At 38.6% G+C, this 116,526-nt stretch overlaps 2 protein-coding genes across 8 annotated transcripts; one reads left to right on the forward strand and one right to left on the reverse strand.

Annotated features, from left to right (window-relative positions):
* The first annotated feature begins 16,508 nt into the window (after nt 1-16,508).
* Nucleotides 16,509-73,163, forward strand: LOC120948773 (transmembrane protein 132E). Of its 6 annotated transcripts, none has more exons than XM_040365477.2 (15): nt 16,509-16,812; nt 19,027-19,220; nt 42,985-43,897; nt 67,048-67,230; nt 67,313-67,553; nt 67,624-67,767; nt 67,843-68,045; nt 68,126-68,450; nt 68,510-68,757; nt 69,238-69,430; nt 69,497-70,112; nt 70,182-70,401; nt 70,464-70,584; nt 70,762-71,679; nt 71,790-73,163. In XM_040365477.2, exons 2-15 carry the CDS (start codon nt 19,166-19,168, stop codon nt 71,802-71,804), a joined length of 4,395 nt encoding a protein of 1,464 aa, XP_040221411.2. In that variant the 5' UTR covers nt 16,509-16,812; nt 19,027-19,165; the 3' UTR covers nt 71,805-73,163. The 6 variants fall into 6 exon arrangements, with proteins under 6 accessions (XP_040221411.2, XP_049461171.1, XP_049461170.1 ...); XM_049605214.1 differs by having other exon boundaries at nt 16,509-16,727; XM_049605213.1 differs by having other exon boundaries at nt 16,509-16,710.
* A 9,826-nt stretch (nt 73,164-82,989) lies between these two features.
* On the reverse strand, nt 82,990-89,050 carry LOC120948071 (uncharacterized). Of its 2 annotated transcripts, none has more exons than XM_049605242.1 (2): nt 84,108-89,050; nt 82,990-84,042 (listed from the first exon to the last, which is right to left on the reverse strand). In XM_049605242.1, the coding sequence occupies exon 1, from the start codon at nt 88,882-88,884 to the stop codon at nt 87,883-87,885; it is 1,002 nt and encodes a 333-aa protein (XP_049461199.1). In that variant the 5' UTR covers nt 88,885-89,050; the 3' UTR covers nt 82,990-84,042; nt 84,108-87,882. The 2 variants fall into 2 exon arrangements, with proteins under 2 accessions (XP_049461199.1, XP_049461198.1); XM_049605241.1 differs by having other exon boundaries at nt 82,990-83,855; nt 83,952-89,050.
* Nucleotides 89,051-116,526: the final 27,476 nt, after the last annotated feature.

Consider the following 116,526-nt stretch of genomic DNA (forward strand, 5'->3'; position numbering starts at 1 on the left):
AATACGCGTTAAAAGGTTCGATAAGCTGTGTGCGGATTTGGAAGCTGTGCAGCAACAATTGGAAGATTCTGCCGACACTCCGGAAGAAGTGTCGCAAAATGCTACACTCAGAGAAAGTTTTGAGGATAGATTAATTCTTGTGCAATCCCAGCTGCAAGCAAGGTTACCAAAAGAGCAGTTTCAAAATGCCCAATCGAGTACCGGAGCGAATCTGTTAAAGGGCATCAAACTTTCTACCATTGCGCTGCCTGAATTCACGGGGGACTATATGCAATGGTTGACATTCCGCGATACGTTTGAGTGCTTTATTCATAATAATATGGATTTACCGGCCATTCAAAAATTTCACTATTTGCGCGCCTCGGTTAAAGGAGAAGCGGCTCAAGTGATAGAATCGGAGCGATACTCGAATGAATATCTCCTGAAAAAACGCCATTTGCAAGCAATGTTTGCCATCCCAGCTGTACAGAAGGAAAGCGTTGCAACATTGCACCACCTTGTAGATGAATTTGAGAGACACACAAAGATCTTGCAACACTTAGGAGAAGAAACAAATACATGGGGTAGCATTCTCGAGCATTTGCTATGCACTAAACTTTCGATAATAACTTTACGCGATTGGGAGGAGCAAGCATCAAGCAATAACGATCCCAGTTACGACAGTTTGATTTCGTTCTTGCACCGTCGTATGCGTGTATTGGAGACATTGCTTGTCAACAACTGTCATACGTCTCAGGGTAACGACCTAGCTCCCGTACGGAGAATGACCTTTCCTCGCCAAGCCAGTTTTGCTTCCACATCGCATGAAATGCCGAATTGCATGCTATGCAACTCCGCGCACAACCTTCTGAAATGTCCGCGTTTCGAGCGGATGGACCCGAAGGAACGCCATCGGTTTGCTATGACCTCGCGTTTGTGCTTAAATTGTTTACGCGATAATCATATGACTCGAGATTGTCCATCACAGTACAAATGCCGTTACTGTAATGCCGCACACCACACAAAATTGCACTACGCACATAACAGCCAAGCTTCCACTACACCACAGCATCACGCTCACCATAACCCAAATTTCAATGCACCTCAGCAACACACACACAACACCACTAGCGATCACACAGCCACAAACAATACACAACGCACATTTGCAGCAGCATTGCAGCATGCACCCGAACAAGTCATACTGCAAACTGCTATGATAAATATCATAGACGATTTCGGAATAGCACATCCTGCGCGGGCGCTGTTGGACAGCGCATCGCAACCGAATCTAATAAGCGATCGACTCGCTCATCGCTTACGGCTGAAGAAAAGTAATGTGAACATTACCGTCATTGGAGCAGGACAAGCTACAAAGACAGTACGGGAGTCCGTACAGGCACAGATTGTCTCTCGATCCAGTTCGTTCACTGTGAACACTGAGTTGTTGATTGTAGACAATTTGATTGCAAATCTACCAACGCGCGACATAGATATCAGCGATTGGAAGATACCACCTGGGGTCGCTTTAGCAGACCCTCTGTTCAACAAAGCTGCTCCTGTAGACCTCATTCTTGGTGCTCGTCATTACCACACTTTCTTTGAGAATGCAACTCAGTTCCGTCCTGCACCTCATCAGCCCGTGATGATAGACAGCGTTTTCGGCTGGGTAATGACTGGTCCAACCGGCAGTGACAATTCTTCATCTAAAACCGATCCCACCGCATCATATACAATCGTCTGTATGGCATCCTTGGAGGATTCGCTACAAAGATTTTGGCAATTGGAAAATTTAACCATGAATGATGGATACTCACCAGACGAACGGCATTGTGAATCGTTCTATAAGAATACCACTGAACGTGACGATAACGGTAGATATATTGTTCGCCTACCGAAACAGCCCGACTTTGATGCAAAGCTCGGCCTTTCTAGACCTCAGGCCATTCGTCGTTTTAAGCTTCTCGAGCGGAGATTGGAACGTGATCCAGCACTTCGAGAAGCATACCAAGACTTTATGAAGGAGTACTTAGCACTGGGTCACATGTCTCCTATAAGCACTGAATGTGATGATACAGCTGCTTATTATTTACCACACCATCCAGTTTTTAAAGCGTCAAGTACCACCACAAAGGTCAGAGTAGTTTTTGATGGCTCGGCTAAAACTTCAACTGGGATTTCACTGAATGAAACTTTGCGGGTTGGACCCATAGTTCAGTATGAACTCATCGATATTATTTTGCGTTTCCGCACCTACAAGATTGCTGTCGTAGCTGATATCGCCAAAATGTATCGACAAATTGTTCTGCATCCGGATGATCGACGATTGGTTCGCATTTTCTTCCGTTTATCCGCCGATTGAATTGTACGAGCTGAATTCTGTTACATATGGTTTGTCTCCATCATCGTTCTTGGCCACTCGTACATTGCTGCAGCTTGCGGAAGATGAAGGCGCTGACTTTCCACTCGCTTCACCCGCACTGAGACACAATTTTTATGTAGACGACTTCATCGGCGGAGCAAACAGCGTGAGTGAAGCTCGCGAGCTTCGTCAGCAACTTTCCGAGTAACTCTCCAAGGGCGGGTTTGAACTCCGGAAGTGGACATCCAACTGTTTAGGCGTACTAAGTGGTTTACCAGCAGAGCATATCGGTACACAGTCATCACTGCAGTTTGTGCCGAACGAGACTGTGAAGGCACTTGGTATCGCATGGAAGCCCGAACTAGATGTTTTGTGCTTTGAGTCGACTGCAATAATGGAAACCGCCAACCTCACCATGCGATCCATATTGTCAAACATTGCTCGAATGTTTGATCCACTTGGATTGATCGCTCCAGTCATCATACGCGCGAAAATACTAATGCAGGAGTTGTGGCTGCAGAAAATCGGGTGGGACGATCCGGTCCTTGTACACATCTGTAACAAATGGAAATCGGTTACTGATGACTGGAAGGATTTGGAAAGCTTCAAAAGCGAACGGTATGTGCTCTTACCTAACTCTAAAATACAGTTCCATACATTTGCAGACGCGTCAGAAGTTGCTTATGGTGCCTGCATTTATGCGCGCTGTGAGGACCAGCAGGGACGAGTACGAGTCAGCCTGCTCGCGTCGAAATCGCGTATAGCTCCACTAAAACGAGTTACATTACCAAGATTGGAGCTCTGCGCGGCCGTGTTAGGAGCACACCTTCATCATCGTGTTAGACGCGCTATGGGAATCGACACAACCGAATCGTTTTTCTGGTCGGATTCGACGGTAACGCTAAACTGGATAGCGTCTCCACCCAACACCTGGAAAACATTCGTGGCGAATCGTGTTGCTGAGATCCAGAACTATTCGCACCCTCGTCAATGGAAACACATTCCCGGTTCATCGAATCCCGCCGATCTGGTGTCTCGAGGGATGTCAGCAGCTGAAATGCTAAAAGGATCGATTTGGAGCTGTGGTCCTGAATGGTTGGCGCTAACCCCCTCCAAATGGCCAATGTCAAATCCATCACTGACTGCTGAAACGGATATGGAAATTCGTCAGGTGAGTGCTGTAGTTGCAAGTATACAAACCACTCACCATTGGTTCAATTTGTCGTCGTCCTACACCAAATTGGTACATATAATTGCATACTGCACACGTTTCATACACAACACAAAACACAAGACACGTACACTACAGTCATCACAAGTTACCTCAGCAGCATTACCGATCACCCCTGAGGCTATAGAAGCAGCTAAAATCGTGCTTTGTAAACTGGCACAAGAGCACGAGTTTTCATCAGAGATCCAACTGAAAACAATCACCTCTACGGCGATTGAATCCGTTTCTCGACAACGATGGAGTATTACGAGTAGGAGGCCGCTTGAAACTTGCACAGCTACCGTACCAGTTCAAGCATCCCATCCTGCTTCCCAAAAACCATCAGCTGACTCATCTCATCGCGGTGCACATACATGAGAAGCTGATGCATGGCGGGGGAAGACTACTACTTTCCCGGATACGTGAGGAATATTGGCCACTCGATGGACGTCGGCTAGTAAAAAACGTAGTGAGGAATTGCTTTCGTTGCATTCGCCAGGATCCGCAGCTGACACAACAACAAACTGTTGACCAGTTGACCCGTATGAACGCATCACCTCGAGCCGGCCGTTTTCCATAACTGGAGTGGATTATGCCGGCCCGCTGTATCTGAAACCCGCACACAAGAGAGCCGCTGCCGCTAAATGCTACTTGTGTGTGTTTGTGTGCTTTTCAACCAAGGCAGTGCATTTGGAGTTGGAGGGCGATTTCACCACGGCAGGCTCCTTGGCCGCATTACATCGTTTCACATCCCGGCGAAAATCACCATCGGACATATATTCCGAAAATGAAAAAAAAACTTTTTAGGTGCGGCACACGAACTTAATGAATTATTTAATAATAGTTAATTTGGACCGGGTACAGGGTTATGCAAGATAATTTCTGGGGTGCATAATAACCTACATGCAACGGGTTTCTTATGTAGAGACCGTGAACGGATTTCGAGATATAGAGACAGGGAACGGTTCTGGAACATTCGTTAGGAATAAGGATGAGAACATTTCTTCTCTTTCACACAAGGGTCAAGGAGGATATAAAAAGCCGCGATCGGCCGGAGCAAGGCAGAAGGTTCTGGCTCGGTTTACGATGTGTATCGTCGCAGAATTGAAAGTGAAATAAAGATTCACATTTGTGTTACACTTTACTTAAAAAATAAATTCCATGTGGTTTTTAATTCAAAGTTATGCATTAAGAAGCGAGGCATTAATCCCGAACGCATGTTGAACCTGAAATTCTATACAACTTATTCTGGAGCTGGAATTGATTCCATTCCCATATAAATGTTTTAATTAGTCATGAACCTGATCCTGGAACGGATTCTAACCCCTTACTGGTCCTTTAACTGATCCTGATCCATTCCAGTTGTGAAGTTGATCTCATTCCCATACCAGATCTGAAATATATCTTGACCCTTTAGGATGAACGTACCTATAGTGGTGTAGTACCTACAGTGGTGGTAATGGTAATGGCTCTAAAATGCGCTTTCTACGATAATTTAAGAGCAATTAAGTTATTTATGTCATTGTTTAATGTTCTCTGGTCTTTTAAAAAGGCTATAAAAGTTAAATTGCGCCATTCCATTGAAGTGACAGAAAACCCCCATATTTTGTGAAACGTATCAACATCTCCCAAAATCCTTAGGATTTCATAACGAAACTCATATGTTTGTTGACGCTTTAAATGACCATATAACAACGCAATAGTTATTGTTTTAACATAGCTCTCAAGAAATGTTATTGGTTTACTAAAACTTATTGCCTTTGGAACATATTTTCGCATTTTTTGCGGTTTTTACCATAGGACCATTTTAGAGACACAAAATAGACACTAGTTATACATGGATGTGATTCTTACTATTTATAAGAAAACAGTTTCAAAATTAAGTTCCATGTATGTTATATACAGTTTTTGAGGTATCTTTGTTTACCAACACTATAGTAAAACAATACGACGACTATAGGGACCATACCACCACTATAAGTGCAATGAAGTCACAATAAAAATATACTTCTTTCGTAAATTTGTTGTGTTTGATGGTTTGCTTCCTCAGCCTGCTCATTCTGCTCCCGGATAGAGACTCTGGAGCACAGATTTGCGCTGTGTTCAAGGGTATCTAGTGCATGGAGCATACTAATGCAGGCTATAGAAGCCATCGTTCCAAACCACAACCTAAACTTCCCATCCCTCCTCTTGCCTATTTTGTTATTTGTTATTTATTAATTAAAATTCAACGGACCGCGAGTGGCCCACTTGAAGCGAAATCGTTTACATATCATGGTCACGTTTCGGTCATCCATTTATCACACATTTTAAGTCACATTAGTATACGTAAGAGGATTCCCATCCTACGTTTGTTTGCAAATTACATCATCCACATTGTTGGAAACAACAATGCTGCGATTGATGAAGAGATCCTTAAATGTTATTTATAGAACCTGTACGTCCTCCTTACGTGTATCAGAATTTCCAATTGTTATACTAGATTTAAAGTTGTTTTAAATAAACAATTTTTATAAAAAAAAGTGTGTTAATGCGTTAAAATATTAATAAATTAAACTTCCTGACACTTTAAATCTATTAAAGCACATCTATACCCCGCCAACACCACACCGTTAGTCCTCGTCATGCAGGAGGATATCCGCTGCCACGACGAAAGGGTAGCGAGTGGTGGTGTTCAATCGGACATACGGAACCGACAATGGGAGAAGACGTTCAGGTGCTCGCAGGACCAGTGGACAACGGGTGCAGGGCAATCAGGAGCACCAGGATTGAAGACGAGGAGACTGATCTCAGACATTAATCTCTGGGTCGGCCGCAAGCATGGATAAGTCGACTTTTTTCTCGCCCAACTTCTTACGGGGCACGGGTTTTTGCGCTCCTATTTCGTTGAGAAAGGCATCCTGGATCGATCGCCCAACTGCCCCGGCTGCGGGGACGCAGTGGAGGACGTAGAACACGTGCTGTTCCGCTGTCTACGGTTCGATCGGGTCCGGTATGAGATGCAGCAGATTCGATCGGGAACGGCACCCGAGTAACAATGGACAACATTGTCTTCGAAATGTGCGCCCGCAGCAATACGCGGGATGCCGTCCGCGCCGCCGCCAGGACAATCTTCTCCACTCTCCAAGTGAGTTGGGATGTTGAGCGTCCACCAACGGCAAGGCGACGCAGGCGGGCCAGACGGCGGGCGAGGGACGCAAATGGTGGTCCCTCAGGCCCTGCGGCACGGCAACAACCCGCGCCGCAAGGGCCACCGTAAGCTGGAAAGTTACTAATCTTTTATCTCTTTCTTTTCGTTTCTTTCCAGCTTTCTTTTTTTTTCTTTTCTCCTCTATTTTCAGCTTTCTTCTATCTCTTTCTCCTTTTCTTGTTTCCTCTGTCAAAATTTCGTTTCAGGAGAACTGCCTTACGTGCCTGGAGTGGTGACCAACGATGCAGACCCCCCCATTGCCCACCCGAAGTGTGGGCGATAGGACCAAAGGGACCGCGTCGCACCACGGAAAGCACCGTAATAAGCAGAATCATCGGACCAGATCGCCACAGAAGATGCGTCGTGACCCAGGGTGCAACCGCACACACGACTCCGCATGAAGTAATACGCACCACAAGCGTACCGGCCGAGTTGGGTGAGTCGGAGAGGGGGATGGAATATGCTCACTCTTCGTTAACAAAAAAAAAAAAGGCCCCACATTTTGGTGGATTGTGGGAAACAGCGGTTAAGACGGCCAAACGACATCTCTACAGGCAGCTAGGCAGTTCGAGGCTGTCTTACGAGGGATACAGCACCATTCTGCAGCAAATAGAAGCGGCAATGAACTCGCGTCCTTTGTTGCCAATGACGGATGACCCCAATGACTTGGCAGCGCTTACGCCGGCGCACTTCCTGATCGGTTCTTCTATGCATGCTGTCCCGGTTCCCGACTCCACACGACTGAAACCATACACGTTAGACGAATTGCAGAGCTGGCAATTGCTTGTGCAACGCTTTTGGAAGCATTGGACAACAGAATATCTGCAGGAACTGCAGAAGGATAATAAGGTAGTGAATCGTAGCGAAATAGCACCTGGCAGAATGGTCATCCTTGCGGACGATTCGCTCCCTATCACCCGATGGCCACTTGCTCGCATCATCGATGTACACCCAGGAGAAGATCAGCTTACGCGTGTAGTGAAGTTGAAAACGGCAAAAGGAATAGTTACGCGTCCAGTAGCTAAAATTTGCTTGTTGCCTGTTGCGAAGCCTTCCGATTAGCAGCACGTGTAGTTTGTTTTCGTTTATGACATTCTGCCATGGGGGGGGGGGTATGTTGACGCTTCGCTTGGATGTCAAATGATAACTTGACGAAAGTGAGTTTCGTCAAGTGAGAATGAGCACGGTAGGAAATGATGAGTAGCGGGTGAGTTGCCACTCGCGTGAGTGGCAATCATAGAAAAATTATAAATAGGGCAACATAATGAATACAGCAATTATCCGCAGCAGCAATACAGCAATTATATACGCGAATTCGCAGTACGCGATTGCTCTAAATTTGACAGCTCCATGTGTGTTTTATAAATATTTTAATACTTTGAAATATTTTATGCTCTTTTTGAGTTTCCTTAATGTTCTTTTTGCATTTTGCATTAAATTTGTGCAAAAGATACCTGTTGTACAACAAAAAACTTTAATGCAAAACTCTGTGGCGATATTTTTCAACCCTAGAACTGGTAGTGTAAACTATTTTTCCATACAAATCCGCTATACGCGAAAACTCGAGATACGCTATTGCGCTCGGTCCCGTACGATAGCGTATATCGGATAATGACTGTACACTCTCTCTTACACTTTGGAAATTCCACACACAGCGGTAAATATTCAGCCCACGCAAAATCATATCCGAAACGTTCGCGATTGTTCACCACCTTATAGAAGCCAAATTAATAATGCAGGAAATGTGGAGATTAGGACATAATTGGGATGACAAGCTTCCAATTGTTATAATTAATCAATGGAACGCTTGGGTTAAGCGCATGAAAATAGTTGAAAAAATCAATATTAAAAGATGTTATTCCAAAACAAATCACAGCATAACTCGGCGGGAAATTCACGTTTTTGTCGATGCGTCCGACAAAGCTTTTGCAGCCATCGTTTATATGAGAACAATTAGTTCAAATGGCATTGAAGTCACTCCTATAGCAGCGAAATCTCGCGTTGCGCCGATAAAGCCTTTATCAATTCCCTGTTTGGAGCTGCAAGGTGCAGTTCTCGGAGTAAGATTAGCCGATACAATTTTAAAAGAGCTCAGGGTACACATTAACGACACGTTCTACTGGACTGATACTAAAACAGTAATGGCATGGATAGCTGCTGCAGAACCAAAAAGGTACACACAATTCGTAGCTGCAAGAGTAGGAGAAATATTAAGTAAAACTTCAGCCGCACAATGGAACTGGGTCTGTTCAAAAGATAATCCGGCCGATGAAGCCACCAAACAATCATCGCGGCAATCCATTTGGCTAACAGGACCGAAGTTTTTGCAAGATCAGGAAATTCCAAAACTCGATCTCGAGTCAGAAACTGTAGAAGAAATGCAATCGATTTACCTTAACGCAATTAGCACAACGGAAAAAATAGACTGGGAAGTCATAAATGTCAATTGGTGCTCCAGCTGGAAAAGATTGATGAAAGCATTGGCAATAGGGCTAACATATTTAAAACGACTTAAATCAAAAGATATAGAAAGTCCAAAAATAATAGATAAGCCCATTTTAGACATGGCTGAAAATCTATTAATTAGGAAAGCACAATGGGAAGGATTTGAAGAGGAGGTAACAGCCCTTAGCGTGAAATTGCCAATATCGAAAAATAGCAACATAAAAAATCTCTGCCCTGTTATAGATGAAAACAATATTATGAGAGCAAATGGAAGGATAGATAAAGTCGAAATTTTAAGTTCAGATACAAAATATCCAATTTTATTACCTAAATCTCACTATATAACCATGTTCATCGTACGATTTTACCATGAAAAATATCAACATAAAAAAACCGAAACAGTAATTGCCGCCATACGCCAGAGATTCTGGGTAGTCGATCTTAGAGCCGTATTGAAAAGGGTATCAGCTATCTGCCAAAAATGCAAAAATGATAAGGCCAAGCCACAAGCGCCTCAAATGGCAGCGTTGCCACTTTGTAGAACAGCCGCATATTTTAAACCATTCACGCATACAGGAGTGGATTATTTTGGGCCACTTACTGTTACGATTGGTCGACGATCTGAAAAAAGATGGGGAGCATTGTTTACATGCCTAACAACCCGAGCTGTACATTTAGAGCTTGCCAACGATCTTAGTTCTAACACATTTATAATGATTCTAAAAAATATGCAGCATCGAAGGGGAAAAAATGCCCATATATATTGCGACAATGGTACTAATTTTGTTGGTGCTTGTAGAGAAATGGCACAAATTCAGCAAAGGTGTGCTACGGAAGGAATTTACTGGCATTTTAATCCACCGGCAGCACCACATTTTGGAGGGGCTTGGGAAAGAATGGTGCAAGAGGTAAAAAGTCTTCTCCCGTTAACAAATGATTCCTTGCCCGAAGTAGCGTTGAGATCTTTGTTGATAGAGATAGAATTTATCATTAACAATAGACCGCTAACGCACATCCCTATTGAACACGAGGATGATGAACATCTAACACCAAGCCACTTCCTAATTGGTTATTCCGGAGAGGCCGCACCTTCTCTTTTAGACATTCGGCCTCAGCACAATTTTTCGATCGAAAAAATTCGATGGATCTGGCTGTCATTTTGGTGTCATTTGACACTCATTTCGCCGCCAAGGTGTTCATTTTACTGGTCTTTTTGAAAACTGGTATACCATGACACTCACGAGCAAAATTAACTATGCTACAAAAATTCGATCATTCCGCTTTGTATGGGGAAAAATTCGCGACACATTGAGCTACGGAAATTATCGAATATCAGAAAAATGCCATAAATCAAGGTTGATGTTTTTGAAAAACGTTATGTAAAAGCAAGTTGGTAAATGTTTTGGTTCTTTTTCAATATTTTGGGTGATAAAAAATTATTTTAAAAATTGTTTACCTGGGGGCCAACTTCATGTAGGGGTATAAAAGAAATAGTTATACTGTCAGTTTTACGTGAGCGCCTATCGAATTTTTTCGATCGAAAAATTGTGCTGAGGCCGATTGTTGAAGCCGAGGCATCGAGGTCTATTTGGAAAAAATCCAGACTAGCGGCTCAAAATTATTGGTTGAGATGGGTGAAGGAATACCTACCTCAATTGATATCGCGCGGGAAATGGTTAAATAAAGCAGAACCACTAAAAATAGGAGATATTCGGCCTCAGCACAATTTTTCGATCGAAAAAATTCGATAGGCGCTCACGTAAAACTGACAGTATAACTATTTCTTTTATACCCCTACATGAAGTTGGCCCCCCAGGTAAACAATTTTTAAAATAATTAATAGATAATTTTTTATCACCCAAAATATTGAAAAAGAACCAACACATTTACCAACTTGCTTTTACATAACGTTTTTCAAAAACATCAACCTTGATTTAAGGAACTTTTCTGATACTCGATAATTTCCGCAGCTCAATGCGTCGCGGATTTTGCCCCATACAAAGCGGAACGATCGAATTTTTGTAGCATAGTTCATTTTGCTCGTGAGTGTCATGGTATACCAGTTTTCAAAAAGACCAGTAAAATGAACACCTTGGCGGCGAAATGAGTGTCAAATGACACCAAAATGACAGCCGGATCTATCGATTTTTTTCGATCGAAAAATTGTGCTGAGGCCGATTGTGATATTTCCGGACGAACAGGTTAGCGGTAGGTGGATAAAGGGAAGAGTAATAGATGTTGATACGGCAAAGGATGGGCAAGTGAGAGCGGTAGTAATGCGTGTAGGAACCACGATGATAAAAAGACCTGCCGCAAAAGTTGCTAAGCTAGACGTACGTAACGAAAAAGAAGAAAAGTAAGTTCAGTCGGCTCCTTTTTTTGTTGTAACCCTCTACGAGCGCTTACGGGGGGGAGGATGTCGCCGACAGAAATGAACTAGGTGGATTCTAAAAATAGAAATGAACTAATTAGGATTAAGACTAGAACTAGGATGAATTCGGAAGTAGGATGAACTATAGCATAGGATTAGATAGGAAGGCCACGCCCACTTTATAGATTAGGACAGCTAGTGCGATTAGTAGTTTAAGTAGTGTTAGTAATTAGGATGCGCGCGTAAAGTGCGTGGGCATAGAAGCCACATTAAAATAAAGGTGGGGGTATTCATCATAAGGACATAGGGCATAAGGAAACTAGGATTAGAAAATTAGTATTAGGCATCGCTAGAGTAAGATAGCGGCGTAGAACGGCTACGCCAAAATGAATGAATAAAGTTAGTTCCGTTCTTCCCTAAGAACAGTGTAGCGTTTACCTACTCCGCTTGCATACGGGGTTGCGATTCCGTCACTGCAGACCTTTTATTGGGATAATTGCCCGGTTAAGGATAGCTAGTTACGTTTGTCTTTTGTTGGCAAGAACGATGGTTCTTGTCACTAAGTTCCTGTTTTGGGTTTAATGCATATACTGTTCCTGCTTTGGGTTACATACTGTTCCTGCTTATGTTGTGCGTTTCGGTTGTTTTTGATAAGTGTGTCACATCTGTTATTTGTTTGAATGGACGGCCTGAACTCTTCCGGTTGCGGTGCTATGGTGTGATCTGATTTACTGAATGTGTTATAATGAATGTGTTACAATGATGTGGGTTGGCTTTCCAAAGTGTGTTACAATGTGTCTATAGCTGATAGTGTGTATTATAATAAGTTTTGTATAGCAGATATGCTACACCAGCATTTGAAATGAAAAATAACTTGTTTATCGTGATTTTAAAATTCTAATAAATTAAACAAGCATAAATCTTTAATAAACACCACACTTCCATTGTTTTATTCTTCTGGTTTTCTTAATAACCAAACCTGCCAAACTATTGGCTATTGCCGAAAATGCTGAACTCTGCACAATTTAGTTGATATTAAAAATAAAACGAAAAATATCTCAAAATGTCACCTTGTGTTAATCAAAGTAGCTCATTTGACTCAGTCAACCAACTTGTTTTATGTTTGAAAACACACAAAAATTTACATTTACATTTCGTACGGCGTTATTTGGTGAAAATTCGATGGTTTTTTTTTTTTGTATAAAATAAACTATACGACCACTGCACAGTGGGCAACGGCCATAAAAACGCCGGGATGAAAATCAATTCCTCGTGCTATTGCAGTTTTTCTTCATTTAATACAATTGTTCTTACTATACAGGGTAGTCCTACACTAAAATCGTCAAGACAGCGAATAAAACTTAATAATTATCGCTCACAACATTGCATTATTGCGTATCAGTTAACAGCATCAACAGTAAGAGTTAGGAATTAAAACGAAGGTGCAATAAGTTTCTGACTGAACATGAATTTTTAAAGTATTACGCACTAAAATAGTTCTGTTTTTTATGGTTTGTTTGGAAAAGAGCTGATTCCTATCTTACGACCTTTTTTAAACTGTTTTTGGTAAAAGTAAGGCTCAGCCCTCTACGTTACGCTAGCGTTACGCGTAACGCCCGTTTATCACAAACCCAAGCAGTATTTTTGAACGCCTGTTTTAACCGCCGTGGATGAGCAAATTAGGCTGCGCTCTGGCACCAATCGAACACGACAATCGACTCGAACAAACCCATATAATCATATGGAGGTGCACTGTCAGACACAAACAAACAAACAAGACAAACATGTCAAATCCCATACATTTTTCATGTTCGATGTCGTGTTCGATTGGTGCTAGAGCGCCGGGTAATAGATTATCATGTTATTAATAGATTATTGCTTATTTTTACATGATAATTAGAGAAGCAACAATTTTTGAACAAACATAAAAAAGAATAGTAATCGCTAATAAAGATAAAACTCATTGATAATTCATGAGTATAAATTAATTATAATATCACTATTAGGCTGTTTTTCCTGTATATTATTTTACCCTGTTTTTCCTCTCTTCAGCTTTGTTTTTTGCCTGTTTGTTTCAAATGCCCGTTTATGACATATAGTTGGATACTGGTGGTTAATGGCTCATACAACAACACGTCAAAAACGCTCGCGCTATTTTCAAGAAAAAGTTTAATAAATTTCGGGGTTGCAGATGGTCGCAGCTAATTTTAACGACAATGCGTAGGAAAATTGTTGATCTTTCCAATGATATACGACTCACGAGTGAAATCGAGTCGAATCATAAAAAAATCACTATCCAACATGAAAATATTTAAAAATCTAGCAGGGATGTTTGGTTTTCAATCATTTATGAACTTCAAAAACAAGTTTTTGTAAAATATTCAGACATAACATCAAAGTATGACAAAAAACCTTACCAACGACACATTGATTATCAAAATCTTAGCATCATATACTAAAAAAATGATGGTTTATGTTCGGTCGAAAAATAGCTCCAATTTGGGATAAAAAACACAAATTTTACACTTTGATGCCCTATATCTCAGTAAGTTTAAGATAAAAACGTGAAATATTTTGGTTTCAACTAAGTTTAAGTATCTATTTTAAGAAAATGATCATGGTGTTAACCTGCGATGAAGTTGGTTTTTCGATTTTTATACAGGCGTTTGCCTAATGTGCACTGGTAAAAGTATGGCTCAGCCCTCTACGTTACGCTAGCGTTACGCGTAACGCCTGTTTATCGCAAACCCAAGCAGCATTTTTGAACGCCTGTTTTAACTGCCGTGGATGAGCAAATGGATAGCTTATCTTGTCTTAATATTGACTATTTTTATATGATCATTAAAAAAGCAACAATTTTTGAACAAATCTAAAGTAAAGCAATCGCTATTAAGGATAAAATTCATTGATAATTAATGAGTACAAATAAATTATAATATTATTATGAAGCTATCATTTTAACAGCAATCAGAGTTGTAAAAACTTGAAGAATTACAATTAGAACAATGTTATACATTAAAAAGAATTAATAATAAAAATGATTATTTATTTATTCACCCTGCTATTGATAAAGCAGGATAATGTAATACATACAAGTGTTTATTAACCTCACTATCCTCACTTTTAAAATGAGCCCTCGCACCTGAAATAATATTTATTCAAAATGGGCATAAATTGGAAGTATAGATTGAAAAGGTAATAATTATATTTCATATATTAATAAATATATTTATAAATATTTTAAATATTTTATAATTTCTACTCATAAGAAATGTTACTCTAATTGAAGCTTTTAGGGTGTTTATGGACGTCCTCTTTTATATTTTTTTCTTAAACCATAGTGCAACAGCGAAAAATATTAAACTTGTTATTTACTTATAATCTAAAAAAAATAAACTCGTAAATTTTATTTATTAAAGCAATGAACTTTTTTTTCATCGCAATTTTAAATACTTTTTATTCAAATAATATGCACTGGTCGGTCACGTGGATGACAAAACAGATTTAAAAATGTTGCTTGGGAATATTTTAAGGGATGTAACGCTTCTCCAATGTAACCGTTCAAATAGACATACAGCGACAACTTCGCGCGCGACAAAAAGTAGCTCAATTTTGCAAACAGAGCTACTCGTCGCGCGCGACAATTTTGCTTCATCCGAAATAATCGAATTATTTAGTTTTTTTACAAGTCAGATTAATGCCAAAGACAAAAAATTAGATTTGAACACATTTTAACCTATTTTTGTGTGTTTTCAAATATAACACAAGTTGGTTGACTGAGTCAAATGAGCTACTTTGATCTACACAGAGTGCCATTTAGAGATATTTTTCGTCGCGCGCGGCGTTGTCGCTGTATGTCTAATTGAACGGTAATGTAGAGGGCTGAGCCCAAGGACCGTAAAGATATCAGGTCAAGTTATAAGCCCGTTTTGACAGCTAGGTGGAAGAAGAATCGACGAAGAAAACTGACAGTTAGTTTTCCGCGTTTGGCGAACGCTTCAAGTTCTCGAAGGAAAATTTCCATTTTAAATCACGGGCAGTGTCCTAACAAACTAAAATATTCACCCAAATTGATCTCCACCAAATATTGACCATGCAAAACGTAAACAATCCATCAATACATATACAAGCGGAAAACCATCTGTCAAAATCGGAGCCCAGGGGGGGGATCGCCAAAACCGCTATAACTACACCTCATTATACAATCCACCTTGGCTGAGCCCTACCTTTACCCTTTTTTTGACAGATAAATATTTCAAATCGAGTCGTATGACAGATACAGATACAGTGAACCCTTTCTTATTTGAGAGGCGATGGGACTGTCGAATAAGAGGGGTTTCAAATTACAGAGGTGGAAAGTGAATGAAAGGTTCATCCAAACAAGAAAGAGACAGAACATTTAGTATGCAGCCTTAACTGTTGCTATAGGAAACTGCGAACAGGATTGCCAATTTGAGCATACATCATTCAATAACCATGGCAACACCATACACAAATGAGAGGGACACTTTTTTCAGAGGTTTTCCAAATTAGAGGAACAAAAATGTACTGGAAATCAAGGGACTGTGCAAAATGTTCAAATAAGAGGTTTTTCAAATTGGAGAGGTGTCAAATAAGAGAGGGTTCACTGTATGTGCAATCTGAGATTGCGCATCGTCTATTGCTACGGTAATACGGACGTCACACGAAGCGTAAACTTTGGCGTAAACTGAATTCCAGCCATACAACCCTATAATCTTTTGACAGGAAGTTTACGCTCTCCCATACAAATCAAGCTTAAACTTTTTGAGTTTACGCCTCGTGTGACGTCCGTATAAACTTTTTGAGTTTACGCCTCGTGTGACGTCCGTATAAAACGGAAAGGACCCCTGTATCAGGCATTTCTGGCATACAAAAAGTCAATGCAGATGTCATAGAGATCTCCCGTTGTGACTGAACTGGAATGTGTATGTTTCAATGAGGAAGAGACAGATGAAGAAGAAGCAACAAAATACAAGGAGGCTGCAGAGCTTGCATTAAACAGCGAGTGTCAAAAACAAGTCTTAAATTCCACACAAGCTTAGTCAGACTGTGGTTATCTGCTGGCTCAGAAAATCATTCACATCCGTGCGTCATGTTATTTGAAAATGCCGTGCTAATTTATTGATCCGATGGTAAACATCATAATATTGTACGTGTTGAAAAAAGGTTAACAAACTGCAAACCAGATCAGAGGTTGTGTTTTGAAGAGCGGAAAAAGAGAGCGTGATCTCTGGGTTAGTGTCAGAAGTGGGCGTATGTGTATACAGTTAGCAATGGCTTATATGAAGTGTGCCAGTGTGTGTGAAATTGTTTCCTAGTAGGAGAATTTTCTCGACTGGGAAAGGATACGAAAGAACTCTATACAGTGGTCGTGCTGAAGAAAGTTAAATTATTTCTTTTACCTTCCTATTTCATGCATACATGTGCATTGGATATTTACTGTAATGTATGATGTTGTGCTGATTATAGTTACGCAAACCAAATAATAAGGTTTGTGTAGTACGAATAATGTTGCATCGTTTACGTTATGCATTTGTGCGTAGTGAATAGTGGATCTGTGACGTAAATATATATTTCAATTAGTTTGTTCTCAACGTAACAGCAAGGCAGCAAGTTGTGGAGTTGATGTTTTTTTTTAAATAATTTTATCTATAAGGATTGCAAATATAACCTGTACGATGTGATACATGATGTATAAATGTTTGCAAATCAGGATACACTTAATATAGTAATAATTAAATTATTAGAAGAAACTGAGCGTAAAATTAAGTTTTATTCATAAACAAAATTTGATTCCATTGGTTATGCATTCATCATTGTTGCAGCTAAATAACAATTTTAAATATTTGTCTATTGCTCCTCCATGCTGCAACGATTCTGCTGTTAAATTGTGTAAGAATGAAAAATAATGGACATTGATTCGGTTATGTGAGCAAGACAATGATGCTAACTTATTGTAGAATTAAATTATCTACGATTTGGTGTATTAAATCAGTATGTTTATGAAAGCAAAAAAAAAAACAAAAATATCAACGTTACCTTTATTTGAAACTTATCGAAAACCTACCTAGTTTTACTACCTCGCAGAAAATGAGGTGGGTGGTTATGAATCTACTTTTTAGTAAGGACCAACAAACTAAACTGAAAGGAACAACACTGAAACATTTCATATCATTTTCGTTTAATCAAGTAATGTGATCTATGCTTGTTTAGATGATGTAATGTTTTTTTAAATAATACTGTCTTTCTTTTACTACTCAATCATAAAAAGAAAACAACATAAGCATTGCTCTTTCATTCAGGCATATTAATGTTTGTGGTATCATTATGTCTTTAATGTACCATGTTGCAATAATGTGCATGGTTGTAATAAACACGTAAGCGTACATTTAAAAATTCTCTAATACATGTAGTTAAACGCAAGCAGCAATGTTAGACGAAGAAGTTAGTTGAAAAAAGTATCGATTAAATCTACATGATAAAGCTACAGAGTACAGAAGATGCGAGAGAAAAAATCGATAAAACTAGCTTGCTGCGTATACAAACCAGCGGAAGAAAGACGGAGTGAGAGAGAATGTGAGAGAAATTGGAGAGAAAATATTGATACACTCGTACAAACGCCGGGATTCGGAAGTATTCTTACAGCTGAATTGGGTGGGGGGTGGAATGCAGCAAGCATAGACTTTATGCCATAGGAAGAAAAGGTGTGCCGTCGTATTGGAATCAAGTTGTGATAAAAAACGATGTGCTATGTGCGATGATTTTTTAAGTACAGCTACGATGCTAAGAAGTAGTACAGTATACGCTAAGAATGGATTGGACGATAAAATATGAACTAAACGATGAAAGTATATATATATATATATATATATATATATATATATATATATATATATATATGTATATGTATATATATATGTATATAGCATTACAGGGTTTTCAAAGCCAGTTTTGGATGTGAACGTTGTTATTCGCCGCGTGCAAGATGTTAATCCATATATATATATATATATATATATATATATATATATATATATATATATATATATATATATATATATATATATATATATATATATATATATATATATATATATATATATATATATATATATATATATATATATATATATATATATATATATATATATATATATATATGTATATATATATACAGGCGTCCCCCGAGTTACGACCCCCTCGATTTACGACCCCCTCGAGTTACGACGATTCGCAGATACGACGATTTTGATTTTGACAGTTAAAAGTTGTCATTGACAAGAAATTGATGTTTTTTTTTTGAATATCTGGGCTGATAACCGTTATACAAACATTTCCAAAGATTCCACAATTACCCTATCTTGAATATCTATACTGTGTACGGTTTTTAAAATATTTTTTATACATTGGTTCCACATCCTTTTTTCTTCCTTTCATTGTGTTCTTAGCTTTTGTAGGGCATAAACTGCAAGTAGTATATTGCGGGAGGCTATACAAACTCGAATCACGGTTGTCCTTGTAGGGCTTACCGGGTTTACATTTTTATTATTAACAGTGCTTTGCATCTAACCAACAAGCAGTGCAAACATGTCTTCAATTTCGTGTTACACGATGGGATATATGCAGATTACATTATTGATAGGTGAGTATTTTACATCCATTATAATTGCTTATTCGACATTTCAGATTTTGGTTGTTTTAAGTTACCGTGAATGAACCGAATCGTTTCGTTGTTTTGCTAATAGCGATACTAGACAGTGGTGGATTGGCAGGGCCCTAGATGTTGATAAGAAAAAAAAAACTGTGTTGGGGGGGGGGGAGGGGGGTTTGTTGTGGCTCTAACCGCTAATTTAGGGCCATAATCTGCCAATAGTTACATACTGGTCTAACGATCCATTGAGTGTGCTCTCGTTACATTCGCCACTGCCTAGTGTTTGTGAATCGATAAGGTAGAGCGGATCAAAATGGGCATGTTTAGCAATTTAATGAATATTAACAATATTATGTTTACATTATTACATGCCTCCCACATTCCTACCTATGCCATAAATCTACCACAAAGTCACAAAACAACATATTTAAAAAGGAATGAAAGAAAAATTTATGTTTTAAGTGATGATATTTTGACACGTACGGAAAAGGGGTATATGAAAAGACAACGCGTGTGAAACGGCTAAACACTGGGGAAAAAAGGTCATAACAACAGCGCTTAGTCAATGGTCAAAGCTTTGGCGCATGTTTAGTGAAATGTTTTCTCTTTCTATCTTTAGTTTTTCTATTCAGAAAAACCCTTCGAGTATTTCCGAACATGTATTATTAGAATTAAATATAATTACACTTTTTACTCGTTTCCATCGACGGAATCATATCTTTTGAAGCTGTGCCTGTTAGCATTACAGGGTTTTCAAAGCCAGTTTTGGATGTGAACGTTGTTATTCGCCGCGTGCAAGATGTTTATCCACATGAATCTGATATTTCATTTCCCTCATCCATCATGATTTTTAATTTATTCAGCATGATTTTCAACACTTTAACGGCCAACGGGTGAAGAGATCCGACTTCAAATCGCTGTGAAAAAAGTGTTGTGTCCGCACAAATCAAATGATTTCACAAATATATGGCACAAACAGAATAGGTGTTTAAATTACACATATTTCAACTCTTTGGTATATTGCACATAATACAGGGTTTTCCAAGTCACTTTCGAATGTGCACATAATTATTTACCGCCTCCAGGATGTTTTTCAAAAGATGTCCAGTGGTGTATTTGCTTCTTAATGAAATTTCAGTTTTGCATATGATTTTTAACACATCACAAATAACTATCAAACTCATTCCAGCTTGCCGATATGCCTAATTATCTCACCAGGGCTCCACTTATTCTCATTGTTTGCGTAAATCTTTGCTAAAACTTTGTCTCCTTTTGTAAAAACTCTAGTGACGTTCAACTGCTGATTATCTGGCGTGTTTGCTGGTTTTAAAAGATCAAGATCAATGCGAATGGGTCGGATAAACATGATTTCAGCAGGTGTTTTGTTTTGGTCCAGCACGGGTTTGGTGTTGTTTGGTATGTCAACATAAATATATCCAAAGCCTCCTCGAGCTTCATATCAGCTACTATTAATTTCTTTAAAGCTCTTTTGAACGTATCAACAAAACGTTCCGCCTGTCCTTTTCTTTCCGGGTGATATGGGGCAGTGGTTATTTGTGCTATGCCGCAACGTGTGCAAAAATGCTTAAAATGGCAAACGCAGGTGTAGACATGGTTTTTACTATTACCGGCCATTTAGAAAATGCATCTACTATCACATCACTATCACAAGAAAATATACTCAATTAATTGGCCCGGAATAATCAATGTATACTCTCTTCCACGGACCTAGTGGCTTAGACCAAGCTGAAGATTCCTTGGGCGGTGATTTGGATGCAGACTGACATGACACACATGTAGCAACGGTCTCAACAATGTTATCATTTATTTGTGGCCAGTAAACATAGCTACGCGCTATCGCCTTCATGCTTACTATTCCAGGGTGCTCTTTATGCAATTGTTTTAAACATCTCTTTTGCAAACTCTTCGGTAACACTACCCTTTCTCCAAAAAGAATGCAGTCCTTTACAAATTGTGCGAAAATTGTGTTAATGAATTGGACCGAGTAGCTTACACCATCTGACGTGTGAGCAAGTGGTAGACAGCGGTGTCTATTCAAAACGACTATTGTTATAAACAAGTGGACAGTTGTTTATTGGACTGGAAACCCAGTAAATTCTATAGGATAAAGAAGGTTATTTTCATTTATAGCTATGATCTTCTGCTGAGTGTCTATAGTGGTGCGATTTTCTAAGTCCGGGATCGGAATAATATTGAGCATCTTGAAATGTTTTTTCAATACGATTGTGTTTTGGATTACCAATATTATTTCTCCGTTTTCGAGTCTTTGCCTGTTATCTGTCTAGGACGGTGCCGGATCTTTTGATATTCTTTCCTATTCCTATCGGTCATATCTAGGGGGTTTGTTTCTATTGCATTGTACTTATTTATTATTTATTGAATTATTGTGCTTGTTTTCGAGCAGCTATCTAAGTGGGTATAATATAAAGGTGGGCTTATCCCAAGGTGTATGAATTTAGAAGGCTGATTTTTATCGCTTCTGCTTCTAAATGAAGATTGTAGGAGTGTTTTGAGTAATCGTCAAGCCTCCAGAAAGCTTGTTTGAGAATAAGTTTTCACCCGTTCTGCCAAAAAGTGATGCTCAAAATTTGTTATGAAAAAATGCTATGAGACCACCTGGACTACATACACTTTGATTCCAGATTCCACCACCTGATCTCTTTAATGCACTTTGGAATAAATGTAAACAACACCGTGTTTTCGAGCAGGTACTCGAATCTCATTCTAGCTTTTAGGGTAAAATGTTCTAGACTGAAAATCGCAGGCTAGTTTTTTGTGTGGTTTTGTATGGATAGTTTACATGATTTCAGCCTCCAACTGTCAAACTCCATACAAAAAACTAACTAGAATCGTGACTAGTACAAAAACACATACAAAAAACTAACTAGCCCCCACTGCTAGTTTTACAGTTGGTTTTGTCAGTTCATAGTCCCCGACTCGTACACGAGCAGAGCGAGTTTGTCCGTCTTTGCCGTAGTTTAGTTCACAGATTACTCCCTTTTTCCATTCACTTTTCTTATGCTCGTCGGGAAAATTTACTACGCTTCCCACTTCTAATGGTTTAGCAGGGTGTGTTCACTTTTCGCGTCTCGCGAGTTTGGGAGGATATTCGTTAACCCACCTCTTCAAGTATTCCTGTGTTATTGCTTGAGCCTTCTCCCAATCGGCTCGGGATGTCTTGCTAGTGCCTGAGATATTAGGTTCGGCTTCCCCGGAGCATCATATCAAAAAATGGGCAGGTGTTAAGGGTTCGTTGTCTTCTATGCTCAGGGGTATATACGTCAGAGGTCTTTTATTTGTTATAAATTATAGTTCAGTAAGGATTGTCCTAAGTACGTCTTCCTTATAGCTTTCTGCTATAGGTAGTAGGATTTTAATTTCGCCAACCATTCTTTCCCAGGACCCGCCAAAGTGCGGTGAGCCGGGGGGATTGAAAGCCCAGTCGATGCCATCCGAGGCGCGTCTCTCTCGGAAGCGTCTCAGCTCGTTGTCGGCACCCACGAAATTGGTGCCGTTGTCGCTGTACATACAGGAGATTTTTGCTCTTCCATGTTGCATATTTTTCAAGCACATTACGAAGGCATCAGTGCTCATGTTTGTGGCGATTTCGATGTGAACAGCTCTAGTGTACAGGCATGTAAAAAGTACCCCCATCTTTTTCTGTGCGTCTTCCTACGGTGACTGTTAGGGGTTCGAACTAATCGACTTCCGTGTGTGTAAAGGGTTTTTTCCCTGCGGTGGTTTGGCATTCTGGTAGTGGTGCCATTAGTGGAGGAGCTGGCTTGGCCCGTTCGTTTTTGCAATGTTGGCAATTGCTTATCACTTGCTTAAAGGCGGTTCTTAGATCTATTACCCAGAATTTTTTGCCTTATGGCTGCTAATGCGGATTCTAATTTCATATGGTAATATTTTTCATGGTAGTGGATTAATTTGAGCCTTGTCACGTGGTGGTTCTTTGGGAGAATGATTGGGTATCTCGTATCGTACTGCTATTTACTGGTATTTTACGTGATCTAGCCTACCTCTTGAGCGCATAACACCGTTGTTCAGTGTTGGATAAAGGCCACGAATTGAGCTATTCTGAATGACCGGGTTTTTTTAATTTCAGGAATGACATTTCTGGTGGGTATGTTTCCCGTTGAGCTTTCTTTATTAGGTATTCTTCGCTTTTGTCTAAAATTGGCTTGGTTATTAGGATGGTAAATGGGGTTTTACAGGGTTTACCTAGCCAATCCGGCATCGTCAAAGCGTTATCGGTCGCCGTAAATACTGTTTCGGGCGTCGTAAACCCTCAATTGGGCACTGTCATTTCTATTCGAGCCTTGTGAAGTATGAATCGGGCAAAGTACAGAACGAATTGGGCCTACTTTATATTTTGTTGCTTTCTAACTGTAAAACAATACTTTTTTGCTAGTAGTTGAACTGATATGTAAGAAAATTCTCTATTTTTAAGTTTAATCACATAAAAAATCTCCCTATACAAAACGAAGTAAGAGGGGACGCTCACGTTACGCTCACGTTACGCTCATAGGTGACGCTTGCTCACTATAGAAACTCTGTTTACGAAAAAGTTACTCACTATAGAATGGTGTTGCTAATCAAATATGGGTGCTTGGATGATTTTTATTTCTTTGCGTAGTTTCCTTTCTTCGAGGCAACAAGCAATGGTAGAGTGATTGAATCATTGAGGTATTCAAATTGAAATAAATCATTGTATTCTTTTGCCGACGTATTGAAAGTGTATCAACAATCATCAAATTATTCCCAGTAATTCTAAATAATTCTGTGGTAGAGACTCTACCACGTTCCATCTATTTGATTATGCGTAGTAGAGTTGTGTGGCTCAAAGCGTTTAAATAATAATAGTTTTAAAGTCAAATGCTCGCTTGAAAGGATTGCAAAATCGTACGCTATGAACGTTGAATAATTACAATTTTTCATTGTAGATTAACCCAAAAATGCGTGGTAAAATGCAATACAGTAAATCCATCGGAGTTACATAACTAGGACTAAGTGAACAACTTTAAAACATGCATCTAACGGGTTCATATTTCCCATGTATCGGGCCTCCATACGTAGATGGGCGGATAAGGCTTTGTACGAGTTGTCTTAAACAGTTAAATAAAATCTAAAATTGAATCATTGAATTTAAATATTTATTCATCCATTGAAAGTATATCTTGCGGGAAAAATTATTTTATGGTTCAGCAGTGGCATTACAACTGAACTGAACTGAAAAACTTAAATGAACTGCAACTCCTATTGGGAAAAATAGTGGGACAATAATGTACACGGAATAAAAACATTTCTGGGTTCTTTTTTATATGAGCACTTGATGAAACAACAATTTTGAATGAAGTTTGTTTAATTGTTTTTATTAGTATTTAGCACTCCTGGACATCCATGGCAGCTTGGTGCACAAATACTATTGCAGAAGGTGGGATACGGGTCTATAATAAGCCGTGACAGTGAGCCCTGTGGATGGGAAACTCGGACCCATATGTCATATGAACCTTTCATAGTAGCTATTCCATAAGTTCATAACGTCTAAATTAAATTTTGGTGTGTCGTATGCGGTTGTAAAAATGGTCAATGACAGCGGAATAGTTCACAATCTGCTTTGCCACAACAACCGTTGTCGGTCAAGGCCTGCCTGTACCACAGCGGGTCTTGGTTTTTAATGACTTTTTGATAACCCATGGCAGGATAATAGTTAGTCATACGTATGGGGACACGGTTCATTTGGGACTTGAACCCATGATGGGCATGTTGTTAAGTCGTACGAGTACCACGAGTCCAGCCAATAGTCAACATACTGAGAAAGAAAGTGGACCATGATTGCTCATGTAATGGAAACAGTAAAATTTACCACATATTGTAGATACGACAAAATATGGAAGGGCGATGAACTGGGATAAGAATTGGATAGAAACCTGTCCTGAACCTGAATTGATAGAAATTGGATGAAACACGGTCTTAAAGAGTATTAGTAAAAAGACACCAAAAGAGAACAGGATTAGTTATCCACATGTTTGCATGACAACCTTTAAATGTGCCCTGCAGTCAGTATACACGTCTAAGGTTATGTTGCAAAACCCTGCAACTGGGCCAAATTAACTAGTCATACAAATTCCTTTTTTTTAATTTTTAAATTAAATCCGTACAATGCAATTTGGTTTTATATTTTTTTAAAAATATAATATGTTTGGTGATTTAATTAGGTAAACATTTTAATATAATACATAATAAGTTAAACAACATGCAAAATACGAATTTTTAAACAACTTGATGGATCAAACACACCGAAGCTACCGATTTGACACCTTCAAGAGTAGGACGCTTTCATTCTGTACTATGCCCGATTCATACTTCACAAGGCCCGAATAGAAATGACAGTGCCCAATTGAGTGTTTACGCTTTGACGATGCCGGATTGGCTAGGTAAACCCTGTATTAGATTTACTTTTTACCCGCTGTGCAAAGCGACGGAAGAAATCATGGAGTTCTGAGAATTTTATCATGCCTTCCTTTTCTCTCCAACGGCAAATTTGTCAAGCAGCTCGTCGAGCCCGTCCCTGGCTCCGCATGAGTTGCTGTGGCGCTTAAAAAACCGTTAACTCACATTGGAACGATGCATTTGAATTTTCACAAATCAAACCAATGAGTGCAATGAGTTCAAACGCTGCAATCTAAAATTGACTACGGAATCGCTAGCTCACGCGCAGAATCCTAATTCGCATTAACACGTTCATCCCGGCGCTGATTTTCATCAACTTTCCTTTCCGCCGGCATCTAGAACGCAAGCTGATTGTGAAACCGGCATCCTGGAAATTTCACTGGCAGTCCCTGGGGCCTGCCATCGAACTGAACGTGTTAAGCATTGAAACAACTAGCACTAAATGACCGATAAAAACATTTTCTAACTACTAAATAAAACTAACTTTTCATTTATTTGACTATAACTAATTTAATTTATTTTTATAATCCCGCTACTTAACACCGTATCCCGCGATCACCGACACCAGAATGGCCTTTTTTCGCCATCGCTTCGCTCGTCTCGATCGCTTCTCACTCTCTTCTCATAAAATGTTCTCGCTGAGTGTCAGCCGCCCGAACATGCCGCCGATGCCGCCTTCAGCTCCATCTACACGTAGCCGGTTGTGTAGAGAACTTGTTGCGGCTAAGGTCGCTACATATCATTACACTTTTTTTTTTTTTCCGAAAGTGCTGCAAGAAAATTTTTTATAGTGCCGTTTTTTTTCATGCAAATCGATATCGCCTTATCAATTGATATCTCTGGTTTTCGCATCATTTCCGCCTGAACTACCCTCGTGGTGCAGTCTCGCTATTAATCATCTGAAGTTGCTCGTACTCGCAATATACGTAAATAGTGTCGTTTGGGGTTTGAATGTAATATTATCGTACCCTAAATTTTACTAATTTGACCTATTTCATATTTCAGATGTTCTGTTCTGGCTTGGGGACTTATCGCTTATAACAAACGCTGGGGGAGCAATTCGGTTTCTATCAATCATTCAACCTCATCCGCTCAACCTCGCCAGCTCAACCTTTCATTTCGCGTGCCTTGTTTAGTTTAGGTGTTGTTTTAACATGCCTTTTATACCGTGTGCTTTTCGTTGGTGCCTTCAGTGTTGATATGTGTTTGCGCTTATAGTGTGTATCGCTAGGGAATGTGTATCGATTGCTCACGGGAATGTTAGCTATAGTCGCCTTTATCTTTTTTTTTTTTTTTTTTTTTTTTTTTTTTTTTTTTTCTTTAAATCCTTATTTCTATTTACAAAAATTTCTATGTATAGATATATATGAAAACTCTATAACTAAACTTATTCGCGAATTTATGATACTACGATTGAAAATTTTGCTAATTATAAGGTGTTCATATATATCTATTTACAAATCTACTTGTTGTTTGTTAGACTAACTTAACCTAGGTTATTATTATTATTTTTTTTTTGAATGCCTTATGTTACTCGTTAAACTTTTTTAACCTATTATTATGAACCTTTTCTATTTTTCTTCCGTTCCTTATTTCGCAAGTTTGCTCGCTCGGTATTCCTACCACTTCATAAGGCCCTTTCCAGATACCCTGCAATTTTTGTCCAACCCCCGTCTGATTATTCCTAACTAATACCATTTCTCCCCACATGGGTTGCCAATCAATCGCATTCCTATCATATTTCTCCTTGCGTTTCTCTTTTGAATTTATCAAATTATTTCTTGCTATTGAATGAATCTCTGTTAGTTTTGTAATAAGCTCTTCGCAAAAATCACTATATAATTTTTTCCTATTCTTTTCTTTATAAATTGAAGTTGGAAGTCTAGCTTTTCTCCCGAATACTAATTCATAAGGAGTAAATCCCGTAGACGAATTTATACTTGTGTTGTATTCCATTGCAAAATATGGCAACACACTGTCCCACTGTTGATAATTTTTGCCCACAAATTGTCTCAAATATATTTTGAGTTCCCTGTTGGCCCTTTCTACTAAATTTGCCTGTGGGTGGTATGCTGATGTATTTATTTTTTTTATTTTTAAGATCTTGCATGTTTCTTTCATAATCTGACTCATGAAATTTGTGCCTTGGTCCGTTACTATCTCTACTGGAGCTCCATAACGGCAAATAACCTCCTCAACAAACGCTTTTGCCACCGTTGTTGCTTCTTGGTTTTCCAGGGCTGTTACTATTAAATATCTACTAAGATCGTCTTGAATGACTAATCCATACTTGTTCCCTCTCTCTGATTCCGGCAGAACAACAATATCCATGAACATTTTTTCAAATGCCTGTTTTGACGTTGTTGTTATCTGCATGGGAATTTTATTGAACCGGCCAATTTTATTCAATTGACACGACTTGCAACCTTTAACGTGTCCCTCAATGTCTCTGTCCATTCCCTTCCAGAAAAACAACTCCTTGATCCTCTTCTTCATCCGTCTCACTCCCACATGTCCTCCCAATGGGGCATCATGAAATTCATGAAGCACAGTATTTATTTCGCTTCTCTCAATTTCAATCTTATCAGAAAATGGGTTGTAGTTCTGGAATTTGGTTACGACAGTTTGTTTAACTTTTTCTAATTGCTCTTTTCTCTTAGCTTCTTTTTCGCTTGTTTCCTTTTCCAAATCAATTTTCATTAAGTTTTCCCAGTGATCATCTTGTAAAGTAGTACTCTTACTTGCTTCTATTCTCTCTTCCCCGTTATCATTGTTAAGTTCGAGAACTACTTTTTTTTTCGTTTGCCCGCGTGTTACCACTGCAACTGTATTATTTACTTCCTCATCATGTTCGTTCTCTTTAACCTCGGGAAGCCGTGATAGGAAATCGGCAACTATATTCTCTTTACCTTTCTTATACCGAATTTCACACTCCAACCCTTGCAGTCTCAATCTCAGTCTAGACAAAACTGGAGAATTTTCCTTGAGACGCCAAATGGATACTAATGGCCTGTGGTCGGAATAAATAATAAATTTTTGACCATAAATATAATGTTTAAAATGGTCAACTGCCCAAACAATAGCTAGAAGCTCCTTTTCAATCGGGTGATACCGCTTTTCTGCTCCTACCAGAGTACGACTGGCATATGCAATTGGGCGTTCTATTGTTTTTTCATTTGTTAATACTGCTCCTAGAGCATAATCGCTGGCATCAGTAGTTATAACAAAAACATCTCCAAAATCAGGACGTACTAACAAAGGCTCAGAAATAAGCAAACTTTTTAATTTTGTAAATGCCTCATCACATCTTTCGTTCCATATAAATTTCACATTTTTCTTCAATAATTCATGTAATGGTTTACGTATATCAGAGACGTTCGGGATGAATTTTCCATAAAAATTAATAGTTCCTAAAAATGAACGTACTTCTTTAAGATTTTTTGGCGTTTGCATATTTAAAATTGCCTTTACATTTAATTGTGTTGGTTTGATGCCTTTTTCATTGATTGTGTGACCTAAATAAGTAATCTCTGTGTGAAGCAGTTTACATTTTACCGGTTCAATTTTTAAATTATGGCATTTCAATGCTTCTAATACTTTAGTTAAAGTATTGATATGCTCCTCTACTGTATCCCCAAATACAACGATGTCATCTAAATAGACAAAGGCTTTAATGGGTTGAATTGTGTAGAGCACCGTGTTCATAAGTTTTTGAAACGTAGCCGGGCTATTTTTGAGCCCCATTGGCATCCTTAAGAATTCATAATGCCCCTTAGATGTTGAAAAGGCGGTTTTTTCAGCATCTTTTGGCGCTATAGGTATTTGAAAAAACCCTGACTTTAAGTCAATTGTTGAAAATATGTTGCTGTTACCAATATTGTCCATTATATCATCAATTCTAGGAATCGGATATATGAATGGTTTAGTGATAATATTTAGCGCACGGAAATCAACGACAATCCGATATTTTTTTTGATCGTTTTCGGATTTTTTTGGTATGCACATTACCGGCGCATTCCACGGGCTTTTGCTAGGCCTGATTATATGCTGCTTTAACATTTCTTCTATTTGTTCTTCCATGATCATGTTTAATGCTGTTGGGAACCTGTATTGCCTTTTAAATATCGGGATATTGGAACTAGTTTCGATTTCATGTGTCGCTGCTTGAGTGTATGTTAATTTATCTCCCGGGAGGTAGAATATATCACTGAAGTCAGCAATAATTTTGTTTGTGCTGATTTTTGTTGCATTATTTAAATGATTTAAATTGATTTTATCCATCAATTCCTTATACCTTTCTGAACCTACTAATTCCCTATCTTTGCTCGTTTTAACTACGTCGCAATCTGCGAGTTGCTTCTCTATGTGTGGGAGCAATTCGAAATTTCCTTTTTGAGTGTTATCACTGTTTTCAAAAAGGGTACCGTCTATTTGCTCTAATTCATCCATATTTTTTTTTATATTCTCGTCTGCGGTATTTAATGGTTCAGTATTTAATGGCTTCTTCAGATAAATTATTTGAAAATTCGATCCGATGCACATTGTATATTTTTTTAAAAAATCTGCTCCAATTATAGCTGGAACGCTAAGTTTTTCTAGTATATAAAATTTTATAGGGTATACAAAATTGCCAATATGTAGTTTTAAAAACATGGACCCTTCAGTATTTGATAAGGATCCATCGAAACTTGATAAAGTTACTTTATCATTGTGATTCATAAAATCTAAACCTAGCTCTTTTGCTATATCCAAACTCAAGGCGTTGAAACAGGCTCCCGAATCAATTAAAAAATTCACCATTTTCTTATTTACATTTTGCGACAAAATTTTAGCCATTAACCTACCGTCTCTAGTGCATTCAATATTAAGCGGTTCACATTCATCTATGGGAGTACTGTGTAGTGTTTGCTTCGTCTCCTTACACGTCTCTGTTTGTAAACCAACAGAAAACATGTTATTTTGTTTTAAGGGAACACTAGTTTTAGTGTTAAAATCAACTAGTGTTCCTTGTATCAGTTTTTTGTATGCATGTTTTGATATGCTTGCTTTTGGTAAGTATATTGAGAAGGCCCTTGTGAAAATTTATGTGCATAGTAGTTTTGTGATGATGGTGGACAGGTGTTTTCATAATGGTGTTGTGGTGGTTGTGTGTACTGATTTCTATTTTGGTAATAGTGTTTTCGTGGATGTTGTGTATAATTATTTTTATAAGATGCAAAATATCTATTTGGCTGAGCTAAACTACTGTTGAAGTAAGTGTTATTTTGGTTATGTGTAGTGCTATTATGTTGTGGTTGACCATCATAATTGAAGTTAGTGTTATTTTGGTTATGTGTAGTGCTATTATGTTGTGGTTGACCAAAATCACAGGTATCTAAATTGTTAGTGTTGTTATGATCGCAGCGTGAGGCACTACTATTATTCATTAGTGTATGGGGCTGGTTTCCTCCATACGTTGTGTTGTGGCCCATTGAACGATTATTAAAACTATTGTTTTGACTCGCATTGTAGGTCTCATCATATTCATTATTTGGTACCGGTGTTTGCGAGCGATTTAGTCTAGCCTCAATTTTCCGAATATGTTCGATTTGAACAACTTCATCTTCCAGGTATTCCAACAAGTCATCAAATTCCAAGTGTTTATTGGTTCTGGCTAAAGTTTGCAATTCTGGGTTTCTTAATCCGGCTAAAAAGTGAATTTTTAAATTTTTTTGTGCGTAAGAATCTTCACTGTTTTTCGTATCGATGTTCATTATATTTTGTTTTAACCTTGCCACCCTTTCTTTATATTGAGTGAAAGGTTCATTGACTCCTTGCTGCAAAGTTTCCACTTGTTGGAAAATGGCTTCTACACTCATTTTTTCTCCAAAAAGCTTTATTAAATTTAATTTAACATTCGCCCACGTATCATCTAATATGCGACTGAAAAATCCAGCAGCATTTCCTTTTAATTTGAACATTACCGTTCTAATTAAATCCTCTTCCGATTCGCCTCTTGGTATCTGATTCGCAAAATATTCCACTTGAAATAAAAATCCATCTAATTCCTTTGCAGCTCCGTGATATTCAGGAATGCATAGCATTGCCTTTTCCGTTGGGAATTCGTAAGCCATTTTTGAAAATGACGCGTTCAACGCTCTATCGATTTCAAGGCTTTGATTTAATAATTCTCCTTTGAGAACTTGGAGGCGTTTTTGGTAATTATATTGTGTGTTTAGACAACTTTCACTATTTGCCGTGGAGTTTAGTTGCGGTAATGATGGATTAATATTATTTACACTTTTTGAATGAACCTGAACAGATCTGTTCCTAAGTGCCAACACCCTTGGGTTCATTACCCTCTACGTAAGCGTAAAGAATGAAGGATTAATAAAAATGATACTTAAACTACTGTACCAACTACCCCTTACTGCTTATTATTACTAAGTTGATACTTTTAAGGAAACTTGTTGAGAAAAAAAATGAAAATTTACACTTATTTCACTAATTATCACTTAATCACTAACAAGCTACGATTTTCCCTTCACCACTTACCCAAAAAAATTTTTTTTTCCTTCACCACTATACCTGATTCATACACCAGCCAGAATTAGCGTTATTTGCGCTACTAAGTATGCGCTTTACCGCTGTCACCAGATGAAACAACTAGCACTAAATGACCGATAAAAACATTTTCTAACTACTAAATAAAACTAACTTTTCATTTATTTGACTATAACTAATTTAATTTATTTTTATAATCCCGCTACTTAACACCGTATCCCGCGATCACCGACACCAGAATGGCCTTTTTTCGCCATCGCTTCGCTCGTCTCGATCGCTTCTCACTCTCTTCTCATAAAATGTTCTCGCTGAGTGTCAGCCGCCCGAACATGCCGCCGATGCCGCCTTCAGCTCCATCTACACGTAGCCGGTTGTGTAGAGAACTTGTTGCGGCTAAGGTCGCTACAGCATTAAGCATAACTTTGTTACCCTAAGCTTTTGCTTTCGTATGTTGTAGATTACACAGATAGACTGAGCCGTCTGCGCAAGGGCGTATGTGTGCAACACTTTCGCCAAATGTGTTTTCTTCCGGAATGTTATGATTCATCGGTCAAAGAAAGGAAGGTGTTGATGACAGTGGCGGATTGGGGGAATCGGGGGCCCTAGGCGGAAAGACAAGTTGAGGCCCCTGTAAATGGTAGCTGCTGACCGAGAGGAGAGGGTACTGGCACACAGCTATTGGGAGATTGAACAGTATACCTAAATTGCCGGCGGGAGGGAGAGAGGAGGGGGGGCGGTTGCCATGAGACTCCTACGATCATCGGTCACAGGCCCTAAAATTGCTGGCGGCATGGGGGGGGGGGCAATTGGTTCTCCAGCCACGGGGGCCCAACGACCATCTTTCCGGGGGCCATTGTCGCTAATACTCTGTCCACTTGTAAACATACGGCATACTACAGACTAGAGATCTTCGGCGACCGCCTAGTCTGCCTACCGTTAGATCTGCCGCTGGTTCATGACGGTGTTTTTTTTTATTGTGGAGGTGCATCCTTCCCCCTGCCTGCAGCGTATGCATCGGGCAGGAGACAGTGTGGCAGTATGCAAGTTGTCCGCTGGATAGGAGCGGTCCCGCGGCACCGCCATCATTCCGCACATCTGCATGGCCGTCGTGGGTTCTAACCGCGTATGAACCGTCCGCCGTAGCAAGAGCTGACTATCCGGCGACGTGGTACTCAAGTGAAAAGGCCTGGACGATCGCGTAGGCCGTAATGACAAGAATAATAATAAGAAAAAGAACTTTGAAGCGCCATTCGTACCGGGGACGATGAACTTTGTTGCTGCCGGGTCTACCGCCGTGGCGCGACAAATGCAGGGAATACACTTGACCGAAGGACATACCGAGCCTTACCCATTCCAAGGCAGTGCCGGCCACACGGCGTCATGATACCGACTCCAAGCCAACAAGCCACCAGATTTTGGACGGACAGGTGCAGCACCACACGCGCACCATAACAAACAAATCCAGAATTATCTTTTGTTTGAATTCAATTAAAGTTTTACTTCCACTAGTCTACCTGTATTGGAAAGAAATGTTCTACATATCACACGCACGTTTGCTTCGATCGTGTGTCTTTTTGATACCCCAAACAGCAGAGCCGATTGCAAAAATGGTGGTGCCAATCCAATGGTTGTGTTGTCGCTCAGGTTGCGAGATCAAAAATGCACCGACTTTGTAGCCGCAGCGGATGAAAATGTACGCATCAGGATCAAACATTTTTGGGGTTTCCACACGCACGCACGCACGCACAAACACGCACGCACACATGCATGCGCACGAGCGAGTACGACTATCTTATCGGTAGAACGGCTGGTTCAGCTATCTTGTAGCGCATCCTCATTCAAAGCGCCGGGCGGGGTGGGGGATCGCGACATGATAGAATGAACGGTCACTTTCCCGCGCTGTGTGCGTGTGTGTGTCGAAACCCGAAAACTCGTGACAAATTTCGGCATATTTAAAAAAATATGTTATTGCCACTATACACCGTGCTACATGATGCTTAGAAGGTCGTTGAAGCATCAAACATGTTCAAATTAAAAAAAATTAGATTAGTGTTAGACGTTCTCCTACGCTTGTTTGAAATAGGCTTTTCCATCCTCGATAAGCACGGGCATCAAATGGCGTCATCAGTAGCGGCACGAAATAAAATAAACCATCAGTACACCGATAATACTTTAAATCCTAAAATGAATTAATTTCTCGCGCATCGTCATATATAAATAAATGCTAACATCCACCAATTACAATACACAACCGCAATGCACATATATACCAACACATACACACAATCAGCTGACGGCGAAAGACACGGGCAGAAGCGCAAGTAAGGCAAGAAAGGGCGAAGGAGGGAGAGGAAGAAGTCGAAAAAATGGGCGACAAAAACATTTGTTTTGCTCCACCGCGTGAAATAGTTCGTCTATTTCCCCAACAGAGGGCGCCAAAACTGCTCAACCCAGCGCAAATTTTGCCCCATTGCACAATGGGCATTTGCCGAGATGAAATTCAAAAAATCAACTTTGTAATAGCGCAATTCCAAATAATAGGTTTTAATACTAAGGGTTAAACTAAGAAAAATACCAAATATGAGCTCTTTATCTGTTCTGGTTCTCTAGAAAACACCTCTCAAAGTCGAGATTTGTTAAAAAAACGCAGAAAAATCTTCACTTTTTTGGAAAACTTTAAACCTTTGTAACTTTTTCAAATATGAACCGATTTTGATAAATTTAGACATTTTATGAAGGATATTTAGTCAGCTTTATAAACACATGAAAAATTTTGAGCTAAGTTAATTTTATGCAAAAATATACGATAATAACTGAAGAAACCTCCTGAAAATTTTCATAATTTTAATTTTTGACTTGATGCCATTATAAAAGTGGCATAGAGTGGCGTTGTCTCATATATGTCACATCATAGTGTAATATATATACTATCAATCTGTGAAGAAATATTCTGCGAAAGTTTGCGAACGCGAATTTTATTGAAGTTTTTTCACATCAACTTTTTCTAAAAACAGACACATGCGTAACTAGGCGGCTCCATAGGTGCCTAGTGTAGCGTATTTCGTGTATTCTAAAAAAATATATTCTACGTGCTTTTGATCAACTTTCATTTCAATTACGAAGCTGTGTATCTTAGTTTCAGCTCATGTACTTATCTAATATGTAAATTTCTATTCTAACCTAACTTTATCATTAAATATAATGAAGCAAATCAGAACAAAATACCTTTTGGTCCTACTGCAGATTATAGAAGGATATAAGGAAAGTAATTCTTAAATTATACGCATAACAGGAAAACGTTATGAATGCAGTAGCATCTATTGGCGTTTTGGGAGAAGAAACTCCCAAAACTCATGACAAACTAAATATAAGGATAGAGGGGAGATGCTACAAAGAATATTTTGCAAGAAAGAAAATGCATCCAGAAGGACATTTTGTATAATGAGCTGTATTCCTCTGATTCGTTAACCAGTTCAATATCAGTATCTACACGCACTAAAATAAAGACAGGGTTTAACTTTACAAATGAAGTAAATACTTAGTTTGTAGCTATCGTGCAATTTTGATTTTTTTAGATAGTTGTAAAACCAAGAAGGATTTTTAGTTTTATTACCCCTTCTGAAGGCAGTACAGCACTTGGAAAGGTATTGGATGAATGTTCAAAGACAAACAATATGTGCTGCTTTTTATTACGAATTTGGGAAGTTCTTTATTTCAATGCACCTGCTCTATCTAATTATTTAAATGCCTTTATTCATGTCTTTAGAAAAGTGAACTAGACGTCACGAGCTTGTAATAGCATCCATCTAAGTTGTGTATGTAAATTTTTAATATTTGTACTACCTGTGAGTAAAAGTGACGAGAATTAGCTACAATTGTCCTATACAAAGCAGAAAAAATTATCTTATTTAAAATTATTATGTTTTGTTTATATATTATTATTATTATTATTTATTTAATCTTCATTACGGAACATTACAGTGTATTTTAAAATGGTTTATACTATTAGCAACAAATAATACAAGAAAAAAAACACACAAAATTAATAAAACTAAGCAAAGATCCCTTAAAACACTATTTTATGTAGCGCCACCTGGTGGTATGGATGCGAACTACAAATAAAATGTTATTTACTATCATAATACTTTACTACAAACGATAAAAACTAACAATTTCTGCAAAAATAATTTTATCCCGCAATTTGTTCTAAACTGCCCATTGTGCATTGGCTGCGCAGGCAACTGCTGAAATTTGCGCAGCGGGTAAAAGGTAAAAGCTAATTTTTGGTTAAGTTTAGTATTCTCATAAATTCAATTACTTATGTAATGACTTTCATAAATTGTAACGATTTGACATATGAGCTGTCAAAGATGTTATCGAAATGCATGGTGAAATACTACCTGCATAGAGTTTATTCTCTTTAACATAATAAAATTAAAAATATCCCTTCAACAGGCCCATAGTTCATACTAGCATAGATTTCTATGAACAACAAATCATTGCAAATAAAAGATTATGGGTATCATTTATGTATTAAAATAAATTTATTTATTTATATTATTATTTGTTACATAATGATTGTATTTGCATTCTAAAATATAAATGCTGCACATTTAAAATCAAAACATAAATCTTTCAATATTTTGACGTATTTCCCGCCAAACTGACAGAATGAAATGGCGTATATCGATATTGAAAAATAGTGTTAGGGGAAGGTAGGTAAAGACGGACACTGCGGGTAAGATGGACACTTCTCATAAATGCATCAAAATGGTAATTTTCGAAGAAATCAACAATGCAGCATCTTAACTTAAAGTTAAACAACACATTTGAGAACATTTTTGGCATAATATATGCAAAATTGGTTAAATCCACGAACAAAATAAATTTTCAATCATGAGCATCCTTGTGGATCTAATTTGACTACTACGGATCTTAAGCTCTACAACTTGTATTGTTTATATTTCCGGAAGTTTTATTTCATGAATGAGTTGTCGTGATCATTAATGAAAAAACTTGCGAAAGAACGAGAATGAAAGCAATACAAAATATTGTTTGGTGGTTTAAACATCCTGACCAGTGCTGCAAAATGTCATGACTATCACGAGATTTTCACCAACGAAAACAATCAACATATCCGTGGTAGCTTGATGTTCATTGTTGATAGTCAATAAAAGTGCATCATGACATGCTGAACACGACATGTGAATTCTTGAGTCCAACGCGATACTCTGACTGACAAGCTTAGCTTACTGCCCGCATAAGCATAATCATGACTATTGCTGGCTGTGTACTGTGCTACCAAATATCACTGTTTCAGTCACCAACGCTCATGACTGAAACGAACCTCAAATCAGCTCACGTACACAAGTGCGATGATCAGACGCAAGATGAACATAGTCGTTGTGACGTGTGACCAGATTGGTGACATTGCAGCAACCACCTCTTGGTCGGTCACTTTGACGTGACTTTGTTTGTCTGTGATCAATTTCGAAATGTCACTGGTTCTATCACGGGTTTAACTTTACAAATGAAGTAAATACTTAGTTTGTAGCTATCGTGCAATTTTGATTTTTTTAGATAGTTGTAAAACCAAGAAGGATTTTTAGTTTTATTACCCCTTCTGAAGGCAGTACAGCACTTGGAAAGGTATTGGATGAATGTTCAAAGACAAACAATATGTGCTGCTTTTCATTACGAATTTGGGAAGTTCTTTATTTCAATGCACCTGCTCTATCTAATTATTTAAATGCCTTTATTCATGTCTTTAGAAAAGTGAACTAGACGTCACGAGCTTGTAATAGCATCCACCTAAGTTGTGTATGTAAATTTTTAATATTTGTACTACCTGTGAGTAAAAGTGACGAGAATTAGCTACAATTGTCCTATAAAAAGCAGAAAAAATTATCTTATTCAAAATTATTATGTTGTGTTTATATATTATGATTATTATTATTTATTTAATCTTCATTACGGAACATTACAGTATATTTTAAAATGGTTTATACTATTAGCAACAAATAATACAAGAAAAAAAACACACAAACATAATAAAATTAAAAATATACCTTCAACAGGCCCATAGTTCATACTAGCATAGATTTCTATGAACAACAAATCATTGCAAATAAAAGATTATGGGTCTCATTTATGTATTAAAATAAATTTATTTATTTATATTATTATTTGTTACATAATGATTGTATTTGCATTCTAAAATATAAATGCTGCACATTTAAAATCAAAACATAAATCTTTCAATATTTTGACGTATTTCCCGCCAAACTGACAGAATGAAATGGCGTATATCGATATTGAAAAATAGTGTTAGGGGAAGGTAGGTAAAGACGGACACTGCGGGTAAGATGGACACTTCTCATAAATGCATCAAAATGGTAATTTTCGAAGAAATCAACAATGCAGCATCTTAACTTAAAGTTAAACAACACATTTGAGAACATTTTTGGCATAATATATGCAAAATTGGTTAAATCCACGAACAAAATAAATTTTCAATCATGAGCATCCTTGTGGATCTAATTTGACTACTACGGATCTTAAGCTCTACAACTTGTATTGTTTATATTTCCGGAAGTTTTATTTCATGAATGAGTTGTCGTGATCATTAATGAAAAAACTGGCGAAAGAACGAGAATGAAAGCAATACAAAATATTGTTTGGTGGTTTAAACATCCTGACACCAAAGCGGGAAAGACGGACACTTTGTTGTAGGGAAAGAAGGACACCAAATTTATTGATTTATTTTACTTCTTATATCAATTGGTTATGAATAAATTTCATCAAATACCTTAAATAAGGGTATTCCGATGCTATAAACCAACCAACAGTAGCCATTCGTTATGCTATTACTCGCTCGACGCTGATGAGGCGCTTCACGAAATCCAATATCTTGTCACGACTTGGACAACTTTAAACAATAAAAAGAAGAGGCATTGATACGACATTGTTCAGGAATAGATGAGAAATTCTATGGGATTACAAATATCAAATGTTGAATTGTGACATGGTGGAACATGGATTGAACTATTAACAAGCCCCTCAAAAAAGACTGGGGTTGTGGACTTTTCCTAAAAGGAAGTTCTAGACTGTTGTTCTGTAAGCTGGAGCAACATCAGCTGTAAGTGTGCAATATTTCTATAATGCTTTAGATGCTGCATTCTACGATGTTTTAAAATCGGCGCTTACAGTTCCTAAAACCATGGCTGAATGAATCGTCGTTGCAATAGGCCAAGAATTGGTTTATAAACGTACCAGGACGTGGAAAGCGATAGAATTTATTAAAATACTGTAAAACTCTTCAATTTCCAACGTTTTCTACAGGTGTCCATCTTACCCTTCATGGTGTCCATCTTTCCCATATCAGGTGTCCGTCTTACCCGAACATTTCAAAACCGCACGAAAAAAACCATGTTTTTCATTCATGGAAAAAACGCAATAATCGATGGAAACTTAAAAGTTTCAACACATTTTCTGATAAAACATGAGTGTAGGATAATGTATGCACATTTTCATGGTCGTTGCACTTATATTTCCCTAGATTTTTACCATTTCCCTTAAGGTGTCCGTCTTTACCTTTTTAAAAACTTAAAAGAGCTAAGGAAGCTGCATTAAAAAAATATACGAAGTACCGATCACCTGTTAACAAAAGCATATTAAATGAAACAACTCGCTTGTACCGTAGTTACAATAAAATACGCTACGGTGGCTACTTGTCTCGGTTGGAGAAGAATTTTATCAAAAGGCCCAAAGCTCTCTGGAGTTTTCGTAAGAAACACAATAGTACAAATGTGACACCTAAATCGATTTACCACAATGACCGAGCTGGTTCAACTGCTTCAGATATGTGTGATATATTTGCGTGTAGATTCGAGGAGGCATACACAATCTCAACTACTGACGACAATATTATCACCAACGCTTTAATTAATACTCCTAATGATGTCATCGACCTTAATTTAACTAATATATCGCAAGAATCTGTTCTAAATGTGCTCAAAGCAGTCAAGCCCAAAGCTAGTCCCGGCCCAGATGGTATTCCTGCCATCATTCTCAGCCGATGCTGTGAGTCCATTGCGCCGATCTTCACCAAAATTTTTAATTTTTCGCTGCAACAAGGAGAATTCTCCTCTATTTGGAAGAGTTCATGGATAGTCCCCATATTTAAAAAAGGTGACAAGGAAGATGCAGCCAACTATAGAGGCATAACATCACTCAGTGCTGGAGCCAAAGTTTTTGAGAAAGTGATCCAAACAAGTTTACTCACGGCTTCATATCACTATATTAGCCCTCAACAACACGGTTTCGTTCCAAAGCGGTCGACGATTACTAACCTTGTTGACTTTACATCACAATGTCTCCGTAACATGGATAGCAGGATTCAAACAGATGCAGTTTATATGGATTTAAAGGCTGCTTTTGATAGCATCGATCACAACATCCTTTTAGCCAAGATGAACAAGTTGGGACTTGGGCGAAATTTAATATGCTGGTTAGAATCGTACCTTGTCAATCGATCGTATGCTGTATCTTTCTCACGGTGCCATTCAAGGTCTTTCATTGCATCATCTGGTGTGCCACAAGGTAGCAACCTGGGTCCACTACTGTTTGTACTGTTCATCAACGACCTATCGTATGTAGTACCAGCAGCGAATCATTTAATGTATGCAGATGACATTAAAATCTACATGACGATAAAAAATGACACAGACCACTCCGAGCTACAACAATACCTTCTCGATTTTCACCAATGGTGCAATCGAAACCGCCTGAGCCTCTGCATTGAAAAATGCCGAGTCATTTCATTCACACGCGCACGAGAAATTAAGAATACCAGCTACACAGTTAACGGTTTACCAATAGAACGCACTAATACTATGAAGGATCTCGGAGTCATACTTGATTCAAAGCTGTCATTTGACCAGCAAACAGAGGAGGTGATTACCCGAGGTAATCAATTGCTTGGCATGTTGTTTCGGATAACAAGAGATTTCAAAGACCCAGTCTGCATCAAAGCGTTATACTGTGGTATTATCCGCCCGGTACTCGAATACGCCTGTGTCGTCTGGAAGCCCTCAACCCAAAGACTTTCTGAGAGAATGGAATCGATACAGCGTCGCTTATCCCGATACGCAACACGCTTGTTACCTTGGCCACCTGGCAGTCAGTTACCACCTTATGAATCGCGACTTCTGCTCCTCGGACTGCAACCGCTCCACATCCGACGCCGTACCGCACAACAACTATTTGTGGCTGGTTTACTGCAAAATAACATCGACTGTCCTTCCCTACTCCAGCAGTTAAACTTTTACGCGCCTGCTGTTCAGCTTCGCTCTCGTCCGTTACTTGCCCTGAACCGTAGTCGAACTGGATATGGATCTAGAGACCCCCTCAACTCCATGATTAGGGTGTTTAACGAAGTTCGTCATTTGTTTGATTTTGGAACCTCAGTGCAATCCTTTAAAAACTGCCTTAGAAGCGAATTATTAAGATGATCTTACTACTTATTTTAATCTAATATTAGACTTAAGAACATTCACACGGATCCATTGTTATCCATTGAACGAGTAATAAACAAATTTACCTACCTTCCCCTACGATTTTGAAAACAAAACTTTTTGTTTTGAACTGGCTTTCAAGATTTCAAATCACCCGTGCAACCTTCAGTATTCGTTTAACCTTCGTTTCTATGACCAAAAATACACCCTCATCTTTATGACCACCTATCCGGGTAGGTAGTACGTTTTATAAGGGAATTTGTATTTTTATTTGCGAAAAAATGTCTTATTTAACTTATTTTATGGAGCTACAGCGCCTACCACAACTATATGGACAGTCGTTTTTCGCGATTTGCGGAAAATCCATAAGAGATAGATAAAAACAGCGAATGTATAAGTTGTGCAGAATACTATTTCACATCTTCGTATATTTTTTTAAATTTTTTTTAACACATTTTTACACGACTTATGACGAAAAAACAAATTTATGGACGTACCATAACTATAAAGACACATCGAAAAACAGGTTTTATGTGCTAACTAACGCATTTAAAAATCGTTCAAAAATATAAATAACATATTCTAGAGAGGTTTTAAAGAAACACGTTTTTGAACGATTTTTAAAAATTGTTTTTATAACTTATTTTAAGGTTTTATAAGTTTTATAAGAGTAAATATCAAAATATATTTTTTTCGAATATCACAATTTTTTTCTCCTGTAATTATTGTTTTGAAAATGCAAACCAAAGTATGTAAAAAGTTTTTCAAAAATTATTTTGAAATTGCCATGAGAACCTTATCAATTTTGTGAACAACGGTTCAAAACTGATCCGATCAAACAAAAGCGAAACTAAAAAGCTCAACAACGATTTTTTAGCAGAATATAAATATTTGCTGCTGTTACATACATAGTTGAAGAATGTAATCCTAGTCCGATATTTTTTTCCTCCCACCACCCACTTCACCATCGATGTTCTCTTAGGCCGCTACAAAGTAAGTGCTATTGTTTTGAACTGGCTTTCAAGGCTTGGCAATCACCCGTGCAGCCTTCAGCATTCGTTTAACGTAGCTGAAATCTTCTGTTCTAACATTAAAGTGGATTGAAAACCCCTAGATAAGAGGAAAGATTCGCTATCAAATGATTGTTCCATGTAAAGGCACCTAATGAAATACATACATTAAAATATTCATATATTTTTCTTTTTCGTTTTTTTTTTCAGGAATTATAAGTCTCACTTTTGGTGTTGAGGTTCATTTTGAAACGCCAGATAGTGGATTCTTTCTGAAGCATTCTCCGCGACAAAGTGCTTTAGCATCTGTGGTATCGGCTGCAACATCAAACTATGGTAAAGTACGATCATCTAATGGTGATTCCGTATTATCGGTGGACCGATTCACGGTAGTACAAACTACACAACCAGTATCTGTTAGAGCTAGCTATGGGCCGTTTTCTACAAAGCAAACAGTACCTGCCCGTTACATCGTTCCAGACGTACTTGAAAGCACACATGCTGAAGGAAGTTCCACACATAATACAACCGCCACATTGATGGAATTACAACAACAGTCAAATCTTCAGTTAGATATATCCGCCCATGTAGTACGAAACACTGTCGCACGTGATTCACCTGTACTTCGCGTTTTGTTTCATGCTGGTGCAGATCCAGGCGGTCATTTACAAAGACAGAAAATTTGCGTACTGCTTCATGCGTCGATGGGTAACCAAATTCCACTTAAAGGGAAGTGTATGCCGGAAGGCGAAGATGGCGTATGTGTAGCAGAAGTAATTATACCATCCAACTGGTGGCCACCTTTACCTCCTCCAGAAAGAGACGGACGTATCTCCAGCACGCCACCCAAGAGCCCACAAAGAATAGTACAAGTGTCTTATAGTGTATTCGAGCCTCCTGCACGAAGTCCAGAACTTTGTGAACCTAAAGTACAGATTCAACCGTTGACACCTTTTGCAAAAATTCCTCTTATTCAATCACAGTTACCATACAAAGAACTACGCGCTGATAATACGCTTACTATGATGGTTCCTCAACAACCTCTGTATCCACTGTCAAAATTACACGTTCCAGTTTTTCTTCATCCAGAGAAAGGTCAGAATATTGCTGTATTTATAGTAAGGTACGTAGTTTTATTTTTTTATAAATCGAAACATATTGTTTTTGAAATATCTATATAAGTAACTATCAAGAATAATTAGCAGTCACTTTTTCAAACTTGATCACAAGAATGGGTGAAGCTATTATCAAAAATATTTTTGAAAACAGTTTTTTCCTTTGATATTTTAGAACATTGTTTATTGTTGTTTATTTTTTATCGGGATCTTGAAGATCCTACATGAATGTACTTAAATTAGTGCTTATATACTATTTAAGGTACATAAATCGATAGGGGAGAACTGATGCACAAGAATAGAAAATGTATTTTGAAAATAAAATTATTACGTAAGTTGTGTCCTGAGTCTATCTCTAAAAACATTCTGTGGTATGTTGAAATCAAATAAATCAAAGTTATTTATGAAAGTTCGACACATAGCTGACATAGGATCAGACTGGCCAAAACGAGTTCTATAACGAGGGACGGATATGAATTGACGTGTACGTAGATTCCTAGATGGCGCGTTAAATTCTATCGTAGCTAATAGAGTAGGAGCATCAATATGATGGTTAAGTAGTCCTGATATAAAAAGGCATTTAGCTATCTCACGGCGCTTTTTCAACGACTGAATCCCTAAAAGCAGACACCGGGATTGGTATGACGGTAACACATCGCCCTGTCGCTATGGTAACAGTCTTACAGCATATCTAGTCGCTTTTCTTTGGATGGCCACGATTCGATTACTCCATTGTTCGGTACAGGGGTCGCTAACAATACTGCCATATTCTAACACTGATCGAACGTAGGCACAATAGATGGTTTTTATGGTCATAGGATTACGGAAACCTTGCGTTGATCGAATAATACAACCCAGTAGTTGGTTCCCTCTGGACACTATATTCTCTAGGTGATCGTTAAATGTTAAACGTGTGTCGAGAATGATCCCAAGGTCGCGGAATGTATCGGTGCGTTCAACGGATATGTTATCGATCTGGTAGTTAAATCGTGTGCAGGACCGAGAACGGTAAAAAGACAAAACGCGACATTTTTCGATACATAGCACCATTGCATTATCACGGCACCATATGCTAAACAGGTGTATGGCGTGTTGAAGATTGATGCAGTCATTGGTATCGTTGATAGGAGCGAACAGCTTAACGTCATCGCCCAACAGAAGAAAACGGTGTTCCGCTAGCAATTGCCCTACATCGTTTATATAAAGAATGAAGAGCAGCGGGCCCAAATTGCTGCCTTGAGGCACCCCTGAGGTGCCAAGCACCTCTCTAGATGTATGATCGTTTAACTTTATCTTGTATGAGCGTTCTGTGAGGTAGGAATGCAACCACTTAACTATTTGATTCGAAATCCCTAACTTCTGAGATGAGGTCGAAAGCAGCTTTGAGATCGGTGTAAATAGCATCCACTTGACCTCCGGAGTCGAGATTAAGTTTGCAGAAACCAACGAATTCAGTGAGGTTCGTTAATGTTGCACGTTTGGGTACGAACCCGTGTTGGTTATCATAATGTAATTCGATGTAGCAAAGAGAATACGGCCGTGAAGCAGAAGCTCAAAAGCTTTTGATACCGCACAAAGTGATGTGATACCGCGATAGTTTGAAGCACATGAGCGATCCCCTTTTTTAAATATTGGTACCATCCACGAGGACTTCCATAAGCGTGGGAAAATACCGGAACTCAGTGACGTGTTGTATATGTTTGTTAATACAGGTGCTAGGGACTGATAGCATCTACTGATAATGAAACTCGGGATGCCATCGGGACCAGGAGCTGTAGAGGTTTTAAGGCTTTTGAGGCACTTTTCTACTGTGCGTATATCAAACGTAGGAATGGTGTAATCAATCATGTTTAGAGGTGTGTAAGATGTGGCCCTTAAGATCACCGTTTGATCTACAATTGGGGTGGAGAAAGTATCGGAAAATCGTTCAGCGAAAATGTTGCAAATATCTTCGGGTGACGTGCCCACGGAATCATTATATTTAATTGTGCTTGGAACTACGTTTGAGCGTCGTCTGCTGTCGATGAAGCGCCAAAATTTTCGGGGATGTCGGAGAAGGTATCTTTCGATTGAAGATATATAATTATGAGTCGTTATAATTTATTTATTTTAAACACACTTCATTATCGAACCGTACTGGGTGAAGGTTGAACGCAAAGAGAGCGATCGAGTGCACGACAGGCCACGTTATTCCTCCGGGCATAACGAGTTCGGGCAGTCCGTGAGACGCGTTTGTTTTACTCTGTCAAATACTTCACAGCTTCGTCATCTTGCTTCTAACTATGGTAATCTATGTGCGCCCATAGTGTTACCCTAAATTCCTGGGGGGGGGGGGGGGGGGGGGGGGTGGAAGACGAACGTCCTCGGTCGATTCATAAAGGGATTTTTTTTTCATAAACGTTACAATATTTATCTTAATCCTATCCTAACTAGGTCTAACTGTTTTTTTTTATTCACCAACTACATGTATCTGTTGAAAAGTTCATTTCATTTCAATATTTAATTATTCCTAATCCTTTTAAGTTTTTTTTGTTGCGTTTTATGTGTCGTGATGTTTCAATGGTGTGTTTATTTTCTGCGATACAATCGTATTTTATAAATCGTGGGTCCAATTTTTTTCTAGTTCCCTTTTTTATGTATAGTGGGTTTGAAAGGTTAACTGCTGGAGGATCTTCTTTGCTATTGTTGTTTTTCATCATGCGTTTGTTTGATTTGTTCAAGTTTTGTATAACATTTTGAAAAATAGTTTTTGCAGTTTTGTCTATGTTTTCACGGTTCGTTGTATTACTTTGGTTGAATATTATTTCATTAGGTGTATAGCGCGTTGCAGAGTGAATTGTGTCGTTATACATTGCTATGACGATAGATATTAACTGTTCAGAATGTAGATCGGGAAATTTATGCTTGTTTGTGTTAAATATTTCCATCAATGTACAATGAGTTTTCTCCACTTTTCCGTTCGACTCTGAAGATGACGCGAATTCAATGGTAGTCCCTAAATTACTTAAGAAGTTCTTTAGCTGTATGCTTTTGAAAGAATTTTCATGGTCGCAAACTATAATTTTAGGAATACCAAATCTTGAAAAATATAGGCTTAATGCTGATTGGATGTCTGTTGTATTTCGGGATTCAATCTTAATGGCTTGTAAATGCTAAGAAAATGCCCAAATTGCTGTAAGGTAATTGTTTTTGTCTAAGCCAAAGATGTCTATGTGAACTCTGACAAAAGGTGCTGATTCTATGGGTCTAGGAGACACTTTGATATTGTATGGTTTCCGTTCGTATTTGTGCTGGAAACAAATTTGGCATGCATTATTCCACTTTCTTATTTTTTTAACCATACCAGGGAAAAAGTAAGATCGTCTAAGTTGCTGTTCTACCTCATGAATACCACGATGAGCTCTGTCATGTTCCTTTTGCACGATAATATCTTGACGCTGTTCGTTTGTTACGTCTTCTATCATAGTAGCAGTAATAACAAAGTGACCTTTAATGTCAAAATGATGTTTGTACACATTTTGAAACGATTGAAATAAAGATTGTGGGACAAGTATAGCAGTTTGTTTTCCATTATGGTATCTTCTAAGCAGTTCCTGGATATCGTTTTCTGTATACTCTGGCTTTTGTATTGTAACTCTATTATAGTTTAAAAATGGCGTTTCTATTTTTTCTATCGGTTGCTGTCCTATTTCAAATACAATTTGATTTCTATAAAAATTAATTGGTCTTTCGCTATAATGCATGAAATAGTCAGGTATAATGCAGTTTGAGCGGAGTGTATGGTACCTACGTCAGAATAGCTGCTTAAGCTACTAGCAGGATTTGTTATAATTGAGTGATCTGTATTTGTGTTGACTTGTATTTCATCGTTCGATTTCCTACTCAGGGCGTCAGCAATTACATTGGCTTTGCCCTCCTTGAACTTGATATCATACTCGTAATTTTCTAACTCTAAACGTGTTTCGAATTTTTGCTTGAAGATTTTATAAATATGAGCGGTTTGTGATCTGTAACGAGTGTAAATTTTCTACCATACAAATAAGGCTTGTATTTTTGTACTGCCCACACAATCGCCAACGCTTCTTTCTCTGTAGTGGAATACTTTAATTCAGTATCATTCAGTGTTCTGCTACCAAATGCTAGAGGCTTTTCAATTCCATCTTGTATCTGCGACAGAACTGCACCGAGAGCGTAATCGCTTGCATCGGTTGTAAGAATGAATTCCTGCGTAAAGTCAGGGTATGACAGGACTTGGTCTGATGCGATTATTGTTTTTAATTTTTCAAAGCTTTGTTTAAACTCTTCGCTTTCAAAGCTTGCATTTGCCTCTTTTTTCAAACATTTTGAAAGTGGTTTGGTTATTTTCGAATAATTCTTAATAAATCTTCTATAATATCCAGCTAACCCCAAGAATTATTATTATTATTATTATTATTATTATTATTATTATTATTATTATTATTATTATTATTATTTATTCCGAAAGTTATCCAGCTGGTATAAGCTTACATAACATACTTATTTCTATAGTTTATGCTAAAGAACAGTGCTAACAAAAACGCATCAAAAAACATAACAAGTTTAACTGTCAATCAATCAAATAAAAATAATAAAAAAACAACATAAACTGTGGAAGCGTCATATTAAGCTATGTAAAAAGGTCCGTAAATTGTTTAAGTTTGAGTTCAAGTCGACATTGTTTCCTAGCGAGTTATAAGCACTTAACATTTTTAATAAAGGATCGTTTGATCCAAAATTAGTCGATCTGAATTCTATGTTAAATAATGTCCTGGTTCTTAACATTCTACTGGGGGCCTGAAAGTTCAATTTACTCAGAATTGACGGGGCGTCTAAAGATCCGGTAACAAGTTTGTGTATAAATAAGCACTGTGCCGTCTTTCTTCTATGTTGCAGAGGTTCTAGTCCAAATAGCAGGCACCTTGTACGGTAAGAGGGACAAACAGAATTACGAGACCATGGGAGACGGTAAAACAATGAACGAGTGAGCTTACGTTGAACCGATTCTAGCCTATCTATTAAATATTGCTGTGTCGGAGTCCAAATAATACTAGCGAATTCTAAGGTAGGACGGACAATTGCACAATACAGAGCTTTTATACTGAATGGATCTTTGAAGTCTTTCGCAACACGCAAAATAAATCCTAACAAACGGAAGGCTTTTGAAAGTATTGCTTCATAGTGGTTCTGTAACGTAATTGCTTGATTTCTTTCTTAGATGTAGGTAATTTTCATTCCAAATTTTTTTTTTTACTTTTTCGGGGTCTGGCTTGATTCCCTCACATGTTACAACATGTCCTAAGAATTCAGCTTCTCTACGTAAAAACTCACACTTATCTAGCTGAATTTTAAGATTCAACATAGCTAGACGTTTTAATACCACTGAAAGATTTTTTAAGTGGGTTTGCAAGTCTTTTCCAATAGCAATTATGTCATCTAAATACACAAAACAAATTCTACCAATTAACTCGGCAAGAATACCGTTCATTGCCCGTTGAAAGGTAGCAGGGGCATTTTTGAGCCCGAATGGCATTCTGTTAAATTCGTAATGACCATTAGGGGTACTGAATGCCGTTTTTTCCCGATGTGAAGGGTCCATCTCTATTTGATGAAATCCAGATTTTAAATCTAATATGGAAAAGTATGAGGATTTGCCAAGATTATCTAAAATTTCCTCGATCTGAGGCATCGGGTATTTGTCGTTAATTGTTTTGTCGTTTAATTTACGATAGTCAATAACCACTCGGATTTTTTTCATTCCAGAGGCGTCCATTTTTTTTCGAACCACCCAAATGGGTGATGAGTATGGGCTACATGAAGGAGAAATTATACCGCTTTTTAATAATTCCTTGATTTGTTCTTCTACATCATGTTTCAGATGATGTGGATATTTGTAACTTTTTGTGTAAGTGGGTTCCTCATCTTTCGTTACTATTTTGTGTTTCACCACGTTAGTTGCTGTCAAATTTTCATTAGTTCTCAATAATACTTGCTGATGTTGGTGAATTATTCCTAAAAGCTCATCTAACTCAAAGTTAGACAGATGGTTTGACCGTATAATCTTTTCAATATCCTCGACTCAATATCCTCGAAATTCATCCTGAGTAGTTAATGGGATAGGTGTTATAGTTTCAAAATTATTAACATTTAATCCAAATGTTCCTAAATTGTCTGGTTTACTGGAGGATTTGCTCATTATTTTAATGACAGATTTTTTATTCGTTGAATTATATAAGCCTGGTTCAATAATTATTCCGTCACTTAATTTTAGATGACAAGGAATAAACCAGTCACCATTGCTTAAAGTGCTAATGGTTATGATATGATGGTAAACATAGTCTAAGGGATGATATTTTACGAACGGTACAGTAATGTTTTCGAAAGAAACTGTCTCGTTTTCAAAATCCAATTTAGCTTTAGTTTGTGCCATGAACTCAGCTCCATGAATTAGTCCATCAAAAAATTTATGAAATTTAATTTCATGGTAATTTAACAGGGGTAGGCCAAACCCTATAAGATTTGCTTTTCCTTCTTTCTCTATGATAATAGAACCATTTATATTGTTTATCTGGGATGATTTAGTTTTCATATTAGTTTTGATTTTTCCGGGCCTCAGAAGGTTTTTATTTGCTCCCGAGTCAATAAGCAATTTTATGATAATGCCAGATTTTAAATTTATGCATTCTATATAAGGAATATAATTTATTACTATTACTATTACTATTACTACATACTATTTTTTCATGAGGTTCCCTTGTGCCTCCCAAAAATTTACCAATAATTCGTCATCTTCCGAATTGGTAACAATCTCATTGTTATAAAGAGAAGCATTATTTCTCGTCAACCTGCTCTTAGTAGTTTCGACTTCCATCGGTTCTATTTTACTATTCCTTGGTTCTATTTTATATGAATTAGGTTTGTTGATAGCTAATGATTGTGTTTTGGTTATTTTATCGTTTGAAAAATTATTTGCCTTAAACGACCCAGTTCCTGTATTGAAGTTTCTATTGTTTTCGTTAGACGTGAATGTGCACAAGAAAGCATGCGCTTCCTCGATGCTTTTTGGACGAGCGGCTTGTGCATAGCCAAAATAGGGCTTGCGTAATCCGCTTATGTATGCTGCTAAACTATACTCATCTATAAAATCATTAATTACGTCCCATTGAGCGCTGTATTTTGCATTTTGTTTAGCACTAGATTTTATATTGTACACTATCTGTTTAGTTTTTTTATAATATTCTTCAACACTTCCATCCATGCGGTTATGCCATAATTGACAATTATAAGATGACAATTCTTTTTTGTCTCCTAGGGCGTCTATTAAAATAGCTTTAAGCTCACTAAAACTAGAAGGAGTGCCATTGACACACAATACGTCTTTTGCATGACCTTCTATTTTATTGAGTACTGCAGTGAAATAAATTCGAAAAGTATTTGGTGGCACAATACTTTCAAATATTTTTAATGTTTCCTCAGCTGTATTTAACCAACACGTTAATTGTTTTTTATTCCCGTTAAATGATGGTAACATTTTTATGGGATCGGGTATTTTAAACATACTTCCGAAATCAGTTGACGCTGTTGGTTGAGTTTCAATTTCTACTCTTTGTTCGCGCACATGAACCGTGTTATTTAAACATTCTTCGTGCTGGGTTATTTTTTCCGCCATATGGTTTATCACAATAGAAAGATTTTTAATCTGTTCCGTGAGATCAGCTTCATTCGCCATTTTGCTTTCCAATGAAAGATTTTCGATGTCGATATCGATAGAAATAGGATCGAAAGTTAATGAACTTTGCGATAATTCTTCCGTTGAATTATCTGAAATAGTTATTTCAGAATTGCTTCTCCACATTAGGAGCGGACAGGTTAATTGCCCGGCTCTTTGTTCACTTTTGTTAGCGCTTAACACGTGCTGTTAAAAGCTTACCTTACCGTTCCGTTCGCTTGTGTGTGTGAGGTCGTTAACGTCCGGGTGATAAGAAACGGCGGTATCGCAAATCGCCGTAGCTTTAAAGATCGCTATGGGACGGAACGAATTCCGGATACTCTTATTGTGAGATTTTCACTTCTCTACACTTGCACTGTTTTTAAATCTTACTAACACCAGACTACTACCGGCTGCGCCAATTATGAGTCGTTATAATTTATTTATTTTAAACACACTTTATTATCGAACCGTACTGGGTGAAGGTTGAACGCAAAGAGAGCGATCGAGTGCACGACAGGCTACGTTATTCCTCCGGGCATAACGAGTTCGGGCAGTCCGTGAGACGCGTTTGTATTACTCTGTCAAATACTTCACAGCTTCGTCATCTTGCTTCTAACTATGGTAATCTATGTGCGCCCATAGTGTTACCATAATTATATATTGCTTATATCTTGATCGGTTATACTGACGGTATGCATGTATCGCGTTGTTACGATTTTCCCTAATGGCTAATGGCTTTGTTTTTGGCTCGTTTGAGGATGATAAGCCTGTTATTACTCCATGCTGGAGAGCGTTTCTGGTGCATAATTGGCGTACAGGATTGTAGAGCATCTTTCATGAAAATCGTGAAGGCATGAACAGCTTCGTCAACAGATGGAAAGTTGGAGCAGTTAAAGGGTAGAACTGAATAGAATTATTCTTTCCTCCAGACGATTATTCTTCGACGATATTAGCCTTTGAATAATTTAATCGTTGCTGATGTGTGTTGCTTGGATGGGAGCTAGACGCATGAGGATCATAGTGACGTATTGACCATTCGAGTGCAGGATGATAATTGTCGAGCTTGAGCAGGGCCGGTTCGGATTTAGACACGGCAGAACAGATCTCAGCGGCGTTGGAGTTAGCAAAAATTAGATCGAGTTGTCGGTTCATGGAATTTCTAAAGTTGCTTAATTCATAAAGGCCGTTTGCTGCCATACCATCGATGAAAATATGATTATTTCGAGACTTAGATGACGGTTTATAGTGCATGAAAGTGGAGCGCAATGGTACATCCTCGACATCGGCTGCATTGAGTTTGGACCACGTAATGTCCCATTTGTTAAAATCTCCAGCGACAAGCAGGAGATCGTTATCTCTCATGCGTGATGAAATTTCGCGTATACTTTCCAGATGTTTGTTAACAATTATGTCGTTATATGCGTTATACGGTGGAATATATATGGCACCGATATAAACAAAAATATTGCCCAATCGAATTTTGACCCATAACTGTTCCATAGTTCGATCCGTCGATGTTATTTCGCAAGATGAAACAGAGCGAGAGCAGGCTATTAGAACGCTATTGTGTCATGTACGCATCACTGAACAAGGCACTCTCAAAATAAATGGAAGCAAACCAATTTATGTATGCCACTGCAGCTACCATTCATCTTCGAGCTTTTGATCACTCATTTGATTGAGTTTGGGAAATTGACTGTATGACTTTAGGTAATGCTATTTAAATTGTCGCTGTTTTTATATAGAGGAGTGTTACTCTTATCTCTTAGTATTTATCTTTTAATCGCGCTGAGATTCTGCACTGGATTTCTGTGGAATACAAACTACATGTTAAAAGAGCGGTGAGAGTGTTACGTTAGCTTCCGATCTTTCACTCTCTTCTGATCCTCTAAAGCAGATGTCTGCAGGGGTCTCCCAAGCAGCCCGCGAGCCGCATGCGGGCTTCAAACCTATAATGCGATTTAAGTTTTGTAACCTTTTAAATCAATTTTTTGTGTTAAATTTTGTATTGTTGTTTAAACTAAAATCTGGCTTCAATATTAGAAATTGCCGTTAGCTAAAGGTAACGTCAGAATGGCCCACAACAACGTTATTTGCAGAGCAATATTTACTTCATCTTAACAATTAACAAATCATTTTGCGATATTTGAACCGTTCCAACATCAAGTTCGTTCGAGATACTCTCACCATGCGAACTTTCTCCTACAGATGATTTACAACGTTTATCGATCATGTCTCTAGTCGTTACATCACTCTATCGTATTCCTATTTTATATTTTATTTTCCTATTCCTATTTTAAAGATATTTTCCTTGCACCTTCAGGATCCTTGCGTTCAAATTTGCTCTTTGTAGTTTGTAGAAAAATATGACGCAGGTTGAAATTGGAATGAGGAAAATAATTCAGCATAGCCTGATACAAAACAGAGCCTGCTACATTTTTTGGCATTTTTTCGGTTCAGTCAAGTTTTGCCTGAGTCGATTCGTGATGCTGTTGATGTACATATTTCTGATATCTAGCCAACAATAAACGGTATTGAAATCGCAATTACAAAACTAAAATGTTCTTATGATTCAAGGCCTGATGGCATCCCGTCCGTGGTTTTCAAGCGATGTACAAGCCTTCTAATCGTCCAATTTTGAAGTATATTTAAAGCTTCTTTATATTTTGGTACCTTTCTCGTCGAGTGGGTATCGTCTATTATGTTCCCGGTGTATAAGAAAGGTGATAAATCCGTCATAGAAAACTACCGGGGCTTTACATATGTGTGCAGGAGCCAAAATATTTTAGATCACTGTGCATCAAGCTTTAATGCCGTAAGTGCAGTTCGTTTCGTTCGTTCGACGTTCTACTGCAACATATTTATTAGATTTTGTATCTACTTGTATGCGCTCCTTTGACAATCGGTATCGGTAGTGGATACACTATACACCGACCTGAAAGCTCCTTTTGATAGTGTTTAGCCATTCAAACGGTTCAAAGTGTCTTGCGGTCTTGAGTTCTATCGGAAACCCCTGTATATTATTCATCAACGATTTAATTTATTCCGTCCCGTCCAAATACTGTTTAATGTACGCAGATAATGTGAAGATATTCATACATGTCAAAACCCATGACGATTGTCTCTTGCTCTAAGATTTTATTAACTCTTTCAGTACCTGGTGCCTTTCTAACGACATGGAACTTGCCATTGAAAATTATTTTAGTGTATCGTACCGTAGACTTAAGAATCCTGTTATTTATTATTATTTTATGAACGGTTGTTTGCCATCCCGTCGTAAAGAATCTTATGTCTTAGGAGTTACCTTAGACGAGGGTTTGAATTTTAACGTACACATTGACAACACGTTGAGTAAGGCGTTTAAACTATTTGGTTTCATTATCATACAAACCCGTGGATATGACCCCTTATGTCTGAAATCGTTGTTTACGGGTCTTGTACGATCATGCGTGGAGTACTGCTCCGTTGTTTAGTTCCCGCATGGTGTCTCAGCGATCAACAGAATTGAATGTATACATCGGAAATTTACCAGGCTTGTTTTAAAATGCGGTCCTTTGAAGGGATTCAATAATATGCCTAGTTATCGTTCTCGCTGCCTTCTATTGGGGTCACAAACACTTGAACACCGCTTCAAAGTGAAGTGTTTTTGTGGTAAAAATTTGATGCGCCTTTTTCACTAGAAAAAAATAATATTTACGCACCTTTGAGGACACTCCGTTCCAGAAACTTATTGCAAAATGAGACTAGAGGGACACTACATGGAGCTAGCTAATGTCTGCGTACAGACGGCGTCCACGGGCCTGCTCACGCCGATTGCATACGCTTCTATCTTCACCATTAACATGAGAGGGACAGGGCTTATACCACGAACGTGCCCGAAAGGTATGCATGCTTCACCCATCAGGATCTAAAGGCAAAGACAAGGCAAAAGAGACACAGAAAAGTTTCCTCACGGCGACACATGTCCTTTTGATGTGTTGTCTATGCGTCTCACTCGGTATCACAGTGGCATACGACAGGTAAGCAGTACAAATGCTGCTACCTGATTCGCACACATGTTTAACGAACACAACTATTCGGGTTGGCTCGGTAAATGTCGAGAGGACACCGGAACGCAAGAGCGCAAACTTTTTCATGATTTTGTATGACTTCGCCTGTTTTGGACCATACGTGTAGGCGCTGACAATGAACCGCTCATTGCCATGACTCGGCAATTAAATATATTGTCTGAGCATTTCGACCTTATCATAATTATTGATACTTTCAAACGGAACTTGCTTTTAATTTTTTAATTTGGATGGCGTCACAACCCAATATAGTTAGAGATAGGGTAGAATTAATATTATATTTAAATTGTCTCAGCCGAATCGATCAAGACAAATATGGGAACAAATAAATAAATAAATAAAAACGTTAAAAGTGAACTGAACCGACTTGCGCCACACGCCAGAGTAAATTTCGGCTCCGAAACTAAAAATAAAAATTGATCGAAATTTTGTAATTCCGTGTGATTGTGCTACTGCTGTTGTAGTATGTTTGATTTTATATAGGTCGCCATGTAACCCGGCCATGCAATTGACAGCGATTTGCGAGGGCGTGTGGTGCGAGGCATGCCATACAAATTCACAGCCCCAGCGCCCTCGCATTTAATAGCTTGCGAGCCTCTGCAGTTTTTTCACGTGGCGTTTTTTGGCATAAAAGTACCGGACCAAATTTAAGTGGCCAAAATATTTATCACACTAACTCACTCCAGTGGCCGGCCGCTCACCTTCTCTATTTTTAGCGTTCAGCAGACCCCACCCCTTTTCTTTGATTTGCGCGTTCCATTCCATCTCTTTATTGATGATTGTACATCAAATGTATGCACTGCACTGTATGTTTGTTTTACCTACGACCTTGACGATGCGTGAACCGATGAATTCTGGAATTGAAGTTATATTAGTGCCATATTGGTGCATTTCGTTGCGTGCCGTATCTGATGAGGCAATTTGATTGCCATGCCGATCAATGGTTATGAAGCTAATATCAAACGAGCGTAGGTGAAGATTTTATCTCACGGAAATATATTTTTTGTCCTTTATGAATCTTAATTGTTGATCTTGACTAAGCTGGTTTGATGGCAATATGAGAAAATTTATGCTTGTGTCATAATAATTTTAATCAAAACAATTTTAATTTTTATAAGCAAAAAAACACTAAACATAAACACATAATCATAACATAAACAACAACATAAAAGAATAAACAAAAATATAAACAAAAGAATGCCTTTTTTACTGTTGCTACGGATGTAGCTATCTATTTATTTTGAGTAGATCGATAGCCGTTTTAAGAACTGGCTTTGTGTGTGTTTTTTTTTATTTCTCGTAAGGACGGCCTGGTTGGCCGTATCATTATTTCTTTGTGTGGCTTTGTGTTTTTTATTATTTACTAAACTTTTGCTACTGCCGCGATTTTCGATGGCGCCCTGTCTCTCGATCAGCTGTCCTACTTGACCCTATTTGACCTGCTCCCGATTTGACCCTAATTTCGGAGATTTGGTTGTCGCACAATCTAATCGTGTCATCTCTCTTTATGAGTGTTGTACGTCATCTGCCGGGTATTTTGGGTATTTGATGGAGTTTTCAAGTCAGCTTAATGTTTGTAAATATTACTGTTCCCTGTCCGATCACACGCGGTCGATATCGTGCCAACATTCACGATTATCGTTGGATAACACTTACCCGCGGTCTGGTGTTGGTACGGTTTCCAATGACCGATCGATAGTTCATTATGTGCTATGGTTCACGGATGAGGTTTTTTTTATTTTAGACCAAAACTTGTCCACTGGGAGACCGTTCAAATTCATTGTTTGGCAAAATGCTTTGGACTTTATGTGTTTATACACTGTAAATTTTGAAATTGCGTCAAAGTGAAGTGTTAAGGCCGCGGGACACCGTACACGCTAGTGTAATTTCGATTTTCACCAGTGCATTTGGCGGCGGCTTACTGAAGCATTGTACCAAACAATTTTGAGCCGCAAAAGATTTTTTTTCATTTATTTTACTCAAACTGGACTGGAAAAGCTTTTTAAATGATAAGTAAATATGTTGTGCAAGAATTTCAGCCACTTACCAATGAAACATTTTGGACCTAGCTTGAACAAAAACTGGGCTGCCTTGCTTTATCTTTTATACCGCACCTGCTTGCACTCATTCGCGAGCGTTAAAATATACTCTCCCGATTTCATATTTTCGCGAATTGCCTACTGCTATAAGAATGTATGACTGAATGTGCATCGTTTTTCTCTGTGCTTCCTCTTCTCCCCCCTCGTTCGTACTCCCTTCTTCTATCGATACGATGCGCGATTCCTGATTCGACCGCGCAGTAATATTTGTAAGGTTCCGTGACAATGATCCCGCAGCGCAAATTCGAGCAGCTTCCTGCGCAGGAAATGGGGCAAAATCTGAGCTGGCTAGCGCAAATGTTTGCCCGTTCCCCGCGCTGGACTTCAGCGATTCCTGCGCAGGCCTGCGCAGGTTTGGCGCCCTATTTTGGCGAAATGGACGAACTATTTTTGGCGGCGGAGCAAAAAAACGGTCAAAAAATTTAAAATTTTTGGCGCCCATTTTCTTGTCCGCTTCTTCTCCCTCCCTCACCCTGCCCTGCCTTACTTGCGCTTCAACCCGTGCCTTCCGCCGCCAGCTGAATGGGTGTTGTAGTGTATGCGTTGATTCATATATGTGCATTGCGGTTGTGTATACTTATTGGTGGGTGTTAGCATTTATTAATTTGTGTGTGACCTTGAGACGATGCGGGAGTAGCTGGTTTCGGATTTAAAGTGTTATCGGTATACTGATGGTTTATTTTATTTCGTACCGCTGCTGATGAGACCATTCGATGCCCCTGCCAATCGAGGGTGACCAAGCCTATTTAAAACAAGCGTAGGAGAACTTCTAACACTAATCTAATATTTTTTTTAATTTGAACATGTTTGATCCTTTAACGACCTTCTATGCATCATGTAGCACATTGTATAGTGTGCAATAAAATATTTTTTTTAGATGTGCCGAAATCTATCTCGAGTTTTCGGGTCTCGACACACACAGGCACACATACAGCGCGGGGAAAGTGACCGTTCACTCTATCATGCCGCGATCCCCCACCCCGCCCGGCGTTTTGCATGAGGATGCGCTACAAGAAAGCTGAACCAGCCTTTCTTCCGATAAGGTAGCCGTAATCGATCATGCGATGGGGGGAGGGACTTGTGATGAGTGCGTGTTCGCGTGCGCGCTTTGGGTGGGTGCGTGCGTGCGTGCGTGCGTGCTTTTCATCCGCTGCGGCTACAAAGTCCATGCATTTTCGATCTCGCTACCTGAGAGACAACACAACCATTGGATTGGCACCACAATCTTTGCGACCGGCTCTGCTGTTGAGGGTATTAAAAAGACACACGATCGAAGCAAACGTACATGTGATATGTAGCACATTTATTTCTAATTCAGCTAGCGGACGCAAGTGGAAACAACATTTTGAATTGAATCCATACAAAAGAGGATTCTGGATTTGTTTATTACGGTGCGCGTATGGTGCTGCACCTGTCCGTCCAGAATCTGGTGGCTTGTTGGTTTGGAGTAGTTATCATGACGCCGATTGACCGGCAATGCCTTGGAATGGGCTCGGATGGGTAGGTTCATGTTTTGGTCGAGTGCATTCCGTGCATTTGTCGCCCCACAGCGGTAGACCGGCAGCACCAAAGTCAAAACAAAAACCATCCCCGAGTGTGGACTGCTATGGAAAGTTGTTCTTATTATTATTATTATTATTGGCGTAATAGCCAACGCGGTCATGCCGGCCTTTTCAGGACTTGAGTACCACGTAGCCGGATAGTCAGTTCTAGCTACGGCGGACGGTTCATACGCGATTAGAACCCACGACAGGCATGCAGATGTGCGGAATGATGGCGGTGCCGCGCGACCGCTCCTATCCAGCGGGTAACTTGCATTCTGCCACACTGTCTCCTGCTCGATGCATACGCTGCAGGGGGAAGGATCTATCGACCTCCACGATAAAAAAACACCGTCATGAACCAGCGGTGGATCTAACGGTAGGCGGACTAGGCGGTCACCGAAGATCTCTAGTCTGTAGTATGCCGTATGTCTACAAGTGGACAGAGTGTTAGCGACAAGGGCCCCCGGAAAGATGGTCATTGGGGCTCCGTGGCAGGAGAACCATTTGCACCCCCCCCCCCCCTTGGCGACAACAATTTTAGGGCCTGTGACCGATGATCGTAGGGGTCCTATGGCCCCCCCCCCCCCCCCCCCCCCCCGTCATCCGCTGGAAATTTAAGTATACTGTTCAATCTTCCTACAGCTGTGTGTCAGTACTCCCTCTTCCCGGTCATCAGTTACCATTGACAGGTGCCTCAATTCATCTTTCCGCCTTTCATCAACACCTTCCTTTCTTTGACCGATGGATCATAACATTCCGGAAGAAAACACATTTGGCGACAGTTGTGCACACACACGCACGCTCATACCCTTGCGCAGACGGCACAGCTGCGCTTAGCTTAGTGTAACAAAGTTATGTTTAATGCTTAACACGTTCAGATTAGGCTTGGGCAATTTGATTCTTTTCAGTGAACGCGTGCGATGTAGTTCGTTCAGTATGATGAACTGAACGCGTGCGGTAGGTCAGTCGCTCAATTGGAGCTAAGTACCATTTTTTTAAATATCATATTTAATTTTATTGAGATTTTAATGCAAGAACTAAAAGTTATTGCTTTTAAGGCTGCATTTTTAATTATAAATACTGTCAGTCCGAGATACGCGGTTCATACATAACTAGGTAACTAGGTTTTTACATTAAACCATTTATGTATCACAATTCATGCAGAAAATTTGAAAATTTCTGGTTTTTAAGAGGTTCTAAAATTTTTGGTAAAACAGTAATTTATCTTGCATTTGAGAATCCTTTGAGCCAATTATACTAATTGCACACAAGAACTTAGAAAACGTAGCTCGAGAACAAACTGTATATACTTAAGTTGATTTGTAACGAAAGCTAATCTAAACGAGTAAAATCTACAAGCTTTCTCTTTTATGTTGCTGTGCGCTTAACGAGTTCTTTTTGTGCGGTAGTGTGCGACTGACCCCACTGAATACGAGTGCGGCAGTGTGCGACTGAACTAACTGAACGCGCGTGCGGCAGTGTGCGACAAGAGCTCTTTTTGTGCGGTAGTGTGCGACTGACCCCACTGAATACGCGTGCAGCAGTGAGCGACCGAACTAACAGAACGCGCGTGCGGCAGTGTGCGAAGAGTTCTTTTTGTGCGGTAGTGTGCGACTGACCCCACTAAATACGCGTGCAGCAGTGAGCGACCGAACTAACAGAACGCGCGTGCGGCAGTGTGCGACAAGAGTTCTTTTTGTGCGGTAGTGTGCGACTGACCCAACTGAACACGCGTGCGGCTGTGTGCGAATGACCCATCGGCTATGAGTGTTCTTTCTCACTCAGTATGGGGTCAGTGTGCGGCAGGAGTTCTTTTTGTGCGGCTGTGTGCGATTGATCAATCTGATCACGCTAGCAATATGTGCAATCTTTCTCGCGCAAAGTGCGATCGATCTTCTTGTGCCGTTGTGTGTGACAAATTCTGCCGACCCAAAACGAATGTTTTTTTTTCGTTCAGTCTATGACACCGACAGTTATCTTGTATCTCTTTCAGAGCACATTTCATTTAGTTCTGTATGCGTGCGGAAGACCTACCCGTTCACTTTTTCGCGTGCGGCGATCAACCGCACACTATAATGAACTGAGTGTGCGGCATAGGTCTCGCACAATTGTCCCATGCCTAGTTCAGATCGATGGCAGGCCCCAGGGACTGCCAGTGAACTTTCCAGCCTACGTTCTAGATGCTGGTGGAAAGGAAAGTTGATGAAAATCAGCGGCGGGCGTGTTAGTGCGAATTAGAATTAAGTGCATTGCACAGCAAACCCTTCAGCGTGAACTAGCGATTCCATAGTCATTTTTACGTGGCAGCGTTTGAACTCATTGCGCTTTTTTGGTTTGATTTGTGAAAATGCAACCTCATCGCCGCAATGTTTGTTAACGGCATTTTTAGGCGCCACAACAGCTCGCGAGCATTACAGGGTTTTCAATGATATTATTGACATGTTCAGCGAGTTGTTGATTCGTTCGGGCATATAATTGACACTTTCAGCGAGATATTGAATTGTTCGTAAGCAGGCGTTGACATGTTCAGCGATTCTGTAGTGCTGTCATTTGTTTTGTTTACACACTGTGCCGCAGGGTTCAATTTTCTATTCTTAGAAGTCCTAAAAGTAGCTAATAATCATTCCCCAAGCTGTTTAATACATGAATTAGTTAAAACAAACATATTTTTACGAAAACCGTTTGTTTACCTTCTGATGAGAATGATCCAAGCTGCAGTCCAAGGGGTACGAAAGTGACAGCTCTATAGTATCGCCGAACTTGTCAACGCCTGCTTCCGATCAATTCAATATTCCGCTGAAAGTGTCAATTATATGCCCGAACGAATCAACAACTCGCTGAACACGTCAATAATATCATTGAAAACCCTGTAACCACACGCGAGAAAGAGATAGCGCTAGGGAGGGAAAGAGCACGGACGACGGCTGACAGCGATTGGCCGTCTGACGCACCAACACATCGAAACCTTCGACAGCGCGCTCAGGCGAGGGGTATGAGGCGGAGCCAGGGACGGGCAGCTCGACGAGCTGCTCGACAAATTTGCCGTTGGAGAGAAAAGGAAGGCATGATAAAATTCTCAGAACTCCATGATTTCTGCCGTCGCTTTGCGCAGCGGGTTTTTTTGCAAACCGCAGTTTGTATATGACGTTAAATTCACCAAACCTCTTGTTTTGCTGAAATCAAGAGGTTTTGAGGTGAATTTTTGGTGAAAATTGTTGTATGGGTATGGCGGTATGAGAATAAGTTTTAAGATCATGTTCAAATGTTACACTAAACTTAATTTAATTGCAATCTTCTAATTCCCATACAAAGAGCAGGATTGCTGTTGTTGTTGTATACAACACTTTAACAGTTGGTGTAAGGTGCCTTGCGGTTTACATGTTGCTTGGAAATATTAGGGGAAGGTAGGTAAAGACGGACACGTTAAGGGAAATGGTAAAAATCTAGGGATATATAAGTTCAACGACCATGAAAATGTGCATACATTATCTTACACTCATGTTTTATCAGAAAATGTGTTGAAATTTTTAAATTTCCATCGATTTTTGCGTTTTTTTTCATGAATGAAAAACATGTTTTTTTTCGTGCAGTTTTGAAATGTTCGGGTAAGACGGACACCTGATATGGGAAAGATGGACACCATGAAGGGTAAGATGGACACCTGTAGAAAAGGTTAGAAAGTGAAGAGTTTTACAGTATTTTAACAAATTCTATCGCTTTCCACGTCCTGGTACGTTTATAAACCAATTCTTGGCCTATTGCAACGGCGATTCATTCAGCCATGAATTTAGGAATTGTAAACGGCGCTTGTAATATATCGTAGAATGCAGCATCTAAAGCATTATTGACATATCGCGCACTTACAGCTCACGTTGCTCCAGCTTACAGAACAACAGTCTAGAACATCCTTTTAGGAAATTTCTCCGCAAAAAGCCCACGACCCCAGTATTTATGAGGGACTTGTTAATAGTTTAATCCATTTTCCACCATGTCAAAATTCAACATTTGATTTTTGTAATCCCATAGAATTTCTCATCTATTCCTGAACAATGTCGTGGGGCCTCATCTTTTTATTGCTTAAAGTTGTCCAAGTCGTGACAAGATATTGGATTTCGTGAGGCGCCTCATCAGCGTCGAGCGAGTAATAGCATAACGAGTGGTTACTATTTTGACCGGTGTTTCATTTCTCGCTTATTTCAATACTTTCTCTAGTTACTGATTGGTTTATAGCATCGGAATACCCTTATTTAAGGTATTTGAAGAAATATATTCATCACCAATTGATATAAGAAGTAAAAAAATCAATAAATTCGGTGTTCATCTTTCCCTACAACAAGGTGTCCGACTTTCCCGCTTTGGTGTCAGAATGTTTAAACCACCAAAAACAATATTTTGTATTGCTTTTATCCTCGTTCTTTCGCCAGTTTTTTCATTAATGATCACGACAACCCATTCATGAAATAAAACTTCCGGAAATATAAACAATACAAGTTGTAGAGCTTAAGATCGGTAGTAGTCAAATTAGATCCACAAGGGTGCACATGATTGAAAATTTGTTTTGTTCGTGGATTTAACCAATTTTATATATGTTATGCCAAAAATGTTCTCAAATGTGTTGTTTTACCTTCAGTTTGGATGCTACATTGTTGAATTACTCGAAAATTACTTTTTTCATGCATTTATGAGAAGTGTCCATCTTACCCGCAGTGTCCGTCTTTACCTAACTTCCCCTACAGGGTTTTCGAGGATTATATAGACATGTTCAGCAAGTTGTAGATTCGTTCAGGCATATAATAGACTCTTTCAGCGAGATATAGAATTGTTCGGAAGTAGGCGTTGACATGTTCAGCGATTCTGTAGTGTTGTCATTTGGTTTGTTTACACCCTGTGCCGCTGCATTCAATTTTTCATTCTTAAATATCCTAAAAATAGCTAATAATCATTCCTCAAGCTGTTTAATACGTAGATTAGGTGAAAAAAGCATATTTTTTCGAAAACCGTTTGTTTACATCCTGATGAGAACGATCCAAGCTGCAGTCCAAGGGGTACGAAAGTGACAGCTCTACAGTATAACCGTACATGTCTACACCTACTTCCGAACAATTCTATATCTCGCTGAAAGAGTCTATTATATGCCTGAACGAATCTACAACTCGCTGAACATGTCTATATAATCCTCGAAAACCCTGATAATGCTTGTAACGTTTTTTTCCAAATCAACGTAAAGGGCTAATCTTTTCTTTACCCTATTTTTTATTCGTTTTTCGTTTACATCTTGCAGGGTAACTGCACCAGTAACCGGCAATCCAGTTCCCAATAAAAAAATCGTCTACTATTCCGCTTTAGCTATTACAAGTTTGTTTGTAACTACTTTTTCATGAATCTGTCAAAAACAAGCTGAAAATGGCAACCTAGCAACGAGCTTTGCATGGACCTGTTCTCTTTCAAGGACCTTGGTACAACTAATGAAAAATCAACCAAGTTTATTTAAAGTTTCGGTAAAAGTAAGGCTCAGCTCTCTACGTTATAGTAGCGTTACGCGTAACGCCTGTTTATCTCAAACCCAAGCAGTAGCCGGCATCGCGAATAAATGAACTCTTTTTAACAGTTGTTTAAAGTTCATTGTGGTTTAACCGAGTTCATTTGTTGTTCATTCCTGTTAAAATAAACGATCGTCAAAACAGTTAACGACTGCTCTATATTGCATATAGGCAAACACGGGGGAAAAATTCGAGCAGTATGATTAAACGACTGTTAATTTGTATCGCATACGCTCTTGACAGTCGTTTGTTTAACGACGGCTTTAATGTTAAGGCCGGGGGCATTCTCCGTACTCGCTAGTGTAATTTTTATTTCCACTAACGCATCTGGTGGCGAATAGCGCAAGCTAGAAGTCGATATAATCTTTGTGTCAAATATATACTTGGTATCCCATCAATTTTCGACGAGACTTTAAAATATTGACCAACCTCCATAAATTGCAACAAATTAGACCGTTAGGTGTTGTTGTAGGACAAATTGTCATTCATACAAAGCGCTGCGCAACATTTATCCGCATCTTCAAATCTCTATTCATCATTGTGTAAAATTATAGCCTCCTGGAGCGTTTTTTGACAGATAAATTATACCAGTTTCTACCTTACATCCGCCTCCGCTTGGCGGCGTACGCGTTCACAAAAATTACACTAGCGAGTACGGACAATGTCCCCTGGCCTTTACAAATACGTTTGCACAAATATGTATTGAAAATTAGGGGAAGTCGGGGTTGGTTCGACACTGCGGGTAAGTTCGACACCTTGCCGTTTTTGTATTTATAGAACTTTTTGAAGACAAAAAACGTATACATATTATTTATGTCAACCGTTTCGAATATTTGAGTCACATTTCACTGATCAGAAACCTGTCAAATTTCAAAAAACAACAAAATAAACCCATGGTGGTTCTGATTGACAGCCGATGTAAGTTTTTACTTCTGAGACTTAAGGAATTGTGGCGTTATTTCAACAAATTTAGCTATTATTCTCTCACAGACCGTTTGCCAAACTCGGACTCAAAACATGTACTTTGTGTATGGTTTAGGCTTATGAAAATTAATATTGTTATGGCTTTGACCGTATTTTAGGCAGACATTAGGCCGGGTAGGCTTAACTGAAGAAAAAAATAGTCGCTGGTTTGGAATCATATTGACCGATGTTCGCCTTTTGGCTTTCGAGTTGGCAGAGAAAAATAAAACTGAACACCCTTCGATTTTATAAAAAAAGAAAAAGATTACTGGAAGAAGGCCAGGTTATTTTTTTAAAGGAATCTTAACCAATTATTCCGTAAACCAGATGCTATCGCCGCAGCTTCTACTATATGGAGTCTGGTCCGATGCTATTTGTAATGAAATTTTTGTTCTTGCTTGTAACTTCATTTTTTTTTGTATATTTCAATAATGTTTTGTGTTAATTTTTCATAAAATTGGTACGAAATACTTTGTTGAACTTCAATGAAAACTACAGGCCATCAGAGTTTGTTATTTTAAAAGCCTAAACCAATGTGTCGAAATCACCCAAGGTGTCGATTTTACCCCATCATGGTGTCGAACTTACCCGCACTGCAGTTGTGACGCAACAAAAAACGCACTTTTTAATTTTTATCAAAATGTTATCAAAATCAATCCAGGAACCGTAGTTTCTCGTAAGATGGTACATAATACACCAAAAAAGCTTTTTCGATGTCTACTAGTAAGTTTACATTGGCAAAAGTATTGCAATCAGAGGAAAACCTTAAGGTGTCGAAACTACCCCCAGTTCCCCTATAATACAGCAATTGTCCGCAGTACGCGATACTCGATATACACGAATTCGCAGTACGCGATTCCTTATAATGTGATAGCTCCATGTGTTTTTTCGATTATTTTTAAATTTTGAAATATTTTATGCTCTTTTTGAATTTTATTTATATTATAAAAACCATGTTGAAACAAATTTGTAAAAAAGATACCTGTTTTCCAATTAAAATATTCAATTCAAAATTCAGTTTCAGATTTTTTTACCCCTGAACCGGTAGTATAAACTCTTTTTGTATTGCAATCTGCTATACGCAAAAACCCGAGATACGCTATTGCTGTCGGTCCCGTACGATAGCCTATATCGGATAATGACTGTAGTTAGCATGCTATAATATTAAAAATAACCGTATGATATACCTTTCATTGATTTTGTTTTAATATTATAGGGCGCGTGTCAAAGCAGGTATGCGTATTTTAGGGGCTGTAGCGTCGTCAGATGAGTGGAACGTCTCGGTAGAAAAGGAAAACACGAAACACACTGTGGCTCGTGTTACTGCTTTTCGCAAAGACCAGGATCCAGATAGTCCAACTGGAGGAAGTCGAACAAAGGATGTTTCTTCTAATGAAGCGTAAGAACATTAGGAAATTATGATCAACATTATACATAATCATTTTTAATAATATAACATTTCTATTGATTCGTGATTTTAGTGTGTTAGAAGTATTTTCATGGCTACTTGAAGTTTCAAATGATACAAAGGAATATTGGGATGGTGGGCGAATCATATGGTCTGTTAGTTATGTGAATGATGGGCCAAAACTGAAGACGGATTTTACGACTGAATCTTCTTCACAAACTAGTACCGTATTCCAAGAAGAAGGTCGAAAAAAGATTGTCGCAAAACTTGAAATACTTAAAGACGATATCCAAGCCGTTTTACCAATAGCAAAGGTCTGTTATTGTTCAATATACGAAATAAGGAATCCTTTTTATTTATCAAAATTTTATTCCTGTATTATAGAATTGGGAGCTTATGAACACGGCTGTTCTCACCGGAAGACAAGTGTCGCAAGCCATGAAAGTATTTATAGTATCACAGGCCGGAAAGATGGCAGATGTCACATTACAAACTTCATGTCAGACAGAAGACGAAAGTGTTATGAAGGTAATAGACACATACTTTGATTTTATAAACAAGCTAATAAACTGAATAATAAACAATAATTTATTCTTTTCGTAGGTATCTTCCTCGTGTAGTTCAGTATATGTTGATGGTTCAGAAGTCAGAGGTTCATCTAATGCCTCAATATTGGTGAAATATGGTACATATGCCGGATTGGCTCGATTTACAGTGTGGATGCCCGAATTTCCTTTAGAGGTATCTGTCGCAGACTTTCGTTTATCACAGATCAAAGGATGGAAAATTCCAGACGATCATAGCACGTAAGCAACTTAAAAAATCCGATATTAAGACATTACGAATGTTTAAAGAATTGTGTAACTAACACTTACACTCCTTGCAGAGTGCACGCTAAACCCATTCGTCGTAAAAAACGAGCATATAGCAACGGTGGTGTTTGGGCCCATCATGCCGATGATTTTATAAATGGTATTTCTTCCGAACGCAGTGTTTGTCGTGCAAGATATCAGCAAAGTCCAGTGGAAGTATTTGCGAGATTCGTAGCGGTGGATCAAGATTCAGGGCGTGTTAGTTATTTAATATCTCGCCGAACTGGCCTTCGAGTAACAGATCTGGTACAATCCCTGCTACGTGTAGCAGACCCAAAAATTGCCACATTAAGAGGGCGCACACTTCAAGGCCGTGCGATGGGTCGCACTGATGTTCAGGTAGTGCATTTGTTTGTTCTTTTTTATATTGTTTTTCTTACAAATCTTATATCTTATAGGTGCTTTCTCCAATAAATGGGAGGGTCATTGGGGCCAGAGAAGTGCGAGTTGGCAGTGACAAAGTGACCATTACACGTTTAATGGTTAAAGTTGTTTCCGGCTTGCAGTTGTCAATATCGGGCGATGGTTCTATTGATAATGGTTATATAGCAGAAACTACAGTGACGCGTAAATTGACTGCACAATATCAAGAAGGACTATTAGATATAGAATTAGAATTTTCTGATGGTTCGAGGACCCCGCTGAGGTTAGTGATATATATTGGCCTGTCTGTTTGATAAACTGTATGATGTTTTTATATTAGCCGGCATCGCGATTAAATGAATACATTTTAACAGTCGTTTAAAGTTTATTTTGGATTAACCGAGCTCATTTGTTGTTCATTCCTGTTAAAATAAACGATCGTCAAAACAGTTAACGACTGCTCGATATCGCATATAGGCAAACACGGGGGAAAACTTCGAGTAGTATAATTAAACGACTGTTAATTTGTATCGCATACGCTCTTGACAGTCGTTTGTTTAACGACGGCATAGGACCAGTCGTTAAAATTTACAATTGAACTCAATGCGTTCGCGATGTCAAATTCTAGCAATTTTTAACGACTCTGGTTAATTTTTAACGACTGTTAATTTTAAACCATTTCTTTCGCGATGCCAGCTAAAGTTATGCTTTATTAGACGAAAAATTGAGGAAAGATAGCATTAAATATTTGTTCATATTACAGGGATATATCAGTTGATGATTATTTCCTGCTGGTCGAAAGTCTTGATACCGAGGTAGTAGCATTTGCGCCTATGCTTGCATCCCATCACCCACGAGTGATTGCAGTCGGAGAGGGTAATGGAGAGTTATTACGTGTTACTTTACTTCTTTCAGAAGAATGTCGATTACGTAAAAATGTACCAGTTTCTAAGCAGGTATGTAATTATAAATGACAAATTGTTGAAACAATTGTAATTGTATTTTTTTTTAATTATTCCTAGGGAATGAAAATATCTGTTGGTCCGTTGATTAGCGCTCTTGCATCCGTACACGTTGATTTTAGTAGTTCGGATAAGAATATAAAATCAGATGCAGTTCAAAATGACGGCGCTATCGGAAGAGACCGAACTAAATCGGGAAAAGAATTGAGTGATCTAGAAGATATACTTATTGGGATCCCACTGAAAGATAGCAATGATCACGATTCTGCGCCTGTTGTGCATTCTACCAGACAACATCTCCGCGGCACTGGAGGTGGTGGCATTATTAGCGGCAACAGTGGAATGGTCGGAGTATTTTCGTCAAACAAAAGTTTGGTGCATGGTGATGCATCTACGCTCGAAATTGGCATGTATGTTGTATTGAGTGCCTTTTGTTTGGCAATTGCCATATTTGTGATGTCATGTGTAGTATATGCATCGAAGTATCGACCAGTTGTGATAGATGCTAATGGTGAAGCTAGTGCCCGCGATGGCATGGGACATTCAAGTGTGTTTGATATTGGCAAAGGCAACGAATCTTGTGCAACTAATGCACATGATTGGGTTTGGTTAGGTCGGGCAACTGTAGATCGTTCAAATACAGATAATATTGCAGAGAGAGCTCCCCAATATAAAGGTAAATATGTTATGAAACATGGTGGTAACAAAATGTTGATTCATCTTAAAAACTTCTTTACAAAAATAGATTCCCGAATGCATATTATTAGCAATCCGATGAACTCAAAGTACGATGAGGTGATCGAACATGCTTCGCAAATAAATAGTTTCGATAACCCTAATCATATTCAGTTGCCTTCATCTGTGCCATTCCAAAATCGTGCAGTAAACGCAGTAAGCGAAACACCTGTTGCATTAATAGATTCTGGCACCTATAAAAAGCGTGTTCATCATAACCCTACCATCAGGTAAATTGCAAAAGTTTACTGATAGAAACAGTGCTAATTATGCTTTAACATTTTCATTTTAGTGAAGATGCACCATCACTTCCTCAACCTAGTTTTGCAACAACAGTTGTAGACCGTATTGAGTACCGTCCACCAGTTCCACCACATCGCAATATAGGAGTAACGGCTCAGTGTTCCAACAAGGTACAGAATATATAACTTTTTGTTTTATTGAATAGGATTGTCTAAGCCGTATTTTTTATATGTTGTTTCCTTAAGAAAAAACGATGCATTTACAACTGATGCATTTGCCTATATGGTTCGTTATTAAAATATAATCGTTCGTCGTTTTTGTTATCTTTTATCGGTATAATTATTCAGCAACTGCCAATTGATACTGCTGCTCAGTTAAAGGCTACAAAGCGTTATCATCATCGTGCCCCAAGAAACAGCAGCAGCATTCCATTCAATAGTGTGGATAATATTTCCTCTAACATTGCTCCTAGTTGTGGAATACAGATACACAATGCTTCTGGAATGCAAAAACGAAACATAAACCACACTCAGCATCAAATCAATGTAGCTCTGTTTAGCAATGGGAATTCTTCTCAAGCTAAACAAAACGAATCAACTCAAAACATTATAGCTAGAAGATCAAATGGATCACCGCATTCGTTTGAAAATATGGGGTTTTCTATAGTACCCGCTTCAAATTCCAGTTATTACCAAAAAGACGAAAGAAATCATCAACAACATCGAACTTCAAAAGATTTACATATGGCTGAACGCTTAGTAGAACAACCAAATGCACAAAAAACTGCGTTTAAATTTGACACTATTAATCAATCTAAAAAACACCATCAGCCCTTTGATCGTCCTAAGCCGTCAGTATTATCCGATGAAACTTATGATCAAATTCATCGAGGTTTAAATCAGCAACATGTAAAACATACGTTAGATCAATCTCCTCTTGATCTGAGTACCGAATTCAATCCAATACAGATTAAAGAGGAGTTCTGTCAAAAAACTATTTCGGGATCATCAGATGATGATGGTGGTTTTAGACTCATATTAGACCAATCTTTAAGAGATGATAATCATAAAAGGGAAGCTACAGACTCATCTTGTGCTGCTTTTGAGATGGCATCATCGAGGAAAACTAAAAAAAAACCAACAGTGGTGGGGAATCCTATGTTTTCCACAACGCCAGACAGCGAACTAGGACCGGCAGAGAGTCTAGGATTAGATGATCTAGATATGGATTATGAACAAATTATGCATTACTTCGATAATCTAAAGGTATGATGAAGATTTACCTTTAATGTATGCTTACTATTTAATACAGTTTAATCGCTAACTTAAAGAACCAAGTATTTATGGCATTCACTAAACTTTTTTTTATATTTCAGGAATCAAACGCCTGAGTGCAGGAGATCATTGCAAAGATTCGCGAAATATTAGCAACATTTCAACAACAGTACAGAAACGTTGCAAAATCTCCGCTGTCTAGTCCATCAAGTATTGCCGTTATAAAAAATTCTAACTTAGAGCAATTTTTTGAACATTTGAGTGAGTCTTATGCATAAAAAAATGACGATATTATACGATACGATGACGATATTGAATCAACGCAAAATCTGCCTCATATCATTGCAAAAATATGGTCGTGTTCACTCCTTTCATAGGTACTGAATGATTCAAACACAAGTCGTTCGTTCAGGGTTATGTTTTATTTCAAATGTTTTAATTTTTAGGTGCCATAGTGTAATAGTTTTAATTGAACTAATTTTTAATAATTGTTTAATGCTTTTTGTTTTAAAACGAGCTAGAAACATACTTAACAACGTATTACTTTATTGCCATCAAATAGAATCTCAATTCATAATAACATATTAAGATACGCTTACGTCAGTAATGTGTAGTTATAATCATCATTGCAGATTCAGTATAATTTTGTACATTTCTGCTCATTGCTCAGAACATTTTTTTTTAATATCAGTACAATTTGAACCACTGATAAACATGTTGGGTTATATTGTACTTGTCAAGCGGATCTATAAAAAAGCGATTTTGCAGTGATCATAAAATACATAAGTGTAATCGCATAACCACACTTGGTAATATTGTTGAAGTCTAGCTTAAATATACAAAACCATAACAAAATATTGCACCTGATATCATGTGAGCTTACAAAGCAAAATTCACGTATTGAATTGGAAAACAAAAATAATAAATAAACCCAGTACTGACTACTAGAGTACAATTCAAACGGTATTTTTCAGTGATACGTTTGCTGTACTTACAAAGATATGAAATTCTTCAAGTCATACGACTCATGCAAAATTCATGTACCCAGTGCTTTAATACGTGTATGCTTTAGTCTTGTACAAATGTATTAAAGTGGAAGCGTAAGTGGAATAGAGGAATTACTTGATAATGTAAAGCTGTTTTACGCTCCGAAAAAAAACAATTAAAAACATATAACATTCATGCATAAGTAACATTACCACAAATCCGTAATTCTGTCGTAACTCAAGATGAATGTGGCTAATATACAGCCTATATTTTGGCGCCTAATTTGTTTATCAAACTAGAATTTAGAATCCATTACAACTGCTGCAATGATTTGATAAATGGTGGAACTATAACTTTTTATTACAAGGCCATTTAACACAACTGCATTCTAGTCAGCAAATGCACTTTGCAAAGAACGAAGAGAAAAAAATAATTTTACTCATATTTGTGAAAAAAATAATTCTAACATGCATATAACAACATAAGTCTGTATATATATATATATATATATATATATATATATATATATATATATATATATATATATGTATGTATATACATACATATATATATATGTATGTATATACATACATATACATATACATATATACATATATATATATATATATATATATATATATATATATATATATATATATATATATATATATATATATATGAGAAGGCAAAACAACGCAATGTGTGTACATATTCCAAAATGCTTATGCAAACAATCATAATGTTTATTCAATTGAAGATTTTTGATTCCATACACATTGTAAAATTAAGGTTCAAGTACAAGAAATCCTGCAGCTTGGAATCCTGCATGTTTGTATGTTTTGAATAGATCGTCATAGAATCTGCATTTTGGATGCTAAATATTTTGTCAATGAATATATGCTAGTTAAAAGCATTACGGCTGGGAGTGTAACTGCTTTTGTTATGAATAAAATATAAACATTCATAAAGATACTCAGAAATGTGTATTTGTTTTGGTTATGGGTGAAATGAGTACATTGTTGATGCAGATGCTTTTTTAAGTACTTATACATATTTACGAGCTATGTAAGCTATGATATCAGGTTGAATGATAAAAAACATCCAATAAGAATATGATGTCTACATTACGTTATATTGCTTTTCCAATCCTTAATTCAGAGTTGAGTTGATAAAAAACGCGATAGGATTAATTTGATTCCACGTGTTTGCTTTTTCAGCAGGGAATGTCAATATAAACTGCAAAAAAACATTGGTAAAAAAATCTAAATTTCCAAGCATTTACTTCCACGTTATTGGTTCACAGTTATTTAAGTGAACATTATATCTTGGGCAAGATAGTGCTTTATCAATACCAAAAATTAGCTTTATAAGAGGAAAAATCCAGATGATTAACTATAGGATGCTCCATACATGCCATAAAGGGGCCGGAAACCAATGCATACTATCGCAAAATTTAGTTAATGACTAATACATAATATTGCAAAAGAAGGATAAAAAATTATATCTACGAACGGTGTGTAACATGGAAAACTTACAACAGTTTCCAATTAAAGTAATTAAAATACTATTCAGAAAAAATATAATTTTCAGTGTATTGCTGTGTTCAAAACGTTTTCAATATTAAAAAGTGGTACAAAAAATTACAAAACAGTTTGATGCTGATGCGATCAATGTCACAACAACTTTCAATCTAAAGTCCTTGCATGTTAAATCTGTTTTTTGCATTAACTGAAAGATCTTGGATTTGACATTTATCTCATTTAGTTTTATATGCACTCGCACAAGCCAAATCAGATTCAGGTGTTAAGTTGGCTGCTGTTATTTTTCTTATTTTGAAGTTATTTTCGAGTATCATACTCGGCCTCAGCACAATTTTTCGATCGGAAAAATTCTATAGGCGCTCACGTAAAACTGACAGTATAACTATTTTTTTTATACCCCTACATGAAGTTGGCCCCCCAGGTAAACAATTTTAAAAATAATTTTTTATCACCCAAAACATTGAAAAAGAACCAAAACATTTACCAACTTGCTTTTAAATAACGTTTTTCAAAAACATCAACCTTGATTTATGGCATTTTTCTGATATTCGATAATTTCCGCAGCTCAATGTGTCGCGTATTTTTCCCCATACAAAGCGGAACGATCGAATTTTTGTAGCATAGTTCATTTTGCTCGTGAGTGTCATGGTATACCAGTTTTCAAAAAGACCAGTAAAATGAACACCTTGGCGGCGAAATGAGTGTCAAATGACACCAAAATGACAGCCGGATCGATCGAATTTTTTCGATCGAAAAATGGTGCTGAAGCCGACTGTAATTGAATGATACATGTTCTCCCAGCAGCAAATCGCCCAAAATACAAGGATTTTACTCAAATTTACTGTTTACTGATACACCATATTTATATACAAAATTGAAGGATCTTATGTGTTTTTCGGAGTCTGGTACTTATAGTTTATGTTTTCATTTTAAATATCACCAAAGAATGTCCTTTTAAAATAGTTTAAAAGGAAAAATAAAATAAAACCACTCATTTCCTCTCATCATAGTAGGGGAAATTTTCATCTTACTTGGTTTTTGGGAGCTCACGCGGAAAATGAACTGTTCTAAACGACAACGTTCATTCTCATTTGTATGGTGTGAAATCCGCGAGGTTTTAAGCTGTGAATTTCTAGCAGTTTGGTTGTAGGTGCATATAATTATCCTTAAAGCATCATTACGACCTGGAGAACCTGAGAACCAATGTGAAATAGATAATTTTATTTACCGATTGATAAAACATATTTCATTCACAGAGGGAGGGCGGTCCATATAAGGCTTAAGCCAATGATGGGCATGTTATTAAGTCGTACGTGTTGACGACTGTCTCGTGGTACAGTCGTCAACTCGTACGACTTAACAACATGTCCGTCATGGGTTTTAAGCCCCGACTGGACCGTGCCGCCATACGTAGGACTGACTATCCTGCTATGGGGGAATCAATAAGTCACTGATGAAAGCCAAGCCCACAAGTAATGGTACAGGCAGGCCTTGGCCGACAACGCTAGTTGAGCCAAAAGAAGAAGAAGAGTTCACGACTGTGTAGCATGTGACTGACCACAGTTTAATTTACCCACGATTATTCTATGTTGATCTCGATTCGATTCGAGTCGAACTCTAAAATGTACTTTTCCATACCAATAAACTCAAAAATGCATGTTATGCCTGATAGTGAGTACATTGCCGTAGGCTATATGCAGTGTGGATTATTGTATTTTGAATTTTTTCTTACACTTAAGTCCGTTCATAGATTTTATTTCCTCGATTCAATAGTGTGACAAAGGAATGTGTGTAACAAAGGACTAGTATGAGCAAATTACAATGAGCTGTTGAATGTAATTTCTTATTAGAACACAATTTATTAACTAAAAGGTCGATTATTGTTAGAAACTTTGTTCTAACGATAAATATATGATTTATTGTCATTCCCAATTCAGACAAATGTCAGACATGATTTGTGAGCGGTTATGTTTTACGCATCTTGCCCATATAACTTATTTTATTGCAATAACAGGGGTTGTTCAAGGGCTCTGATACTTTTGGTACACTTGCTTGTTGTTCAAGGGCTCTGATACTTTTGGTACACTTGCTTGACTCTTTCGCACGGAAAGTGATACTTTTTTTTTTGCGCTGGTGAATGGTTAGCAATTTTTGGTCAATGGTTAGCAATTTGGTCAATTTGGTCAAAAAACTGTTACACATCCAATTCTTCTCATCACTTCCTGTGCGAAAGAAAGTGTTTTTTCGGAACCTCTAAAAACCTCTTGCAATTCTCAGGCACAAACAAATTATATTTATTCTAATTATGCAGTGCCATTCAAAAGAAAATTTAAGTAGGAAAATTTTGCTTTATTGTACACTGGTTATAAACAGCATCGCGTTCGGTTGTACTAGATAAATACATATAAAATATCCGCAAACTAATCAGCTAGATAAAATCATACAAGATGTATATTCTTAAAGATAGTACACGAACCTTAATTAAACGATCTACAAACCAAAAGAGAAAATAAAAAAAAGGTACTTAGCTAATAGATTGAGCCATCACATGTATTTTGCGAATGATTAAAATTTGTATAATTTAATTTGAGAAGTTGTAAATTATCATTTAAATACTTTTAATTTGTGAAGCTTTGCTTCTTACAAGGATTGCTGAAGTAATTACTAGAAAAATAAATATGTATTACCTTTAACAGAGCTTGAATATACACTTGAACGCGCTATACATGTACACTTCTACACCACCTAAGCTATAATAAACAGAATCATATTTATCTTTCTCAAATCAATTAAAAACATTCTACCCTATCATATAAAATTAGAGGTATTTCATATTGAGTTCAACATTTGACTAAATTCACTTTAATGTTCGTTTTGTTCACTTTTATATCGTTGGATAATTTGCTTTCCCGCTCGAGTAACAGTCTGAAGATTCAAGTCCATCAAATAGAAGCTTAAATTGGTGTCATATATCATGAACAAGTAGTCCGATTTGAATCATTTTCTGTCGATAGTTCAAGCTGTCGAAAACATGTTGTTTTACCCATTAACATAGAATTTTAGGCACTGTTCACGTTTGTCATTACTGTTAACATTAGTTTGCCAATATTATTATAATTCTTATTTTCCTCATTCATTATACGGCGCTACAACCGCTTTGTAGTCTTGGCCTGCTTCAGAAGTGTCCGAAACCGCTCACGGTCTCGCGCCTTCGTCTGCCATTTCGTTATCCTGGCTTTTATGGCGGACGTCTCCACGCCATCTTGCTACCTCAATTTGGGCCTACCACGCCTCCTATGTCCCTGTGGACGACCTAAACACACTTTACGCGCTGAGTCATCCGTTTCCATGCGCACAACATGGCCAGTTCACCGGAGCCTGGCAATCTTGACATTCTGCCCGACAGTGAGGTCGCCGTACATCTCGTATAGCTCGTCATTTTAACAGCTCCTCTATTGTCCTTCCACACATACGGGGCCAAGTATCCTTCTGAGAATCTTCCTCTCGAACGCGGTTAAGAGGGTTTCGTCAGATTTGGACAGTGTCCATGTCTCAAGCGTATGTGAGTACTGGTACTATATAGATGCTATATTTTCCTGATAAGTAAACAATATTGATATGCATACAGACCTATTATATTGCTCGAATGACATTCAATTCCGTCAGAAGTACTTGAGTCGAACGGGAGAAAATTTGGTATCGTATTCTCTGTTCGTGTCGGTGATCGACATGTTTGTCCTTGTTCTTTTTTCCATATTTTTGTTGGATACATATGAGTGATAAGAGTGTTGGTAAACTAATGTTAAACATGATGACAAAAGTAAGGAGTTTCTTAAATCCATGATATGGTTAAATTTGAGTGTTTCCGAAAATCCCGCGAATGTACCTTCCCGTTCGAAAAATACTGTACCGATTTTTACTTCGTCAACTCGAATCTACCGGCGGGTTAACTCGTAATTACTCGTACGGGAACGTCACTTAAAAATGGTATCAACATGAACGTAGTGAACGTACGAGTGAATTTTCTCTCGGCATGGTTGGTGTTCATCCAACTTACTTCGCTTGTGCCCTGATAAATGTTCTGTTATTTCTTTCTCTCACTCTCTTTCTCCTATTTCATTTAACTATACTCTCTCTAACTCGTCTCTCTCTCGTGTTTTGTCCATCCGTGACCTTGGTATTATACTCGACAGTCGTCTTAACTTTAAACTGCAGCTTGATGAGGTTCTACTAAAAGCTAATCGAACTCTTGGGTTTATTTTACGTTTTACCTCTATTTTTAGAGATCAAAGCTTCTTAAGAAACCTTTATTGTGCTCTGGTAAGGCCTCTTCTTGAATATGCTAGCATCATCTGGAATCCTCCTACTATTGATGGCTGTTCGAGAATTGAAAGCATTCAGCGCCTTTTTACCAGGGTTGCTTTTCGTCGTTTGTTCGGTGCTGCCTCACTACCTTCCTATGAAACGCGATTGCAGTTACTCAATCTTCACTCTTTAAGCTTCCGCCGCCAAGTGTCTCAGGCATGTTTTATTGGTGGCTTATTACTTTCTGATACTGATGCTCCTGATTTACTCTCGTCCATCTCGTTGTATGTTCCCTATCGTTCCCTTCGTCCTCGTGATCCTCTGTCAATTGAAACACGTCATACTCTCTATACTTTCAATGATCCTATTCTATCCTGTTTCAGGTTGTTTAACCACTTTTACTATCTCTTTGATTTCGACTCCTCTCTCAACTCTTTCCGTAACCGTATTTTTTCTTCTAATTCTCTTTAATTATTCTTCTAAGTTTCATTAAGTTTTGATAGTCTCTACGCTCTACCTTTGTTTTTTTTCTTTAATTTTTTTGCTAGGTCTAGACTAGTTTAGTTAGGCTTAGTTTTTCATGAATTATTTTGTTTATTTGTTAGGGTTTATTTAGTTTTAAGTCTGCCTTATTTAGCCTTGATGGCGGATATTGTATTAATAAATGAAATGAAATGAAATGAAATGAAAATCCATTCGCACGTTTATTATGTTCATGTTGGTATCGTTTTACAAGTGACATTCCCGTTCGAGTAACCCGTCGGCGGATTCGAGTCGAAGAATCAAAAATCGGTACTGTATTATTCGAACAGGGATTCGAATGCATTGTACAGCTTTCTACCGACACCTCAAGCTGCCGGAAACACGCAAATTAAACCATACCACAAATCTTAAGCCACTCTCTTCATTTTAACCGAGTTTAACATTAATTTAATATCACTCTTATCACTCATTTTTCCCTGTATCCAAAAAAATATGAAAATAGCGTCGTTCATGTCAAACGGCCCATTGCAATCAAGTTCGGAGCAGAAAATCAAGCTGAGAGTAAAGATTTGCCATCAAACAATAGTTCCATGGAAAGTTGCCTAATAATTGATTTTAAAGAAGTGCTGAATCCGTTTTTGTTTTGCTTTAATCCCGTCCGCCGGTTACTTCGATCATCTGTCACACACGCTGGAACAACTTCGACTCGAGTGCTTTTGACGGAATCGAATATCATTCGAGCAATATAATGGACCTGTTGATGTATTAGCCATTAGAGTCGATGAAGGCTTCGTCGGCTTCTCAAACCTATTTATACATCATGAATATCATACAACAGGCTTTTGCTCACTTTATTCTCCACATATTTAGTGCTCAGAAGATCAGCTGTTAGGGCACGCTTATACCGATGATGATTGTTGCGCCGAATGGGAAGAGAAAACTCTACTGTAATACATTAATTTAATTGCTAATTTCAATTATTGTTATGACATACTGTATTTCTGAAAAATTCTGTGACGTGTACCCTTTCTCTTTGCACCACGACCTCTAAACTCCAAACATGTTTACAACATGTTGGATACGATCAGTGTAACCAAATATTGATACTGTTTAAAAGTTTTGATCGCTTAATTTTTCCTTTTGTGACTTTTGATCCTTTTGGATGTCAATTTAAGATTTTTAATTTCATTATTATAAAATAATTCAAAAATGTACCGTGGGCCGCATGTAGACCGTGAGCCCACGGTTGCTCATGTCTGGCCCAGACCAATTCATTTTTTGACCGAAGTAAAGGCTGTCAAACGCGTTTTGACTTACCAATTGTATTTTGTAATTCCTCAATGAGATAGGGCCAGAATAGTCAATCAGCAATACACCTATGTCAGTCATACACCTATGGGAGACACAGTAAAAGAGTGTTTTTTGTTCTTGTTTCATCGTGTTAAACAGTTGGTTGAAGCAATACGGGTGGAGTGAATGCTAACAAATGAATTCGATGCTTCTTTAATTAAATTCGACTTCTACTTCTTTTTATTGCCGTAACGACCTATGCAGTCATGGTGGCCTATATTAATACAGGCCTTCGATACTTTTTTAGTACTACGCAGCCAGTTAGTCAGTCTTTGCTATGAAGGATGGTCGATATGAGGATTGAACCCAATATGGACATTTTGTTAGGCCGAGCGAGAACGTTTTTTATTGAAGTCGCTTACTTTTGGCTATGAAAATGAAATGGTCGTCACATCGCCGTGTTTTGCGAGCATTATTCTCACCAACTCTCTCAAATGCACTTTTGCTTTAGATGGCGCTCTCCCTTTTTCTATTCGTTCCTTGGGTGAACTTTGTTTTCTTTCTTTATTTCTTGGATTTGGCGTAATGTACTTGACATGATCCTAGTAACCATGATCAGAAAACCATAACCATCCGTTCAACAAAATATGGAACGTAGTTAGATAAGAAATACTAAAAAAAAATAAAAAAAATGCAAATACGTTTTTAATGCACTAACACCAAAATAAAATAATAAAACGTATTTAATTTTTTTTTATTTTATTTTTTTATACATTTAACACGTTCGTCCATTTAATAATGATAAAGCTCTATGACAAGGGTCTCCAAAATACAGCCCACGGCCTTCAAGAGCCTGTAAGCCAATTAATGCGGCCAGTAATGACTCTATACATGTTTAAATAAATTGCTTTTTTGATAATTTATTCAAAATTTGTTGTTTTTTTTTACTCTTGAAAGACGGAAATCAACCTTCAATAAAAGAGGACTCTAGAAATTCTATATATTCAGTTGGTCTAATCAATACAAAATATGAACTTTCATTCATTCTAAATCTTAAAATGGCCGTCAACTACGTATTTGTGAAGCGATTCGGCCCGCGAACTGTAAAGTTTGAGTACCCATGAACTAAATGAACGTTCCAATGAGTTTTGTCGATTGTCGAACGCTATATATTGCCCTTTGTATCTATGACGGGTCGTACAACAATTAAGTCGTACAACTTTCCGACTGTATTAAGCGACTGGCCCAACAATTTATCTTAGTTATACTATGATCAAAAACTAACTTTATATAGAAATCAATTTGCCGTACAAGTGATTGTTTAAAAATATGTTTATGTTTTAATTTGCCAAATGATTGATAATACAGGAAAAAACTAAAATAAAATGTATGGGCATTGATCAGCATAGAACAGGAAATAATACAAAGAACAAAATCATCGATGCGCTTGAGATGGTGAAGAACTTGCAAATATGATATGAACTAATAAAACAAAAAGCATAAACTAGAAAAAGGATATTGTAAAAGGGTATTGCAGATCTAACCGTGAACTACGTAAGGTAGTGCTTAATGCTAAAATGAATGTATAATTGTATTTAAATTACTTCATTAATAGAAGTAAAAAAATGCTCAACCACTATAATCACCATAAATCACATCCAAAATGAACATCTCATACTCATACTTACCCGGCATGAAAAAAAATTGCCCAATTAATCCTCGAAATTCAAACGAAAGAAAAAGGAAAATAATAAATAAAAATTGCTGGAATGATAATAAATTTGCTTTGCAATTTATTGTTTCTGATAGCGTAGTATTGCTACTGTTTTGTATACATCCTCATTCCGAGTATTTTATTCGCCCATAAACAGTGCAACAAAATTTCACTATCAATGTCATATAAAAACCTGATAAGCTTATTGGAATTTCTGCCATCCTCGTTTGGTATTTTTCTGTCAAACTAAGACTTTGACACAAAAAAAAAATCTGCCGTATGTGCAATACCCCTATTACATTTGGCGGTTTTGGAGGGATATTTCGATAATTTATGTCGAATTGCTCTCGACAGATTTTACCTCGGTAGAAAAAGAGAATTAGTCTTGAGCAATGTGGTTCCTGTAATCGATAGTAATTTAAATGTTAAAGGTGAAACAGAAGAAAAACAAGCAACAAGACAAGAAAACAGAACAAGAAGAAAACAGAAAGAAAGCGCTAGATGGCTTGCTGTAGGTGTTATTCTGTGTGACGATGCTTCCAGAAGAAAAAGACGAAAGTGGTGGCAATGAATGCGAAGTGTAATGCTTTTTCGCATATAAATTTAATGGAAGAGTTACGCCTGGAACCTCCGGTTTGGATCAATTATGTGCGAACGGATGAAGCATCATATCTTTGGCTGCTGGAGCGTGTCACGCCAATTATTTCAAAGAAAGATACACAAATGCGTCCAGCAATAAAAGCTCATGAAACGTTGAGTGCTACATTACGATTCATAATCAGCGGAGGGACATACAGCGAATTAAGATTTCCGAGCAATATTTCCCTACCTTCATTGTCCAACATCATTAAAAAACATTGTCAAGTATGTGGTATTTAACATTATTTGGACTATTTTTTTACATATAATCATTAATGATCTAATTGAATTTTTCTTTCTGATTCATACCTTTATTTTTTAGATTCCTCGTTCTCAACCCGAATGGAAAAAAATGGGAAAGCATTGAATGATACATGGCAGTTTCCTAATTGTGTTGGAGTGGTAGATAGGGAACACGTCAGAATGCCCGCGTACAGACGACGCCCACGGGTCTGCCCATGCCCCAATGCAGAGACGATGGCATACGATTATCTTCTTCTTCTATTTGACGTAACGTCCAACGCGGACATGCCGGCCTTTACAGACTTTCAAGACATAATTCATTACCACGCAGCCCAATCCATAACCATTAACCCAACCAGTAAAACCGAATCTATTGGAAAACTTTCTTGTGTGCCAAAGCGAGAGAGCATGTCTTCTCTCTCTAGATTTTGGACGGTACAACCCCAGCCAACAATTTCCGAAGGCGCCCCGTGTAAAAAATTTTTACTTTAAGCTTTCCTTAAATTTTTACACTAGCAGCAGCTAAAGTAAAAACTTTCAGCACGGCACAAACCGACGCACACATTCAAATGCTTGGATTGCTGGTCCTGCTTACGCATACATTTGTATTTATTCCTCCCCTTATATTTTCGGATTGCTGGTTGTAGTAGTGACGCTTTTTCTTTTTGCTTTATGCACACTTTCGCATGCTATTTATTGGCGTTAGTCTTTCCACATGCGTTTTGGCACACTCACACTCTGTATACGGCAGGATGCTTCACCCCTTCCAAATGCTGCGGTTGCTTTCTGTTACCCTTCCTCTCGTTCTTCTTTCTACCCTCTGCGCTAGGATATCCTCGACTGGTGCTGCGCGTGTTCAGCCGGCGCCTGTCTGGAAATGACGTCACGGACTGGTGCTGCGCATGTTTAGCCGTATCCTAGGCGTCCTTGAAGTGCGCTCTTCTACGAAAGAGCTGTAATGAAATCTGTTGATGAAAATTAATCAATAATTAATCCATGTTTTTTATAACAAATAAACAAACTAAACAATATTTTGCACATAGGATTATAGAAACGCTTACCTTGATATTTTAAAACCGGACACCGTTTTCCTTCCGTCGATCGTTTTGCGGGATGTTGGCAACCGTCGATTAACATGCGCGTGCACTGTAACTTTTTAGACAACAGGCGTTAGTTGAATGTACCCACTGAAGCACACACGAGGATAAGAAACTTACCTTAGAAATTTACAAGGATAAATCATTCCATAATCGACGAAGAAGGAACACGGCACAAAACGTAAACGAGTAAAATACGGGGCACAAAAAATCACACATCACTCCAACACATCCTTCCACAGTGAAAGTTCTGGTTAGACTGAGGATGCCTAACACCAGGATGAGTGTGATAGCAGAAAAATCATGGGAGATCGAGAGAGATGGGTTGTCTCGGTTCAGCGGAATACGCATGCAGATGCATGCGTGTGTGTCACTCGAAGGATATCGGTTTCCCCTTCTCCCGTTTTTCGTTCATAGGCCACACGATCGGCGTTGTGCCGTCCAAAATCTAGAGAAAAAAGACATGCTCTCTCGCTTTGGCACACAGGAAAGTTTTCCAACAGCTTCGGTTTTGCAGGTTCGGAGGGCGCAGTCTTTTTCATGATTTTGTTTGACTTCGGCTATTTTGGGCCACACGTTTGGATGCTCGCAGACGACCCATATCTCTCGATCCTCATATCGGTTGGGCATCCTCAGTCTGACCAGAACTTTCGCTGTGGAAGGTTGTGCCGGAGTGATATGTGAATTCTTGTGCCCTGTACTACTCTTCCACGTTTTGTGCCGTTTTCCTTCTTCAATTATGGAATGATTTATCCTTGTAAATTTCATGTTGTCGTGCGTATTTCAATAGGTACAATCAACTAACCCTTGTAATCTAAAATGTTACACGTGCACGCGCATATAAATCGACGGCTACCTACTGGTCTTACCAACATCTCGCAAAATGATCTACGGAGAGAAAACGGTGTCCGGTTTTTAAATATTAAGGTAAGCATTTCTATAATCACGTGTGCAAAATATTGTTTAGTTGTTTTTTTTTATAAAACACATTGATTCATTATTGGTAAATTTTCATCAACAGATTTCAACACAGCTCTTTTGTAGAAGAGCGCACTTCAAATAGAATAGTGTCACTACTACCACCAGAAATCCGAAAATATAGTGGGCGGGGGGTGGGGTAAATACATTTGTATGCGGAAGCAGGAATCCAAGCATTTGAATATGTGCGTGAAGGTCAGTTTGTGCCGTGCTGAATGTTTATATTTTTGCTGCTTGTGTAAAAACTTAAGGCAATTTTATAGGAAATCTTTTTTACACGTGACGCCTTTGGCTATTGTTGGTTGGAAACGTAAGAGGAATTATACCACGAACGTACCCGTAAGGTATACATGCTTCACTCATCAGGATCTATGATGATGATGATGATGATGATGATGATGATGAGACCCACCTCTTATCCCGATATAGTATTGAGAGGAACGATTGTATCTTATCGATAATTGTGTTGTTGTAAATTAGTAATAAAGCAAATAATCAAATAATAAGGCAAGTAAGTATTACAAGAACGTAATGGCTACGTAATATGCCTCTTCATGAAGCAGTCATGGTCGGTCTCAACACTGACTAAAACATGTCAGTGTATAACATCAATGTATATTTCATTCACGCTTTCGCGGATTTCGTCTTTTCTAAATTAATCTACTTACTTACTATTTTCACAACTGTCATACTTCATACGATAGTGGATTTGATGTGAGTTGCACACAGTCTCTTAAATTGAGGTATAGTCTTTGCATTACAAACCACTCTGGGCATCATATTAAAATTTTGTATGCCTTTGAAAAACAAAGAGTTCATTGCTAAGGTGTCTCAACCTTAGGAACTCTCGGGTCTGCTGCTCTTCTTGTGTTGTAGTCGTGCACATTTGGTCCTCGAACAAACCGATCACAAAGATATTGAGGCAAGTTACTGTTCAGGAGTTTATAAACAAAAATCATTGTTGGGTACATTACCCGCTGTTTCACAGACATCCATTTTAGGGTATCCAGCATAATCAATGACGAGGTATACCATCCGCATGCTAGAATAGCTCGCATTGCTCTGTTTTACAGTTTTTTGCATTCTTGTCATTTGTTCTGCATTAGCCATAAAAAGAATTGACGGACAAAAATCCAGATGTGGAGCCATAGAGACTTGTAAAGCTGTATCTTTACAAAACATTTAAGTTTTTTTTAACCCCGCAATTTTTTGCCATTTTCTTAATGATGTTATCAATGTGGTTTTGAAATTTCAGTTCTTCATCTATTGTGACTCGAAGATATTTTATTTCTTTAACTCTCTATGGCCTCATCATCAATATTGATCTGTAAGTCAAAGTGGGTCATGGTTCGGGACAGCACTAACATTTTAGTTTTTTTTTGCATTTCATTTCATTTTTTTTGTACTTCAACCATTGATCTAGCGAGGCCAGATCCTCATTTAGCTTCATTGTTGCTTCTTTTATAGATCTACGAGAGAGAAAGATCACCGTGTCGTCAGCAAAGAGATTAATATCACAAAATTTTAATACATTTTTCATGTCATTCATATACATAATAAACAAAATAGGACCAAGCACATTTCCTGGGGAGCCTCCCAATGAGTTTTCAAGAGATTCCGATGTTGTGATTTTAAAGCGAGTTCTCCCTTCTAAATATTTTTTTAACCAATCAAGTTCTTGTCCCACAATTTGTTTATTTGTTTATTTGTAAATGTTAAGTGATTGGCCATCATTGGCCTTATCACTGATCTTATAAACTAAACTTATAATAACATAAAGCATCACGGTATAATGTAACATCAGCACAAAATAAATAACACAGAGTATCACAGCAAGAAAAACAGGTTAACTTAGGGAATTCCAGTCAAAAGAGTCATAATGTGCATTAAATCTAATAGCCATCGCAGTCAAAGGTTCATTATCGCTATATGCACGTCTAGTTTGGTCAACTCTTAGTAGCCTAAAGTTTCTTAAAATACGAGCAGGTACGTGGAAATTAACTCTAGCTAAAAGGTCCGGTGAATCTATCTCTCCTAGGATGATTTTTTTCATAAACAAGATTTGCGCCGTTTCGCGACGAGTAGCGAGAGACTCGAGTCCAAAATTTAAACACCGGGCATGATAACTAGGTCTCGCTGCTACGTTACGCCAGGGTGTGAACCGTAAGACCAAACGGGTGAATTTTGTCTGCACTGACTCAATCTTATTCGACCATAACGACGACGATGGGCACCAAACTACTGAGGAGTATTCTAAGATGGATCTGACTAGTGATTTGTAGAGTGCGACAAGACAATGTGGGTCGGAGAATTCTCTCGACTGCCTGCGTATAAATCCTAGCATTCTGTTCGCTCTATCAATAATTTCGTTATGGTGCACATGAAAGTCAAGTTTACGGTCAAGGGTAACTCCTAAGTCTTTTACTGCACTGTGTCGTTGTAATTGTGTACTGGAGATACAGTAGTTAAACACTATTGGACAATTAGAACGGTGAAACGACATGGACAAACATTTATCAACAGAAATTTGTAGGTCGTTGTTCAGACACCAGTCGGAAAAAGAGTCGATCGATGCTTGCAGGACAAGACAATCACCAAAACACCTCACAGGAAAAAAAAGTCTAAGATCGTCCGCATACAATAAACATTCAGATTCCCTTACTACAGTAGTAACGTCATTGAAAAATAGAGAAAACAGCAAAGGTCAAAGGTTACTACCCTGTGGCACGCCTGAACAACTCACGAATTCCCTAGATGTCATACATTCAACTTTCACGCGATATCGACGATTGGTGAGGTAAGATTCGAACCACTCCACTAAAGGGGTAGAGAATCCAAGACGTGCAAGCTTCGCCAACAGCAAGCGATGATTCACCCGATCAAAGGCAGCCTTAAGGTCGGTATAGATGACATCCATCTAGGCTCCCGAAGCGAATGCAGCATGGCAGTGAGATACAAACTCCACCAAATTGGTGGTCACACTGCGGCGAGGGAAGAACCCGTGTTGGCGTGTTGATATCAGCGAGCGGCAACAGTTCAAGAGCGAGTTCTGGACGACGACTTCAAAAACCTTAGCACCTGCAGGCAAAGTAGTAATGCCACGGTAGTTTTCCACTAAGCTCTTATCCCCCTTTTTATGCACAGGAAACATGTAGGACGATTTCCATGCTGCTGGAAACATACGCTGATTGAGAGAGAGTGTGAAGATACGAGCCAGAGGTCCGGCCAAAACTTCGCTGCATTTGACAAGAACTGCTGTTGGAATACCATCAGGTCCAGGGTTGTAGGATGGTTTGACCTGCTTGAGCGCCTTTAGCACAGAATCTCTGGAGATGTTTATGTCACGCACATTAACATCGACAGCGTCGGAGGGCACGTTGTTGAGAGCAGCATCCAATGAGAAGCCAGGAGCTTCAGTGGCAAACGAACTCATGAAACGATCGGCAAATAAATTGCAGGTTTCCTCTTTGGTACACGAAGTTGTTCCATTAAAGGAAACTATAGCTGGCAGGGAGCTGTTTTTCCGTTTTGTGTCGACATACCTCCAAAATTTTTTCGGTTTTCTTCTTAAGCTGAACTGTATACGAATCAAAAAACGAGAGTGTAGTTGTCTATTATAGCTTCTATAAACATTGTGTGCAGCGATGAACCGCAATCTCGATTGTTGTGTTCCACTGTTTTGGTAAAACCGATAGCAGGAAGATTTGTTTCGTTTTAAACGGCGTAATTGAGCATTACCCCACGGTGGACCCTGTCGTGGACGTTTTATAGGGCAACAGGCAGATAAATGTTCCGTAAATTTCCGATTGAACATATCGAGTGCATGGTTTACGTCCGGGTTTCCATCAAGGAATGACCAGTCAGAGGATTGCAGTAGATCATTTAGAATCAAAAAGTTTGTGCGACTGTAGTCGAGCATGCCTGATTCTTGATGTGATGTTGTGTGATGTTCTGCTTTGGCTAAGCCGTTCGGCAGGCATAGCTCTATAGGCGGATGATAGCAATCAATAGCAACTATGGGGAAGGGTGTTATTGCCGGTGGAGAGCATTGTTGCAGGATATCGTCGCATACTAAGATCAAATCGAGGTAGTTATTCGACGCATTATGAATTTTGTTAATCTGGTATAGTCCGTTGCTATTCATACAATCAAGAAGAACAGTTGTCCGACAGTTGTCCGTGATCCTCGAGCATTCGTAGTCAACTTGGAGCATAAGTGGATTTGTTTCATCGGGTATCCAATTCAGGTTTGACAAATTGAAGTCCCCGAATAACAAACACATTTCATTAGCTTTACACGCTACGTCGTCAATAGTTGAACAGATTGTGTGAATAACCGACGTGTTATTTGCCATGTCAGGAGGAACATACTTTGCGCCGATAACATACGTTTTCTTAATGCTGTAAAAATCTTTAACCAAAGTTGCTCGACAGTGTCTGATGTAGAACATAAGAGTAGTCGCAAATGTGAGGCGACAGCTATGAGAACCCCACCACCTTTGGTTTTCCTGCTATTTCTGTCATTACGGTCCTTTCTGAAGACGATATAATGGTCCGGAAACAACTGTGACGAGTTAATAGAGGAGTCCAACCATGTTTCAGTCAGGATAATGGCGTCGTAATGAGTAGTAGAAACATAATCGAATACCTCATGACATTTAGTTTTTAGTCCTCTTACATTTTGATATAAAAATAACAAATCCTCAGTATTATTTAAGGAGGCAACCCCTGCAGGAATGACATGACCGTCGTGCATTTGTGTGAGTGTAGGATCTGTACTGTAGCAATAGTGCTGCTGATGTTGCGTAGTGTTGGGTTCACAATCGTTAAGTAGCCTGCACGAGATGCTGTTACTACAGACTGCTTCAGTGGTGGTAAAGTTGTTTGTTGTTGGAGGAACAATCATCAGGTGAGTGCGTAAATTATCAACAAAAGTTGTTTCGGCGTTATTTGGCTCATATGCGGTGTACAGCTGATTAGCGAGCGTGCGAGTGTGCGTGATGTGTGTGAATTGTTTATCGGTGTTGATAATTAGGGGGTTTGCGGTGTGGGTGAAGTGCGTGGAGTGTGTGCTGAAAGTATTGTGTGATCCAACAGCTGTGGTGATCGAATATCCTGCGCTGTAGATAGGGTTGTGGGTGTTGAAAGTCTCATTGGCGGTAGACGAAAATTTGCACCTGGTTGTTGAGCTCGGTAGTCGACAAATTCACGCACCGATAGACCAAGCGGCCAAGTATCGGGGGAAAGAGCCCTTTCACGTTGAGTAAGAGGCACTAACACCTTAAATGATAGAAATGAGAGTGTTGCTGTGTTTGTGCCTTGTCGTGTAAGGCAATATGCAGTGACATCCTCAATGGACAAAGCATGTTTGACCTTTTGCACTATTTGGTCACTGGATGTATCTGGAGCGAGCCGGGAAATATACAATGCGCACTTCTACACCGTAGACTGAGCGGGGACTATTTTGATCGGAAATGTAGTTGTATCTTTGTTTGTGCCTGTGATCATGGGTGGAGCTCGATTTTTGCGATACATATCATCGATCGGCTTATTATTTTGGTTCTGGTTGTTATTGCTTTGGGTGTTGATGGGTCTGGCGCCAAATGTAAACAAAGTACGGTTGTCAGTAGCGACTTCCGAGAACAAACGTTTTGACCGATTTATGCGACGAATTTTTGCGGGAGGGTGACTGCTACGTGGAGTTTTTAGATCAAGTTGGCTCATCCGTGCAAACCCAGTTTTGATATCATTAGTCAATGGCTCCATAACGGTCTTGATGCTTTCGGCTACTGTTGTAATTGCCGCCTGGAAGCCAGATTGCATGGCTGCGTCTTTTACGAACTTGGTGCGCGGATTCATAAATACGTTGTTGCAGCCAATACAGCACCAGTGTAATTGTTTATATTCCGCAATGCGCAGGAACAGATCAGCAGGAACCGAAGTGCAGCGCTGGTGAAATGGAGAGTCGCACAGGCAGCAGCTGATAGATGCCTCCACAATTTCCATAGTGCAGGCGTTGCAAATACGGGCCATTATACGGGAGCGGTGCAGGTTTTCGTTGCAGCAACAAGAGCGATGGCGGTTAGGACGCGCGAACTCAGATGCGATCCGAAAAACGAAATTTACGCGAATTTTTTGGTCAGCAGAGATAAACGCACTATTGAACGATAATGGAACGGTGTTCTAAAATACTGTGATTATACAGAAACCGGAAAATAGTGTGTTTCACAGGAATTAGATTCTCTATATCCTGATTATTTGGAACTAATAATTTATTTTCCTTTAAGTATTGAACCAGTTGCTCCTTCACCACGAGTTCTAAAATCTAAAGGCAAGGACAAGGCAAAAAAGACTCAGAAACGTACCTACCGTACGTACCGCTACCTCAAGTGTTGATACCTCATACGTACACATGTGTAACAAATGATCCTCTTGAGTTGACTGCTAATTCACGACTGCTTTATTCACCTTAATCACTTACATATACACTTACATTCCTAACCGTAACTCTAACCTAACCAATACCTATACCTATTATTACAACCCTCACCCATACTTATACCTATTGTTATACTCGGACACCCAGCACGTGAAGTGTCCTCACCTTCACTCCTTAATCTTCATCTTCTTCATTTTCGGAGTCTTGCAACTCATCCAATAATTCCAAGGCGCACCATTTCTTAATCCTATCGGCCGAATATACTGTTGAATATTGTTTACCTTCCGTGCCTGGAATTGTCCCTATTCGGTACCTATCATTTCCTAAAATTTCCGTTATAATCCACGGTCCTTTAAACTTCGGTTCTAATTTTCTACTCCCACCGGGTATAAATTGATCTTTTACCACTAATACCAAATCGTCGACCTTATATATAGTTGGCCTCTTACGTCTTTTATCAAAGTATGTCTTTTGACGAGTTTGTTCTTTTTTCGTGGCATTTAATACTTTTTCAAATGTATCTACTTCATGCGCTTCCTTTTCTTCTGTACCAATAACTGATATGATTTCGTTTCTTACCACGTCTTTTGGGTTGTACGCTAAAACCAAAGAGGTAGGCGATACTCCTGTTGTTCCATTTGGCATAGTATTAATTGCATTTTGAACTAATTTAACCTGTTCATCCCAACGACGTTCGTTATCGTCTACCATTGTTCTAACCGCCGTGAGTATAGTTTGATTACTCCTTTCCACTTGTCCATTTCCTCTTGGCGTTCCTACAGCTACCAATATATGTTCAATAGTATAATCTTCGCAAAATTTCTCAAACACACTCGAAGTAAACGCGGTGCCCCTATCTGTTATAATTCGGGTTGGCAATCCAAAAATACAGGCCACCTCCTCTAACATCTCTATAACTGGTTGTGTTTTTGTCGACCTTACTGCTTTTATGAACACATACTTTGTGAATTCGCAAATCGTCACTAAAATATGTTCATTTCCTTTGACCGATTTGATAAATGGCCCTAAGTGGTCTATATGGATTGTATGAAACGGCCTTGGTTGTTTCGGTATTGGGTTTAACCACCCTTCTGGCTTGCCACCTTTTTCCTTAAAATATGCACATTTTGGGCATGCATCAATGTATGATCGTATGTACTTGCGCATTTTCGGAAACCAAAATTTATCTTTGACCATCGCTAAAACCTTTTCCACCCCAACATGTCCCTTATCGTCGTGGTAACTTTTAATCATTCTCCATCTTACTCTAACTGGTACAACGAAGCATTTTTTACCCTCCACTAGCCTAAAAAGCCTGTGATTTTCTACCACGTAACTATTTTTGATTTGTGTGTCTTCATCGCACATCGGTTCTCTCGATAAAATATCAACAATTCTAATTAGGTTTTTATCTTGACGTTGCATTGTTACTAGAAAATCAGTATTAGCTATTTCTATATTTAATATACTTTCTGCTACTGTATCTACCTCTCTTGGTATCTCTACTGGAGATCTACTTAAAGCATCAACATGTTGCATAAGCGATCCACTTCTATGCTCGATTTCAAAATCATACTCCAATAATCTTAGAAAATATCTCGCTATGCGTGAATTCATCTCTTTCTTCTTATTTGCATCTCGTACCGCTGCACAGTCTGTTTTCAACACAAAACTTTTACCTATCAGATAGTGTCTGAATCGTTCGACGCTAGCTACAACCGCCAGCATTTCCAGTTCATAGCTATGATATTTCATTTCTGTCGGATTTGTCTTTCTGCTGAAATAACTGACGGCATACCATTTGTCTGATGACTTTTGTAGTAATATGCCAGCTATCCCTACACTTGATGCATCTGTATGTAATTCGGTCGGTGCATTTAAATCGTATAACCTCAAAATTGGCCTTTGTGCTAATCGTTTTCTAATTTCATCGAACGCATCTTGTTGCTCTTGCTTCCATTCAAACTCGAAATCTTTTTTCAGCAGTTTTAACATAGGTGCCGCAATAATGCTAAAATCTTTCACAAATCTTCTGAAAAAACCTGCCAATCCCAAAAATTGCTGAACCGCATGTACCGACATTGGATTTGGAAAATCTGTCACCGCTTTTGTTTTCGTTTCTCCTGGCCTCACTCCATTTCTACCCACTTCAAAACCGAGAAATTCTACATTTTCTTTGAAAAAATGGCTTTTCTCCAGGTTTATCGTAAAACCTTCCTCTCTTATTATTTGTAATAGCGTTTCTAATTTTTCCAACAAATCTTCTTCATTTTTTCCCGACAGTATCAAATCATCTAGATAGGCCACCAATACTACTTCCCGCTTTCTGCATTCCATCACCATTTTGTTCATCGCCCTTTGAAAAATGGCACACCCATTTGCTAACCCGAATGGCATTCTTGTGAACTTGTAGTGACCACTAGGCGTAGAAAAAGCCGTAAAATCTTGACTATCCTCATGAATTGGAATTTGGTAATAACCACTAAACAAGTCGAGAGTTATAAACATCTGAGCCCCATTTAATTTTTGCAAGCACTGTTCTATATCTGGCATAGGATATTTATCCTTTAATGTTTTCCTATTCAGCATTCGATAATCGACTGCCATTCTAAACTGTCCATTTTTCTTCGGCACCAATACTATCGGGCTGTTGTATGGTGCTTCTGATTCCTTTATGATGCCAGTATCTAACAACTCACCCACCAACTCACTCAAAACTTTTTCGCGCGCTAACTCGATCTTACGTGGCTTCACATATAGGGTAAGTGTACCAATTATGGACATAGTTTGTCATTAATACGCACTTTTCGCGGCTGTATTAATTCGTCTTTTACCCAATCTCACGTTCCTCAATGCATTTTGGATGTCTGAAATGTGTAAAACCTGCACATATTTTTTAATTTGATTGATTTTAATCATTAATTGCTGAAAAATTCAAATTACTTCTGCTTCTTAATGTACCAATTATGGCACTAGTGTTCCTAATATGGCTATAAGAGGGGTCCTATTATGGCCATATATATTAAACCATATATTTTACATTAAAAAAATCGCTTCATGTTATGAAACTATAACATATGAAAGAAAACTACGTGTAAACCAAAATCCGTAATAAAAATTAGCATTTATATTAGTTTCATATAATGAGAAAGGCTCATTTGATAGTATAAATAATGTCGCTTAAACGCGGTGTCATTGCTCTAGTTTTTTGTGATATTGTGATACATTTTACACCAGTTATTTGTTTCATTCAGTTCATGTATTGCATTTCATTCACTTATAAATTAGTTCATAATATGATTCATAACTTTTACATTTTAATATAAGGAACTATTGATGATTTTGGTAGCTTATAAATGAGTTGGATCAAATTGTTTAGCCCTACAAGCCATTTTAATTGCGCATTCTGGCGTTTTTGTCCCCTAATTTAGCCTTTGGTGTAGATGTCTTTGATTTTCCTTTAATTTTTTTACGCTCTTCCATCCTAGCACGTTTTTCATTTTCCCGTTTTTCTTTGGCCTCTTGGCGTTGTAGGGCTCTTATTTTCTTTTGTTGCAGTTCTTTTTCTTTTTGCTCTTTTACTTTAAGAAGTGCATCACTTCGTTCCTTAGCTGTTAAGACAGGTTGAAATGATTTTTTATAATTTCTATGTCTACCACAACGGTGAGGTGTAGCGGGTAGATTCAACACCTCTGAAAGTCGGCGTGTACTAATAACCAATGATGCGTCTTTTCCATCTTCGCATTGAGTCTCAATGTCCTTTTCTTGGAGATCATGATTGTTTACGATTCTTGCATCAACTACAGACAAAGAAACAGTGAGAATTATAATTCGTTCATTTAATAATTCCAGACTAAACTTCATAAAAAACAGCGATGTTTTAATGATTACTTACCATAATCCATCATTTCGGGTAGTTCTGAATCCGTACAAGTAGTTTGTGGTTCAGTGGAAGATGTCAAAGGCAATATATGACATAATATATTAGAGCCTCCAGCTTCAACTTTTTCGTAATCTGTCATATCTATTGATATATAAGTATCCAAAGGAGATACGATATCCATCTTTTTGGATGAAGAAGCCGATGTAAAATCGTCGTTAACGACGTCGTCGTTGTCGTAATTCCCTTCGAGTCCGTCTAAGCAGTTCAATCCATTGACTTCTACTGTAGATTTTAAGGCATGAAATCCAATATGCGGACGAACAAATTCACGATAAAAATAACGAATCACACGTTCTTCACGGGACAGCTTGTTGACGTCTCCTTCAATTTTAGCTATAGTTTCAGCTCCGATTATATCGTATGCTTCAACTATTCTATCCATACTAATGGTAACGCTTTGATCTACACTACCGTGTTGTGTGGTATCTGATTCCTTCTGGATTGATTCTTCAAAAGCTTCAGGTGTGACAAAAACATCGGTTGTTTCGTTCGTAATCAAGGAACCAGTTGCTGAAGTTGCGATGCACTTAGAATAGTCGATTGCATTCGAATCGAACGGATGCAGACCACATGCTCGAAACCCATTTTTGATCGTCGAACTTTTGATACCATTCTCGATAGCCATACTTAATACTGATGCAAAGTGCAAAGTGTTCAGAATACTACCGGGATTATTGAATTTCCAGCTTTCTACCGACTTTCTCCATTCAGTTTTTAAAGGTTTGAAAACCGCCACATCTGCTGGCTGTGTGATGTGCGTTGTATTTGGATACAAACAGATCAGTATAATACCAAGTGATTGGCATAGATCTGCCACATTCAATCCAATATGCGATGCATGTCCATCAACGAACAAAATTACTGGAAATGTTGCGTTTTTCCTCACCAGAAAGGGATGAAATATTTTCTCAATATATCCCAAAAAGTTTGGAGTATCCATCCAACCACGCTCACTTTGACCGATACCCCATTCTTCCGGAAAGCTTTGCAAAAAATCCTGCCGAAGACGTTTACCAGGGAGGATAACGTGTGGATTCACTATACTACCATTTGCCCCAAATGCAAACATTACAGTTATATTTTGCTTAGCAGCCGCTTGCTCTGCTTCATACACATTGCGAGATCCAATTCTGGCAATAACCTCCTTTGATTTGGGGTGTAGAAAGAAAGAGGTTTCGTCAGCGTTAAATACTCTAGAAGGATCGTCTAATATTTCGTGCAGTCCGTTTTTTGTTAGCCAGCTTGTTATCATTTGAAACCATCCACGGATATCATTTTCACTCACTCGGCTACTAGCCGAAGATAATATTTCTGGCGTACGAAAAGAAAATCCTGGATTACGTTTCATATAGTTGCGCAGCCATTTGCGTCCTAAAATAAGTAAAGACTAAAAATTATTAAATATTTAAAGCACATACTAAATGGTACTTTCCTGGTTGATTGTTTCGGAATGGAGTTGATCGATCCGGATTTGCTTCAAAAAATTCTTTCATCTTCAACAACAAAGCTCTACGCGTAACAGGAAAGCCGCGATCTTGCATATTGCTTAACCAATCTGCAAGTTTCTGTTCTTCTTGAGAAGATAGCACAGATTCTGGACCCGGCTTTGCCTTTTTTTTCCATTGACGACTTATCCTATAGCGGATAGTAGATATTGGAATTCCAAATCGTTTGGAGGCTGCGTATACAGTTGAACCTGCATCAATAAATTCAATGCATTGGGCGATTGCCTCGTTCGAATATTGTTTCCGCTCACTCGCGGGTCCCATTCTGGAAATGCTTATTTGTTATCGAATTAAAGACGTATTTTGCAATGTATTTGAAAGATAGCACGCACTTTATCTTCACTAGTGAATGTAGGAGACATTTATTGACAACAAATAGCATGACACATTGTTTATACTGAAAATGACAGAACATGGCGTACATGACAGTGCGAACATTTTTGACAGTTGAGTTGAACATTGTTTATACATTTTAAAATCGATTCGTTAAGTTTGTAGTGATAATTGGCAAAAGTTAAATATTCAAGTTGAAATTTGGATTAATAGTTTTAAAAGTCACTAAAAATCAACCGCAATGGTCTTCGAAAAAAGCTAACGAGTGTTGGCTCTTCTGAGGACTGATTTTAAACCCGGAATAATTAATAAATGATAGTGTCCTATACGTTGCTAATGAAAACCATGATCAGAATACGGTTTATAATTTATATTAAAATGCTTTCGAACGTTTTAAAAGGAAATAGATTGGTTTATACAACAGGAAGTATTCCTTATGGCCATAATTGGTACTATGGCCATAATTGGTACATTTGCCCTAGTGCGATAATTGGTACATCGTTGTTAAGTTGTACCAATTATGGACATATGGCAAAAAGGCACATTTTCGATGCAAAATTGATAAATTATGATGTGAAGCTGTTAAATAACAAGCGTTTTACATCATAATGGTGTTTTTTCATATAAAAATATGTTTAGATGATTGTAAATCACTAATATCCTACAGTGGTGCTCTTAGCAAAATGGTAAGAGATGGCCAAAATCTTAGCGGAACATTTTAGAAGAGTGATATTTTATAAATGGATGTTTCTGACACGTAACTAATGAAGCATGAATATTTTAAAAGGTTCATATTTGATGCAAAAAATCCATCCGTGGGTGCATAATGTAAATTTACTCTTTTAGAGCAAAAATAGTGGTCGTTATGGCCATAATTGGTATTATGGCCATAATAGGTACACTTACCCTACAGCTACATTATCCATCAGTTGTATTCTCATCGTATTATTTCGCCAAAAGTTCTTGCACGGTTGACACTCTACCAATAGACGCATGTGCACGCTTCCACAATTCGTTCAATCCGCTCGAAATGTACATTAAAATTGTTTCTTCCCTAAACTGCCCCTTTTTACCCATAGCCAGCATCTCATACACATAGTCAATCGGCGCTTCACGACGACTCCATTTTCTACCAGCCAACCAGTTGTGATAAAACACTTCGTTTTTTGTCGCAGGAAAACCGATCACTAATTGTTGCTTAAAACTCTCCCAGGTTTTAATCATCGCTTGATTGCTTTCCCACCACAACTTTGCCGAACCGCTTAAACTTAACCGCGCACAATGCAGCTTCACTGCATCAGTCCACCCATACAGCTCTCCGGTCTCCTCGATGTTCTGCACCCATACGTCCGCACTCGCACACACCGTGTTACTAGGGTCAAATGGGCTCACCAACTCCTTGATCTCTCGAACGTCTGGTACACGACAGCGCAATTCATCTCCAACGTGCACTTGTTGAGTCTTCAGCCTGATCAACTCTTGACTCATTTCGTCGATCCTTTTCTGCAGCATCTCGATCTCCAAACCTTCTTTTTTCTTCCTTTCCGTTACAAACTGATCTTCCCGGCTACTGGCATCCTCGAATTGTTCCTTCTCTTGCTTGCTCATGACTTCCTCTGCAAGATTGTACGGCTCCCGAAAATATCACGCTTCAGTTCGATTGAACACTTCCAGAATATTTTCTCCGCTACAACAACTCAACTATCGCTTCCGGAAAGGATTATTTTGTACAGGTAACTTTCTGGCGAATCCTGTCTACAGCTTGTAACAAATGATCCTCTTGAGTTGACTGCTAATTCACGACTGCTTTATTCACCTTAATCACTTACATATACACTTACATTCCTAACCGTAACTCTAACCTAACCAATACCTATACCTATTATTACAACCCTCACCCATACTTATACCTATTGTTATACATGTTTAACGAATACAACAATTTGGTTCGGCTCGGTAAACGTCGGGTGGACACCGGAACGTAAGAGAGCAGACTTTTTATGATTTTGTATGACTTCGGCTGTTTTGGACCCCACGTGTGGACCTCGCCCTCCGTATGGTAGCGGAACAAAGTTTTTTAATTACAAAAAAAAATTATCTTGTATTAATGGCTGTAGTAGACGCAAATTATCGATTTATGATGTGTGATGTAGGAGGTTTAGGGAGTGATTCAGATGGAGCATGCATACAAGCAACATCTTTTTACAAAAAAAAACTTATAAAAGGGAAGCTGAATCTACCTCCTGATGAAAAACCGGACGATAATACAACGCCGTTGCCATACGTTTTTGTAGGTGACGAAGCTTTTGCGCTCCGTAAAAAAATTAAAACCTTTTAATGAGCGACAATTAAATTACCAAAGATTTTTTTTTCATTTTTCGTTTTTCTCGAGCTCGCCACGTATTTGGGATACTAGTTTCAAGATGGCTCCTATGATGTTAAGAAACATAGAAAATATTAATACAATAATATTGACTAGTTGCTATCTACACAATTTTTTGGACCAATTCAGTAGCAGTTATACATTTCAGGAGGTAGATGAGATTAATAGCATTAATCAACAATGCTTTACAAATTCGGAACTATCATCATATACTAATTCTTTGGAATAGGCAAAACGGGCCAGAATGAAGTCTGTCGAATATTTCATGAATAGTGGTGTTGTGGACAGAACCAGCATCGTAGCGTACGGTTGGGGGTTGTTTTTTGTATGAATCTAAAGTGTTATTGTTATGTGTAAAGATTTTGAATATATATTTTAAACTTAAGTACACGGCGTAACATTTTATTTATTTCGTGTGCACCGAGAAAAACATAAAAGTGGCAACGAGATTTACCTCATCGTTAAGTCGAGCTCGCGATAAAAAAAACCTCCATCGTGTTTTTTCCCTCGTGCAAACCGTTACGCAGAATACCCCGTGTTAAAAACAGAAAAAAAACTCATCATTGAGCCTTAACCGTCATGTGTACGACCGCCTACCCGGGTAAGTTTTGCATCTTTATTTCAAAATATCTTTGAATTGAGAAGTCGTATCAACTCCAAATTTTTAAAATGCCTCAGAAAAGATGTTTTCTAACCATGTTTAAAAAATAAAAAATTTCAAAAATATTTGAATTTATTTTTTATTATTTAACTTTATATACCCTTCACATGTACAACCGCCTACCCGTGTAGGTCATACATTTTGTATGGAAGGATGATGTTTTTCTTGGTTAAAAGGGTATATATTTTGAGTTACTTGTTAGATCTGAAAGAAAACCGTCTCATAGGTTCATAATAATGTTTACTAACATATCGTAGTAAAATTAGAATTTTAAAAATCCTGTCAATATTTTTTTCAATCAAAAATATGTTGTAACTCCAACACCCCAACCGGCCTTGCCGCAAGTTTTGAGTAGATGCTTCGAATTTTTATTGCTTGTTGTGTAACAATATATTGAAAATAACACAAAAATCATTTTCAAATGATATCAACCACTACTAACAAACGAAATAGAATACTCTGGCTGAAATTTTACACACACATTCATATTTTTGTTATAGTGTTTCTGCGGAAACACTCTCTGGCCTACGCTAGTTTTCTGCCGTGTCTCTCTGCGTCTGCCTGCACCAGCAAATTGCGTATTTTTGGCTCATTTCGGTAGTAGGTAAAGTAGTTGAACAATGAAAAACCAAGATTCTCTGAAAATATTGAACAAAATCACAATAAGACTAGACTTCACGAGACGGCACGTGCAGCTCGTTCGCACAAAGAATATTGTTCACTTCATGTTCAAAAACGAATCGAGAAGGTTGTGTTAGTACAGTGATCAAGAGATTGTTTGAATAATTTGCGTTAACAATCTTTCGAAAGAAGTGAGTAGTGGAAAAATATAGTTAATGTATTGTTGAGATCGAAATCGTTTTTTATCACATTTTTTACTGTTTACTCTAGAAATGGAGGAAATTGAATGGCTAACTCCAGAGGAACTTTCAAATCTTACTGAAGAAGAAAGAAAAGCTTATACTCAACAAAAAATACATGAATTTATGGAATACGATAGCGAAGATGAAAATATGATTTCTGCAGTAGTAGAAAAAGATGAAATTCCTGTATTTGATCAAGTGATCATAGATTCTGATGCTGAAGAAATACAACTACCAGAGTATAATCCTCTCGAAACTGATAGTGATGACGATTACGCAGAATCTTTCCAATCTTCAAGCGCAACATATAAAACTAACGATGGAACTATTTGGTCAAGTCAACCAACCATACGCCGTAAAATTTTAGCCCACAATATTTTACGGTCTTCACAGTCAGGTCCAACGCGCAAAACGGAAAGACTTAGCATAATAAAGACATTCAAGCTGTTGATGTCTGACGAAATGATTGATATCATTGTTCGGGAAACAAATAGGAAAGCGCAACAAATTTATGAACGGGAGCAAGTCACAAACTCAGCAAAATCAGCAAGCATGCATACGTTTAAAACATTAACCACATCAGAATTCGAAGCATATCTTGGGATTTTATTACTAGCCGGAGTTATGCGTTCTAATTACGTACACTCAACGGCACTATGGAAAACATCTTCACATCCAATATTTCGTGCAACAATGAGTCTCCAACGATTTCGGTCGATCAATCGTTTCATTCGCTTTGATGACGGACGAACGAGAGAAGTTCGAAAGGAAATGGACAAATCAGCAGCAATATCGGATATATTTGCAATGTTGAATAGAAATTTACAAGCATGTTATGTTGCAGGTTTGCATGTAACCGTTGATGAACAGTTATATCCTTATCGTGGTGGCACAGGATTTACCCAGTATATACCATCTAAACCAGCGAAGTATGGGATAAAAGTGTGGTGGGCATGTGACGCAGTCACATCATACCACATCAAAGGCCTTTACAGGGTTAGCACCATCTGGACAAAGGGAAGACACCAAGGTGAGCGTGTAGTAAAAGATTTATGTAGAATTTTCGTGGAAGTGGTCGTAGCGTAATTTGTGATATTTTTTTCACAAGTTACAACTTGGCCTCATCATTAATGTCAGATTTCAAACTAGCACTTTTAGGAACAGTAAACAAACGACGAACGTTTGTTCCGCCAATGTTTGCTAACCCTCACGGTAGGGAAATCCAATCGACACTATATGGCTTTAGCTAAAACATTTCCATTTGTTCCTATATTCCTAAGAAGAACAAGTCCGTTGTTATGTTGAACAACAATGCATTATGACAAAGATGTCCAAGGTCCAAAAGAAAAACCTGCAATGATAATTGATTATAATAAATTCAAGGGAGGAGTCGACAACATAGACAAATACCTTTCTGAATATTCTACCAAGAGGAAGACGAATAGATGGCCTTTAGCATTTTTTTTCAACATTTTGGACATAGCTGCATTTACTGCTTTCAATATATATAAGGAAAATAATTTGCAAAACTGCCAATCTACGGATTATAGGCGCATGTTTTTGCGACAATGGTCCGAACAACTAACGATGCCCGAGATTCAGAGACGTTCGGAAAATGTGCAAATAATGCGACACTTTGGACCACGCAGCGGAGTGGAAAGCATGTTTGGAGGACCATTGATAGCTGTTTGAAATTAAATTTACTTCACACTTTATGAATTTGATCGCGCCAGTTTATCGACGGATAAAAACATTTATTGTCGTTTATTTATACTTAATTCCACAACTTAACAATTCCGCTTCGTTCGTTTTTGCGTTCTTGCTTTCTTGGCGTCTTTCCTCGGTCTCATCCTTCCTCGCTCTCTTTTGTCAATTCTCTGTAGTTCATATTCACGGCAAGTTGCAAGGTTGGATCGTTTTCAAAATTACCGTTAACACGACATTCGTGTTTTGACGTTCGTTACACTCCCCCCCCCCCCCCCCCCCCCCAGTATGCCAGTATGTCCTACGAACGTCTAGTACCGCTAGTTTTACCGCGGGTCTCTCGTAGATTGCTCCAGTTGATGTTTTTACTGTTGCTGAGCGGACCTGTCCGTCTGCACTAACCTTTCTTGCTACCACTCTTCCTCTTGGCCTACAGTTCCTTGGCAGCTTTGGATCAACTATCAGCACGATATCGTCAATTTTGATAGGAGTAGGTGGAGTGAACCACTTTGATCGTCGGGTTATCTCTGGCAGATAGTCACTCAACCATCTTTTCCAAAATTGATTGGCTATGATCTGAGAAGTACTCCAGTTCTGTCGCTGGCTAGGTCCATGATCATCTAGTTGCACTAATGGTTTACTTCCGTTCGATGAGCCTAGTAAGAAATGGTTGGGTGTTAGGGCAGGTGCAGCATCGTGATCAATAGAGACATGAGTAAGTGGTCTTGAGTTTACTACGTTTTCAATTTCAATGAGAAGGTTGTTGAGAATTTCATCTGATAACTTCTTGGAAGTACACGCCGCCATAAGGTTTGACTTTACTGTGCGTATTAACCTTTCCCAACTGCCACCCATGTGTGGTGCTGCTGGTGTAATAAACTCCCATTCCGTATCGGCGTCTACAAACTCTTTTGCAATATCCTTTTCATTGAATTCTTTATCTAGCTTCGCTAGTTCTCGCTGTGCACCAATAAAGTTTGTTCCGCGATCGCTGTAAAATTTTCTTGGGCGGCCACGCCGAGAGATGAAATTTCTTAGAGCTATTATACAAGAGCTCGTTGTTAGAGTTTGAACTAACTCAAGATGTATAGCCCTAGTCGTGAGACAGATAGCCCATCTCTTTTGGTTACTTCTGCCCACTGCGACTTCTATGGGTCCAAAGTAATCGATGCCTGTATGTGTGAATGGTCTGGAAAAAACTTCTAGACGTCCTGGTGGTAGATCACTCATGCGCGGTGGGTTCGGTTCTGCTTTTTCATTTTTACAATGTTGGCAATTCCTACGTACGTTGTTGAACAATGGGCGGAGCCGACTAATGCAATACTTTTGACGCAATTCATTTATCTAGTTTATGACTGTTTCAACATAAACCTGATATCAGATGGGAGCTGACTAATACATCAGAAGCCACCGATTGCTCTCCATGTTATTCTGTCATGCATTATGCACCTTTATGCAATTCCGTGGCTAATACTGATTTCGTTGATGGGTTGCATAGTACCGGATTATTTCAGTTGAGTGGTATAGCAAATCAATCTGGGCGTCAATTAGATCTGGTCTTCGCAAACCTTGCCGCAACCAATATTTTGTGCGACTCAATCACACCTCTGCACTCTGTGAATGGTACTTCGGCTCTAGAGAACTTCCTCCCATACATAACACACTGTAGTATTCCACTTCTCAGTGAGGACTTTCATCATCCTTCATTGGATATGATGATTTATTATCCCGTACAACTATCCCACACCACCAACAGTCACACTCGCAGTACAGTCAATAGAAATTTCTTCAAAACGAATGTGGAACGTATGAATGCCCTTATTGTGTCGTTTGACCGCAATTTTCACTGCTCCAACTTTTCCACTATCGACGAAGCCACCGATTGCTTTAGCGTTTTTATGCGCTCAGCGATTAATTCCTGCGTTCCTGTTGCTCAACGAAAGTCTGGCCCCGATTGGTCTAATGCATCTTTAAGACGGTTGAAAAAAATAAAATCAAAAGCCTACGCGGATTACAGTAGAACGAGATCATCGCTGCATAGGAGAATTTTTTTCGATGCACTGAATAATTATCGTCGACATAATCGTGTGCTCTACCGCTCCTTCATTCGCCGTACTGAAAGGCAGCTGTTTTCTAAGCCGACACGGTTCTGGAGCTTCTGGAACAAACGGCGCAATATAAGAAGTATCCCTCCGGCAATGAGCTACAATGGCCAAACTAGTATTGATACATCCGATATTTGCAACACTTTCGCCAATCGTTTCGCTGATGCATTCACCCTTCCTGTCACAATCCTAACACACTAGCAGAGGCCACTTGCAATACTCCATCGGATGCTATCGATTTTATTATACCCACAATTGACGAAGCATTAATTGCGCGCACACTCAACGATATAAAACCATCTACATCATCTGGACCTGATAATATTCCCGCATACATATTGAAGCACTGCCGTCAATCACTCGCACCCATTCTTGCCAAAATATTTAATGATTCCCTTATGCGTGGCACGTATCCCGAGTCCTGGAAACACGCGCGAATGATTCCTATCCATAAAAAAGGCAGTCGACTTCATGCTAGTAATTATCGTGGCATTGTTTCCCTATGCGCTTGTCCAAAGGTGTTTGAGCTCATTCTATACAATCCGCTACTCACAGCAGTTCAAAACTATATGAGCCCTAGTCAGCACGGATTTCTCCCAAGGAGATCTTCCACCACAAATCTTGCTGAATTTGTTAGTTACTGCTTCGACAACATGGATCGTGGTACTCAAGTTGATGCAGTATATATCGACTTCAGGGCTGCGTTCGATAGTATCTCTCATGATATTCTACTCTCGAAGCTAAAAAACTCGGTTTCCTCGACTGGCACATCACCTGGCTGCGTTCTTATTTAACTGGTCGTTCGTACTACATAAGCATAGGATCTCATCGTTCTCACTCCTTCACCAGCTCCTCCGGTGTGCCTCAAGGGAGTAATTTGGGACCGCTACTCTTCCTCATCTATATAAATGATCTATCTTTCGTTTTACCGCCAGGCCAACACCTAATGTACGCCGACGATGTAAAAATATTCGCTCCAGTTAGAAACGACAGTGACTGTGTACGCCTTCAAACGATCCTTGAGAATCTGGATAGCTGGTGCAGCAGAAACGCCCTACAAGTGTGTGCTGATAAATGCCAGTGTATATCATTCAGCAGAGCCCGTCACCCCATCACGTTTACATACACTATGCTCAACACGGCTTTGGCTCGCACGACTTGTATCCGTGATCTGGGGGTGCTACTCGATCAGAAGTTGTCATTTCGCCCTCACATTGATAGCGTTGTTGCGAAGGGAAATCAGCTACTTGGTTTAATTACGCGGACCTGTAGCGAGTTTACCGATCCCATGTGCGTCAAGTCTATCTTCTGTGCCATCGTAAGGTCGTGCCTGGAGTACTGCTGTCCGATCTGGTGCCCGCTTGGTGTTGGTGACATCAATCGCCTCGAAGCCATTCAACGGAGACTCACCAGGTACGCGGTTCGACTCCTTCCATGGCAATCCCACCACGCTCGGCCCACCTACCATCAGCGGTGTCTGCTTCTCGGACTTGAACCACTCTGCTCTCGACGTAAAAACGCCCAATGCCTTTTCATATTCCGGCTCCTTAACGGAGAGATCGATTCCCCGGCATTACTAGCCAGCATCAATTTGTTCGCTCCCTGTCGGATTCTTAGATCCAATTTCCATCTCCGTGTACCGCGTACCCGCAACAACCATAGCCAGGGACACCCCATTATACGTATGTCCCTCGAGTTCAATGAAGTGTTAGATTTGTTCGATTTTAGTATGTCTACTTCTACGTTCAAGGAGAAATTGCGTCTACGTCACATTTAATGTTAGCTAGAGGTCTATTTATATGTTATAAATGATCATTGTCATATATATCTTAATTTAATTATAAGGTTGCCGATTAGACACGATGGTCCGTCGGTTGTGTATGAAAAATAAATAAATAAATAAATAAATTAGTTTTGTAACGTAATGTCTGTTAGGCAAAATAATAGGAAATTTTGCATCTTCTGTGGCATAATGACATGCTGCTACTCGGGATTTCATTCTTATAACTCCTTCTCGATCAAGCCAAGGAGATAGTTTATATAATGCGCTTGTTTTTGGGAGCTTTAGTGTATCACTATTTTCGGATGTTGAGAATCGTTTAAGTTCATTATACTCCATGCCGTAGCAATCTCTCTGCGCTAATTGTATAATATAATTTTCCGCCTCGCCTAATTCACTCGTTCGCAATGGCCCTCAATTGACATGTACTCTGTTACGAATATTATGTACAAATCGCTTAATCCATCCCACCACTTTTGTTATTTGCCGCCAGCTAGAATATTTCTCTACATGTATGGTTGGTGTGGCAGAAACCGTATGAACTAACACATTAGCTTTTAGTTCATTATCTGTTGAGTTATTTACATTATCAGCATAAGGCCATTTATGTTCGTCTTCATATAAGAAATCAGGTCCCTTGAACCATCGACTATCATTAGATAGATTTGGCGGGTGAGTCCATTTTGTAGCATCATCGGCTACATTTTGCTTGATGGGTATATATCGCCATTCCTTACTTTCCGACAACTCAAGGATCTCAGTTACGCGGAAGCCAACGAAAAGACTATATCGGCGGTGATCGGAATTAATCCAACATAATACGTCTCTTGAATCACTCCAGAAAATTTTGCGAGATATTTTGATCTTTAAAGCCTTTTCAACTGTGCTTGCTAGTCGAGCTCCAATAAGAGCTGCTTGCAACTCCATTCTCGGGACTGACGTTAGTTTCAATGGTGCCACCTTTGTTTTTGATGTTACGATGGAACAGCGAACGTTTTGTCCATGAACGACTCTCAGAAAGACAATGGCCGCCATTCCGCTCCCTCCAGCATCTACGAATGTATGTAGTTGAACATCTTCAGCATCATTGATGGAATATTGCTGGGAATAGCATCGGGTTATTTTTACTTGTTCGATTTGTGGTAGAAGTTTTATCCATATCATCCACTTCTTCAATTCTTCAATATGTACTGGTTCATCCCAATCAACTCTTGAGCGCCAAACATCCTGTAAGACCACCTTGAGGTATCCTAAAAAATGTGCAATTAGCCCGAGAGGGTCGAATATGGACATAAGGACTTGTAGCATTTCTCGTTTAGTTGGTGATCGATTTCCCGTTAACAATGATGTATCATAACGATGCCACCACACTTTATACGTCAGCACGTCTAGGGCAGTGTCCCACCACATGCCTAGAACTTTTTCTACGTGACTTTTTGATGAAAAGTTCATACATTGTTCGCTAGAAACACTTCCATTAACATACGCCTCAACGGATTTACAGTTGCTTATCCAATTACGCATTTCAAATCCTCTAGCACTGTGAACAGTTTTTACGTCGTTTATCAATTGTAAGGCTTCACTTTCTGTTTCAACACTCACAAGCAGATCATCAAGGTAATGAGAATGAACGATAGCTTCGTATGCTTTGGGGTGAGTAGTTTGAAAACGTTCTGCGTTCCGATTTTTCACGAACTGGGCAGTGCAAGGTGAACAACATGCACCAAAGGTCAACACGGTCATAGTATACACGGCAAGTTCTCCATCTTGTTCTGTCCAATAAAAACATTGATACATTTGATCCTCTCTACGCATGCTTATCTGGTGAAACATTTCACGAATGTCACCTGCGATCGCAATTTGACCCAAACGAAAGCATAATAATATGTTCAATAGAGAACATAAAAGATCCGGTCCTTGCAATAACATACAATTCAACGATAGGCCATGCGAAGACTTCGCTGCTGCGTCCCAAACAATTCTTATCTTTCCTGGTTTGTTGGGATTTTTAATAGGGAAGATAGGTAAAAACCATTTTACTTCGGGGATTTCATTTGAATCCAATTTTCGAACATATCCTTTATGATAATATTCTGCTATCATATTATGTAGAGTGTGGTTTAGCTGTTCATCTCTTTTCATTCGTCGTTCTAAGTTGCGGTGACGACGTAAAGCCATCTCTTTATTTACTGGTAGACTGACGTTTTCTAATCTCCATAGTAAACAGGATTCATAACGAACTCCGTTAAAACGTGTGTTATTTTTAACATTGTTATCACCCGTTCATCATCTTTAGACGCTAAGTTGTTTTTTGTTGCTACCTCAAGACTATCTAGATCGAAATATTCTTTCATTGCTTGGTGAAGGTTACTGTCATCAGGCTCATGAAGCAGGTGAATGTTCAATTGATTGCTTGTATACGTTTGCGTCTCTTCGTTCACAGGGCCATAGATCGTCCAACCCAATCTTGTTTTTACGGCAATCGGTTCTCCAAATCGGCCTTCTCGCGTTTTCAATGGAGTAGTTAAACTTGAGTGTTGTGAACCAATGAGAATACGAGGCTTGGCGTTGGTATATGAGACCATCGGTAGTCCTTTAAGATGTTTAAAACGCTGTTCAAGCTTCTCTATGTCCAGTGTTTGTGAATGAAGGTTTAGTTCGCTTACCGTTCTTATGTTTCGTAAATACATTTGCCTTCCACCGGATTCACCATGAATTTGTAAATTCACTATTAATGAATCTGGTTCTTTTCGAATGCTTCCATTCGACCATTGCAGTTCCATAGGGCGGGGTGTTCCAGTAAGCTGCAATTCATTTGCTAGTGCTTGATCAATTAGTGTAATCTCAGAACCGTCATCGAGCAATGCATAAGTCGAAATTTGTTTTTCTGGTCCTATAATCACCTTCTTCTTCTTTGGCTCAACAACCGATGTCGGTTAAGGCCTGCCTGTACCCACTTGTGGGCTTGGCTTTCAGTGACTAATTGATTCCCCCCCATAGCAGGATAGTCAGTCCTACGTATGGCGGCGCGGTCTATTTGGGGATTGAACCCATGACGGGCATGTTGTTAAGTCGTACGAGTTTACGACTGTACTACGAGACCGGCTATAATCACCACCGGAACATATTTTAGGAGTACCGATCCTTGATACCGATGTGAGTGTTATTTGCTGTCCTATTGTTAGAGGTAGTAGACAACTGTTGCTCTTGAATTGGTAAATTTCCATTGTTTCTCTGCTCGTAATGTAGCAGAGGATTATGTTTATACTTACAGCCGGACACTCCACATATTTTATCAGAGCAATACGGTGGGAGATGTTTCTTTAGACAGATACGACATATTCCATTATTCTTCACTAAAGCCCATCGTTCATTATGTGCCATGCGCAAAAACCCTTCACAACAATTCAAGGAACTGCAGTTAGCAGTACAACCCACACAATGACTTTCTTCTCTAGTTATTTGTTGGTTATTTTGATGAGAGTCGGTTGACACGTCATGTGCTACGATACTTTCTCGACGATGGCCACTTGGAATTTGTTTCTTTGAAAAACGTCCTTAATTAGATAATGAGTGCGCGTTAACTTGTCTACCGTTATGGTTTCCATATGGTACTTTAGAGGGTTTGGAAGGTTTTTCTTTTATATTCGAAAACGCTATAGCACTGGTGGCCGAGGCCAGTTGATATAACCAGGAATTAAATGTTGCGAGACTTATGTCCTGAAGATTGAAACGATATTCTGCCCAGCGCAATTGTAAATGCGGTGGCAGCTTGTGCACCAATTGATGTAATAAAGTAATGTTATATAAATTATCGGGCACTTTACATGCCCGTACGGTGGCACAAAAGTTCTGTACGGCTACTGCAAATTCTACCAAAGTCTCCAGCTTACTTTCGTCGACTGCTGGAAGCACAGTTATTTTATCGGTTATCGTTTGAGCAATGCGTTCGGGTTGACCGTAGAGCATCCGCAAAGTTCCGATAACTGTGCCTACGTTCTCAGGATGCATTAATAAGCTTCGAACATCTTCTAGCGCTTTCCCATGGAGGCAGTTCTGTAAGCGTATCAAATTTTCATGGGCGGTAAAACCACACATTTCCGTGGTGTTGTTGTATGCGGATATAAATAACGGCCATTCTTCCGGACTGCCGGCAAATCGTGGCAGATCTTTCGCAAACGATTTCCGTGCATCTTTTTGTGCAGATGATAACTCCGCTTGTATTGTATTGATGTTCTGTGTCGGGTTTAGAACCGTATGTTGTGGTAATGTTTGCGGTGGTACGGCATTTTCACGAATCTATTCTGTGACTGCGCGTTTTCTTCTACCCAGTCTTCTACTCTTAAACATTATATATTACTTGCAATGCTTGACTCGTCATCTGAATCATCGGGTATTTCAGTGAGAAGGGCGTACTTCTTTTCGATAAATTGCATCTCGCATCGTCTTTCTTCTTCTAGCTTTGCAAGTAAAAGTTGTTTTTCTCTAGCGGTCGACTGACGATGCTTTTGAAGAGCGAGAACGCGGAGGTTTCACCGTTTTACATAGTAGCTCATTGCCTTTCATGTTCGATGACGACGCCTGCTGATCATTTGGCACATTTTGCGGCGTGGTGGGTGAAGGATCTTGACTTTGTTCCAAGGCCAGTTGGCTTGATATAGTTTGCGCGATTGTATTTTCTGCCATCTCAGCCTTCGCCTTACTTCGTGTCATACGCTCGCTTGTCGACATCTCACCTAACCTCACTTAGTGACGAACGGCACGAGGTGCTGGAATAATTGGTTTTATAATGTTTGAAATTAAATTTACTTCACACTTTATGAATTTGATCGCGCCAGTTTATCGACGGATAAAAACATTTATTGTCGTTTATTTATACAGTAGAGCGTCGATTATCCGGGCAGCTCGGGACCGGACGGTTGCCGGTTAATCGATTTGCACGGATAATGGTCCAAGAAATGTCAAACGCATATAAAACATATTAAATTCACTAGTTTTATTATTAATTCACCTATAATCAATCGATTAATCGTTAGTAGAATATTATTTTAATCAATAACTGTTGGTGTTACAACTGTTCATGAACAAAAATGAATTTCGAAAATACCCCTAGACACTACAGAGCTGCACAAGAAACTGGTTACCCAATTGATTATCGCTGCAAACTTTCGCCGTACGTATGAAGAGCTGTCAGATATATGCGCACGGTTAAGCCGCCCGCCGGTTAATCCGTCCCCGGATAATCGACGTTCTACTGTACTTAATTCCACAACTTCACAATTCCACTTCGTTCGTTTTTGCGTTCTTGCTTTCTTGGCGTCTTTCCTCGGTCTCATCCAAGGATAACCGTAGCAATAGACGATGCGCAATCTCAGATTGCGCATATATTTATCTGTCAAACGGATCGGTTTGACATGAAGATATTTATATATCTCGGACATATAATCTTGAAAATTTATGCGCAATCTTGGCGCAATCTGAAATTGTATGGAAATGACGTTTATAGCTCAGGGTTGGCTACGCGAAATGACATATAGTTACGTAGACCGAATAGCTGAGTCCACGTAATAAGAAGCCAACACGTGGACACGCGCACCGAGCAACGACCGCATCACCGGAACACGCGCGCATAGCAACATGACGCGCATAGCAACGGGAACCGGCACGTGAACACGTGCATACCGGATATGCAGAGTCAGCAGCTATAGGGTAGAATCGAAGGCTAGGTGCATTGTAGAATTTAAGAAATGAGATAGTTGTAATTTGGATCAGCTCAGTGTTAGAAGCGCTTGCGCTTAAGCAATACAGTTTTTTTTTATGAAACGTGAAGCCTTGCACTTATAATTGGCGCAGCCGTCCGGAGTGATTTAAGTGAGTGTAATTGTGTCAAAAGTGGAAAAGTAAGAGACTGGAAAAACTCTAACTAAAGTGATCCCGCAAGTGATAAAAGTTATCCAACGCATCCGGAGCAACACAGGAAGACAACATCGATCGAAGCTGTATTCCGCCGAGGAGTTGAGGATCCCCCACGCAGTTACCCACCTGGAAGGAAAACCAGCATCGTTAAATCACGAACCCGCGACACGACAGCAAGAAAAAAAAATCGTAAGTAATTCTTTTATTTTCATAAAAAGTGCAACAGTGTTTCAGTGGAAATCAGTGCTTGAAAAACCAGTTTTACTCGCGTCCTTAGGAAATACTACCAGATAGGTTTCTTAGGTAGAAAGTGACTTACTACCAGATAGGAGTAGCTTTTTCTCATCGTGGGAGTACTACCAGATAGGGCCCGTGATACAAAGAAAAGAAAGAGATCAACCCAGTGTCGTACACAACGAAAAATTCGTACATGAAAGCAACTGAAAGGTTCGATTCTCACAGAGATCTTTCAACCTCCGATAATCTTGAAACAGAAGGAGACAAAATGGAAGAGATCGCAACACAATTGGTCGAGATGATGCGAGCCATCACTTCTCTCCAAAACCAATACACAGCGCTAAGCGCAAGTACCTCATCAAGTAATGCAGGTAATAATAGGGCATTTGACGATTATTTTCGCATTCCTGACCCTATAAAATCATTGCCAACTTTTGAGGGCAATCGGAAACAACTAGCATCATGGTTATCAACTGCCGATAACACACTAGCTTTGTTTAAAGACCTAGTACCTGCAGCAGTGTACCAAATGTACGTTACTGCAGTAACAAACAAAATTTGTGGGAAAGCAAAAGACATCCTATGTCTTTCAGGAAGTCCACAAAATTTCGACGAAATTAAAGAAATTTTAATTTCTTCGCTAGGTGACCGACAAGAATTGTCCACCTATAAATGCCAAATGTGGCAAAATAAAATGACCGATGGGATGAGTATTCACAAATATTACCACCAAACTAAAGAAATTGTGCAAAATATTAAAACCCTTGCAAAACAAAACGAACAATACCGCACAAATTGGGTTGCAATCAATGCATTCATTGATGAAGACGCACTTGCTGCATTCATCGCTGGACTTAGAGGAAATTACTTTGGGCACGCCCAAGCCGCTCGACCTAAAGACATTGAGGATGCGTATGCATTCCTTTGTAAGTTCAAAGCGACAGAACAAAATGCAGGCAGCCTTACCAAAAATGTTCAAACCCCATCCAATAAACCACCTTTTAAGAATAAATTCAACCAAAATGAAAGTACCAGTTATAATAAACCAACTAAAGCCATTTCAGAAAAGAAATTTTCAATCAAAAACTCAGATAAACCTGAACCAATGGATGTAGATGCTTCAATGCGCAGTAAATACGCACAAAATAAAAAGCAATTCCACAACAACGAGGTTGAAACGGAACAAGAGTCCAATGACAGTGACAGTGATGATGAAACTGATCATTTTAACGAAGTAAATTTTCGCCTAGCAGGAAGTCTGAAAAACAATACTTAAATTCCAAAAAGAAATGCAACTATCTCCCATATTTACGCACTAAACAAGGTCTCAATCTATTGATCGATTCCGGCGCAAATAAGAATCTTATCCAACCAGGTGTTTTAAAAACAAAAAAGGAAATCAAACAGATCGGAATCACTAACATAGTGGGAAAACAAATTATAGATACCTGCGGAAAAACAAACCTTTTATACAAGGAAATTCCCTCACAAAAATATTACGAATTAAAATTCCACAATTTTTTCGATGGATTGATTGGCTCACAATTTTTAGCAGAAAATGAAGCTATTCTCAATTACCGAAAACAAACACTTGAAATTTCAAAAGTAATTATGCCATTTGAAAAATATTTCCCTAACGAGAAAAACTATAACCATGTAGTAACTCTCCCAACCAATACGGACGGAGAATGGATTGTTTACGAACCGACTAAACTTTGTAAAAAAATTACAGTTCAGCCAGGCGTATACTCAGCCAAAAATAAAAAAACTACAATTTTACTACAGACAAATAGACCAAAACCCCCTAATATACAACATAAAGCGTTAGAAATTACAGTAAATAATTTCGAAACTGTTACTCCTTTACCCATGAAACCCGAATCAAAAATTACAAGCGAAATGCTGAGCGAGATAATTCGTACATCTCATCTTTCAACTTTGGAAAAAGACCATCTTTTTAGAACAATTATTAAAAATCAGAACGTTCTATTAAAAGCAGGAGAAAAACTTTCAGCTACACCAGATGTTAAACACAAAATAACTACCACTAATGATGCACCAGTTTTTACAAAATCATATCGATATCCACACGCATTTAAAAATGACGTAGAGGAACAGATTAATGAACTACTACGAAATGGTACCATAACCCATTCGACAAGCCCCTATTCCTCGCCAATATGGGTAGTCCCCAAAAAGGTTGATGCCTCGGGAAAGAGAAAAATAAGAGTAGTAATCGACTACCGCAAGTTGAATGAAAAGACCATTGACGAAAAATTCCCCATCCCACAAATTGAAGAAATACTAGACAGTTTGGGTAAATCAGTTTATTTCACAACACTTGACCTCAAATCAGGATTCCACCAAATCGAGATGGATTCTAACGATAAAGGGAAGACAGCGTTTTCTACAGCACAAGCCACTTTGAGTTCAATCGAATGCCTTTTGGGTTGAAAAACGCCCCAGCTGCTTTTCAACGCGCTATGAACAGTGTGCTAACAGGACTGATAGGAAATATTTGTTTCGTGTACCTCGATGACATTATAATCATCGGTAAAAACTTGGAAAACCACATAGAAAATCTAAACACAGTTTTAGAAAGGCTTTCAAAATTTAACCTCAAAATTCAACTAGATAAGTGCGAATTCCTTAGAAAAGAAACAGAATTTTTAGGACATGTTATTACTCAGGAAGGTATAAAACCGAATCCAGATAAAATCACCAAAATCCTAGAATGGAAACTGCCATCAACACAGAAAGAAATCAAACAATTCTTAGGTTTATCAGGCTACTATCGCAGATTCATCAAAGACTATTCAAAATTAACAAAACCTCTTTCAAAATGCCTAAAAAAGGATACTAAGATAAACACGCAAGATGAAGAGTATAAAACATCTTTCAATAGTCTAAAACAAATTATCGCTTCGGATCAGATATTAGCATACCCTGATTTCGAAAGACCGTTCATTCTAACAACCGATGCAAGCAACTACGCTCTTGGCGCAGTTTTATCGCAAATCCAAGAAGGAAAAGAGCGACCAATTGCATTCGGAAGCAGAACATTAAACGAAGCCGAATCCAGATACTCCACTACAGAAAAAGAAGCCTTAGCGATTATTTGGTCTGTCCAAAAGTATAAATCTTATTTGTATGGTCATAAATTCACACTCGTTACTGACCATAAACCTCTTATATTCATCAAAACATCCACTAAAAACTCAAAAATTTTTCGCTGGCGCCTAGAACTCGAGAATTTCGATTTCGACATCCAATACAAGGAAGGAAAGGCCAACGTAGTAGCAGACGCGCTAAGCAGGAAAACGGAAATTCTTACAAATACCAATATTAACCAAGATTCTTCCATTTCAGGCACTCCTAAGAACAATGTTTCCAATACAATTGACGTCAACTTCGAAGAATCATCATCTATTTCAGAATCCCTTCAGCATAATAACCCCTCACCGAACAATACTAACTCTGATTCACAAACCATGAATTCAGCTGATACATCCGACGATTATTTTATCCATTTCTCCGAGAGACCAATCAATTACTACAGAAATCAGATAATTTTCCGAAAATCCCATATAACAACTGACATTACGGAAACCCCTTTTAACAACTATAAAAGAGCAATTATTTGCAGAAATGATTTTGACGAATTAACAATACTAGATTCTCTAAAAAATTTCC

The sequence above is a fragment of the Anopheles coluzzii genome, chromosome 2, assembly GCF_943734685.1.
Source record: "Anopheles coluzzii chromosome 2, AcolN3, whole genome shotgun sequence".
NCBI lineage: Eukaryota > Metazoa > Arthropoda > Insecta > Diptera > Culicidae > Anopheles > Anopheles coluzzii.

What these genes read in the sequence shown, in the direction of transcription:
- LOC120948773 (XM_040365477.2), top strand. Translation starts at nt 19,166, where the DNA reads ATGTCTTCAATTTCGTGTTACACGATGGGATATATGCAGATTACATTA. An exon ending in ATTGCTGTATTTATAGTAAG is followed by an intron (nt 43,898 to 67,047) that starts GTACGTAGTTTT and finishes TTAATATTATAG; the next exon opens with GGCGCGTGTCAAAGCAGGTA. An exon ending in ATGTACCAGTTTCTAAGCAG is followed by an intron (nt 69,431 to 69,496) that starts GTATGTAATTAT and finishes AATTATTCCTAG; the next exon opens with GGAATGAAAATATCTGTTGG.
- LOC120948071 (XM_049605242.1), bottom strand. Translation starts at nt 88,884, where the DNA reads ATGCTCGACTACAGTCGCACAAACTTTTTGATTCTAAATGATCTACTG.